The 143,563-nt window shown below is 38.3% G+C and overlaps 7 protein-coding genes and 1 long non-coding RNA gene across 8 annotated transcripts; 5 read left to right on the top strand and 3 right to left on the bottom strand.

Moving 5' to 3' along the window:
• The first annotated feature begins 21,134 nt into the window (after window positions 1-21,134).
• Window positions 21,135-31,844, top strand: rnf121 (ring finger protein 121). The gene is made up of 9 exons (XM_056730769.1): window positions 21,135-21,240; window positions 21,780-21,817; window positions 22,418-22,559; window positions 23,263-23,417; window positions 24,171-24,278; window positions 25,897-26,017; window positions 26,310-26,443; window positions 28,609-28,710; window positions 31,215-31,844. Exons 1-9 carry the CDS (start codon window positions 21,157-21,159, stop codon window positions 31,333-31,335), a joined length of 1,005 nt encoding a protein of 334 aa, XP_056586747.1. The 5' UTR covers window positions 21,135-21,156; the 3' UTR covers window positions 31,336-31,844.
• A 3,502-nt stretch (window positions 31,845-35,346) lies between these two features.
• kif4 (kinesin family member 4) lies at window positions 35,347-50,636 on the top strand. The gene is made up of 31 exons (XM_056730768.1): window positions 35,347-35,585; window positions 35,821-35,944; window positions 36,042-36,156; window positions 36,314-36,504; window positions 36,613-36,702; window positions 37,159-37,325; window positions 38,340-38,434; window positions 38,957-39,076; window positions 39,184-39,359; window positions 39,457-39,518; window positions 39,723-39,855; window positions 40,613-40,671; window positions 40,757-40,862; window positions 41,311-41,415; window positions 41,521-41,706; window positions 42,809-42,912; window positions 43,006-43,150; window positions 43,286-43,396; window positions 43,490-43,573; window positions 43,687-43,800; window positions 43,999-44,154; window positions 46,001-46,098; window positions 46,283-46,412; window positions 46,501-46,671; window positions 48,079-48,183; window positions 48,841-48,918; window positions 49,025-49,117; window positions 49,211-49,372; window positions 49,690-49,812; window positions 49,901-50,020; window positions 50,160-50,636. The coding sequence occupies exons 2-31, from the start codon at window positions 35,822-35,824 to the stop codon at window positions 50,355-50,357; spliced, it is 3,720 nt and encodes a 1,239-aa protein (XP_056586746.1). The 5' UTR covers window positions 35,347-35,585; window position 35,821; the 3' UTR covers window positions 50,358-50,636.
• Window positions 50,637-55,495: 4,859 nt separating this feature from the next.
• ammecr1 (AMMECR nuclear protein 1) lies at window positions 55,496-97,617 on the top strand. The gene is made up of 6 exons (XM_056732062.1): window positions 55,496-56,955; window positions 71,190-71,300; window positions 85,338-85,452; window positions 91,878-91,968; window positions 92,066-92,162; window positions 93,555-97,617. Exons 1-6 carry the CDS (start codon window positions 56,498-56,500, stop codon window positions 93,667-93,669), a joined length of 987 nt encoding a protein of 328 aa, XP_056588040.1. The 5' UTR covers window positions 55,496-56,497; the 3' UTR covers window positions 93,670-97,617.
• A 758-nt stretch (window positions 97,618-98,375) lies between these two features.
• LOC130408508 (transmembrane protein 164) lies at window positions 98,376-120,463 on the bottom strand. Its single transcript, XM_056732061.1, has 6 exons — window positions 119,550-120,463; window positions 108,729-108,778; window positions 105,628-105,694; window positions 101,011-101,089; window positions 100,238-100,338; window positions 98,376-99,664 (listed from the first exon to the last, which is right to left on the bottom strand). Exons 1-6 carry the CDS (start codon window positions 119,967-119,969, stop codon window positions 99,458-99,460), a joined length of 924 nt encoding a protein of 307 aa, XP_056588039.1. The 5' UTR covers window positions 119,970-120,463; the 3' UTR covers window positions 98,376-99,457.
• Window positions 120,464-130,303: 9,840 nt separating this feature from the next.
• On the top strand, window positions 130,304-133,004 carry fundc2 (fun14 domain containing 2). The gene is made up of 5 exons (XM_056731992.1): window positions 130,304-130,403; window positions 132,048-132,195; window positions 132,370-132,445; window positions 132,536-132,664; window positions 132,862-133,004. Exons 1-5 carry the CDS (start codon window positions 130,388-130,390, stop codon window positions 132,937-132,939), a joined length of 447 nt encoding a protein of 148 aa, XP_056587970.1. The 5' UTR covers window positions 130,304-130,387; the 3' UTR covers window positions 132,940-133,004.
• A 368-nt stretch (window positions 133,005-133,372) lies between these two features.
• Window positions 133,373-134,191, bottom strand: cmc4 (C-x(9)-C motif containing 4 homolog (S. cerevisiae)). Its single transcript, XM_056731993.1, has 2 exons — window positions 134,070-134,191; window positions 133,373-133,979 (listed from the first exon to the last, which is right to left on the bottom strand). The coding sequence occupies exons 1-2, from the start codon at window positions 134,125-134,127 to the stop codon at window positions 133,840-133,842; spliced, it is 198 nt and encodes a 65-aa protein (XP_056587971.1). The 5' UTR covers window positions 134,128-134,191; the 3' UTR covers window positions 133,373-133,839.
• Window positions 134,192-134,955: 764 nt separating this feature from the next.
• On the top strand, window positions 134,956-138,249 carry brcc3 (BRCA1/BRCA2-containing complex, subunit 3). Its single transcript, XM_056731994.1, has 8 exons — window positions 134,956-135,170; window positions 135,249-135,368; window positions 135,629-135,716; window positions 135,962-136,050; window positions 136,279-136,334; window positions 137,136-137,267; window positions 137,404-137,447; window positions 137,637-138,249. The coding sequence occupies exons 1-8, from the start codon at window positions 135,066-135,068 to the stop codon at window positions 137,783-137,785; spliced, it is 783 nt and encodes a 260-aa protein (XP_056587972.1). The 5' UTR covers window positions 134,956-135,065; the 3' UTR covers window positions 137,786-138,249.
• Window positions 138,250-140,147: 1,898 nt separating this feature from the next.
• On the bottom strand, window positions 140,148-142,766 carry LOC130408170 (uncharacterized). Its single transcript, XR_008904728.1, has 4 exons — window positions 142,668-142,766; window positions 142,255-142,445; window positions 141,933-142,016; window positions 140,148-141,683 (listed from the first exon to the last, which is right to left on the bottom strand). It is a non-coding gene; the product is annotated as an uncharacterized LOC130408170 (long non-coding RNA).
• Window positions 142,767-143,563: the final 797 nt, after the last annotated feature.

Below are 143,563 nucleotides of genomic sequence, written 5' to 3'. Positions count from 1 at the left end.
TTATGACTTAGTAAGTCGAAATTTCGACTTAGTATCTAATTATTATGACTTACTAAGTCATTATTATGAGATACTAAGTCATTATTATGACTTAGTAAGTCGAAATTTCGACCTAGTATCTCATAATAATGACTTAGTAAGCCATAATAATGAGATGCTAAATCGAAATTTCGACTTACTAAGTCATAATAATGAGATACTAAGTCAAAATTTCGATTTAGTAAGTCATAATAATGACTTAGTATCTCATAATAATGACTTAGTAAGTCATAATAATTAGATACTAAGTCGAAATTTCGACTTACTAAGTCATTATTATGAGACACTAAGTCATTATTATGACTTAGTAAGTCGAAATTTCGACTTAGTATCTAATTATTATGACTTACTAAGTCATTATTATGAGATACTAAGTCATTATTATGACTTAGTAAGTCGAAATTTCGACCTAGTATCTCATAATAATGACTTAGTAAGCCATAATAATGAGATGCTAAGTCGAAATTTTGACTTTTATTATTATGTCGAAATTTCGACTTTCAATATTATGAGTTACTAAGTCATTATTATGACTTACTAATTCTAAAAAAAATTCCCAACCCTGGCGGAAACGGGCTTCCATAGAATTCTGAGCTATAAAGTGGGGTTATTCGGAAATAAAAACTCAGAATTCTGAGATATAAAGATAAAACTACGAGATATGAAGTCAGAATTCTGAGATATAAAGTCGCAATTCTGAGATATGAAGTCACAATTCTGATATATAAAGTCGCAATTCTGAGATATAAAGTCAGAATTCTGCGATATAAACTCATAATTATGAGATATAAAGTCGAAATATCCGTATTTATTTTTTCTTACACTGGCGGAATCAAGCTTCCATAGAATCAAGCTTCCATAAAAACGAGATATACATGGAATACGACAAAAATGTAAAGAATATTATACACATCAGAATGATTTTCATTTCTGTCTTTTCATAAAACAAATAAAATGATTATACATTAAATATAGTGCAGGCAGTTTGGACAAGGCACAGTGCTCATTCAGTAAATGCACAGCTATTGTTGATCATGTTTTAGTACATCTGATCTCTTCTGGAAGCTGATTCCAGCTACGGGCAGCGTAAAAGCAGATTCCCCTTGTTTAGCGTGAATCCTTGGTATATCTAACTGACTTGATCCTAATGATCTAAGTGGTCTGTTAGGGTTATATTTAGTGAGCATATCTGCGATGTATGGTCCTATGCCGTTTAGTGATTTATAAAGGAGTAACAAAACTATCAATCCTAAACAATCAATCCTAAAAGTAACTGGAAGCAAGTGTAGGGATCTAAGGACTGGTGTAATATGCTAAGATTTTCTGGTTCTAGTGAGAATCCAGGTAGCAGCGTTCTGTATGAGCTGCATCTGTCTAATGGTTTTCTAGGGAAGGCCGGTGAGAATACCTTTGCAATAATTCACCCTCCTGGCAATTAAGGCATGAACAAAATATTGAATTCTTGATATGTTTTTTGTGAAATGATAGTATGCTGATTTTGTTACCACTTTAACATGATTATTGAAACTAAGGTCTGACTCCAGAGTCACACCAAGATTCTTGACTTGATTTTTAGTTGTTTGACCCCTAGAGTCAAGGTATGTATTCACCTTGAGAGCTTCATCTTTGTTTCCAAATGCAATGACTTCAGTTTCCCCTTTACTTAAAGTTCAGGCGCACATCTGACTGTTAATTTCATCAATGCATTGGCAGAGTGGGTTAATGGGGCTGTCATCTGCATAGCTGTGATATGCAATATGGTTCTTTTTCATTGTTTGACTCAGTGGGAGCATATACAGGCTAAACAAGTGTGCCAAAGAATTGAGCCTTGTGGGACGCTGCATGTCATTTGATGTCCACTTGGACTTCTGCTCTCTTATACTTACATAACAACCTCTCCCATCTAAGTATGACCTGAACCATTTGAGGACTGTCCCAGAAAGACCAACCCAGTTTTCTAGTCTCTCTAGAAGTATGTAATGATCGACAGTGTCAAATGCAGAACTGAGATCTAGCAGTACCAGCATTGATATTTTGCCCAAATCCAAATTTAGGGGAATATCACTTATTATCTTTATGAGTGTTGTGTCTGTACTGTGATGCGGTCAGAAACCAAATTGAAACTTGTCCAGATAGCCATTAGAGTTTAAGTAGCTTTTCAGCTGGTTAAAAACAATCTTCTCAGTAATCTTGCCTATAAAAGATAGATTTGATATCGGCCTATAGTTGCTCAATATGGTGTTATCAAGATTGCTCTTTTTTAGGAGGGGCTTAATTCAATTCAATTCAAGTTTATTTATATAGCGCTTTTCACAATGTGCATTGTTCCAAAGCAGCTTTACAGGGGCAAACAGGAAAAACAGAAAAGGTAAAACACAGCATAGTGCATGGTGTTTATAGAACAAGCAAGATCATTCTAATAAATAATATCAAATTAATAAATAAATAAATGCAGTCTCTCGGTGAGTAAGCCAACACTGCCTTGCTGTGGCAAGGAACCCAAACTCCAATGATTGATTAATGGAGAAAAAGTTTGTGATGTAAATTTAGCATTAAATACCAAGTGTAACTTCAGCATTAATGTGACAAGAAGTCCGTCTTTGCTCTTGGTTGGGGATGTAGTGGTCTGAGCTGGGATGGTCCGATGGTCGTATTTCTCTTGGGTGGTGGTGGAATTGCCTTAGATGGAGCTGGGATGGTGAGTGAGTCTGCAGCTGTTGCTGGCATAATCTCTAGGTGGGGATGGGCATATGTCGATCACCTGGCGGAATTTCTTCCTACCTTGGGATGGGCATCCCGAGGCGAAGGCAGAAGGAGAATAATCAGCGTAGCTGCTGTTCATTAACTATTCATTAAGTGAAAGCTTGGCTGAAAAGATGTGTCTTTAATATAGATTTAAATTGGGAGAGTGTGTCTGACCCTCGAATAGTATTAGGAAGGCTATTCCAGAGTTTAGGTGCTACGTATGAGAAAGCTCGACCCCCTTTAGTGGATTCAGTTATCCTAGGTGTCATCAAAAGCCCTGTGTTTTGAGATCGTAGAGAGCGTGATGGGTTGTAATGTGATAAAAGCTCAGATAAGTAAGTAGGGGCTAAACCATTTAAAGCTTTGAAAGTAATTAAAATTATTTTAAAATCAATACAATACTTATTGGGTAGCCAGTGAAGCGATGATAAAACTGGGGTTATGTGATCGTATTTTCTTGACCTGGTAAGAACTCTAGCAGCTGAATTCTGAACTAACTGTAGTTTGTTTATCGATGATACAGGACAACCACTAAGTAGAGCACAGTGTTGGGTGTAACTAGTTACTAAGTAATTAGTTACTGTATTTTAATTACTTTTCCCTTGAAAAAGTAAAGTAAGGGATTACTCATATGTTTTCTGTAATTTAATTACAGTTACTTTTGATGTACTTAAACTAAATACTTTGTGAAATATATGCGTGTGCAATAGTGTAATTGACATCAAAATTCAAAGTCTTACTTTAAAATCTGTATAATGTATAATTCTCACATTTGTAATACTTTGGTCAGTTAATAATATTATTTATTTAAATGAATTAAATAAGCCATTTCATGTCTATCCTTGAATCACTGAACTAATCAAGATTGATGTAGCATATAGAAAGTAATAAGTAATGAGTAACTAAATACTTTTTGGACAGAGTAATTTGGACAGTAATCTAATTACACTATTGAATATGTAATGAGTAACTAGTAATTAATTACTTTTTCAGAGTAACTTACCCAACACTGGTAGAGCATTACAATAGTCAAGCCGTGAGGTCACAAACGCATGAATAAGCTTTTTTTTGCGTCAGCAACACATAAAATATTTCGTAATTTGGCAATAATTTCTAAGGTGGAAGAAGGCTGTTTTTGTGATATTTGAGATGTGATTTTTAAATGACAGGTTGCCGTCTAATATAACGCCTAGGTCTTTAACTGTATTTGTTGGAGTAACAGTGCAGCCTTCAATTTGCAGGCTGTAGTCGGAGATATTCTATTTACTTGATTTTGGTGCTATAAGTAATATTTCTGTTTTGCTAGAGTTTAAAAGGAGGAAATTACTAGTCATCCAATGTTTTATGTCCTCGATGCACTCTGCCAGTTTGGATAGTTTGAAGGAATCATCTGGTCTTGATGAGATATATTGCTGAATATCATCTGCATAACAGTGGAAGCTAATTCCATGTTTTCTAATAATGTTGCCAAGGGGCAGCATGTATATGGAGAAAAGCAAGGGTCCTAAAACCGATCCCTGAGGTAATCCAATTTACTTGCGTGAGATTTGACGATTTCCCATTTAAGTGGACATATTGATATCTGTCTGTTAAGTAAGATCTGAACCATTGTAGTGCCTGTCCCTGAATACCGGTAGAATTATGTAAACGATCTAATAGGATTTTATGGTCTACAGTATCGAAAGCAGCACTAAGGTCAAGCAGGACTAAGAGTGAGATGTTACCTTTATCTGACGCAGTAAGAAGGTAATTTGTAATTCTAACGAGCGCAGTTTCAGTGCTATGATGCGGTCTGAAGCCAGACTGAAACTTTTCGTGTATGTCATTATTTTGTAGGAAAGTACACAACTGAGTGGACACTATTTTAGACAAGTATGGGGGATTTGAAATCAGTCTACAGCTTCCAAGTTCGTTGGGGTCTAAGTTTGTTTTTTTGATAAGAGGCTTAATTACAGCCAGTTAAAAGAGTCCTGGGACATGTCCTAGATTAATTGACGAGTTAAATTTTTTACAAATGGGCTCAATTGCAACAAGTAGTAGCTCTTTTAATAAGGTAGTTGGAATGGGGTCTAATAAGCATGTTGTCGGTTTGGATGTTGCAATAAGTTTAATTATATCTTCCTGACTTACAGGAGAAAAAAACTGTAGCTTTTCTTTTTGCGTGATGGTCGATACTAATTCTTCAGACACACTTGGAGGTTTGGTTTTAGCTATGTTTTCTCGTTTTCTAAGATTTTCTCTGCCAAAAAATTCAGGAATTCATTGCTACCAAGGTGCGGCGGAATAGCCAGGTCAGGTGAAGTCTGTTTGTGTGTTAATTTAGCAATTGCAATAAATAAAAACCTTGGATAGTTTTTGTTATTTTCTATGAGGTTGCGGAGGTACTCGGCCTTTGCTGCTTTTAGTGGCTTTTTGTAGCAGTTTGCACTCTCTTTCCAAGCATTTTTAAAGACCTCTATTAGGGTTTGTTTCCATTTGCGCTCCAGTTTACGGGTTTCTCTTTTTAGGGCGTGAGTGGTGCTATTGTACCATGGTGCTATGATCTTTTCATTAATCTTTTTTGACTTCATAGGTGCGACCGCTTCTAATGCATTAGAGAAAATGGTGCCCATGTAGCTGGTCATGTCGTCCAGCGATTCTATATTTGTTGGCAAGGTTATAAGAGGAGTCAGATCTGGCAGGTTCCTTATGAAACTATCTTTAGTAGTTGAGGGGATTGTTCTACCCTGTCGATAACGAGATATACAACTGATTTCTGCAGTGCACAGTGTACATGTTATAAGATGGTGATCGGAAACATCGTCGCTTTGAGGTATAACATTGATATTGGTTAGATCGGCTCTGTGAGATATAATCAAATCTAGTGTATGATTACGTCGATGAGTAGGTCTATTGATGTATTGCGTTACACCAAAAGAGTGTAGTAGCATACATTTTTACATTTTTTTATTTTTTTACATTTTTAGGCATTTGGCAGACGCTTTTATCCAAAGCGACTTACAGTGCACTTATTACAGGGACAATCCCCCTGGAGCAACATGGAGTAAAGTGTCTTGCTCAAGGACACACTGGTGGTGGCTGCTGGGATCGAACCAGCAACCTTTCATTTACCAGTTCAGTGGTTTAACCCACTAGACCACCATCTCCACTAGTAGCTCTTTAAACGCCACTGTTAATGGATCGTTAGCACTATCTAAGTGGATATTAAAATCTCCGACCATCAGTACTTTATCGACGTTAACCAATAGGTCCGATAAGAAGTCTGCGAACTCTATCAGAAAATTAGTGTAAGGCCCAGGGGGTCTATACACAGTAGCCAATGTAAGAGAAAGCAATGGTTTTTTGCTGTGCTGGCTAAGACTAATCGTAAATACAGTAAGATTGTTATTCATGTCGGCACAAATGATGTTAGACTCCGTCAATCGGAGATCACTAAAGATAATATTAAAGAGGTCTGTGAGCTCGCAAAAACGATGTCAGAAACTGTAATATTCTCTGGCCCCCTTACTGCTTACCGTGGTGATGAGATTTATAGCAGATTATCATCACTAAATGGCTGGTTGTCTGAGTGGTGCCTGCAGAATAATATAGATTTTATAAATAACTGGAAGAGTTTTGAGGGCAGACCTGACCTGTTGAAACGAGATGGTCTCCATCCCTCCTGGGATGGGGTTTCCCTCCTCTCTAGAAATTTGGCACACAGTCTTAATAATGCTAAAGTCTGACTACCTAGGGCCCAGGTCAGGAAGGAGACAGAATGGCTTAACTAACTGTCTGCTTGCCGTCCGCGTTACAGAATACACAAAATATACAACATGTAATAATCCCTTTTTACAAACAACATAAAATAGAGACTGTGTCTGTCCCCCGGATTAGCAAACATAAGATATTGCGTAAACCTCTTGAAAGTAATTTAATAAACGTTAAACAAATCAAACATGAACAAAATACAGATAATCAACTGTTACGACTCGGATTGCTTAATATTAGATCTCTCTCAAATAAAACACTTTTTTTTAACGATTTGATAACCGATCATAAAATAGACATGCTTTGTTTGACTGAAACATGGCTAAAGCCAGATGATTATATTACTCTAAATGAATCCGTTCCCCAAGATTATTACTATAAACACGAGCCTAGTCTAAAAGGTAGAGGGGGAGGTGTCGCTGCACTTTACAATAATTATTTTATCACTTCTCAGAAGTCTAATTTTAAATACAATTCTTTTGAAGTCATGGTACTTCACGTATCGACACCTAATACTAAGGACAAAACATTTTAAAATTTATTCTAGCTATTGTATATAGGCCTCCAGGGCACCACACAGATTTTATTAAAGATTTTGGTGGGTTCTTATCAGGACTAGTACTGGCCGCAGATAGAGTCCTTGTCGTTGGTGACTTTAATATCCATGTAGACAATGATACAGATGCCTTGGGACTGGCTTTCAAAGACACTCTTAACTCCATGGGCGTTAGTCAACATGTGTCAGGACCCACTCACCTTCTTAATCATAGTTTAGATTTAATACTTTCTTATGGTATAAATGTGGACGATGTTAAAATAGTTTAGGAGAGTGAAGATATTTCGGATCATTATCTGATATTATGTTTGCTTCAATGGCCTACGGCTCCAAATCAAACTCCTTGTTACAAATATGGTAGAACGATTACTTCAACTACCAAAAATGCGTTTCTCAATAATCTGCCTGAATTGTATAAAATATCTAGCATGAGTAAAAACGTTGACGATTTTGACACTACTATTGAAAATTTTAACACTACTTTCTCGGAAATATTAGACACAGTTGCTCCTCTGCGTTTAAAGAAAATTAAAAATAGCAGCCCAACACCGTGGTATAATGAACACACTCGGACTCTAAAAAAAGCGTCCCGGAAAATGTAGCGCAACTTTAAGAAAACTAATTTAGAGGTATTTCGTACAGCATGGAAGGATAGTACTCGAAATTACAGGAATGCAATAAAAACGTCTAGATCCGCCTACTTTTCAACACTAATAGAGGAAAACCATCACAACCCTAGGTTTTTATTTAACACCGTGGCTAAATTAACAAAAAATAAGTCGTCATCGACATCAGATTCTGATTATCATCATAACAGTGATGAATTTATGAACCACTTCACGAGTAAAATCCAAGATATAAGAGAAAAAATTATAACAATGCAACCTGTAGTGAAATCCGCTGAACAAACTAACTACAGCACCCCTAAGGAGAAATTGCAATTATTTTCTACAGTAGATCACGATGAACTCTCTAAAATCATAAGATTATCTAAATCAACAACATGCATGCTAGACCCTATACCTACAAAACTACTGAAAGAAATGCTCCCAGAAATTATAGATCCTCTTCTCAGTATTATTAACTCATCTCTGACATTAGGACATGTGCCTAAAGCATTTAAGGTGGCTGTCATAAGGCCTCTTTTAAAAAAACCAAACTCGACCCTAAAGAACTAGGGAATTACAGGCCTATATCGAATTTACATTTTATATCTAAAGTGATGGAAAAAGTAGTTTCAACTCAATTATGCTCCTTCCTCCAAAGGAATGACATTAATGATGAATTCCAGTCTGGATTTCGAGCATGTCACAGTACAGAGACTGCTTTGATCAGAGTTACAAATGATCTGCTTTTAGCGTCTGACCGTGGCTGTATTTCGTTATTGGTGCTGCTAGACCTCAGTGCTGCATTTGACACCATTGACCATAGCATACTTCTACATAGACTCGAAAATTACGTCGGCATTAACGGAATAGCATTGAAATGGTTTAAGTCTTATTTATCCGACCGTTTTCAATTTGTAGCAATAAACAATGAGGTGTCCCGCAAATCACAAGTCCAGTACGGTGTACCACAGGGCTCAGTCTTGGGGCCTCAGCTCTTCGATTTATACATGCTACCTCTAGGAGATATAATAAAGCGACACGGAATTAGCTTTCACTGTTATGCTGATGATACTCAACTTTATATTTCCGCGAAGCCTAATGAAACTCAGCAGTTTCATTGAATAAAGGATTGCATAGCTGACTTAAAAATGTGGATGAGTAACAATTTTTTACTACTAAACTCGGACAAAACAGAAGTGCTACTTACTGGACCGAAAACTGCAATGTGTAACAACCAAGAATACTGCTTAACGATGGACGGATGCTCCATAAAATCCTCAACATCAGCTAAGAATCTTGGTGTCGTATTCGATAGTACTCTGTCATTTGAAAGCCATGTCGCCAACACCTGTAAAATTGCATTTTTCCATTTTAAGAATATATCTAAATTACGTCATATGCTGTCACTGTTAGATGCAGAGAAATTAATTCATGCATTCATGACATCAAGACTAGATTACTGTAATGCACTTCTAGGTGGTTGCCCTGCGGGCCTATTACAAAAACTGCAATTGGTTCAAAACGCGGCAGCTCGAGTTCTTACACGTACAAAAAAGTATGAGCATATAACCCCGGTTCTGTCAACCTTGCACTGGTTACCTATAAAGCATCGCATTAACTTTAAGATCATGCTTATTACCTATAAAGCCCTACATGGTCTAGCGCCGCAGTATTTGAATGAACTTCTATTGTATTACAGACCTCCACGTACCTTACGCTCTCAGGCGTCCTGTCAATTGGTAATACCTAGAATTTCAAAATCGAGTGCAGGTCGTAGATCCTTTTCTTATCTACCGCCTAAACTTTGGAATATTCTTCCCTGCACGGTCCGGGAGGCAGACACACTCTGTCAGTTTAAATCTAGACTAAAGACTCATCTTTTTAATCTTGCATACACTATACCTCCATAATATTAATCCTCAGAGGATTTAGGCTGCATTATTTAGATCAACCGGAACCAGGAACACAATCCAACAACAAATGATGTACTTGTTGCATCAATGAGTGCAGAACAGTACTCTACTCTCAGCCAGTCTTGTCTCTTTGTTCCAAGGTTACCGTAGGATGCAGTTCATGCCCAGACCTGATGTCAGAGCTGAGAATGGGAAGCGGTGACCTGAAAAGAGCTAAGAGGATAGAGCTGGATAAAGGACGCGACAACTTTGTTTTTCCTACAACATTTAAAATGCTATTAGATTGTTAATGATAATCTTAAATCCTTAATTTTTATATTTTATTAATGTCACGAAACGTAATGAGAGAGAACCCAAATGCAGGCAGCGGTATGGGGTAACAAAAGATTTTAATAAACAAAACAAAAACCCACAATGGGGTAAAATACAGGGGATCAACAAAGACAGCCAAACAGGAACGTAAAACTCACGGAGGGAAAACCAACTGCAACAAAATCAACAAGGATCACAAAACAGGAACAGGACGCTGGAAATAAACGCTGGGACACAGCGTATGGATAACTCCTTGGAACCAGAGTTCAGACAGGCAAACGGACATCAAAGTTTACACGTATGTACAAGAACAAACGAGCACAGGACAGAGAATACAAGGGCATTAAATAGGGAGACGAACAAAGGATAATTAACAATAGGCAGGTGTGGGTAATGAAACACTCAAGGGAAGCTAACGAGGAGACGAGAGGGGCGGGGCCATAGACGAGACGGAATCATGACATAAGCCCCCCCTCAAATGAACACCTCCAGGTGTTCACCAAGGGGTAACTAACAAGACAAGACAGACTGGGTAACAGACAAAAACCAACAGAACATTGTAAACATGATTAAGGGCAGACAGGCAAATATGACACTAGGGTTAGGATGGCATAATAAAAATAACAGACATGGGAGGGGTGGTGGGGCAAAACAAGAGTTCCCAGGGGGCAGTCCAACAGGGTATGGGTAGGGTGGGACAGTCTTAGGGGGAGTCACGGTCCGGGGTGGCGCTCTGGAGCGTGAAGCCCCAGGGGGATTGACTGGGGAAGTCCAGTGGGGAACAGGGGCAGGCTTGACTTCCGGGTGTAAGGCTGGCTGGGCGGGGGTTGACACCGGCTGGAAGACCGGCAGGAACACTGACTGGATTGCCGGCTGGGCAGCGCTCTCTGGCTGGAGAGGCCCGGACGGGACCGGCTGGAGAGGCCCGGACGGGACCGGCTGGAGAGGCCCGGACGGGACCGGCTGGAGAGGCCCGGACGGGACCGGCTGGAGAGGCCCGGACGGGACCGGCTGGAGAGGCCCGGACGGGACCGGCTGGAGAGGCCCGGACGGGACCGGCTGGAGAGGCCCGGACGGGACCGGCTGGAGAGGCCCGGACGGGACCGGCTGGAGAGGCCCGGACGGGACCGGCTGGAGAGGCCCGGACGGGACCGGCTGGAGAGGCCCGGACGGGACCGGCTGGAGAGGCCCGGACGGGACCGGCTGGAGAGGCCCGGACGGGACCGGCTGGAGAGGCCCGGACGGGACCGGCTGGAGAGGCCCGGACGGGACCGGCTGGAGAGGCCCGGACGGGACCGGCTGGAGAGGCCCGGACGGGACCGGCTGGAGAGGCCCGGACGGGACCGGCTGGAGAGGCCCGGGAGTGCCGGACCGGCTGGAGAGGCCCGGGAGTGCCGGACCGGCTGGAGAGGCCCGGGAGTGCCGGACCGGCTGGAGAGGCCCGGGAGTGCCGGACGGGACCGGCTGGAGAGGCCCGGGAGTGCCGGACGGGACCGGCTGGAGAGGCCCGGGAGTGCCGGACGGGACCGGCTGGAGAGGCCCGGGAGTGCCGGACGGGACCGGCTGGAGAGGCCCGGGAGTGCCGGACGGGACCGGCTGGAGAGGCCCGGGAGTGCCGGACGGGACCGGCTGGAGAGGCCCGGGAGTGCCGGACGGGACCGGCTGGAGAGGCCCGGGAGTGCCGGACGGGACCGGCTGGAGAGGCCCGGGAGTGCCGGACGGGACCGGCTGGAGAGGCCCGGGAGTGCCGGACGGGACCGGCTGGAGAGGCCCGGGAGTGCCGGACGGGACCGGCTGGAGAGGCCCGGGAGTGCCGGACGGGACCGGCTGGAGAGGCCCGGGAGTGCCGGACGGGACCGGCTGGAGAGGCCCGGGAGTGCCGGACGGGACCGGCTGGAGAGGCCCGGGAGTGCCGGACGGGACCGGCTGGAGAGGCCCGGGAGTGCCGGACGGGACCGGCTGGAGAGGCCCGGGAGTGCCGGACGGGACCGGCTGGAGAGGCCCGGGAGTGCCGGACGGGACCGGCTGGAGAGGCCCGGGAGTGCCGGACGGGACCGGCTGGAGAGGCCCGGGAGTGCCGGACGGGACCGGCTGGAGAGGCCCGGGAGTGCCGGACGGGACCGGCTGGAGAGGCCCGGGAGTGCCGGACGGGACCGGCTGGAGAGGCCCGGGAGTGCCGGACGGGACCGGCTGGAGAGGCCCGGGAGTGCCGGACGGGACCGGCTGGAGAGGCCCGGGAGTGCCGGACGGGACCGGCTGGAGAGGCCCGGGAGTGCCGGACGGGACCGGCTGGAATGGCGGCTGGGCAGCGCTCTCCGGTGGCTGGGCAGCGCTTGGTGCCGGCTGCTGGACCGGCTTGAAAGCCAGCCTCGGGAACACCGGATGCTGGGCAGTACTGAAACGATCTCCCCTCTTGGGCTTCCTCTTCCGGGAGCGGCCCACAGGGACTGCGGTCGACAGAAGAGAGGCGGTGGGAGGCACGGCTAGCTCCGTGCAGGAGGAGTCGGACGGGGATGTGTTCGTGGACTCCGCACGAGCCGCGGCGGCTAGCCACACGGCTTCGAAGTCCAACGGCCTCATCGCTCTCATCTCCGATCGGGAGAGTGGGTCTCTGAGACCGGTGTTGAACCGCACCGCCAGCTCATCCTCCCCGAAGACACCTTGCCCGGCGATGTTGAGGAACCTCTCCCCAAACTCATGCACCGTCTCCCTCCCCTGGCGAAGGCTGCAGAGGCGACGGGCAACACCACAACGGCCAGTGTTCATGGCTGCTTGCTGGGTTCAGTATTGGCTCGTTTGTTCTGTCACGAAACGTAATGAGAGAGAACCCAAATGCAGGCAGCGGTATGGGGTAACAAAAGATTTTAATAAACACAAAACAAAAACCCACAATGGGGTAAAATACAGGGGATAAACAAAGACAGCCAAACAGGAACGTAAAACTCACGGAGGGAAAACCAACTGCAACAAAATCAACAAGGATCACAAAACAGGACGCTGGAAATAAACGCTGGGACACAGCGTATGGATAACTCCTTGGAACCAGAGTTCAGACAGGCAAACGGACATCAAAGTTTACACGTATGTACAAGAACAAACGAGCACAGGACAGAGAATACAAGGGCATTAAATAGGGAGACGAACAAAGGATAATTAACAATAGGCAGGTGTGGGTAATGAAACACTCAAGGGAAGCTAACGAGGAGACGAGAGGGGCGGGGCCATAGACGAGACACGAGAAGGCGCATGTCAGCCAAAATCTAAGCCATGCCATGTCCTTCTCACACAAAACCCTAGACTTAGTCATGACTCCGCTCCAAGAATAAGAATAAACATGACATGATAGCGGAATCATGACAATTAAGCCTTGTTGTCCAAGCACTGTTGAGCTTGTGCAGAGGCAGCAGTTTTTGCCAGAGGGGTTTGGAATCCCAGGTTGGGCCTGGGTTCCCCTGAGGGTTTTTTTCGATGGGAGTTTTGGGTTCCTCACCAACATTTGCATATTGTTTTGCACTATCTGCCTGGCCGGGGGGCTGCTTTCGAATTCATACTTGTATTCAATGTGTCTCATGTACAGCTGCTTTGTAACAATGAAAATTGTAAAAAGCGCTATATAAATAAAGTTGAGTTGAGTTTTTTACTTTTGTTTGGAACAGTTATGTTCAACGCAAGCACTTCAAATGATTTACGGTGAGAAAGTCTGTAAAGATTGTTGCGACACCACCACTTTGACCAACAGGACGTGGCTCGTGCATATAACCGTAGTTTGGTGGAATAGACTCATTTAGACCAAAATAATCATTTGGCTCAAGCCAGGTTTCAGCAAGGCATAGTATATCAAAACTGTTGTCTGTGATCATTTAATTTACAATAACTGCCTTTGGATTTAGTGATCTAATATTAAGTAGCCCAAACTTTAGGCGTTGGTTTCATGATAAGGTTTTTTATCTGACTTTTACATAAATTATTATTTGTATTATTAAGGGGACAGACACAGTCTCTACGCATTTGGAAGCAGTAACATTCTTAACAGTAACATTCTTAACAGTTGGGTGAGAGGAACACAGACTATGATTAAAGTTTGTACTTACTAGTCAACAACTGCAGTTCTCATGGACTTCGTTAAAGTGAGACAGTTACCACTTCTAACAGATCTAATTCTAAACAGTTTAGCAGACTTTGGGAAAAAGATGCAGAAAAAGTGTGTCAGGATAGCAGGTTGATGATTTGAGGTGCTGTACTATTATTTCAAAATGTTGCTATCAATTTCTTCAAAAGCAGCTTATTATTTCTGATTGAGGTCTAATCTGTTATCGGACTGCAATTATTAATCACACTACTACCGGCGCAAAGGAACTTTCGAGGCACTTTGCGACAGGTTACACGCACGGCAGTGGACAGCCATTTCTATTTACGGTTAACAACATGGTTTCAAGCAATAAAGCACATTTTTGGTCCGAATGGGAAACAAGAAAGATGCCAACAATTCAAATATATGAAAATAAATGAAACACCAAAAACTGTACGCGGTACCAGAAGACGAACTGTTTGTTGATACATGACATTATGGAGGGAACGTCGAACAGTGTCGCTTAGGGAAGTAATGACATATGCCATTAATCAAACTATGTAGTATTACATGTAAAACGGTAACATGAAAGAGATATTCTTAAAGCAACTCATGTAAACACCTTAATCGTAATATTAGCTTACTCAGAATAAGGCAAACTATTCGATAACTGACGTCAACGTCAGACGCATGTCTGACAGCGCAATAGTAAAAGTCCCAATCGGAAGTAACAGGAAAATAATGCATAAAGCTCCACTCTCGAATCATGCAGTTGATGTGTAAACTGCAAAATGAAAAAATATTGTTGCATTTGAAGGTACTGCGGACGTGAGAAGAGATATAAAAAATACATGTGAACTGTTGAAAACAGGTTTCCTTTATAAGCTGACTGTGATAGATATCCGTTTATTTTGTGCATTTCAACACACATGAGAACTGGTTTTGTCCGGAATGGCTTTAGGCTAACTGCAACCATACTTATAAAGAATACAGCCAGGCTTTCACAGACAGACAGGGCAGCGAGGTGAGTGATGTTAACAGGATTGCGCTGTATATGCGTATATTTTGTCTTATGTCAGGTATAACTAATACATTAGCCACTCTTGTTGTTGATTTTCCTTGCAAGTGTGCTAATCTGCTTTCAAGGGACGCGCATAAACAAACAAAGGTGTTGTTTGACCAAACATACTTGGACCAACCTGCCCTGATGCACACCGAACCATGTAGTCTAAACTGCAGGTGGATAGTTTGGGAGCTCCTTAAAAGTTATTCTTAATATATTGTTTATTCTTGTTATATCTTAAGATTTATGTTTAAAATTGTTATCAGTTCTTGTGTGTGTGTAGTTTGCATGTTCTCCCCGTGCCTCGGGGGTTTCCTCCGGGTACTCCGGTTTCCACCCCTGGTCCAAAGACATGCATGGTAGGTTGATTGGCATCTCTGGAAAAATTGTCCGTAGGGTGTGAGTGCGTGAGTGAATGAGTGAGTGTGTGTGCCCTGCGATGGGTTGGCACTCCATCCAGGGTGTATCCTGCCTTGATGCCCGATGACTCCTGAGATAGGCGCAGGCTCCCCGTGACCCGAGGTAGTTCTTATAAGCGGTAGAAAATGGAATGGAATTGTAATCAGTATCCCATATCAAAATGAAAATCATTGACAATACTTTTTATCCGATACAGTCAGAACTGGAGGCTGTGTATAAGCAGGCATGGCTGCGAAAACATAAAACAGCGCTGGAAACATCCCGGGCTGACGCTTGCAAATCTGATGTAAGTTTTCAACGCAATTGTAATACACCTACCACTTCTACTCTTTGTGTTTCTCTGCACAGAGCCCATGCTTCGAAAACATGACCTACCCAGGTGAACTTCATTCCTGCATTCCGGCAAACCCATGGCAAAAGGGACAAGCCATTGTATTTTGACTCACTCAGTCAATTTTAAAACTAGACTGAAGACTCATCTCTTTAAAATAGCTTTTACCTAACTCACCATGACACTGTTAACTCCCCTTAAGCAGTCTACGCCGCAATATAGTCGGAACCAAACACACACATCTCCATCATAATGTGTAACTTTCTTACACTTTCTGTGAACAGCCTTTACGCTTACGCTAATCAGTTTGACTTGTTTTTCATGTCCCGGCCCCAAGGACACCAGAGGTTGTCAGTCCAAGCCCTGGTAATGGCCTGTTGCTCCTTTCAGTCCAGCCAGATGCTCATGATGATGGTCAATCCATCTGATGACAACTATCAGCCACAACTTTTAAATTTTTTAATAATTTTAAAGTTTTACATGATTAGTATTGCATATAGGAATTTATAGTCTGTTTAATATTTGACCTGTGTTTTTCTCTCCTTTATCTTTAATGTGTGCTTTTAAATGTGCGTGCATGCATGTCCGTGTGTGTGTGTCTATGTGTGTTAGTACGTGCGCATTTGTGTGTGTGGAGCGTTTGTATGTGGGTATTTCTGTCTTCTGTTTTTTCACCTTTTTCTTGTTTTTACAGGTATACAGTGGGGAAAAAAAGTATTTAGTCAGCAACCAATTGTGCAAGTTCTCTCACTTAAAAGGATGAGAAAGGCCTGTAATTTTCATGATAGGTATCCTCAACTATGAGAGACAAAATAAGAAAACAAATCCAGAAAATCACATTGTAGGATTTTTAATGAATTAATTGGTAAATTCCTCAGTAAAATAAGTATTTGGTCACCTACAAACAAGCAAGATTTCTGGCTCTCACAGACCTGTAACTTCTTCTTTAAGAGGCTCCTCTGTCCTCCACTCGTTATCTGTATTAATGGCATCTTTTTGAACTCGTTATCAGTATAAAAGACACCTGTCCACAACCTCTAACAGTCACACTCCAAACTTTAATATAGGAGACCAAAGAGCTGTCAAAGGACACCAAGAACAAAATTGTAGACCTGCACCAGGCTGGGAAGACTGAATCTGAAATAGGTTAGCAGCTTGGTGTGAAGAAATCAAATGTGGGAGCAATTATTAGAAAATAGAAGACATACAAGACCACTGAGAATCTCCCACGATCTGGGGCTCCACGCAAGATCTCACCCCGTGAGGTCAACATGATCAAAAGAACTGTGAGCATAAATCCCAGAACCACACGGGGGGACCTAGTGAATGACCTGCAGAGCTGGGACCAAAGTAACAAAGGCCACCATCAGTAACACACTGCGCCGCCAGGGACTCAAATCCTGAAGTTTGCTAGAGAGCATTTGGATAATCCAGAAGAGGATTGGGAGAATGTCATATGGTCAGATGAAACCAAAATATAACTTTTTGGTAAAAACTCAACTTGTCGTGTTTGGAGGAGAAAGAATGCTGAGTTGCATCCAAAGAACGCCATACCTACTGTGAAGCATGGGGGTGGAAACATCATGCTTTGGGGCTGTTTTTCTGCAAAGGGACCAGGACGACTGATCCGTGTAAAGGAAAGAAGGAATGGGGCCATGTATTGTGAGATTTTGAGTGAAAACCTTCTTCCATCAGCAAGGGCATTGAAGATGAAACGTGGCTGGGTCTTTCAACATGACAATGATCCCAAACACACCGCCCGGGCAACGAAGGAGTGGATTCGTAAGAAGCATTTCAAGGTCCTGGAGTGGCCTAGCCAGTATCCAGATCTCAACCCCACAGAAAATCTGTGGAGGGAGTTAAGAGTTTGTGTTGCCCAGCGACAGCCCCCAAATCATCACTGCTCTAGAGGAGATCTGCATGGAGGAAAGGACCAAAATACCAGCAACAGTGGGTGAAAACCTCGTGAAGACTTTAAGAAAACGTTTGACCTCTGTCATTGCCAACAAAGGGTATTTAACAAAGTATTGAGATGAAATTTTGTTATCGACCAAATACTTATTTTCCACCATAATTTGCAAATAAATTCATAAAAAAATCCTACAATGTGATTTTCTGGATTTTTTTTCTTATTTTGTCTCTCATAGTTTGGGTATACCTATGATGAAAATTCCATGCGTCTCTCATCTTTTTAAGTGGGAGAACTTGCACAAAAAAGACTAAATACTTTTTTGCCCCACTGTATTACCAGGCCCGGTTCCTGCCAGGCTCAAAAGGGTGGGCTAGCGGAAATGCGGGGTGGGCATTTACCACTCGCAGTATATAGCCGCAAAAAAATATAATTGATCATTTTTAAAAGTTTTTTTTTCTGAAAAGAATTTGTTTTGGTAAAATTATATTTTTTGTTTACTTCTGTGAACCTCTGACAGCATTTCTCCCAAATTTCATATAAAAATATTTTTGCAGAAAATGAACTGAAGAAAAAACGGGTCTCACTCTTAAGGTTTGCCTTTGTTTGAATTCAACAAACACTGCAATGTATGACTGAAATACATGCAGGATATAAATGATTTATGTTGTTATAAATATAAAAAACACGCATTCATTACAGAAGACTGCAGATTAAAACTAAAATAATTATTGTTGATTATTGCCTTTTATATAGTAATTGTGTTTGATTGACCTGATTAGGCATTAATAAAGCGCTTATGTGAACTTGAAATAAATAGAAGCCTATAAAGTAGGCTAAGAACAATCCCCATCACTAAACGATCACTGACTTCTGTTTAATTTCGCAAAAAACTCACATTTTAATGAATGAATCTAATTACACTGCACAATGAACTTTACATCATTTTTGCAGTCTGTTTGTTCTGTGAGCGCGTCGAAACTAAACTTTTTTGCACATTGTTTCGCAACCAATTCAATTCAAGTTTATTTATACAGCGCTTTTCACAATGTGCATTGTTCCAAAGCAGCTTTACAGGAGCAAACAGGAAAAACTTAAAAACATAAAGGTTAAACACAGCACAGTGCATGGTGTTTATCGAACAAGCAAGAACCTGCATCATGAATCGGGGTGTTTGAGATGGAGGGAGACAGATTTAATTCTGAAGCAAAAAAAAAAAAAAAAAAGTAAAATAAACATATTCGCATCACAAATAACCTCTACAAAAGCACAATTTAAAGGTATAATTAAGCCTCTCCCAAATTTTTATTTATTTATTAACATTTTCAATGGTACATTTTCCCTGTATACCTGTCTTCTCCATTCGCGCTGCGGTGCATTTCCATTTATAATACATCCGTCTGAGTGGAGCAGGCATCCGTTCCGGCCAAATAGGTTCCCAGTGGCCCACTGGGAAAACTCCCGGCATGCCAGATGACCAGTCCGCCCCTAGACTTAAACAGCGTAAGGAAACGTTTCATCTTTAAGTATCTACAGTAAGTTCGTTTTTTTTATCTTGTTTATTATTATTATTATTCGTTGACTGAATGCTAAGGTGTTAGCGTTTTTGTTCCGTTGGTACTGAAGTCACATTCACCGAGCAAAGACATAAGTATATTTAACATACCTTTGCTTTTAATTTAATTGCATACTAACATCATGTGTTTCAAGTTTATTCCTGTAATCCACCGCAGACCCCGTTCTCACCCAAGACGCAAGGCACGATGTGCTCACTCTCGTGCGCGTCCCATTCAAACCTCCCTTCCACACCTTTGTCTCTCTCTGTTGGTCTCTGGAACTACCAGTCAGCTGTGAACAAGACTGACTTCATCCATGCGTTTGCAAGCCAGCCTGACATTCACATTCTAGGTCTTACTGAGACATGGAATCGTCCTGAAGACTCAGCCACACCCACTGCTCTCTCCACAAACTACTCCTTCTCTCACTCTCCCCACCAAACTGGAAAAGGAGGAGGCACAGGTTTGCTTATCAACAATAATTGGAATATTCCACACTATCTTCCCTATGCAACAACTATTCATTTGAATACCATGCTGTTATTATCACTTTTCCCATTCAGCATAGGCTTATTGTAGTTTACTGCCCCCCAGGTCCTCTTCACAACTTCATTGAAGAGTTAGATGTGGTGCTCTCATCATTCCCGGGGGATGGTGGCCCTCTTGTAGTCTTTGGGGACTTCAACATCCACCTGGAGAAACCCTATGCTTCTGACTTCCACATCCTCACTGCCTCGTTCATCCTCACCAGGCTCGCCTCGCCACAGCCTATACTCACAGATCAGGAAACCAGCTTGATCTCAACACACCCTTAACTGCACCACAGATAACATTCAAGTCATACCTCTTCACATTTCTTACCACTTGAGAGACAAATGAAAAAAATGAAAAACTAACAATCTCTTTCTCTCAATAAGTAGTTGTCTAGCTTTTGTTGAGACCAGTAACTTTGTATTGGCAACTATTGTATTATTGCTGTATGACATATCGCTTATTGCTCCCTAAACTCTTTGTAAGTCATTTTGGATAAAAGCGTCTTCTAAATGTCTACATGTAAATGTAAATATGTACATGATCATCAGCTCATTCACTTTGAAATATGAGGGTAAAAATAAATGCTTTGTCTCATGTATTATGCTATTTCATACTATTCATAATGTACGATTGTATTATGTGTTTTACAAATATCACATAAATGTTTTACTGCTGTAACTGTTTTACTGAATCCATAAGGAGCATCTTTTATCTTTAAAATGGTCTGTTTTCGAGTATATCTGTAAACGAGCTCCATGCAGCTGGGTCCTTGTCTTGCATATTCGTAACATATCACCAAAAATATTCTAAAATGTACTTTGAAGAATAACAGGCACAATGAATAAATAATTCATAATTTCCTGTGACAAAGATGTATTTTTCTAAGTCTAAATATTGAGATTTTAAGTATCTAGAGAGAAGATGTTAAAGTACTACACATCTATTGTAAATCCCTGAGATGTGTTAAGAAATATAAATGTTCTTGTGTTTTTAAATGCCGAATAAACGCAGCTCCCCCATTTATTTGTCTGCATGCTACTCTTGCCACGACCAATATGGCGGCGACGTTGACGTATTGCAGCAGCTGACAAAAGCAGCCAGTGCGCGGTCTAGTTATTTCTATATTATGTCTCTGATTAAATACAGTAAAATTGAATAAAAATATTGGTTTTAGCTAGAATGGACACAGCTACCTCCACTTGCCATGCGCACTTCAATAACGCATAATAAAACGCTGACAAAAAAACAGTTAAGGAAACGGAAGTAGGTAAGAGACACTCGCTTGTGATTGGTGTGAATTGCATGTAACCCGGAAGTGTCGTTGCCAGTCGAGTTGTCAGTGCTCAGGAAGATGGCAGGGGTGTTTGAGGTGGAGGTTGACGGCGTAGAGCACGACCACGGACATGGACATGGACATCGCGACGACGGCGCTCAGGTCGGGGAACAGCACGACACGTTTGTAGATGAAGCTGTGAAAAGCACAATAATCGAACAAACCCGCCGATCTCCAGCTGTCGATTGAACGCAAGCGGCTTACTGCTCAATGCTCAAGATTATCTGAGGCACTTTGATCAGACACGTCTAAAGATCATATCATTCTGCTCATTGTCACCACAAATTGCTCTGCGTTTTGCTCTTGTGGTTGTGTGATAAGAATTTTGGCGTCAAGTTTAAATGAACTCAATGAGGCCATATAAAGGTTTCTGCCAGTTGTGTATTCAATGATTTTTCCGTCTGCATGAACGGTATTTAATGTCCGTGTAAATCGGCAGGTGTATTTTAAGGTCTGTTGTCTGAAAATGGTGCTAAGATGTATACCCTGATGTAAATATGACCGCTTAGCCTATGCTATAGGATCAAAATCAAGCCTTGACGGAAACAAAAGCACAGGTTCATTGTGTTTACATTGTAGTTTGCTTTTGTTTAGCAAATATTGCACGAACTCATCCCTAAATGTGACTCGTATTTCAACAGATTGATTTGTCCCAGCTCTCACCAGAGGAGAAGTGGAGGTTTGTGTCTTGAAACTAAGCACATTATTATGTCTTCTATTATTATAACATTTAAATTATTCATTTTTTTTTTGTGCATTAGTTGATATTGTGAACAACAGGATAATGTTTTTTAAGATGTGAGCTGCTGTTATATAGCATGTGGGCTGTTCATTTTAATGTGATGGAAAACTCCCCTCAATCTATACAGATGTACTGGATTCATCTACAATAAACAAGATACAACTTTGCATTCATTAACGCATTTATTATAAGAACTCAATTTGACACTAAAAAATATTTTCCTTTCGGTTTAATAAGACATCCGAGCTTGTTTGTCTTTTACTGCCACAATCATAGATCAACTTTCTATAAAAAGTGGGTAAATACTGTATAGTAGATTTATTTTTAAACGCAATTGATAAATTCATTGGTTCATTCCTCCCACATTATTGAATGGATGGAGGATGAACAAACAAAAGTATTGCTTATAATTTGCATAATTGTTACTTGCTACACAAACCCCTGGTAGAGAGTGACTGCAATAAGACATGATTTTTGGATTTACATGGCTTGATAATAGATGTACTGTATAAAGATGTTTTGTTTTTCTGTTTGCAGATTGGAACATGCTAAAATGCATGCCAAACACAAAGGGCATGAGGCCATGCATGCAGAGATGGTTCTCATTCTCATCGTCACACTCGTCGTTGCCCAACTTGTCCTGGTTCAATGGAAACAGAGACACCCCAAATCATACAATGTGAGCCTTCTTTCACACACGGACAAAATTATTTTTTTCAGAGTTTTAGTAGACTTGACTCCTTAGTAGACTCCTAAGATTTTCAAGCCTACTTTTAAAGGGATTTCAATTTATTTTTTGATATATTTATTCGCCTTTAATTACAGCTTTGGTAATGCGATTAGTTCACATGGTTTGGTGTAAGGGACAGCAAACTATTCACTTTTATTTATTTACTAAATCCAAGTCGAGTTTCTATTCTCAAACCACTAGGTGGAGAGATTGCACATTCAATTGTGACAGAGACAAAGGTTTATTCTTAGTCTTCATATTTACCCTTTAAACTAACAGTAGAACATGTATAAGGATGGCATACTTGTTCTTTGTCTCGGTAAAAATTATATTTAGCTCAAAGAAATTGATATCTAATTTTTTTTATTTAGGTATCAAAAATAGAGAGATTGCAACTTCTGATTCCTTGATTAAGTCTACTTTAAAAGTTGGAAAAAGGAATTTTAATATTGTTGTCCGTGCCTTGAAAAGAACAAAAAAAAAATAGTTGTGCTCGCAGAGAAAGGTCGTCTTAACCTCAGTTTTCAGATTCAGTTTTCCCTTTCTACTTAATTCCTAACAAACTGCTCATATAATATATGTAGGACTTGAATATAACTCAAATGTTTGTGTAATATTGTGAAAATAAATACATATTTGTATATTTTTTTAGTTGGTAACGCTCTTCCAGATGTGGGTGGTTCCTCTGTATTTCACCACTAAGCTACACTGGTGGAGGTTTCTAGTGACGTGGTTCATCTTCTCTGTTGTCACGGCCTTCATCAGTTTTCGTGCTACCCGTAAACCACTGGACTGCACGACACCAAGGTAACCAGACAAATAGTGAGACTTTGACCCTGTTTTCAGGCTGTGGTGGACTTTCTGTGTCATAGCTGTTTCCGAGTAAGTTATTCGCATCAGTTCTCTGCTTTTGGACATTTTGAACCATGGAGTAAACACCCACACATCACTCAGTCATTGCTTTTTACAGTGTAACCTAAACAGATATCTAAGAAGTTTTCAAAGTGTATCCTTCAGCTTTGTTTCTTTAATGTGTGTGTGATTTCTGTTGGGGTGAATCTCACAAAACATTTAGTATCCAGATCTAAACAAACAAGAATGCATTTAATCAACAAATAAAGTCAGGCAAGCCTTTTTATTTCTTGCATTCAGGCTATTTTCTGGATAAATAAGAAATTACTTTTACATAAAAGTATTTTGATACACTACACAATGCATATAGTATTTAACCATTAGTCAGTCGTAGGCTAACGTCTACAGACTTGGACTTGTAACCCAAATATTGCCGGTTTGAGCCTCAGTACTAGCAGGGATTGTAGGCGGGGGGAGTGAATGACCAGTGCTCTCCTCCACCTTCAATACCACAACTGATGTGAGACCCCCGAGCAAGGCGCAGATCCCCCCAACTGCTCTGGCTGTGTGTTCACAGTGTGTGTGTGTTAATCACAGCCTCACATTAAATAATTTATTATTATTTTTAGTAGCAGACATGATCTTTATGGTGGGGTTTTATGGAGTTCAGCTCGATCATGTAACTTGTTGTCGTTTGTCTCCTTACAGGCTGGTGTATAAGTGGTTTCTCCTTTTATATAAGATCAGCTACACCACAGGAATTGTGGGCTATGCTGTTGTTATGTTCACTCTTTTTGGCATCAATCTCATATTTAGGTAAGCATTGATTTGTAAACGGTTGACTTTTTAAATTCAAAATGAAGATTTTATGTAAAGAAACGCATATGGGAAAGTGTATCTTTGTCTCAGTATATTTCTTAAACATTTTAAAGCCTTTGAAATATATTGAGTTTCATAATAATGAGGAAACAAAAAGTAGATTGCGCTGCATGACAACAATGACACTTTCACAATGTCAGTCAATTGAACAGCACTTTCAGTATGTTTCACCGTGATCTTTAAGTACTGAAATGTGAATATATCATATATTACTTTACTGTCTTGTTTCTAAAACACCAGCAGTACTTTCATGCTGATATGCAATGAATATAACAGTAGTTTTTTGTGTTTGTTTCTGTTTTACATGCTGTTCTATATATTTCCTCAATTTGACCATTTGGGTTTACTATAAAGTACCTTTCTAAAAGTACCTGTCTAGACCACAGCAAAACATGCATATCTATAGCAACTCCAAACACAAGAGAGATACAGTATCATGTAAATGATCAGTCATATGACATAACAACGTGATCCGTGATGTCAAAGGCTTCCCTTTTTGATATATTTCTTTGTCATGTCTGGCAGCATGTAAACATGCAGAGACAATCACAAGGAAGTTATAAATAGTAGCGTGTTTTATATTGTTTGTTTTTAGATGTGATAAGGGCTGGGTGATATCTGTATTAAAGGTTTTCAAGTTATAAATTATTTTAAATCTGTCATGTTGATCTAAAATGAAATGCACCTTAAAGGGACAGTTCACCCAAAAATGAAAATTCGGTCATTTACTCACCTTTAGGTTGTTCCAAACCTGTATACATTTCTTTGTTCTGTTAAACACAAAGGAAGATATTCGAAAGAATGTCAGTAACCTAGCAGATCAGACATGGAATAGCATAGTATTTATTTTCCCTATTCTGGTAGTGAATGGGGGGGGTGAGGAATGATGACAATTTTCATTTATGGGTGAACTATCACTTTAAGATGAATGTGCATAAATATTTGCAATGTTGCGTGACTGCAAAAAGAATTACTGACATAATGGACATCATTTCAAAACTGCAATGCAAAATTTATTTTTTTCTCATCACAAAGCAAGTCTTTGGAATTCGAAGTGTCTTTGGGTAATATTTGGACCAAAACAGCTATGTCACTTTTGTAGAATTATATTTTGTGTATATAATTAAACATTTTGGGCATATTATCTGAGAGAAACCATAATGACAGATGAACATGTTTTCATTTCTATAGAGAATTAAAGTGATAGTTCACCCAAAAATGAAAGCTCTGTCATCATTTTCGAGCCTTTATGACTCTTTCTTCCTCAGAACACAAAAGAAGATATTTTGAAGAATGTTGATAACCGAACAACAGTGGCACCCATCTCTTCTTTTGACTTCTATTGAATGGACAAAGCTAATGCAAGTGAATGGCTGCAATGGCTGTTCGGTCAACAACATTTTTCAAAACATTTTTTGTGTTCTGCGCAAGAAAGTCACACAGGTTTGAAATGACAAGAGGGTGAGTAAATGGTGACAGAATTTTCATTTTTGAGTGAACTACCACTTTAAGACAAATGCATGTATGTTTTTTTATTTTCTATGTGCTCCTGTAGGATAAAGCCAGAAGATGCCATGGATTTTGGTGTATCTCTTCTCTTTTATGGCCTGTACTACGGTGTGTTGGGTCGGGATTTTGCTGAGATGTGTGCAGATTTTATGGCATCCACAGTCGGGGTGAGTGTTCAACTTTAAAATTCTAATTCTATCACATCACATCACATTGCAAGATCTCCAGCCTAAACCTCATTTGCCACATAGTCTGGTCTGACCACTTTCAGGCTGCTCTGAATTTGGTCTTTTTCCACACATTGTATTATTTGGCTACAAAACATGGTGTGATGTTTATTACCACAGCTAGGTCACCACCAAGGACATGCCAGACTTTGTACTTTAATACAGAAAACACGAACAGCAAACTGACACGTAAATGTCTAGTTTTTGAGTTGTTGCTTTTGTTGTGTTTCAGTATTACAGTGCATCTGGAATGCCCACCAAGCATCTGTCAGACAGCATCTGTGCCGTGTGCGGTCAGCAGATCCTGGTGGATGTGAGTGAAGAGGGAATCATCGAGAACACCTACAGACTCTCCTGCAACCATGTGTATCCTTGACCGTTTTTACGCTCAATTTCTGGTAATGGCTGTATATGATGATTTGTCATGCCTGTAAACCTAAAAAGGTAGTTTACGACCCGTCTTGGTTACAGACACATCCCTAAAATGTGTTTCAAGGACTAAATACATAATGTCATGCTATACTAAGCATGAGTGTGTTGTAAACATGTGAAAGCTTTGACCTTTATGTAGAGAAGTGGTTTCGAGTGTACCAAGTATTGTTAGTCAAAGCTTCCTTTTCTATCATGTGAAAAGTAGTATTCTTTCCTGGTAACTGTTTTATAAGCAACTGTTCGGAGTAGGGCTGGGCGATGTGTTTAAAAAAAATGATCGGCTTTAAAATCATCAAGATATCCGATAATATCGGGTGTGTTTGACTTCATGCAACGTTGTGCAGATGATCAATCTGCAGATACGGACCGGGAGGGAATTCGTTCCGGACCCGCCAAGTACCAAACTAACACGCATGCAGGCACGCGTGCACAAATCAGTTGTGTAGTGACTTCTTTCATCGGGTAAAGTGCGTAGATGAACCGTAGCTTTTATGCAGTAGAGAAATTTCAGATTATTTTACCAGGCATGCGCACATCAATGTTACATCATGTTTTTTCTAGTGGTGGGCATAGATTAATTTTTTTAATCTAGATTAATCTAGATTAATTCCAAAATTAATCTAGATTAATCTAGATTAAAATGGCTCATTTGAATTCTGCCGAAGGCATTCAGAATATGTGTGCTACCCAAATAATGACTAAAAGTAAGTCTTTGAGAACGGGTTTCTTAAGCCAGGTGGCGCATTAGACCAGGGGCTCATCTCCTGTTTCCAAAATGCATCACAAACTGCTTGAGAAAGCTGTTCTACTATGATAATTGGTGATGAAAATTAAATTATGTTCAATAAGATGAACTTGTGTTTACTTCCGCATTAGCTAAGGGATGATTTGCGTTTAGGTGGTACTTGAGACTGGAAGAGCTCCTACAGTACATTTACATTTAGTCATTTAGCAGACGCTTTTATCCAAAGCAATTTACAAAGAGTGAGGGAGCAACAAGCGATATGTCATACAGGAGCCATAATACATTAGATCTCAATACAAAGTTACTGGTTTCAACTAAAGCTAGACCACTACCTGTTGAGAGAAAGTGTTTTTTTTAAACCAATTCCGCATTGCACAAGGTGCAAACAACCTTAGTCTTGTCGATGTTTCCATTGGGAAGCTTCTTGAAAATTAATATTCCCTGAAGCAAACCCGGCGGCTTCATAGCTGCATCCATGTTAGCACGTCACGTTTGATGCGGTAATTTCACAGTAACGTTATGTTGTGTTCAGACCAAACGCGAATGGCGTGTCAAGCGCGAGTGAATTATATGTTAATGCAAAGAGCCAATAGACCTACTTGCGGCGCGAATCGCGCGAATGAAGCCCTGGTTATGAGATGATGAGGCGGCTTCTGCTTCCGCGAATGACGCGAATCACGCGAGTTGAAAAATCTCGTTCTCGCCCCGTACAGTGCAGTTAAGCTGGTATACATCCGCGCTAAAATATCAAGGTGAAAGTCATCATAGCTTGCGTAGTATAGACCCAGCTCCCAACCCAACTTTGAGAATAGATTAACGGCGACATTTTTTTTATCGCGCGATAAGAGTCTCACTGCGTTAACGGCGTTAACGCCGTTAACGGCCCACCACTAGTTTTTTCTCTATAAAATCATCTTACCTGTTTATTTTATACTGCTACGGGAATATGATGTATTTTCGTTGTTAAATCATTCTACATATTATCTAATACATAAAGTACACTTTGATAGGGTATTGCGGTAATGTTTATTTTAAGATGGTAGGACTATCTGACAGGGTATTATCCATTTTAAAATGATCCTACCTTTTCTTTTTCGATGTGGTTTCCTGCGGTAGGAAAATCTGACAGGGTAGGACAATTCGAACACCGGTATAGCCCCGTGATATTTCCAAGACATGATACAATAACATCGTCACATCGTGCAGCCCTAGCTTGGAGCAGTGTGATGTCACAAAAGTTCTGCTATGTGTCAGCAAAATGAAAAACAGAAAAAGCATGAACTGCACCTTTATGTGTACCCCTGCTTGCTTTGCATTGATGTCGTGTCGGTTTCCTTAACCTGTTTTTCTTCAGATTTCATGAGTTTTGCATACGAGGCTGGTGCATTGTGGGTAAGAAACAGACGTGTCCGTACTGCAAAGAGAAGGTTGACCTCAAGAGGATGTTCAGCAACCCGTATCCTTTGTTGCCCTCGATCACTTAAAAACAGTTTGTGTCATTGATGAACATAAAAAAATCATTTGACTAGATAAACATGGAGTCAGGTGTTGCAGTAACTGGCAGACTGTAAGGTTTCCAAAAGACATCACATTTAAAAAGAAGAAAAGCAAGCAGAATAGACTTGTTTGACCTAAAAGAGTAAGTGACTGCTTGGAAATGCACTCATAACCGTCCAGAATGCCCATAGTAAAATCATCACAACCGCATCATAAAAAAACTACCTGCCAACTGCAAACTCCTTATTGGCCATCTACACATAAAAGATACAAGCCCAAACTAAACAAACCAGTTCCTTATTACAAATAATATCGAAATATTGCCACCCACACTTGCCCACTTTAATAACTTTCTGAACTTGATAGCTTTATTAGCGAAGCGCAAAAATGGTTTTAAATATTTAGATCTGGCTACACCAGAACAGTCTTACAAATGTAAAACACACAACGCCTCTGCAGACTGTGGTTTTGTTAAAATTGCATATAAAGTCTTGACGCGGTTTTGTTGTTCTGGCAGATGATAAACACACAAGACCATGGCTGTGGTTCCTTCTGTCACTCATCACACTTTTAAAAACAAGTTGTGCTTAAAGTTTACTGAACATTATTACAGTTTCATTTAGAAGCGTTCATGTGTTTTTCTCTTTCTTGTTACATGAAAACTTTCCAGAATTGTTTACTTTTCAACTTTATAGTGAGGATTTCCTCACTGCAGTTCCCTTTATTTCCACTCAGTAGGCTTTGTAAAGTAAGGCAAAAATGTAATGAAAATTGAAACCGTACAGATACATTTGAATTTTCACACTTATTTATTTTACACAGCTTAAATGTTTCTCTATACAAAATATATACTGTATAGGAATGTGTATTTTAGGAAGGGGGTCCTCACAAAAGATTCATCATATTTGGGGTGAATAAATCCTGACACGATTTTTTTAGTTCGGTGGATTGTCTCGTTAAATGTTTGTCACTACTGAATCTGTATTGTGTGTATTTTGCCATTGAGCACTATAGCACTGTGATGGTGAGATTGCACAGCACACACCACTCACTTTGTCTTCTAGTTAGTACTGCTCTTACATGAAAGGCAATATCTGTTGTAGGAAAACATCTCATAGTATTCCCAACACATGAGGAAGGGGGAAAAACTACGTGCAGCCAGTAACAGGAAGGTTTCCTTAGGGTAGAGCAGGAAAACCAATTCTTACTTTTGGTTTTACTTCTCTGTTGATGCCCAGTGGGTAAAGCCCTTTGTCCATTTACCGCTGTAGATATTTGAAAACTACCAGGTGTGCCAAAACAGTGATGTCTTGGGTTTCCCACTGTTTTCATAAGCTGCCTTTGCCGGTAACTATTCAGTGTAGTTTCCCCACTCTGCATGGTTATGAGCCACGCTTCTTCCTAGAAATACATAAGAATTATGTTTCAAATCATTTACTTGCCTAATCTGATAGTGATTTCCTGTTAAAGATAAAGCCTTCATATGTTTATGTAAAAGAATTCAAACACACCGTAGCATGCCATTCAGACCATTAGTCAACACCATTTACTAAATTTCTTGCCATTTAATCTATTTTAGACTATGTGTCATCTTGACAGAAAACGTAACAATGTTTCAAAATATCTCCACATGGGAGATCCTAGTTTCAGGGAGGAACTTCTTCACAAGCCATGACATGCAGTTGTTACTTGCTGTTATTGTTTTACGTGCTGCTGTTATTACGTGCTTTTTCCTCATACTTCAGTTTCCATGATTAAACCTACGTCTTGCTGTCAGATGTTCCTGTATAAGATCGTGATCATGAACTCCTTGTACATTTATTTATGTATTGGGTAGCTTTGGAATTTTAAGTATGGTGTAGACTGTTATGCGTCATCTTGCTGACAAGGTTTATTTAGGCTAGAACTTCATGAAATTACCTTGTACATGTGCCATATTTTCCAACATGGTAATAATGTCGTAAATAATTCAGCAGCAGTATCTGGTTGACTTCAGAGTCGTATTGATAACGTCATATATTGAGAAGTTTAATGGCTCAAGCGTCAGTTTATTTATGAGTTATTATTATTATTATTATTTATTTTTGAGTTATTATTTTCAGTTTATGAGTTATTATACTTGATCAAAACAACGCAACTGCAGATTGATTGATATTTGGAATGCACAATTAAAAAACATGATCACAAATTAAACAAACACAAAATAAACATTCTTAATAAAATAACTAGAAAAATGATACATTCATAAATGAACAGAAAATAAAAATATTACAATTAATTTAACTAATTATTTTTTTGTTTTGTTTGCATTACAATCGTAACATTGCAATTGTGAAGTAGTTGTGAATTCTTTTTGGCCATAAAAATTGTGTTGTGAAATTCTGATTTTGTAACAGACCTGCTAGCAAGTTTTCTCACATTTTGTTTTCATGATGGTTTGTAACCTTTACTTGAGTTTGTCAGATGGGAGAGACCACACGTCATGTACGGGCAGCTGCTGGACTGGCTCCGCTACCTCGTGGCGTGGCAGCCCGTCATCATCGGACTGGTACAGGGCATCAATTACATCCTGGGTTTGGAATAACTACAGCGGCCCGTGCAAAGGGACTAGCATATCTGATTCAAACTACGGCGAAAACTACGGTTTGATTCCAAGGACGCTGGGACTTTTTTAAGGACTGTGTGTCCGAGGAGTTACGTACTGTGTATAGACACAAGGCGTGCTAATATGTCTTCACGTGAAATTTTACTAGCAGTCTGACCTCAGATATTTTCGTTTGATTATCTTCGTTTATGGACTACATGAAGCTTGGACCTTGTTGTTGAATCACCTGGTCTTCATTTTTGTAAAGAAAAATCGATTTAGTGTATTTTTAAATCAAATATTTGTCCATACGTTTTTTGTTTGTTAACCAACATCCATGTAATTGTTTCCCCCACACTGTTGATTCATTTTATTTTCATTTTGCATGTCAGACGCTCTGGTTATTCGAAGGACGGGGAAGCCTTTGAATGTGTGTGAGTGTGTGTGTATGTGAGATGAGATGTCTTCTAATCAGTAAATGAGCAGTGTGAGAGACGGCTTCAGCCTCAGGTGATGTTAGTGTTCATTCATTTCACAGTGTTCTCCTTCTCGTATATTTGTTCACCTTTTCTCTACAATGTTCAATTGCAGTCTGTGCGTTGAGTCCCGAAAAGAGACAAAGTTACTTGAAAAGGCTGTATATTGAATGGATAAATAAGGTGATGTTTAATTATTTTACTAATGTCGACTCTTTATTAGTAACGACTGCAAGGTCAATCGGAGAAGACATGGCAATAGGATAGAATCTTCATGGCAACCATTCACATTACCTTCAAATAATTTAGAACACCTTGTGGTGTACATAGCAACACCAAAATTAAATAAATTCACACAAAAATTTAAATTCGGTCACCCTTTATTAACCATCGTGTCGTTCAAAACATGTACATGACTTTTCTTGCGTGGAAAACAAGATGTTTTGGTTTTGTCTCAGTGGTTATGTTTCCACACAGTAGATTTCAATGGGGTCAAAAATTTAATGTCAAAAAATATGACTATTAACAGTGTGACCTGCTGACTCATTGTTTTTCATTCTGTCTGACATCAATTTGTACTATAACATTTAGTCTATAGTTAACTGTAGGAAACCCCCTAACCCTAACCCACGCACACGACTAGAACTTCCTCTTAAAACCCTATAAAAAGCACAAAAGAAAGAATCCCACCCACATTCTTACAGTTCCTTTGAAACAAGCAGAGAAGCATCAACGGCAGTCATGAAATGGACAACACCACACACAGGTAAAGCCTAAATATTGTGTAACACTCTGCAGTAATGTTATTTTTGTTTATAGTAGTTAACATGAACGGTGAATAATATATTTTGACAGCATTTACTCCTTTTAGTTACAGTTCATTTAAACATTTACTACAACATTTTGAAAAGAAGTTTGACTTGTGTACAATTGTATTTGTAATAACTAAAACTATGCATTAACAAATGAGAACAAATACAACCTTATTGTAAATCCTATATGTTTGTTATTGTATTTGTGGAATTTTGTTAGATGTAGGAACAACATGAAAACACAGTGAGTCTCTAAATGTGATGTGTTCTTTCTGTAGGATCTCTCTTCGCTCTACCTGCTATGATGTTTCTGTATTGTTTACCTGGCATTGCTGATGCAGGTGTGTTTAATACTTCAACTTTTGGCTGAGTTGGAACACATCACAGTTTAGAGTCCACGAAGCCTGTTCTGATGAAGTCTGTTAAAACATATGTTATTCTTTTTAAGGTTTGGCACGGGTGGCAGCTCCAAAGATTACACGCATATTAGGTGAGATATAGGATTATACTTCTATATAAATTGTATTTGATATGTACATGTTTTTAAATACAGTTTTTATTTCAATCATTTAACCCTTTTTATATGATTAAAATATTATTTTATATGAGTTAAACATTTAAATATCACAGAAAAACATGCAATCCGAATGATTATTGAAATGTAATGACTCAGAATCCAGTCCTGTTGTTTAACCTCAGATGACTTATAAGCCATATTTGAACCCCAAAATAAGAGAACTATTAAACTAATTTCCAGAAAGTGACTTAAAATTGTCCTGCCAAGTGAATCCTGGATTTCTGAAAGATGAAACTCTCGTGTACTGGTTGGTCAACAACTCCTTTGTCGAAACAGCATTTCCTAATGGAACAGTGCAAATGTCCATGTAAGAACACCCACCCACCTATACAACATATGCTGATTGATATAATTATTTCGGTAGTCAGCTATATATATATACTTTCTTCTTTGGTATGCAGAATTGAAGGTGAGAAATCTATCCAGAGTGATCTGATATTTCAATCAGCTAAAGACATCAGGGAAAACTGCTTTACTTGTGTAGCCATGAATCCTGCTGGGACGGTAACAAAAAATGCACAGGTAAGATTCTCTCAAATGATGATGTTTAAGTATTCGCTAAAGTTTTTGTATGAAAGATCTTCACACTTTTCTTATTTAGTCAGGGCAAAGGACGTGTAAAAAAAGGAGACTGAAAGGAATTCACTGAAGAATCAACTAAGCAGAGTTGACACTTGGTCAATTTAACAGAATTTAAAACATTGTTTGCAGAAATGATGGCTGTTTGGTGGATTTTTTTTTTGTGTAGCTGTATGTATTAAATGATATTTATTACAAAGGTTGTCATTTAGACCAGATGTTTTAACTGTGTTGTTATTTTTGTAACCTTTTACCTGAATGTGTACTGTGGTAAATAAACAAAACATGTCATATAAATATGGCAATGTTAGTGTGGTTTGTTTAATTACAATATTAAACTTCAACTGATCAAGCTTTTTAATATAAAAAAAGTATGAAATTGTAATATAAAGGAATACGCTTGGTGTTTGATGTAATATAAATGAATATCCTGGGTGTTTGAAAAGTGGATGAAAGCCCAATCAAGTCAAGCATTTTATATTCGGTGTGACAGTGTTTGGACCTTTTTTCAGCATAATAAATACAGTTCAACAGTTTATAATAATAATTATTCGTCAAGTACTATCTTCTTGTTAAGCCTGACGTCACCCATCTCCATAACGTTCTATGGAAGAGCATTTAAATGTTGGTGTCGGAGATGCCGTGAGACCGTTGTGTAGGTATATGAGTGTCCACATCCATATAAAAAATAACAACATCAATACAAATTTTGTTTATTCTAATCTCACTAGGTGCCGTTTCATATTTTAAAAAGGTTTCGCGTAAGTATGTCATATGAATAAAAAGTGCTCAAAACGGCTGTTTAAAGAAACACCAAAGATTTAGGGAGAGCCGTTTAAACAGTCTCCGCACTTAAAAATGAGTGGAGGCGTAGACCCGGAAACAGTGTTACTTCCTGTGAGATGTTTGTGGTTGCCAAGCAACATGGAAACAAGGCTGCAATGTATATTTGTGAAGAACCAATAGACCTCAGATACTTGCCACAGAATGACGGTGGTCACAGCCAGACCAAGACCCCTTGTGTCAGGAATGTATAACTGACCAGAACTAAATAATATTTATTGCATTTCAAGTCTACACTGTGTATTTTTAGTTAAGTGGCTTTCTTGACGTCACTATTTAGCGGTATCCATAACAATCCACAAAATATATTTCAATATAGCCTAGTTTTTTATAAACCCTTTATTTCTTTAGATGCCTTCTCGAGTGACCTCCTCACGTTGTGCTTGTTACTTTTCTGTTCAAGACGGACTAAAGGTTACTTCTGAGTAAACGTTTTCCTGGCCTTTTAAAATAACCTTCACATGATGTTCAGACAAGTGCATAAAACAGTGGTTCTCTAACCTTTTCATTGCAAGGGCCCCCTTTTGTAGGGTAAAAATATTCAATTAAATTGTTTTTTCAACCCCCTTGTCCTGACAGTGTCGATCAAAACAACGATAAGGTCAACTTTGTAAATCGAATGTGGAGTGAGTCGGCTTTTAGTCTCCGCGCGCCACCTCGAGGCGAAATCCCCGCTCGTCCCGGCATAGAGAAAACGGCAATGACGTGATGACGCAATGACGCTGGAGGAGGGACTGATTATTTGAAAGTGGCGGGACGCATCTTTCTTTAGGGAAACAACTATACACGGATGTTTCTATCATCAACAGATAATAACGTCTTTACGTAAAGTAACGGTATTGTGCGTGCGCGGTTTAGATTATGTTTTGTCCTGTTTGAGATTGCTTTGGATCTTGCGCGAAAAAGGAAAGTTTGTTGACATTTGTTCCTCGATCGGGATTATAGCGGACCGCAGTGTGGAAGGTAACTGCATAGCTGACGTTTTAAACATCCGGTTTTCGATGTATTACGATGAGTGGCATGTTCATATGAGCGTTTGTCGCAAGCGTACGTTAATGTACATGCGTTAAAAGGCGTTATTAGATGACATTAGGATTTGATTTCAGTGCACTTCAGGCCTTAGGCCTAAGCATGTCTTGTTGTGCCAACCGTCTTTAAGTGAAATTCGTTTGTGAATTAATCTCACCTGCTCCTCTAGAATGACCAAGGACGACGTAAAGGCCATTCCCGTGAGGGTTGGTCTGAGATGCCGGCCTCTGGTTCCTAAGGAGATCAATGAAGGATGCCAATGCTGTCTTACTTTTGTGCCTGGTGAACCTCAAGTGTGTGTCGTTGGACAAATTCCATTTTATGAAAGTATATAAATACATTTCCTTTTTTTTTTTCAAATAGTCACTCAAATGTTTTTGTTCTCTTCAGGTGATTGTTGGCAATGACAAGTCGTTCACTTACGATTACGTGTTTGACCCATCAACCGAACAGGAGGAAGTGTTCAACACTGCTGTGTCTCCATTGTTATCTGGGCTTTTTAAAGGTTTGTAGAAAGGAGTTTTGAGTTGTGACTGTTAGCAAGTGTGGTTCACTTTGCATCATGTAGATTGTGACTATGATGATGTCACACAACATGCAAGCTTGTTTCAAACAGTCATGTAATTTGAGTATAAATGAATGTTCCCTTTTTGAAATGGCAGGATATCATGCTACCGTTCTGGCTTATGGGCAGACGGGCTCCGGCAAGACCTTCTCCATGGGCGGCACTTACACGTCAGAACAGGAGAACGAGCCCACGGTTGGGGTCATCCCACGAGTTATCAGAAGAATCTTTCAGGAAAAAGCGAAATGTGCCGACTGTGAATTTGTGCTTGCCGTGTCGTATCTCGAGGTATAGACTCTCATATATCGTATATCGTGCTATGTTGTTTTTCCCTCATGAATTGAAGTCCATTCTTTGTGTTAGGCTCAATGGTGTTGCCACTGTGTTTGATCTTAGATTTACAATGAAGAGATTCTAGACCTGCTGTGCACATCGAAGGATAAACCTGTCATCAGTATCAGAGAGGATCCTAAAGAAGGCATCAAAGTGAGCTCCTTAACCCCGCAGATCCAAAATATGTATTTAAATCAACATGAAGTGCTAGAAATTGAAGGCCTGTTCACACCAAGGCCTGTTAAAGGCCTGTTCACACGAAGGCCTGTTCACACACTGCCTATATTTTATATGAGTGTCCACATCCATATAAAAAATAACAACATCAATACAGATGTTGTTTATTCTAATCTCACTAGGTGCCGTTTCATATTTTAAATGGATTTTGATTGGCTTATTGTTAAAACTAAGACTCTACTTTTCTATGTACAGTAATTGTTCTTAGTAGGCCTGTACAATGTATTAAAATGATCTTAATAATGCAAATGTGCATAAAGTGACATTGTGGTTTGTAATTAATGAATTCATTTAATACTTCAAAAAGCTTAGTTTGTCAACATGACCAGATGTTCTGACTGTCGTTTGGTTCTGGTTCTGTCAATGATGTAGATTGTGGGCCTGATAGAAAAGGAGGTGTCCACTGCACATGAGATGGTGGGCTGTCTGGAATTGGGGAACTCTGCGCGAACTGTGGGTTCGACAGCCATGAACGCAGCCTCTTCCCGCTCGCATGCCATCTTTACCATATCACTGGAGCAACGGCGTAATGGAGACAAGTACGTGAACTAACAGCACATTTAGTAAGACCGCATTCACACTGTAGCCAAATACAGTTTTCATTCCTCTTATGAGGGCTTAAAGGGACACTTCAGGCAAGAAACACAAAAATGTCCCCATGTTTTCTCCCCTTCAAGCCATCCTGACTGAAAATGACTTTCTTCTTGAAGAATAATGCAGTTGGAGTTATAATGCCGCGTATCATTTTTCTTCTAAGCTGTAGAATGGGAGTGATCGATTGTACATTTTTGAAGCTCCAAAATGTGCATCCACCCATCAAAGAACTGCTCGACATGGCTCCGTGGTTTTCTGACTTCTGGATCGAATCGATGCGTTTGTTTAAGAGAAATATCCATACTGACAGCGCTATTAACGTTTATGTTTAGCTTCCGTTATCTCTCGACTGCACGTGAATCTGAGGCTTGTTTTTCTGGCAAATTACGCAGGCCGTAAGTGTCGTAAGATCGGGTGCAAATGCAGCACTTTTTGTTCTGTTCCAGTAGGATACCGTCTCCTCTGTGCTGGATATTTTATACTCATTTTATGTCTGATAACAGAACAGAAAATCTGTGAAAATAGCATTCAGTTGTGTTCAAAAATACAATATAATGTGAGATCAGAGAGTAGAAGCAAAACAGATCGCAAGTGCCATAACTAGACCAAACGCACGTGATGATGTCACAAATATGCTAATTATTTTGCTCATGTCATCTGGTTCCACAGTATATTAAAATCGTGAGGGAAACACTTCCGTTTGTCCGTTTAAGGTTACTATTGAAACAACATGGTGAATTCCATGTAAGGGGACCAACGGTGTGTGTTGATAGAAATAGCTCATTCTAAGTTAATAATAACATAACGCTTCATTTTGTAAGGTCTTTATACGACTCTGAAGACACAGTTATGTAATATAGGATATTGCATTTATGTCAATAGATCGTCCAAAAAATCTTGTGAGTATGGTTATTAATGAAAGGAACTTTAACCATCTCATCACCTTTGTGTTTGTAAAGGAGTGATGTCATGGTCTCCAAACTCCACCTGGTGGATCTTGCTGGATCTGAGAGACAGAAGAAAACAAAGGCAGAGGGTGATCGACTCAAGGAGGGTAAGTTAGTGTTAAGTTATAAGGAAAGTTATCTAAAAGTATGAAAAAACGTGACCCTGGATCACAAAACCAGTCTTTAATTGCAAGGGAAAGTTTTTAGTAATAGTCCAAAATACATTGAATAGGTCAAAATTAAAGATTTTTCTTTTATGCCAAAATGATCAGGGTATTGAGCAAATCTAATGTTCCATGAAGATATTTAGTAAATTTCGTACCCTTAATATATCAAAACGTTATTTTTGTGAGTGGATGGTCTGCTATAGTACCTCTGATTAACAACTTCAAAGGCGATCTTATCAATATTTAAATTATTTTGCACCCTCAGATTCCATAGTTTTAAACGGCGTTATCTCCACCATATATTGTTCTATTCTAACAAAACACACATCAATAGAAAGCTGTTTATTGAGCTTTAAGATGATTTAAAAAAAATCGTTTTGTTGTCCAGGGTCACATAGTCCACAATACATTTGCAAAGATGAAGTATTTGTTAATAGAAGTTTGCTATGTTTGTGGCACAAGGAATCAGCATTAATCGTGGGCTGCTGTCACTTGGGAACGTGATCAGTGCACTTGGGGATGAAAGCAAGAAAGGAACCTTTGTACCATACAGAGACTCCAAGCTGACACGTCTCCTGCAGGGTAAGACTGATGCAGTTCATAATGTCAGATGAGTTAAAGATGAGATTCATGGAAAAATTGTTTGTGAAAAAAAGTGTTCAGCCAATGCCTCTTAAAACCTTTCCCAGACTCTCTTGGAGGAAACAGCCACACCTTAATGATCGCTTGCATCAGCCCGGCAGACTCCAACATCGAGGAAACCATCAACACAATGCGTTATGCTGATCGTGCACGTAAAATCAAAAACAAGCCCATTCTCAATGTCGACCCTCGCACAGCGGAAATGAAGCGACTCAAACAGCAGGTACTTTGTCTTGCGGCTGTGTGGAAATGACAGTGGATATATGAGCAGTTATAAGTCTTTGATGACCATCCTCTGTTGAAATATTTTTATACTTCAGGTTCAAGAGCTTCAGGTGATGCTCCTGCATGCTCGTGGAGGAGTTGCTCCTGTACTGACCGGGTATGTCCCAAAATGTGTTTTATTATAAAACTGTTTAGGCTCTTAAATATGCTTGTAAAAGTTGAATTCTAAGCATTCTGTCCATTCCATCTTATGAAACATCTGTTTTTGTTTCACATTACTTTTTGCATATCCTCCTGTCGCTTCAGTTGAATAGCTGCATGTTCTTTGGTCGGGGATGTTAAGACGTGTATGTTTTTGTAGGTCTGAGCCAGCAGAGAACATCTCAAAGATCCTGGAACAGAACCGTAGTCTGCAAAATGAAAACCACAAGCTGAGCCGAGAGCTGAGCGAGACAGTGGGGCAGACGGCTCTCATGTTCGAGAGGATTATCATGGTAAGCTCTCCATGGTAACGTGGCTTTTTGAAGCTTATCACCGGGGTTTTATTTCTTTTGTGTCTTGAAAATTTACCAGAACGTTGTTCTGAGAACTCTACGAATATAACAATTAAAGGTGTGATCAGGTTCCAAAACTAACACTAGCCAAGTGCCAAACGCAAGTAAAAATTGTTTGAGAAATGAGGTTTACGCTGCAATTTTTTTTTCTTTTTTCAAAAAAGTATTTTTTTTTTAATCAATTGGCAGATTTTTTTGCTTGTTTTAAGAATCAGAATAGCTTTATTGCCAAGTGTGCTTGCACACACATGGAATTTTCTTTGGTGTTGGAAGCTTCTAGTACAGACATTCAGCACAATGACAATGAAAAACAACCAAAACAGTACTAGAGAGCGCCAAACCGAGGCATCCATCCATGTGTTCCGTGGCGCCATCTTGTTGTCCATTTTTTTGACTTTTGCACCGGAAAAACAAGACAAAAAAGTGAGAGTCATATTTTGCAGTGTATATTTTTTTCTAAGAGGCTTATTTGTCTAGAGCCACTCATTTTATCTGGTATGGCAAAAAGTATTTTGCTGGCAAAAAGTATACAATCCTTGAAAATATGAGGAATAAAATGGTTAATTTTGATTGTCCAATGCAAAAGTTAGTTCTTCACTGCGAAAAAGGTCCAAAAAATTACTGGTTAACGTTATTCACTATTATTGCAAGAGTAATTGCAGACCTTCTGTTTGTGCTTATTGTTTTGTTTCTCTAGACAGAGCAGGCAAATGATAAATTGCAGTGTAAACTCGAGGAGTTGATGCAACATGCAGCGTAAGTGTCCGTTGTTTACATATCACTTGACCAATCACATTCAGGTGTTGTTTGATAAATCTACATGAATTATCCTTGGACACAGGTGTAAGGTGGACCTGCAGAAGGTTGTGGAGACTCTGGAAGACCAGGAACTGAAGGAAAACGTTGAGGTGATCAGGAACCTTCAACATCTCATTCTTGAACTGCAGGTGAAGAACACGCACATACACATTTAGAAGACCACACCAATCATTTTGGACAGTTCACCCAAAAATGAAGATTCTGTCATCATTTACTCACCTTCAGATTGTTTCAGACCTATATACATATCTATATTCTGCTGAACACAAGGGAAGATATTTGGAAGAATGTCCGATCTCACCCCTATTTACTGCATTAGTAGAGAAAATAAATTCTATGGGAGTCAATGGGGGGTGGGATCTGTTTGGATAGTGACATTCTTCCAAATACCTTCCTTTGTGTTTTGCCTGTATAAGGCATGTATATAAGTTTCGAACAATCTGAGCCTGAGTAAACGATGGCTAAATGTTCATTTTAAGGGCAAACTATCCCTTTATGTGTCAATGTGTTGTTATTGCTAGCCAAATGCAATGTTTCTTCAAAAGTGCAATAAAGTCAAATATCTTGCTTCAATAGAGTGAAAGTGCTGGGATTGCGGCCACCATCGATGGTATAACCTCAGGCAGTGCCTCCACCCTCGAGCCACAGACTGAGATGACCACCTCTGGAGGTTCGCCAGTGGTATGTGTTAAACGGACATTTATTTCATAACTATTTACTTTTTATCCTGCTGATATGTTTTCAGGGGATTGTTGACGTAAAGTGTTTTTAAATCCACACATTTAGGGCTGCAGCACTGATGCTCAAGTCAAAGGTTCTCCTGAAGCATACACAACCCAGCATGCACTGCGACAGGCTCAAATGTCTAAAGAACTGATTGAGCTGAATAAAGTTCTGGCGCTAAAAGAGGCTTTTGTCAAGAAGATGTGTCAAAACGACAGTCATCTGGAACCCATGCAAACAGAACATCAGGTAAGACTTAAAGGAATAGTTCACCCAAAAATGAAGTCACTAATGGCGCATTTCCACCATGGGAATGTTCCCCCGGAGGAACCGGGATCAAAACAAAGTCCTGGGTAAAACCCCCCTAGAAAGTCCTTGCTTGTGAAGTAGTACTTTTTCAGAGTTCTGGAAGGTGGGGTTGGGCCTTGGTCATGGAATATTCTCATTCGTGGACTCTAAATGCTGCATCGTGTTCCGGTAAAAACAAAACGCCATTTGTGTGTAAAAATATTGAGTCTGTTATACACGCTGGGCATTGTCGCACAAAAAATTACAAGTGTCGTCGCTTTGTTTGTGACGTCATCGTTGTTCGATCTTAACCCACCTCCTGGACTGGGAGGAGCCGTCACATGCAGTCCTACGTCACGGGACTGATTTGCCTAATCTTCACAGGTAGTGTTGTCAGTCGGCTCTGCATTTCCTGCTATCATTTTCAGCGCTGTTGAACAGATTATGAAAGACCTCTGATTGGCCATTGTGTTTCCAAGCTCATCAGATATCGAACGAGCGATTGTGCAACCAAACCCGGAAGCGAGGGAAATGATCATTGCATCCCACTCTCTACCAAGCGCTTACACCAGGGGTGTCCAATGTCGGTCCTGGAGGGCCACAGTCCTGCAGAGTTTAGCTCCAACTTGGCTCAACACACCTGTTTGGAAGTTTTGAGTCTGCTTTGTGAAACCTTGATTACCTGTTCAACCTTGATTACCTGTGTTTGATTTGGGTTGAAGCTAAACTTCTCAGGACACAGGCCCTCCAGGACTGACTTTGAATCAAGTATCCTCACTTTTAGTACCGACTGGTATGGAAGTTTGGTAGTGTGACCATACTACTTTACAGTACTTTACCGCTATGGAAAAGCAGACAGAAACAGATCTGGGGAGAAAAATGTTCGTTGGACAAATTGTTTCAAGTAATTTCGGGGGACATGCGCCATTAATGTCAATAAACTTTGGATCGCTTTCTTTGTTCTTCAGAACAAAATAGATTTTGCCAGAGCTTACCATTTGAACAAGTGTGATGGTTTTTGAACGGGCAGCTAAATAATGCAGATCCCTTTTAATTTCGTCAGGAGAACATTACGAGTCTACATAAGGCGGTTGGCTCCTTACAGAAAGAAAAGGAAGATCTCCTCCATGCCCTGCAGTCTGCTAAAAAGGACACCAATCAGGCCAAGTAACTACTTTAAAAATGCAACAAAACACCAGCTCGTCCATAAGAAGTCTTCCACTTCTGTTCCACGCTCACTTTTTTTGTGTTTAATTCTAGACTCAGTGAACAGCGCAGGAAGAGACTTCAGGAGCTGGAAGGACAGATCACAGATCTGAAGAAGAAACTGCAGGACCAGTCCAAACTGCTCAAGCTCAAAGAGTCGTCCGTGCACAACGTAGCCAAACTTAACCATGAGATCCAGGTTTGTGTGCTTCATGAAGAGAATCCTCTGAAAGTCTTTCATGCTCATTTCGAAGTCCATTTGCTGAAGATCATTCTGTTGTTTGAACGGAGACTAAAGGGTGTAGGAATGTGATGAATTCGTGGATGTGTGCAGGCGATGAAATCTCAGCGTGTGCAGCTCATGCGGCAGATGAAGGAAGACTCGGAGAAGTTCCGCCTGTGGAAACTGAAAAAAGATAAAGAAGTTCTGCAGCTCAAGGAGAAGGTTGGAAATCGTAGTTTTAACTGTTGTAGACATTTTGTGCGCATATTTTCACGTTTTTTTTTGTCTTCAACTTCAATGCTTTGTTGGGTGCAGGATCGCAAGCGTCAATATGAGATGCTGAAGCTGGAGAGAGACTTCCAGAAACAGGCCAGCGTGCTCCGTCGCAAAACAGAGGAGGTGAGACATTTACAATACTGAACGACAGTTCTGAACTAAATGTTTAAAAACACGTCTAAGAGCCGTGGTGGTGGGAATACATTTACTAATACAAAGTCTGTGTGCATCTGGAGGCGGCTGCTGCTAACAAGCGACTCAAAGACGCTCTGCAGAAGAGAAGTGAAGTGGCAGAGAAACGCAAAGACTTTCAGAGTCGCGGAACAGAAGGTGTCGCTAGCAGAGTTAAGGTATATCAAATTTAAAAAATTGTTAGAATTTTTTGTTATATTTAGAAAAGATCTAGGCATGCAAACTTTACAGTAGTTTTTATTATACGATTGAATAGTTTAAACGGCAGCTTTTATTGGATTTATACCTTCATTGCCTTAGAAAGTTAGAAAAACTGTGTTTTGAATATGTTATTATTTGCGATTAAATTGGTTTAGGCCTGGCTGCTGAACGAGGTGGAAGTGCTGGTCAGCACAGAAGAGGCCCGCCGACATCTACAGGACCTGCTGGAGGACAGGAAGATGCTAGCGGAGGAGATTTCACAGCTCCGTCAGCAGATGGAGGCGGGAGAGAGACCTGTAGCCAAAGTCAGGGTGAGAATAGCAAGTGTTTTTAAAAGGATTAGCATTATTCAGAGTTGTTGTCAGTCAGGCCATGTAACCACTAAAGCATTTTAGGCAGCTCAAAATCCCAAAACTTTGAACAAGGTGAACATTTTTCCACTCAATGACCAGAAAGTGAAAGATGTATGTTTGTTGTTTAGTTTTAGGTTTTATGTAGTATCGTATTTGCATGCGCTTCCATTGTAAATCTATAGACCACGTCCACAAAAATTGCCTCAGGCTCTTGTCTAAACTAGTATTCGTTTTCAAAACGCTCTTGGTTCACACTAGTGTATTCAAGCGTTTCCCAATGCTGCCTATCCACACTAAAACGTCCGAAAACGCTTACATTCATGTTCAGAGCTCGAGTTAAACCTAAGACAGACGTCAGCATGTGTCATTTCTGTCAGGCATTTATTTACTTTCTGCATTGTCGCGCATGGCTTAAAGTTTTCCGGCACCATGCCGGATCTCAGGCTTGCAATTTTGACTGCAAAAAACAATATTTTCATTAAAAATGATGACATCTAAAAAGCTTATTGATATCAGTTTGGTTTCATAAGTCTGCCTACCAACAGTATGAGAGGAACACGGCTATCACACTCATCCAAACAGAAATAAAATGGGGCTTGTCTTGGAGTGGAGACGTCACTTTGAAGAGTAAGTTAGCAAGCGAACAGTAGGCAGGATCGAGAGTAAGTTTATAAAGCCTAAACAGGGGGCAGCTTTTAATAAACATGGTCTTTTTTTTTGTCTGAACTGGGCATAAAAAGTTGAGAAAGAAAACTGATGTCAATACATTAGCCTAATATTCCTGTTATTCTATGTGGTTGATTTGCCTCAAACAAATGAAAAGAGAAGCGCTAACTGCTGACTGTAGATTTAATGGGAATTTATATTGTTTTCGTTTCACAGTTTGTAGTGCAAAATTTGCCAGTAGGAGTCTAAAAATGGAAAATAAATCTGCCTCCACTAATCATTATAAAAAAAAGACGATCACATGTCTGATTTGTTTTCTTTTGAAAAAGTAGGATTTTTATCATGAATAATTTGGTTGAATTTATAACTATGCCCCCACTTCTTTGAGTCATTCTGTGATCCATAACCCCTGGTTGCGACAATGTGGAGCAATGACACAGTTTTTTTTTTATCGAAGGACAATGAGGTAACTTGGTTATGTTGCACAAGACTAGAAAGCTGTGACTATAAAGCTACAAAAGTGAAACTCACGCTCCGCTCAATACAATCTGTATGAAATGACATTAATGCTATCAAACAAGAAAGCAGCCGAAACATGACGAAAAACGTGCCTTTGTTTTTAAACCCCTCTGTCTTTCTCATCCACACTACAACAAGAAAATGGCGCTTTCAAATGTATCCACTATCGGCTCCGTTTTCGTTGACAAAACGCTGTCTCTGAGTGAACGAAAGGCCATAACGGAGAGAAAAATATGTGTTTTCAAACAAAAACGCATTCGTGTGTACAGGGTCTCAGTTTCCATTGTAGGTGCATTTTGTACGTGTTATTTTATGTGTATGGGTCGAAACACAACATGGGTCCAAAACCACATGCATGCTTTTCTGTTATTTTCAAATGGAAATGCCAAATGAAATCTTAGGCCTTATTATATCAGGAGAGAAGCCAAGGAGATGATATCAGCCATCAGTGTCCGTTTAGAAAAAGTGGCAAGCTTAGTCATCATTTTGCTACCAGAAATGTTGAAGGTCTTTGAAACTTACCCTGAAGCTCTAAAATGAGTTGTGATGGGGACTTCAAATGACAGAAGAACAAAACATTCAGTGTTAACATGAATTAATTTGGTGTTTGTCTTCTCAGCGTCGCACCTTGACCATCTCAGAGTTGGAGGGCCATGGTGACCTGGAGGCTTCTATCAGCAAACAGGTGGAGAGTCTGGAGACCGAGATGGGACTCAGGTCAGAGACAGTACTTTATCGTAACTTGTACGGCTTCATGATACACCAGAAATAAAACGGACACCCCCAGCAGACACTCCAAAAGATGTTGTTTTAACCACTGTTTATGGATCAGATCAGTGCTGCTGATTTTGTATGGTTTCTTCATTTTAAATGAAATCTCTTTCTCTGTTTAACCTTACAGGAGCGCTCAGATCGCTGACCTGCAGCAGAAAGTACTGGATGCAGATAATGAAGGGCGAATGAAGCAGCGCTGGGATTCCATCACCACCATCATAGAGGCCAAGAGTGCACTCAAAATCCTCATGGCTGAGGTGAGCAGTAAAGCAGAAAGCTGGAGTTTGTTAAAGGATGTTTTTTACTGTAATGTTGTGTTGACGGACTTCCGTGCACCTGGTTCAGGTTGTAGCTTCCAAGATTGCTAATGCCAAGCTGGAGAGTGAGCTGAAGCAGGAGAAAGCCAATCTTTTGGACATGCAAAAGATCTTGTGTGATGAGAGGAAACTCATGTCTACTATGGACATGGAGCACCAGAGTCATCTGGTGGAACTGGAGCAGAGACACCAGGAGAAGGTCTGTTTTCATTCATGTTCCTGTTACATCTTATATACTCTATACTAGCACTTTAAGAATACAGGGCTGAACATATATGTCGCACATGCTACGAAAAAATCTGTCTGTGTTAAGAATTCAATTTTATAGTGTAGCACGCGTGTGATACAGTTTTGAAGGCGCATTAGACAGAACCGCTTCATTGTGTGAACTGCGTTGTCCTTGTGCTTTTTCATGTGTGAGGTTAACTAATAGCGCACCACTATTTATTTTCATTTGTATTTAGTTTTTGCAATTAAAACTTGTTTTCTGGCTGCATCGAGTCAATTCACCTTGAGCCCTGTGATCTTCGTGGAAGGAGACACGAAAGCGGATTTCTACTATTTAAATATGTACTCTGCTTGTTCTGCGTGTCTATGAGTGAATGACCTGCACAGTTTAACATGTTACAAGCGTGACACTCGTGAATTTCTGTATCCTACTTTACGAGGACGTGAGCACTTGAGCTTCATCCACAGAGTTGTACTAAGTTTATATTAAAAGCATTTCACTGTTTGAGCGAAGCTATTGTCAAACAAACTGAAACTCAAACGTCTTTGCTATGACCCGCCAAAATAAAAGTCTGCTTAATTTCAACCAGATGAAAAAATAATTCACTTGTAGTAAACTGTAGTTAACACTATTTATTTACTACTGCATTGAAAATACAGAACTCAGAAAAAGGAAAACAGTTAAATAGGAAATAACTAATTTGGGGGAAACTAAAAATTATATGGCCCTAATTTATCCTTTTGTATAACATTAATGTCCTTTTTCAGTTACCTGTCAATTTAGTTTTTTTTTATAAGATAAGATAACAAAATGTATACTTCTGCTACAACTGTTTGGCCTGTGCTACAAAACTTTAAACCTTTGTAGCACCGGTGCTATGTGCAATAAAAGTTAATATACAGCCCTGACTATATTAAAATTGGCTCAAAATATTGCAATACTAATGAAATTGAATTTCAAATAGACCATTTTTAAACGCATTAACAATTTAAAAATATTTGTTGTCCATAAATTGCTATAGAATTTACCAAATTTAGTTTAGGCAAACTAAAACTGAATAGGTATATCACAAAAAATAAATCTTATTTTAAAATGGTTAAAATCAAGGAAAGATTTATAATGTTAACCCTAAAGGAGAACTTCGTAAAACAGTAAACGCAGAAAATTAAGAACATGACATAAAAATAAAAGATGTTTGGGTCAAGTAAGTTCATCACAGATAGTCTTGGTGTTTTTGGGTTACTTACAGTTTTTCAGTCAGAAGCTGAAATATTGGAGGTGATTCTTCGCAGCTTGACCATATACAAGATTTTTTACAGCATATATATATATTGTCGGATATTCAGGAATGTCATGAATATGTCATTTCTGCTGCAGGTGCTGTATCTTCTTGGTCAGCTCCAGAATAAACCTGTTAAGGAGGACGAGAATGAGGAGGTTTCTAAACGGGAGAAGGAACTGCTGCAGCGTCTAAAATTCCAGGTGTGAATCTTTGGTTTCTGGGTGAACACATGTCAGAGTTTGGTTGGTTCAGATCATGGACATGAACATGGTTTAGCAGGGGATTATTCCAAAACCAAACGGGTTGACCACAATGAAACTAATATCACAGGCTAAACCCATTCGCACCGACAGAGATCGCACTTCATTCATTTTAATAGTAACCCTTTGGCAACATCGATCGTTGGTGACAGGAAGTGGCCGTGTCTTTTGACGTGAAAAGGTGTTCAACTTCATGCAAATGAAGAACAACCTTGGGAACAACTACCAATAGGGGTAAAGCAGCCGAGCTCATATCATCCTTCTCATCTCAGTTACCGCAGCGTTTGTGTACAACTGTTACTAGGAACAGCTAGGAACAGCAACCACAACTAGGAACAACCTTCTATTGACCTCATAAGAGATGTGTGTCACACAGTGACAGTAAACTGGGCCCGAGTTTTAGCATCTTCATTGTTACCTAGCAACAGGTACCATATTACCGTTCAGGGAAGGGAAAGGGTTTTGGCAATCGTTTTTTCCAGTAAGTAATTAAATGAAGTATGGAAGTTATTAATAGCTTATTACCACAAACTTGAAATGTTCATTCTCACACAACATATATAAATATTTCTAAATGTTAAATGTTCTCCATCACAGGAAGAGGAAATTGAAAAGGTGCGAGAACTCTGCGAGCAGAACCAAAAACTCAAGGAGGAAAATGAACAATACAAGCAGGTAAAACCCTTACTAAAGACACAGTTTACACTGAAATCCATCTGAAGCGTCAAAACAATGAAATCATTAAACATTCTCCCTGTTTTTCTGGGTTTGATTTCAACAGAAGTTACAACTGGCCCAGCTGACAAGTACAAAGAAAGTCCTGTCTACTTTGAACGAGTCACCCGATACATCTTTTGAATACGTACCCCCTAAGGTGATGCTCAATGCTGCACATTTCCTTTATTTTTTTTCTTTGATTTGGAAACAGTTTTCTGATTTGCTTTCTTGTCATGTTTTTCATCTAAAGCCTAAGCCCAAAAGCTACTCCACGGCACGGGCACGTCTGCAGGAGCCTATAGATCTAGATGAACTGATATCTCCATCTGAGTCTGAGAAGGAGGAAGACGAGTGGCGTCCAGAGAAAAACGAAAAAGCAAGAAGATGCTCCAAGAAATCCAAAATGACCGGGGTGAGATTTCAATTCAAAAATATGAATAGCATATCTTTTCCAAAGACTTTACAGACAGCTTTTTGTGTACAGACTGGTGCCTCATAAGCAGTTTAAAACAGGCATGCATGTTATGAACACAAGATATTTACCCTGTTTATGACATGGTAATGTAATTGTAAAATTTCTTATACAGCCAGAGCTTGGACTGTTTTGTTTTGATGCTCTGGGGTCCTGAGTTTGAGTTCACTCAGATAAACAACTCTCATTTTTGTGCTTTTTACGTTTTTTTTTCTTCCAGCGGTTCGTTTATATATATTTAATTCTGTCTCTTCTAGTGTGCGTGTCGGGGTCGCTGTGTTAACAAGCTTTGTCGTTGCCGAAAGGGAAAAATGACCTGCGGAGAAAACTGTCTCTGTAATCATGAGAAATGTCGCAACATGGAGAACCGCGCCAGTCTGGTTAGTAAAATATTTATAGACTTATTGGCTGTTTGTTTACCATATGCAGTGTGTTTTCTTTTATTTATTTGATGTTTTTCCGTCTCAGGACCTGGCTGAAGTGAGTGATGCGTCTAAAGATTCTGTCACTGTTCCTGAGGACCCCACAGCTATTAGTCCCCGGGACGCCACATTTTTCAGACCCCCTAGTGTCCCACCTACTAAGAAGGTAAGAACAAATGTTATTTATAACTTTGTCACCATTTTTCAATATAAGAAAGTTTTTCTTCCCCCCATATCCTGCCCTTCGATCAAGTTCCTGTCCTTGAGTGAAACACCTCTGTACTTGTTTTCTATGTCATGATCAGGAGATTGTAGACATGGGCCACCTGCCCGCAGACCTGAAGTTGGAGAAGAAACCCGTCCCTGCTGACAGCGACAGTGACAGTGATGAAGCTGAATCACTAAACAGCACCGCCAGCTTCCTCCGGAGGAACAAGCGAGGCCTTAATAACTTTAAGAACAGCTTCTTTTCTGGCTGCACACCGATCCGTGAAGAACATTAGCATTAGAGTAGCTGGATGTGGTAAATATAACTGCTAGCATGTCTTGTCTTTGTTTCGTCTTCTTTTCTTGTGATTTTATTGTATGAATTTAATTAAATTTGTAGTTGTAAAATAGTTTAGGAATAGCCGCTCATTTTCAACAATGGCTAATGCACTAGCAGGGTGAACTTTCACCTGTCATGGGTAATTTAATGGACTTTTAAAACCGTTGGACAGTGTAACATTGGAAAACGTATTTTTAGATATTATTTCTATTAAACTATCAGTGGCATCAATAAATTGAATTTGTTTTATTTTTTGTGTAAACAAGCATGCGGACGACATAAAAACAAATAACAGAAGTAGATGTTGTTGCTATACGTGTCGTGGTGGGAGCAAAAGTGATGAATATGATACCATTTTGAAATGTATGTTTTGTATAGACCACTTCGGAAAACGTAAACACTCTTTCCTCAAAGACAGAACTCCCTCAAACATATGAACAGAATACAACATACAGAACATTTATAACCGAATCAAAATGTTAATCGAATATATTCACGTTTATGAATATATTTAAATTCTTTACCTCTACCTTATTCACCCAATTGCCGTTTGTCTATTTTTGCGAAGTTTGTTAGTTAAACTGTGCCATTAACCTTCTCTGAGCCTCTTATATTTGAGTCTCCACATATTTCACTCGAGTATTTAAAGGGGTCATATGGCGCGAATACGTTTTTCTGTGTCTTTGGTGTCTCATAAGTTGCCCATGCATGTATTAGACACATAAAATGGGAAAAATTTAAGTGTCTGCACAAAAGATGCACGCTATCTAAAAGCAAATGCTCACCCAGATCTGCCTGAAATGCCTCGTGTAACCACACCACCACAAATCTACGTCAGTTTGTGGTATGATTTGACTAGGACCTCCCAAATGTATACGCAAGTGAGGTGGGCATGGTTGTTGTGATCAAAGTAACTCAAAAGGGACACACTACCTTCACTTCAAACACTGAACTCTCCTCTTTCGCCCCACTGACTGACACTGAAGTCACTAGACTTCTCTTCAGCCACCCCACCATCTGTCCCCTTGACCCAATACCCTCCCATCTCCTTCAGGCCCTTTCCAGCACACCTGCACTCATTCACATCATCCACACCTCCCTGCTCACCTGCACTTTTCAGTCCATATTGAAACCGGCCCAGCTCACACCCCTACTGAAGAAAACCACATTGGACCCCTCTACTACCGACAGTTACAGACCTGTCTCTCTCCTCCCATTTATTGCAAAAACACTTGAAAGGGCAGTTTTCAACCAGGTGTCTTTCTACCTATACCAGAATAAACTACTGGATGACAAGCAGTCTGGGTTCAAAACAAAAAGAAACACTCCGCTGATACTGCACTACTTACAGAAGCACTGCGGCTAGCCAAGGAGGACTCTAAATCCTCTGTCCTGATCCTGCAGCCTGTCTCCAGGGTTTGACACTGTCAATCACCAGATACTGCTAGCAACCCTGTCATCGCTAAGAATCTCAGGCACTCCCCTCCGCTGGTTCATATCCTACCTCTCTGGCAGATCCTTCAGGGTGTCATGAAGGGGCTTGCTGTCCACTGCTCACCACATGATCACTGCGGTCTCTCAGGGATAGGTCCTTGGATTGCTGCTTTTTTCCATCTACACAACATTCTTGGGACCCATCATACGGGCACATGGCTTCTTGTATCACTGTTATGCTGACAAAACCCAGATCTACATCTTGTTTCACCCGAACGATAACTGTAGCAGCTCGCATTACAGCCTGCCTAGAAGACATCTCAGCTTGGATGAAAGAGCATCACCTCCAGATGAACCCTGCCAAGACAGAACTACTCGTGTTTCCGGCACACCCCACGGTGCAACACGATCTCACCATCCAACTTGGCAATACCTCAATCACTCCTTCCAAAACAGCCAGGAACCTCGGAGTCATATTTGATGAACAGTTGTCCTTCAATCATCACATTGCAAATACAACGCGGTCATGCCGAAATGCCTTATCCAACATAAGGTTAAACCCTATATCACTGAGCATGCGGCACAACTCCTTGTCCAGGCCCTGGTAATCTCAAGGTTGGGCTTCTGCAAAGTTCTCGTAGCTGGTCATCCTGCAAAGGCTATCAAACTGCTCCAGCTGGTTCAGAACGCAGCAGCGCCCATCATCTTCCAACAGCCTTAAAGGGCTCATGTGACACCCATTTTCGTCTCTCTCCACTGGCTACCGGTTGAAGCCTGTATCAGATTCATGTCACTAATGCTGGTCTACAGGACTATCACTGGATCTGCACTGGCATACTTTCACACCGTCCTACACTCCTACACCCCATCAACAACCCTGCGTTCAGCAAACCAGCGGCGTCTTGTATTGCCTTCTCATAAGGGCAGTAAATCGCGTTCCTGCTCATTCTCCTTCACAACTCCCTTCAGGCTAACATTCTTCCTAACTCGGTCCGGTCAACCACATCTCTCACAACATTAAAAAAAAAAAAACTACTTAAAACCCATGTCTTCTGTGAATACTTGACAGACAAAAAAAACTCGCTCAACAGGTAGTGGTCTAGCTTTTGTTGAAACTAATAACTTTGTATTAGCACCTATTTTATTATGCATATCACTTATTTCTCCCTGAACTTTCTATATGTCGCCTTGGATAAAAGCGCATGGTAAATGACAAAATGTAAAAGTAACACATTTTTTACACTAAAAAAACTAGTTCACTAAGAAGTAGTGTAACGCATTCAATTTGACGTATTACTTTTAAATGACAGTAACTAGTAATATATCATTTATTACATTTCGGAGGCAACTTGCCCAACACTGTTTGGGACTGAATTATTCAGACACTTTGACCGATTTGTTTAAGTGTTTTTTCCATCGATTGCTAATGCGACCTTGTTCATTCTTCTGTGTAAAAGAGATTCACTTGGTTGACTGGTTGCCCTAAATAAGTATTATCTAATTTTATATTTAAATTAAACCGCTGACAGCTATTCAACCTACTCCAGTTCATTCCTTTCTATCAAAGTTATTTTGACATTATCAATACAATTTCTTTCTGACACTGTTTAACTGTGAGTTCTTGTCATATTTTATTACCATTTTCTGAACTATTGCGAATAAAATGTGATAATGTGAGAAATGTTTATGGTGTGTGAAAAATGTTTGGTTTGACCGAATACATTTTGGTTTGACAAATTCATATTTATCCAACTCATAAACAGTTAACAGTTAAATGTTCTACTGTGTAATAATAACATGTGCAATACACAACTATATACTCATTTTGTTATATTTAATTGAATAGAATAGAATGAGCTTTATTGGCCGGGGCATTTGTTTTATTGACAGAAGCTCCACAGTGCAACAAAAAGACAGCAACAGGACAGAACACGGATGATAAAAGAATAATATAAAATAATATACAGATATGCAATGTACAAAACCGCAAAAACACAAGATGCAATGTAGACAATTATGTAAGTACAGGTCTGATATGTGCAAATTTGGTGAATAAATAATGTAAAATAGAGTTGTGTTTTCCGCGTTAATGTCAAGTGTTCATGAGATTGATTGCCTAAGGGAAGAAACTGTTCCTGTGTCTGGTCGTTCTGGTGATCAAAGCTCTGAAGCGTCGACCAGACGGTAACAGTTCAAAAAGGAAGTGTGCTGGGTGTGAGGGGTCCAGAGTGATTTTACCAGCCCTTTTGCTCATTCTGGATGAGTGCAGTTCTTGGAGAGTGGGGATAGTTGTACCAATGATATGCTCATCAGTCCAGACTACCCTGCGTAGACTTCTGAGATCAGATTTGGTAGCTGAGCTGAACCAGACAGTTATAGAAGTGCAGAGGATTGTTGATATAATACTCGTCTATCCACATTCCCCTGCATAACTTGTATAAAACATACAACATAACTTTTATATAGCAAATCTGTACACACAATAAACTGTCTAATGTACTCTTTGTCAAATGTGTATTATCTCTCACATATTTATTTTTAACGTTTGTTACCTGTGACTTGTCACTTTTTTAACCTGTATGTGCACTGAAAGCTTCTGTCACTGACAAATTCTTTGTGTGTCCAAGCACACATGGCAATAAAGCTCTTTTTGATTCTGATATCATAATATAATTGTAATCATCATGTCTTCCATAAAAATGGCCACGCTAATGTAAACTAGTGCTGGTCAACACAAGCATGGGCCAGCTTGTGAGTTATGTGCTGAAATTCAATACTTGGGGTCAGCATGTGCTCATTGCAAATACTAATGCTGGCCTTATGGAAACTCCATTAAAGACACAGTTAATGAAATACTTCAAACTTATCCAAATTTTAACTGTTTCTCTACATTAACCCATGCTCCAAAAAAACACTTATTGATCAAGTTTAGATCGAGCTAGAAATTAGACGGAATAGCTAACAGAAAATATAACTGAAATACATTAATACACCTTGTCACCTTGGAATTATAAGGTTCTGTCAGAAATGTTGGTCACAATTGAGGTTTATCACATTGTGACAACTTACTAACATCGTGATGTTTTTTTTCATGTTGTGTACATTTTGGGTCTTTTTTTTCTCAAACAAATGGTTATTTTATGTTTATATTTTATGTAAGTAAACCGTTGAGTTGCTTGGAAATTATACTATGCATAATACTTTAGTGTTCCATTGTATTTAAAACACAGTAACATTTATATATAGGGCCCACTAGGCTACTATAGTGTTTTTGAGCCTTACTTAGGTACAATTAAAGTATACAACAACATTTGTCACTTTACTATAGTTAATACTATATATAACGGTATATTATGATAATTACTAACATTAGAATGAACTACAATATAGTACAGTTAGATATATTATCACATAGGCCTATGTTGCGTATGTTTTCATGTATATATCCGGGCATTATGTAGGGTAGCAAAAGTAAGCAGGTTTGGTAGTTTTCGTGCGCCTATTGCTATAATCAACTGCTGTATTTATACGTTTTAATTCATCAAGAGGAAAGGGGAGACTGCCTCCCTCGGTAAGGTAGATGCACCGTAACCACGTACTCAAAGTTTTAGCGCAGCTGAGATTGTGAATACGGGACCATGCGTATGATACGCAGGAATCTGTCGTAAAACGTCCTGGGCTCTGTGCTCCGGCGTGAAAGTACAGAATTCCAGCGTGAGTGCTTCAGCTGATCGCATTGGATATTTTCAACACCGCAACCGAGCTAATGTTAGCTGCCCCGATCGGAACACTGGGAGTGAGCGGGGGAATCTAGCGGACTTCCGACGGAGGCTATGCTATTATGCAGCTCAAAAATGTACCCGAATAATCGGATGACAGCGCTACGACCTATCAAAGGAAAACTTTCGAGTTCGGCGTACACGGCGGGCTTGCAATAAGGGGGTCGTGCGGCTAACGGGGTCCCGAAGGCCGGTGTGAACCGATGAACTGCGGCTGGCATGACTCGCATCCCGCTGTCGCACACGCAGCCGAATTGCATCGATTGAAAGCCATTAAGACTGCGTCGATTGCGAACTCTGGCTGTCTGTCTGCAAGCTCGGGTCAACCGATGAATATGGTCCGAGGCGCAGCGACTCGTTCGTGAGGCGTGTATGGGTCCTGCGTACTCGAATTCCACACTTCCTCACAGCGAGACCTGAATCTGTGCTGGTCTAGGGTGCAGTGCGGTGGTCCATATATTTGCCTAGTTTGACTGTCACGCTCTCTTTATGTATGGATGGACGTGTGCATGCTTTGACAGAGAACTGCGTGCATCGTTGCAGTTGGCACAGCGCATCCCAAGGAGGGTCTGTTATTCTAGGAACTACACACTGGATCTATCGAAGCGTTTAATTCGCAGAGGCTCCGGTTGTCTCCCTAAGAACATTGCGTAAGGCTGCAGCGTACGCTACGTCTTTTTGAAGGCATTCTGGTGACATTGCAGTCTCTCCCCTCCCTCTCTCTCTCGCTCTCTCTTTTGAGAGATATAAAACGTAAGCTCCTCTCAGTTATTACGTCTGTCAAAAGAAAGGGAAGGTGGAGCATTGTCCGTCTTACGTGCTGACGCAGTGGGATTTCTACGTGTGGTCGGCGTTTCGCCCCGCCCTTCCCGCGGTGACGGTGATGGGTCGGAAGCGGTGTGTCGGTGCAGATTGTTCGAAGATGGCGGCCGGGTGCTGCGGGGTGAAGAAGCAGAAGTTGTCGGGATCCCCTGGGGCGGGGGGTCCCGGCGGGGCGGGGAGCGGGTTAGCCGGGACCGGACATTGTGGATCGGATTTAGGGATCGGGTCGTCGTCGACTGTTGTGACTGGGAACCTGAATCGGGTGAACGGCCTGGGGGGTCCGGGGGGTAGTAGTAGTAGCAGCGGCGGCAGCAGCAACACCAATGCTCTGTCCCCAACTCCAGGAGGCTATAACTCAACTGGCCTCTCCCCAAACCTCAGTCCCGGGCTTGGCTCGGGAAGCGGAGCCAGGAAAATGGTCGTTTCGGCGGAGATGTGTTGCTTCTGCTTCGACGTGCTTTATTGCCATCTATATGGATACCAGCCTCCTCGAACACCCAGGTTTACAAACGACCCCTAGTAAGTAACAAGATGGCTATTTCCACAACAAACAGATGGTGTGTGTTTGTTAATGACATGCACCCAAAAGTTTCGAAGTTTTGCTACCACAAACTCGGCTACTTCACCCCGGTTAAATGTCTTTCTCTTAATATGAATTAAGTAACTTGGGTTAATGTCTTAACCAAGTGCTGTAACTAATGTTTTACCTCGGTATGTTTAATCCAAGATTTCCGAAATAAAAACTGTCCATATTTATTAACAATCGTCGTTTTCCAAACTTGAGATGTTTGAGTTTTATTAGCGAAATTAATATGTTAAATAAACCGCTCGCAAGATGATTTACATTAATTTTATATCTTACGTGTGTTAAATCATTTTATACTTTCTTAAAGGGACGTTATTTTTTTTAACTTTATAAATATAAAAAAAATACTCTATCATTAGTCCAAACTTAATTCAGTTGTGTTCATGATATGTTTTCCTGAACGAGATTAAATGAGTGTCTAGCCTACTTTGCTTCATCTAAGCTCTACTGCAAGCTAACGTGCTAACCGACGCTAGCCAGGTCAAACGTTTCCTATTTTGACAGTTGTTTCTTTCTTTCTTTAAAAGCACAAAAATGACTAATTATTTTACTTGTTTCAATTTCCATTGTTAATCCGTATTTTTGCAAACAAGCAAAAGTAATGCTTTATCCTCAACTCAAAGCTGCTGTCACTGATTAACGTTAGCTGAAGTGAGATAAAAAGCTAACAAAGCCCAAGAGTTGTTTATGTTTCTCGCACAGATGGCCATTTAAAGCCCCAAACAGTCGCTATTGCTCGTTGAATCAACATTATTAGCGAACCGATAATTTGACTGTAAAACAAAAATTGAGTTATATATATATATTTTTTCACACGCCATCAGTTAACTGGGGTATGCTTTTATCAATCGGGGACAATGAATCTCGATTATTTCGGAGCCGGTCAGGTCTTTGTGATTTTTAAACGTTTACATGTGTAAGCCAAATAACATGATTGAATGTTTTCTAAAGCCACAGGACTTTGTTCTGTAAATAATCGTCATCTTTAGCCAGGGGTCGTCGAACTAGTCAATAAGTGAATGCCTTCATTGTATTCCCTCCCTGTTTTGCTTGCTGATAGTCACGCTGCTGATAGTAAACGCTGGCCGTTAGGACAACAAACACTCTCAGTATATATACTATAAAGACCATTTGCTTGCCTTGTCTCATCGCTTACAGACATGATCTAATATCATACGATGATGGTCTTGGTGTTTGATTTTTGGTGACTAGATTTCTTTAAGTGTCATGAGTCAATTGTTTGATGATGTTTATATTAGCATATTTATCCATGTACACATTGTATTACCACCATAACTAGATAACACTGCATTAAAACGGCATTATACTATGCAGTTTATTTATTTTTATGAAGCTTCTCCACAAAGACGTCCCAACATTTTAAAATTCAATTCTACATTTTCACGTTTGTAGAGATAAAGGGATAATGTAGGGTGCTAAGAAACACTCAAGATTAAGGGAGCAGTCAGTTTTCCCCAAATAATCCCCCCAAAAGTGCAATCTGTTATCTCTGATAAAGAACTAGATATACATATGGCGCTTTTCCACTGCATGTTACTGTCAGGTTTAGTAAGACTCGGCTCAGTATAGCTAACTTCACTTCTCAATTTGCTTTTCCACTGCAGTTTAGTATCGCTTCAAAGTGGGTGGGATGTTACATTTATTGTCCTAGTTGTGCCGGCTCTACTGCCAAAGCATCACCGTAAACGCGATACGCGACACAAACAAACGCACAATACGGGAGTAATGGTGCATATCGATGGCGGATGGCAGCAAACAAAATACTGCTAAAAATACCCGAGAGTTTGGGAAATTTTACACCAAAGAGCAGACAACGATCATTTGGTTTGCTCGACAGCGTACGAGGGAAAGCTAATCTTGCATTTAGTATTGTGTCTCAATCTTTATTTAACTGTCACAAAGAATATAACGAAATAACAATATTACTTAATAAAATGCAAATCCAATGTGGCTGGTAAGATTCTCTCTACCCAATCAGTGATCTTGTGTAAACGTGTCATTTTGGTATCGGTACGGTATGCTTGGAACCTCAAACGAAGTGGTACTAAAAAGGAGTATCAGGGGCTAGGTACTGTACACAGTGGAAAACCCCCCATAATTGAGCTGTACCGTGTAGTACTGCAGTGGAAAACTGCCAATAGATATCGTTAAGTCTATTTGAACACAAATTGTGTAATTATTTAACTTCAAAGGCCAAAGTCAGAGACATCACATTATCGGTTTGTGAGGTGAAATAGAGACTGACTATCCATTTGTTATACTATTCTCGACCTCAATCTGCAGTGTTTTGTTTTGATGTCTTTTGGGGGACAGACTAGCATTGCTTAATGAAAAAACACCCATAATGTGCTGACGTTAGTTGCCATGTGTTATGTTGTCTTGTGAGAAACATTTAAGTGTTTAACTCAATCTAGCAGCTTTTTAAGCTTCGCACTGAAGTGAAAGCGCTGGACTAAATATGGTTTTAGATGACGCTTTATGAATGAAAGAGCAGCACAGACTGCTCTTGATGGATAGCTGTGGGTTGCAGTCAGAAGGTTCTCAGTGTACTTGATGAGACACTCCTGAAACTCCTCTCCTTGGCTTGTCATTGGGGTATGTTTACTTGAAGTACTTGAAGGTGTTTACACCAGCAGATAAACTCTGGTCCACACCAAAAAGCACAGCATCAATACGCTACAACCCTCTTGAGAAGTTTCGCGTCTGTTGTTGTTTAGTATTGAAACACCAATGCTGAATATATTAATGCTAAAGTTGTATTACCACATGCCCGTAATGAATACACAGAACATGAGAATGTGCCATGAAAATGACTGATTCATAGTTTGCGTATTGATATAAAATTGTCAGCTATTTAAGGCCAATTTATTCAAGACTTCTCAGAACATTCATTGCGAGGTTAAATGTAAACACACAGGAGGTTTATATGGAGGGGAATGTTTGTTCTGAGTAACTTTAGCTGATACTGCTGCTAACTGTGGTGTCAGGATACCAGTGGCCGTAGGATGAAAACACTTATTTCATGCTGATCCTTATGAAATTACAGCATCAAACCTTGTGTCTTTGTTCTCTCAGCAGTTTGCATAACCATGTGCTTATTTAGTACATTTTGTTCAACAAAAACACGCATTACTTGTCTTGATGCTTGATAGCAATTCATTTAGGTAAACATAAACAAATCGTTTCCTTTTTACAGAATGCAGTGTTTCCCCTACCATTATATAAGGGGGGCGCCCCGCCCTCCTAATGCCTCGCCCCGCCACCCTTGGACGTCAAGTAAATTTGATTTGATTTTCTTTATAGGGCCAGATTACAATTTGTTATTTTATTAAACAAACTAAATAACCCTTAAGTAATATGTTATTTATCTTATTTCCAGGATGGCATGTCTTTTCTGTCTGTGTATGCGCGTTTACAATTATCCCAATGAGTGCGCACACGCGCTTACTCACACACAAACAAACATTAGCGGACAGAGAGCGCGCGGCGGGAAATATGTCGCATCAATCAGATGAAAACCAAATGAAAATATTTGCGTTTTTTTTAAGCGCTCACAGGGAACTGAAGATGGCAAAACTCACTCCACTGCGAGTAGCAGCTGGAGTAGCTCTCCTGCTCCAAGTCTAAGTGTTGCGCATCCTGCCCCTGACAAGCATCAAAAGTCCATTTATCACCGGATGGCGGTTAAAATGTATATTAATGAATTACATGCCGCTTACTATTTACATATGTGTGTTTAAAATGTTTTTAGTCAGGACATTGTAAAGCTGCTGATTAAATAAGACGAGATATTTAATACGCTATGCAGATGGCTCCGTGTTGTATGGGAATGTCACGTGATGACGTTCAGAACAGCGTCCGCGTCTAACAGGATTATTCTCCTATAAATGCATCATAGAAATTAAACCGTCTCACAAAAAAAGTTTATCATATAAAGGTATTATCTAACATTAACGAACAATGAATGAGCAATATAGTTGTTAGTATTTGTAAATCTCTTTTTAGTTCTTTACTTTTTTAAGCTCTGGCCCATTAATATTAACAAATACTTCTATACATTTAACAAAGGTTATTTGCCAAAGTCAATTTTAAAAAGATTTAAATACATTTATTTATATTTATATATAACATTTTTTAATTTTACAAAGCATTACCCTCCCAGACAATCAATATTTGTGACTAGATAGATAGATAGATAGCACATAAAGAATGAAAAGGAAATTATTTCTCGTCAATTTTCCCCAACCAACCCCCCCCCCAAAGCTGTAAACCTAGGGGAAACACTGGAATGTCATGTTTCTGGTGTCAATTTAATTTAATGATTCACTTTGTACCTTAGTACACTTGGTAACGTGTAAGATTTCAAACAACAGAACAGTAATATCAAGGCTCTTATGCATGTGCATGTATGCATATATCACTAGGGAAACTTAATGTTATGAGAGGCTTTTGTTTCCAACATTTAGACTTTCTTAGTTCCCTCATACCAACTGCAACGTCTGTCATCCAATCAGAATTGAGACCGCTATCAGTCCAAAGAATAAGAAACATTTATGAGGGGGTGATATTTTTAAGCTGTCGATTTGGATTTCATTCTCTATTGTTCATAATCTAGATTTTGTCCAAGCTTAGTCAAGGGAATGTCAAATAAATGAATGTTTTATCTGTCAGTACTCTCTCCAACATACCGCACAACTCCTTACCAGCAGTCAAACAGAGAAGCTGGAAGCCACTGGCTAGGAGGAGGTCATGTGAGCAGTGTCTCCGTTTACTCGCAGTGATTTCTTTAATTAGCTGTATATTTATAGATTACTAAAGAGAATCTGAGAGCAGTGATAAAAGTAAGGTAGTTTTTTAACATATCCCATCACTTAATTTGTTGCTTATGCTAAATCAAGCACTTGATCCTGTGTTCCAGACATTCAAGAAACTGAATGGCTGGGTAGAGTTATGAATGTGGTGGGATATTTGAGGCCCCTTGGGTTGTTTTATGTGATTTCTAGAGAAGGAGATAAATTGAAATGAGGCATTTGGTTATGCAGGCTTTCCAGACTTGCAGTAGATCTGAAAGGAGAATGCAAACCACCAACCCCTCAAGCTTGTGTTAATTTAAGAGATCCAAGTGGGAGAGAATGTTAGCATAAAAAGCATTTGGAAGACAAACCCTCTGTGGGGTCGAATTTGCCCGCATCCTTTTGCAGGCGATTGGAAAATGCAGTCTAATGCCTGTTAAAAACATGTTTGTAGAGGCAAACCTGGAGCTCTTCTACCTTTTGATGACAATACCTTTTAGAATGAAAACTAGGTTTGTAAACCCAAATCCAAAAATGTACAAAATTATGCATAACGCGGCTTGTTGCATTGCCCGTGATGCCATAAGAAAGCCGGCGCGGGTGTTAGCATAAGCTGTCCTGGAGAATACAGTCAGTTTCCTTTTTAATGTCAGGTGCTGTTACGAGAGAGTAGGGCTGGGCGATATACCGGTTCATACCGAATAACGGTGTGTATTTTTGTTATGATATGAACTTTAAATATATTGCATTACCTGTGTATGTCGCTTAAACAACGTTTGGAATGGGGCGCAGCGCGACACTGTTTCCGTGGGGTCCGGTATAAATCTGTAAAACACCATTATATAAATATTTGGTCACACCACCCAGCCCTACTATAGAGTCCCTGACCTGCTAACTTAAGTTGATTTGTTGACATGTTTATTCCTAGCTACCTTTCTAGCAAATGTTTTGTTACAGCTAATACACAAGAACACGCTTAGCTGTGCACAACAAGCTTGCATTGTGTTGGCCAAGCTTTAGGACTGGGCCATATATATTGAGATTTACACTAATTATTGATGTCTATATCGATTCTGTGTTTTATACACAGCTCTTCTGTGAACTATGGCTCTTTGATCAGATTCAGTAGGAAGTACTGCTCCATCTTAAATCACTATGAGACTACTTCGTTTAAAACGTGCGTATTGAAAAAGCAACACTCCTCAATAAACATCCTTATAAATAAACTCTATTATCATGAAAATACCTGAAAAGGTTTGAAGAACAGCGATAGAATATGACCACTGGCATGGAACTGGATCATTCTTCGTTGTCTCATATTATTTTCTGCACGAGATCACCCTCTGGCTTTCGTGTGCTGCGGCATTTAACTGTAATTCATTGAGGAAACTGAGCATAACAATCACACGATATCGCACAGCCCTACCAAGCATTTATGTTTGTGTTCTTGTATCAAGTATATTTTGACTTCAGTGTTGTTGGTATAATCAGTAGTCTGTCATATGGCTCTCTTGCTTTTTTCCAATATTATCAACACTTGATCTGCTCGGAAATGTGCCCTGAATCAGAGTTAGTGCCTGGGACAGCCAGGAGGATATGCTGCTCAGAGCCGCTTTGATGCAACATAATCTTTATATCCATTTGGTGTGTCCACTGTCCCTGGATTTAAGGGTCAGGAGAAAACGCCTGATACTTGGAAATGTGACTGAAAATCCAAGTGCGGATGGCAGATGGAGGGGGTGTACGATGGCTCGGATTTTTGTTGACAATAATGCAACAGAAGCAGTACATTCACTGACAATTTCAAGGGGTTTCTATATGGGCATAGTATTGCATGACTTGGTGATTGTTTTTAATTCCTCAAATTGTCCCTATTTGTAACAATTCTTGTCATTGTGTCATACCCGGACCTGTTTTATGTATGTCTATAAATGGCTTCTATTGGCAAATAGTTCCTGGGCAGGGGACTCAGTCCCATCATGATGAGGTGATCTTAAACCTGTGCTTTAAGCAGTGTTGTTCATTTCCTGTCATGAAAGCTGTTAAATATTGACTGAAACTGCAGGCCATGTGTTGGTAATCCTTGCTCTCATTAACTCCACTGTAATGCTTGATGTGAGATTGAAAGCTAAGGAATCTTACCAAGTATTTTGTTTACTGTTGTGTGTCCATTTACCTGCTCTTCGTGTCTGCACTACTATTGTTAAAACGTATCGGTTGCTTTTCATGTTGCGTGTCTTTGGCGGGAGAGTAATAGCGCGCGCGCACAGTGGAAAGGGTTCAAATTAAGTGCTAAATAAAGATATTAGAGGATATAGCGTTTGGCGCAAGAGTAACTCTTTCCCCACCATTGACGAGTTTAAAAAAAATCATTAAAAAAAAAAAAACTGTTCCCTGCCAAAGACGAGTTTTTACGGCAATCATTGTTAGTACTGTTTTACAGCAGGTGGCGCTATTACACACCTTTGGAAAAAAGTACAGAATCCCAGAACCTAGAACGTATGTTTCTTAGCGGTTTTTAATGATTGTTCTGTGTGTAATTGGGGTGGAATCTTTGACAAAAATACGTTACTCAGCTGTTTAATCAAAATGATGCATTTTGGAAGAAACCTACCCACATCTATGGAGTGATAAAAATCGAACAAATGAAGATAGAAGAATACAGTTTCTTTTGTTTGAAAGCGGAGACTCCGTTCTGTCATTTGTCATAATGTTCTCCATATATTCTTTACAGAAAATTTACTGTGAGCCAATAAATTTGGGTGAAAATGTTAAAAAACGCTGGCGTAGGCTGGCAACTTTTTTTTTAAAGAGGCTGGCGGCGAATGAGTTAAGATATTAGAGGCGCTAGATAGAGATATTAGAGGATATAGCGGCAAAAGATCAATCCTGTGAGCGTGTGTGGTGTGATGTGATTCTCCATTGTGTAGACTCGGTATTGGCCGAGACATTTAGTGTCACTGCATCTCAAAATTGTGTTACCATTAAATGATTATAATCCGTTTTTTCTTGGTCGATCTCATGATTGTTGAGCTTTTGTGATAATTCTTGGCTTTTTTAAATCATTCCCTTTTGTTTCATTTATAAAAAAAGTTGTTGTTCTCAAAGAACGTTTCTCTGTGATTGTCCCCAGATATGCGAAAAAAGTGATAGACAAGCAACTCAAGATTTATTAAAAGGGACAGTATTATGAGATGTTCTAATCAAATCTATATTAATATTAAGTTAACAATAATTCCAAATGATAAGTTTTATGTTATAACAATATAATTTACATTTGTTTTGTTGGTAAGGAACTTTTTCTAAAAATACCCTGTTTTGTTTGTATGTTTTGATGGATTTTCAATGTGATCCTTTACTTCTACATGCACATTGTGGCGGGCCTCATTCCTGCCAAAGAAAAACAGCCAAACATCTCCTGAGCCAATCTCTGTTATACTGTGATTATCTCAACGTCATAGAACCACTGAGATCACCAAATATTCCTACCCAGCAGCCATTGGGGCTGAAAACAAGCATCACTTCACAAGTTCCTCTGTGCATTAAAGATAGCAGTAACATGGGAAAGCCGATAGCCTTGTTGTCAGGTTTTAAACTCGGTCAGCTAGAGTCCTTGCCATTCCTCTTGTGACACCCCCTTATGTGCTATTTTAGCCACTTGCGTGACTACAGTTTTTGTAAAGGTTAAAAAAAATCCCTTTCAAACATGTGACTGTCACTGTCACAATGCTGCATTTTTAATCACAGTCTCATATTACTCAACAGCGGTACACAGTGTTGAGTCACATTTTACAGAGCAGGACAAAAACTGATCCCAGAATATCAGGATGTGGTGCGAAAACAAATTTAATAAAATACAGCCTTACTCTCTATTTGATGATGTACTGAATGTAATTCACTACAGGCTTGATCCAGAATGCAATTGCAAACATAATAGACAAGCCACCCTCTTTTATTAGTTGGTTGCCATGATAACTAAATGCCTCAGTTTTAGGAGTCATTATTCACTTGGCCGTACTAGGGGTGTGGCGAGATCTCTTGTAACAAAATTTCCTCACGCAATTGGCTTGATGGAGTGCTGGGCTCAAAGTTGTGAACATTTTAGTTACATATGCTCCCTTTATATAACCAGTGCTATTCAGTTCATTACTGTTCAGAACACACTAATAACTGCACATGGTGTAAGCTACAGTGACTATTCATAGACGACATGATTTTACATCCCGTCGTGCTACTTTTTCCACCATTTTTCTATGTAAACATGTGCTAGATTGACGGGTTTCAACGTTTGTGTGCGTCATCTGCAGCGCCTCGCCCATAAGCATTATTTTTACGGCTGTTCACTCGGCTGAATAGCAACTGAGCTGACTGTACCACAAGTACATTATAGCAATAGCAACTTTACATTAGGTTATTTTTAATTCATTCACGGTCAAAGAGAAACAGAAAACACCCACAGCTCTGTATTAAAAGCTGCAATTACTGCCTGACAGTTAAGTTTGTGTCAAAACCTCGTTTGCACATTGTTAATTACTGCATCATATAAATCATTAAAATGGAATAGAATCTATTTCATCATTAAGGAATTCTTTAAAAAAGTCTTGTCTTGTTCTCGTGAACCCACTCTGGTGTCTCAAGAGATAAGTGCAGGGTTTTTCCCGAATCAAGAGTAATCGGGGACGGCCGCCTCAGTCAAACGACGTGCCGCCTCAGTGTATTTTCCACCAACAACGCGAATGAATCGTTAAGCGTGAGTGATTAACATGTTAAGTCAATACAAAGACACGATAGGACATCCTGCGGGGCTATTCACCAGAATGATGCGATTCTAACGCTCGACTTGCGTAGCGCTCGACTCGCGTAGTCGAAAAAAAACATGACGTACATTATTGTAATGTCTTTAACTGTGCAGTTGGATCGTTGAATCAAAATATACTGTACACAGCAAGTTGTCTCCTGGGTTTTATAGTTAAAATGTTTTTATGTTATACTGTATTTTACAACTGAATGCCAGCAGCAGTCATTTAACTGCTTCTAAAATCCTGATTTATAAACGTAACATCATCGGACAAAATCACAATACAGTAAATTTACATTAAAGGCCCCATTTCTATTCATGTTTTCAAAGCTTTGATTGTGTTCTTTGGGATGTTCATGTTTCTAGTTTCAAAAATCCCTTTATATTTAACACATTTCAAGTCTATAGTCCACTGATGTCTCTATCTCACGAAACGACTGGATTTACGGTGAGGGGCCACGCGCCACTCACACTACACAAGTCAGGAACGAGGGAAGACGCGGAAGGTCTGTTTATCCACTAGCTAACCGATCTCAGCCATTAAAATACCTGGGTGGACCGCCCAAGAAATTATATGGGACTATGGTATTATATGGGACATGCTGATTGTCTCTTTGGATGTTGTTACGATCTAATCATTGCACTCTTTTACTGACCTGGGAGGTTTTGTGGATATGGCCTTGCCTGCAAGTGCAAAACTGGCCTTTTTGTTATGCACATTTACAAGGATGCTGCTTTGCGGCTAAACTATCCCTTTAATCGCCTCATGCAAGAACCTATAAGTCAATATTTCATGTCCTTCAGTTGATATCAGTGAGATTTTAATATTTGATAAAACTTATGAGCAATAATAGTAGTAATCCTTCTCTTGTCACCTCTAGCAAAGGCTATTCTGTGTTGATAGCTTAGAAATAGGTTTTTCAATTTCACGCATGAAAGCACCTGAATTTATCTTGTTGGTACATTGTTAACACAGCTGATTCTTCAGTTTCCAAAATAAAAATAACAGTTTGGATCGCATATGTATGCTTCAGCTGAAAAAATGAACCCATCAACCTCTTCGCAGGCAACTCCTTTTCCATGAAGCTCGGCTCTGCAGGGTTGGAGCTATCATGCTGGCAATCGCACTCCAGTTGAAATTTCAGCAGGTCTGTTTGAAGGGTCACTGGGTTCTCCGCATTGGAGACCAGGGTGTGTATATCTGCGTATACGTTTACAGTCCACGCCCATTTGTTTTCAGAAATATTTATTGCAGGGCTTATAATGGCCCGTGAAGCTGTTGTTTGTCCCAGTTGTAGATGCGCTCTGTGCTAGATTAAAAGCTATTCATCTTACTGAGGCCGATGCGGGGCCCCCTGTGAAAAGGTTGGGATAGGTATCTCTGTGGTATGTTAGTTATGGCCTGGCGGTCTGCAAGGGTGCTGTGAATGCTGATGACACACAATCCTGAAGAATGACCTCTAACCCTTGTGCCATATTTGGCACAGCATCTGTCACTGGTGTTAACATTTTTTGTCTTGTTTTTTGAAATGCACTTTATTTTTTTCTTGACCGATAACAATTCTTGTTAATCGAGAATTAAATGTCATGTGTATTTTTTTTGAGGATCTTAGAATATAGAATATAAATTATTGGAGAATTTATTATGACTAAGTTATTGAATCTGCTATCCCTGTGATTTATAGACATTTGATCTTATGTTTGATGTCTTATTTTACAGATATATCTATGGAAAACATGTGTACCTCGCTGTAGCTTTAAGAGAACGGTTTTGTGTTGCAACCATTTCACATAGAGTATTTTGACAAAACAAAGCAAAAAGTGCTTAAAAAACTTTGAGAGACTTCACATGGGTATTTAAACAACCTAATTTTGACATCTGACATATTGGTTTGGTGAAAACCTTTGGTAAAAAATAGTTTTATTTTCATAGGTTGAAAACATGTGTCTATATAATAAAATGATTTTTTTTTACATGTGCAAATAGCAGCAAAAACAACCACATAACATGAGGATTCTCACATCTTGTCGCGCCTGTAGTGTGAATAACATCAGAATAAAATGAATATGCTTACACAAAATATATTTTATGAAACGAAAGCTTAACATTGAATTGTGCTCTGTGCTAAACCCTAGACCAGTGAGCAAATGCTTATTTTAATAACAGGTGTTTGGCCACAGAAGCAGCACATGTTTATTCTAACAGTTTTTCTCAATTGCGTTTTTTTAGCTGTTTAGCCAAAAGTATTAATCTATGGAATTCTTGTTGTTATTGGTTGAGCAGTTGCTTTTATTCATCCCTATTCACCTAATCATTTCTTTGAGACATTTGCTAGGATCAAGCATCATTATTTACTACTTCTCATATCTACGCTTAGAGAAGTAAACAAACTCTTAACCTTAGGTTTGAAAATATACTCTGTGGCAGTATGCAAATGCAGATGATACCTCATACAGTTTAAACAGAACTGAACTGTTGAATGAAACATCTGTCACAGACTCAAGATAACTTAAGACTCTTTACAACTTTTGTTATTGTCACAACTAGGGCTGCGCAAAAAACTCCCTAAAAGTTATTCGATTTCGATTCTCGAAAGCCGTGTATCGATTTTTTTGCTTTCATATTTCGGCAAGCCCCGAAGCTTCATAAACGTGAATGTTATTGCTACTACTATACATTAGATGTCACTTTTATTTTGACAACGGGTGTATGTTATAACAGGGAGCGTATCTATCGTTCATTCATTTCTTAATAAACAAGCCTGATGCGGGTGTGTCCTCGAATTTAACCACAATCACATAAAAGGGAGCAGTTCATTTGATTGCAGCCTCTCTTTACAGCTAATTTAAACAAAAAAATATATATCTTAAATGTAAATAACCTGACCCTGTTTTTTTTTGTATTTCACCACTGTATCTGATATTTACTGATCTTTTTTAGAAATATCTATAGGATTTGTATTAAATGTATAATCCTTGATTCGAATCGAGAACTTGTGAATGGGGTTGCAACAACTAATTGATCAAATCGATATTAATTGATAATGAAAATTGTTGTCAACGAATTTCAATATCGATTAGTTGGTCTGCGACATCACTTGCGAGCTGTGCAGTTATAAATCAAGCGCATCTTCCAACCTTTCCGTAAGTCTGTGCAGTATTTCTCCATGCAGCGCGAGGACCGCAGTTTAAAGTCAAACGTGTCTCTTCGTGCAGTGCGAGGTGTGCAGTTTTAAAGTCAAATGTCTCTCTCTGTGCATGCGTTGCTCCGTGCGGCACAAGTTGTGTGGTATTTAAGTCCGATGTGTTTTGCTTGCATCTCTTCAGGCCGCACAGTTTTTAAATTTAAAGGGATGTAAAGTGTTTTAAATAACAAAATTTAAGATTATATTAGTTAAACCCAATTTGTGACGTTTGCTCTTTGAAAGTACATAATAGGCAAAAAATGTATCAGGCAAAAAGAATCGTCCAACTAACGGATTATCAAAATAATCGTTAGTTGCAGCTCTACTTGTGAATCGGAATCAAACTATTTCGGAACATCAGAATAGGTACCCCAGTCACAACACAAGATGGTCAATGTTAAAAAGGATTGAGTGCTTCCTGTTGACTTGGGCCAGTAAGAAACCATATAAAACTCCCTAGCAACATCATAGCAACCCCTTGTAACAAACCCACAACATCTTTGCATCATGGCTATTTTCAAACTGCACTCACATTTACTGTGGAACTTTACTTTATGTCAGTGTAGTCTAGTTTAAAACCATATTAGACAACATCTCTCTCGTATTCTATCCTTTTACACTGAGTCAATCGCATGTGCTTTCCGAAAAAAACCTGCTGGTGTAAATACAGTGTGTGGAGTATTAACTTTCAGAAGTGAACTTTAAGTGCATTCGGCTTGGATAGAGAGAAATTTGTAGAACCCAAAGATAGCAAGTATGAAACTAAATGGCTACTCTCCTTTAGTATATCCATGTGTCCTTTTATAGCAAAATGCTGTGTTAAATATGCATGACCTACAAGACGAGGGCAACAGAAAGAAATCACAGCTGATTATAGATATTCTCTGTGCAATAAATCTTGATATATGATATATTTCAGTCTTTTATTTTAATTTTTAATATTTTCTTCAATATACCATTCTCAGAACCTGTTGAAACACAATAAACGTTTGTTATATAGAAATGACCTACAAATATTCAACTGCATGTTGTTAATGATTTTGTGTAAGAGTTCTCCCTTCATTTCCTTGCTTTCTCCACCTATTAAACAAGAAATGTATTAAATGTCATCTGTTTTAGAAAAGATTTAGCTCGTAGCCCTCGTGTTGTATGTTAAGCCGCGCTTTTATATGATTGTAGTGAGATCTGAATAGACTCTGGCTTTTAGACTAATTATTTTGCCGTTTCAGAGCGATTATCTCAAATAGTGTGCTTTAAATAGGTACACGCTATATTTGTATTAAAATGTTCACACTTCTTATTACACCTGACTGTCATTTACCTAAGCTGTTATCGCACCAATGCTCATCATTTGTTTTCTATTCCAACAGCCCACTGTTTGTCACTTGGAAAATCGGACGGGACAAGCGGTTGAGGGGTTGTATAGGTACATTTTCTGCCATGAACCTGCACTCAGGACTCAGGGAGTACACCCTTACCAGGTACGCCAAGTCCTTACATTTTTTTACCATTATGTCTCCACAACAATGTGATAAACAGTTTGTTCTGAAAATATGATGCATGAAGTCGAGCTCTCCCAATGTAAAGTGCAAACGATTTATGGTCTGTTTGAACAGACAATCTGGTAAGACATGGTCTTCAAACAATATATAGATAGTATTTGGACATCCGGAAAAGCGAATGCCCTCCATGTGTAACGATCATTTCATTTTACAGGCAATTTGATTCAAACCTTCACAATGCACATGGCCAAACATTTGACTATAGTCAATACCACATACAATTTTTCACCCATGTGAAAACTTTGGTTTTGTCTGTGCTGATTTTGTGGGAAAATATTTTTCCGGCAGGGCCGGCTTGTGGTGTTGTAGGGCCATTGGCAAGACCATGAATATGGGCCCACTAGTGTAAGAATTGTCATAGCACCGCAATTTGAGAGGTGAAAATAAAACACACAAAAAAGACAATTTATATATTTATTTGAAGTGGAACCTATTAAACAAAGCTTTTATAGTGCAACAACTGTATATATACAGTTTTTTAATCAAGATAAGTTAAGACTATAATAATAGTCTAATAATAATAATAATAATAATAATATTTCTTCATGTGGTTTACATTTAAGAGGGTGAATCGACATAGTTAGTTTACGCATTAAACAATGTAAAGCAGAACATACCTTTATTTTGAGCTTGCTTTTCTTTCTCTGCTTTTCTCTTTTTAGCTCCTGAAAAAGTACCGTTTTGATGCCATAGTTTGCCTAAGCCTACCACCGCAACCTCACTAAAATAAGTCATTCGTTATTTATCTCTTATCAATTAAGATGAGGAGCATTTCTTGATGTAACGTGGACATGACATTCTTATGAGATACTACATTACCCAAAATCCTGAACACTCCAAACATACGCAATAAGACGTATTTTACATTTTCTAACGCACATCTGCAATCGCTTCATAAACATAATGCAGGTTGCCCACTCTGCTCTTATTTTCTAATATTTATGTCGTTATTTATACTGATGTTATGTATTTATTGTCATTTTACTGTTGATTGTCGTGTGGAGAGTTTATTCTGTTATTAAATCCCTGTGGGTTTTTTCACTTACCGTTTCTCTGATTCTATTTGTTAATCAATACTGTGCACAATGCGCTTATTTCTGCGTGAATGTGTCTGCGCGGTTGTTGTAATGGCTAAATTTTTTTAGGCTTTGAGGCCTAATCGCCTGAATTGCCTGCTTGATGGCCGGCCCTGGGCCCAGATCCCATTGAGCCTGCACATGGGTTCCTTATATTTGTCTAAGCATATCAAGCTGGAAAATGAGAAAGTATTTTTAAGTAGGGCTGGGACAATATATTGTGTAGGGCCCTACGAAATCCGATTGTTTTCCCAAATTCATTTTTTTCCGTATTTTAGTGTAGAAGTTTATATTTGCAAACTCGAAAAAATACTTCGGTTTACTAAAGTGTTTACTTACTAATTATATAAAAAAACCTACAGTGGGATGTGTAATTGGGTATAATGTACTTATCTATGTTAATAAACCATCTTACTAGTACATTTTTATTTTGTTTTCAGGACTGCTTAATTGAAGTTATATTTTTAATAAAGTAATATTTTTTTAAATAAGTGCTATTTTTTTATTTTACTAGAACATTAACTTCCACTTACTAAAGTAAATACTAAACTAAATTGTTGATTTATAAAAAAAAAATTAGGGGGGATGTTGTGGTTAAATGTGGGTGTTTTAACTTATTGAAGTTAACCGGTCTTTTATTTTGACCGGTCACCGCAAAGGTTGTTTAAGAGTAGCTTCAATGTAGTTGAAAACTTCACACAAGTATAACTAACGCCTGCAGTACAGACAATCTAACCACCTTTAATACAGCAGATTATTCAAACCACATCTGAATTATTCTACTGTTATTGATAGCACAATTTGGATTTTGTTAGCTTTTCAGCACTACTTTCTGGATAAGAATAGTACATTTCCCAGTTTCTATGCCATTCCGTGTTGTATAGCAAATTCCGTGTTTAATTCCTGGATTCCGAGGTTCCGTCCGCGTTTTCCACATCGCCAAAATCATGGCCCCTAATTTTGCAATTCTGATACTTTTTCATTGAATTACGGTTAAATGCCGCCACATCCGAAAGGCAGAGGGTGCTTTCGCACAGAAACTCAGAATATGGCACACAGAAGTACGATTTAAACACATGCGCTACCTCCGAAATCCCATACTATGACAGTACGTACTGATTTAAAGTAGTTTAAAGTACCTAAGTACCTACCTATCGACCGTTAGAACAGTATATATGTGTGGGGGTAGTATGAATAGATTTTAGACATACTGCACCCGCCATGTTTATTGTCATATGACAAATATGCTCTTTGCCCTATGATGTATTAACATCAACCTGTGGCGTCCTGAGGTTTTGAACATACTTTTCATGACTCATACTCATTTTCGCCTACTATATAGTATGGAAGTAGGTGATTTCAGACGCACGGAGAGTTCCAGGAAATGCCAGTGGTCATATTCTATCGCTGTTCTTCAAACCCTTTCAGGTATTTTCATGCTAATAATGGATATTTATAATGATGATGTTTGACGAGTGTTGCTTTTTCAAATGCACATTATAAACGACTCAATCTCGTTGTGATTTTAGATAGAGAAGTACTTGCTACTGATCAAAGAGCTGTAGTTCACGTGCATAAAACACAGAATCAAAGCCTTTGCAGAGTACAAATTGTGTGAATCGCAATATATATCGTCCCAGCCCTATTTTTAAGATAACTAATCTTTATAGACAATCTTTGCCATCTCTATCATCTCTCAATGAACTTTGAGAAGTTGTTTCCTTGCTCTCATGCTAGGCAGTGCAGCCACATCTTTCCCTCAGCAGGGATGGAGACACCAGAGCACACGCTTGGGCCTTGGCTCAGCTCAACCCGCTGTCTGCTGCCAAGTTTCCATTCTCTATCCTTTTATTACCTTTGAAGCAGTGAATATATATTCCATAACAATATTATTAACCTTCAGGCTTGAGTTTGTGAATCAGTCTCTTAAATATTATCGGGGGTTGAGTAGGAAGACTGAAAATACCACAGAATAAAGAGTGAAGACCATCATTGACTGGTGGTCCAGTTGGGGTAGCAGTTTGGGAAGGCTGTTGAGTGTAATGTGCTGGGATAAACAGATTGCAGTTAGATCTCTTTTTATTTATCGTCACAGTGTTGTATATGTATAAAAAATGTGTGAGCTCTTTAAAGATCGGGAAACATGCTATTTCATGCATTCTGCTTTCTTTACACTGTTAAACGTGCCGGCTTCTCATGCTTAACATGGTCAACTTGTTAAAAAACTCACTCACTCAGCTGTCGGTTGCCTTTCATTCCTTTTGTTGCACTCTTAAGTAAACTGATACATGTACACACTGCAAATGGTTTACCAGAGTGATCACTGCATTCTACTTTCAAATTAACTCCCGAAGAATGCAGATAGTCGCAACAGCATTTAACAAAACTATATGCAGCCTGTACGGAACCGAACTCAATAAATATGTGTTCATGACGTATCTAAAGGCCCATCAAAGATTTGTTTTCTTCTGTTTGTGAAGTGCTAGAAAACACTAGTGAAAGAAGTTTTTTCACATATTTTACATGGGGCTAACGTTAGCCGTTCTCACGAGCCCTTCACTAGTAAGGTTACAGTGTTGCCAGATCTTCATCAAAAACCTGCAAACAATAATGCCCCAAATAAACCTTAAAAATACAAATAATTTCTATTTCATAAGACCCAAAAATCTCTTGTATCCCCCACTGACCATTTTCACACCTAAAGTGTCGAGCTTTAAAAGCTTAGATTAAAGAGCAAACTTAAAAGTGCTTAACAATATATGAACATGGCAACAATGCAAAAGAGCGCTCTCCAACAAAACACAACACTTCTGTCAGAGGTACTTTAGTTTAATTGGTGGACAAAGCAAGTCTTGGTTGAAAAAAAAACAGATACCAAATGGTCTATATAAGGGATGAACAGATACCATTTTTTAAAGACCGATTACGAGTACCGATATTTTTCTACATTGTTTTCTTTTTTTTTCTTTTATACTTAAATTTAAGTATTATTTTAAAATGAATTTAAATTTTTTTAATGAGTAGCACAATTTTACTAGCACATTCACTTCGCTAAAATAAACAATATACTCTGTTTTGGAATTAAACAAAATTCAAGGGGGGTGGTGTGCCAAAATGTGAGTGTATTATAACTTGTTAAAGTCAACCTGGACTTTTATTCTGACGGGATGCCGTAAAGAATGTTTGTTTAAGTTAACCAGACTTTTACTTTGGTGGATCGTGATGAGGAGAAAATGCTGATCTTGCAGTTTAAAAAATTGCTCAGACAAAGAAGGTCCAGGTGTCAAAGATTTTACTTTATTTATATGATCAAAATTATACACAATAATCGCCGCAAATCGTGTATGTGTTTATGTCCTTGTGCAGTGAAACGCTGGCTCTAAAAGCTTCACAAGCACAATGCGTTCAGGTTAAGTACACTCAACCCCACCTCTCTTTCACACACAGTCACGCAAATCAAGCAGAATCCATATTTAAACAGTATCTGAATATTTTGTTAGCGGCTCAGTGCTAATTTCTTGTTAGGAAATAATACATTTGCCAGATTCAACAGCAAATTCTGTTTTGATGCCTGGATTCCTCAATTCCGTCCACATTTTCCGCATTGCAGAAATCATAGTGCTCTATGTATGTCACGTGAGGTATCGAAATAGGAAAGAAATGGCCCGCCCACGGCAAGGCGAAAGAAATGGCCCGCGATCGTTTGAAACTAGGGGTGCGACGAGACGTTTATCTCGCGAGACGAGACACATGAATAGATTCAGGAGAACGAGATAAGATTTTTTTACTTAAAGAAATCCTCATTGATAGAATATAGGGAAAAATTGTACCTGAACACAAAATTCAAAAAATGTAGGCATTATAAAATCAACTTGTATATAACTTCTAATTGACCTAGACATGTTTAATTAGTGTGAATCGCGATATATACATGGTGAGTCACAAATCGCACACTTATGCACTATTCTATGCCATTTCGTAGTATAAATAGTGTGTGTAGTGTGTTCAAATCGAAAATTCTTTAAGAAGTGCACTTTAAGAAACAATATTGTTCACTTTTTCAACCGAAAGCATGCAGTGTGGAACTTTGAACACTTTACTCAATAGTCGCAGTTTCGCTTACGTAGCAGAAGAGAGGCGGGGCTATCAGATGCTGCGCGAGCAAAACGCTCATGCAGAGGGATGACGCTTCAATCTGATGATGACTAAAGTATTGCTGGGCAAAACAGATAAAAACAACATTAAATGTACAATGTACAAATAGATTTTTTATTTAGACGCATTTTGCTGTTCGATTGACGTCCTATGCGCTCTTCAGGGAAAATAATATACTTTCGGTTAGTATAAAAACTTTTAGTATTCCATACGGGACTACTCTTCTAAAATTCATAGACTAGAAGGTTGATTGCACAGTGCATCGTGAAAAGTATGTCATTTGGGACACGGCTATATAGTCACAGCCCTAGTTTTGCATGAAATCAATGGACAACACTTTACATTTTAGACCCCTGTGTCTGTCAGCAATAAAATGAACGCTAAAGCACGCCCTGCATTAACATGCATTGATACCAGCGGAGGAGAACGTGAGGGACGATGGGATGATTAAAATGTTTTCTAGCTGTCATCTGTTGACGCTTCACCTGAGTTGTCCTGTAATGTGTTCCATTACCTTAACACAAACATGACTGGGCTGTTTTTGTGTGTGTGAATGAGGGGCAAAAGGGAAACAATGCAGAGTTTATCATGCTTTTGTGGCGTTATGTTGCACCATTGTCAAAGTTGTCTAGTGTTTGCTTTTGTTTCATGCATTGTGGCGGCTGAATCAGCGCCTTCGCTGTTGTTTATCACGCAGGCATTTGGCGGGGTCACGTAAGGAAATGGAAACTTGTGTGAAGCCAGGTGGACAGGAAAAAAAAAACTGTTGAGCGGAAGGCTCTTGAAACCGAGACTCTGCTCATACTCAGGCATCTGGAAACAGCTGTTCCCATTGGTTGTGAGTTTCAACAATTGCTGGCTTCTCATTGGAGGATGCTGTTGCTAGGCTGATTTCGCTCGTTTGCCTAAAGGATCGTCTCTGCATCAGAAGAGGTTAAAAGCTGAAGCTTTGGTTTTTCATCACTTGAAGACAATATTGATGATTCTGCTTGATATGTTCATTTGAAGACTAGGCTGAATCAAAGGAATACAATAAAATTATAGGAATTAATTAGCTGCAGAAAATATTTTATTTGGGTTAGCATGACCAGATGTCGTGGGCAAACGACCCTTTTCATCTCGCTTTGCATTATGTATGACAGTTTCTGTTCTTTTAATCTAGTGGACTTTTAATAGATTGGATAGTAACTAGGGATGTGTGCTAGACTAATTTGACAGTCGTGTAAGACTGGCCCAGAAGGCGTCCAATAACTTTGTGTAGGGCATATGTTATACATTTTAAAGATTAAAGAATGTAGGCTATTAATCAAACTCTTCATATACAATATTTAATGTAGCTAAAACAGGCATGCGTGTTTCCTTACGTTATGATCATTAATATTTCTGCATTTGCTGATGCGCCAACCCTGACTGAATCGTTTTAGCAGCTGCAAGAAGTGAAGCAATGAAGTTTGCTTAAGCTGGTCTGTGTCTGGGCTTAAAATATGTAGCCTATCCAAAATCCATTTTATTTTTCCCTTTAAGTTAGTTTTTTGGACTCTTAAAGTTCTACAAAATTTAAGTAATCAATTTTTTATTAAAAGTCTCACTATTACACTGAAATCATGAAACTTGAACATTTAATAACAATTATTTAAAAGCTTAAAAACAAAAGTTTCATTATTTGTTTATTTAAATGATGTTGAATGAAAACACATTACTTTTTTAAATTATGACGCAATTTAAGTTGCCTACAAGTTATAATTAGGGTAGGCCTAAAGCCTTTCAACAAACACGATAGCCTACATTATATCATGTTTTTATTATTTGTAAAGCAAAGTAACATGTTTTTAAACAAAAAGCAATAGTAAAAAAGTACAAAACAAGCTACAGAACTCATTTGATCTCGCGCAGAGGGAATGCAATAGCAGCCAATAAAACATACTGCCCATATTATCTCATTAGTAGAACATAGGGTAAATACTTGAGTACGCATGTGATTACGATGTTAATATTATTTAACATGTTCTTGTTGAGGAAATGCAACCAATATGCTTGGATGAAAGTGCGCTCAATGTTTGTGAATCGTAACCCCGTCTGAGGAATCTGCGCAAACTCTGAAAGGGCAAACATGTAAAAGTGCTAAGCGATCATATTTATTCATGCGCTTTTTTGTTATAAACATCATTATCAATCATTATCACAAATATTTCCAATATCTGTTAATCTAGAAGCTGAGACATTCTCATCTCAGTTTTATTGAGTGCTCAAGATGCATTCACATCATTTGATCGCAGCATGAGCTGTAAATGCGATGACATAATTTCCGTAAAACCTTCCCCGTTTTCCTCCTTCAAAACACCCAAACAACTATTCTTTGGTGGTCATTTCTGAGCGTGCTGCAATTGGCACAAAGGAAACGCAGATCTTACCAAAAATGAAAACAATTTGTTCCTGATACACTTTTAAAGACATAATAATAACATTTTTAAACATATTGTTTTAGTGTGTACTTTAAAAGGTTTTTAAACGAAACATTAAAATTAAAGTAATTCAAAGTATAGTATTTTGTGTAATGTTTTCGTGTAATAGACCGTTTACTGTTTAAACGACTAGTCGATAAGTCTCACACATCCCTAATAGTAACCGACAGAATAGGGCTGAGTGATACAGCTGAAAAATCATCTCAACAAAACATTTCTTCATATCATCTGATATTGATAATTATTGAATGAATTTAATAGCCTTTATTAAGACCAGTAGAAAATGTGGTTTGAATTTTAACAGTTTTATTCACATTTTCCCCCTTTTAACAGTATTACTGTAAAGTGTTTTGGTAATAAATAGATCCTGCGCTGCAGGATGTCGTATCTCGTCTTTGCATTGACTTAACATGTAAATCAATCTTGCTTAACGCTTCATTCGTGTTCGGTGGTAACAAAACATTAAAGGGACCACATTCTTAAATCTGCTGCTATGTCTCCTGTCAGTAATGTTAATCAAAGAACAAAAGAAAAGAGGAATTCAATGTGTGTTGTAGATTTAATAAAAAATTTAGCATTACAGTGCTAGTTCACCAAACAGTGAAAATTCTGACATCATTTACTCACCTTCAGGTTGTTTCAAACCCTCTATGCATTTCTTTGTTCTGATGAACACAGAGAAAGATATTTGAAAGAACAATAGCACTTTTCATTTCGGAGAAATCATTGATAACCAAAGCAGTATTTTTTTTTGTACTGTTAAACACAAAATGAGATACTTTGAAGAATTTAGGGAAAAACAGGTCAGGGACACCTTTGACAACCATTTCATTAAATGTTCCTACTATGGTAGCGGATGATGCAGCAGAACTGAAAATGACTAACATTCTTCCAAAAATCTCTGTGTTCATCATACACGTATGAAATGACATGAGAGTAAATGATAAAAGAATTTTAATTTTATTGGGCGAAATATCACTATAAAGACTGTAAAGTGTTAATGAACTTGATTCAATTTCTGTATATTTCCTACATGTAAGACATGAAAGTTCTCAATTATGCTGTACTTCAATTTTGAACGACTATAATTAAGGTTATAATAATGAATAAATAATCAATTTAATGGAAACAGTTGCAGTACTCCATATCAGAATGTTGCCTTTTATTCATAAAATGATGTTGTTAAAGAATGTAAAAGTATATTTAAAAAAAAGTTACATTATGATATAATTGATTAATTGTGATTAATCACAGACAAAATGTGTGATAATTTTTTTGAATCGATTTACAGCACTATCTTTTATATGATGCATTTCTTTTGCATGAATATGCCTCAAGTTTAACAGACAAAGTCACAACAAGTCTGTGATATTGTGATATAGTGATTGAAGTACATAAACTCACCTTTACTCCAAGCAACATTGTTTCTATGGGCAAATGTTTCCATTTTGGTGAGACAGCCGTTCTATGTGTGTTGGATGGATGCCTGAAATTTGCAGTCCGCAATTTATCAGCCAGCTATCTAGAAGCAAACTGTTATAACAACAGAGTCATTGTCTTTATATTCTCCTCTCGATGGTTAAGAGGGGGTGCTTGTTCAAATATTTGATATGGCTCTTCAAACAGTCTGCTCAGCCTTTGGCTCATAGCGTAATGAAATGGCTCAGCACCATGTTTGATTTAAGAGATTGTAGTTCTACTCTTATTGGGTGTCTGTGTGTTGGTAAGCTGTAGAATATTGTAAGGCTTGGATTTTGAAACATTGAGGTGGGACTGTCCATGCAAATAAAGTCTAATGGATGTTGGCTGTATAGAAAGCACTTGCTTGACTTAGCGCTGTGGTGCATTCCACATTATTCCCAGTGTTTTATTGGCCTGCCGTGTACACCCTGCTGGAGGAATTGTCAAGCTTTAATCAGCTTAATTGCTTCTCAGAGGAGAGGAGATAATAATTAACAACACAAGTGGCAATACACTCAGGGTTTGTTTACAAAGGACGCTTTCTTGTCTTAAAAACAAGATGGAGGAAAATAGTTCAAACTTATTAAAGGAGCTGTTCACACAAAAATGAAAATTCTCAGTTTACTCACCAGGTGGATGCTTCAATAATGAGACGATTTTATTTGATTGTTTACCTGGCACCGTTAGAAAAAGCAGTCAGCACTGGTGACATCATGCACACTTGAGTCTCATTTGAAGACCTCAGGTCTCCTCAGTACTGACAAAATGGTTGCCAAGGGAAACCCACCTCCTCATCCTCTGATAGTCAGCCTTTCTTAAGAGAGATGGACTTTCCCCTCGAAATTTTCTCTTTCTGAGATGTTATATCACCTTCTCTCTCATGTCTTGCAGCTTGTACACGCATGTGGGTGTGTTTATGCTCTACCATATTGAGTCTTCTGAATCATTTGCCGTTACCGCTCGCATCTCTTTTGCATCTGTGGAATGTTAGGATGTGCGAAAGCTTACATCTTTCAAAGCAATTACACCAGAGGTTCTCAACAGGGTTTTTCCTGGGTTGAAAAATGCGGTCGCCAGGGGCGCAACTGCACCTTTTGGGGAAGATGTGAGTTTTAAACAGCACAGGGTAACGTGTCTGACTTTTAATGAATGTGTGATAGTGGAAACATTAACAGCATTAACAACCTTCTCAGACTCACCCGAATGTAGCCTAATTATAAATTCACAAACAAAGATTTATTTTATAACCGAAAAACATATGTGGAGGATTTTAACGTTAATATATGTTATATTATGATATGAACTACCTCTAAATTCACATGTTTTTAATTTTTTTGTTCTTTTCTGCACCTCGACATTTCTTTGCTCAATCCATTTGGTCATTTCACTGTCACAGAATGGTTGACATAACAATAGTTAAAAAAATTGTTATATAATTACTTAATATATATATAAAACTTATAATTGGTGATATTTTTAACGTTTTATTAAAAAAACTTGTGCGGCTCCACTATGCACTGGATTGCCCATTTTTTGCTGTCAAATTTCGTGCTGTCAGTCTCTCGGCAAAATGATGTCGGGTGTCTTCAACAAAAACACTGCGTGTATTCTGCGAGGGGCAACCTTTTTATCTCTGTCGTGAAGCCAACACTAAAGTGACTTTAATTGCAATTTATCAACTTGCCGCTAGAGACTGGCTCCAAAAGAGAGCAGAATCTTATTAAGCTCCATGTTAATGACAAATCTAAGCACATTTTATAATGGTTAAATGATCGCGGATGATCTTTTGGCACCAGTATCGAAAAAAGCCCAAAAGATACCCAACCCTAGGTTTGTTCGTGTTCACCAAATGAAAGTCATTTTTGGGTAAACAAACCCATTTAAAGACCTGTTATGTTGTAAATAGTCATTAAGAGGCATTTTAAAATACTCATCTTTCAGACGTTTTGTTCTTTTTGTTTGATCATTGCAGCAAAAGGTAGATAAATCGGCCATTCTCTAAATGGCCAAAAATGTATAGTGTGTTTCAAGGGATGTTAAATAACCCTTCATGACTTGCATTACAAACGTACTTTATTTTTCATACTGTGCACTTTGTGTCTGAGAACAGAAGCAAATCTTTTTCACATTCCAAAGTTTGGCTCATAAAGGTATTTATTAGTGTAGAGCTGTATTGGTCAGTATGAGACCATCGCAGACGGGTTTTGATTTAAACCAGTATAAATTCCACAAGCAATGGTTTTTGAGACAGACATTAATAATAATAATGTTACCTAGCAATAATAATGTATATAAGTGCATTACTACCGATGACTGCTATTGAGTTTGACATTGACAGGTTCAGTCTTTTTTCCACAATTGGACCGATCCTTTCCAGGTTTTTCATTTCCATTTTGTCATTCCCTTTCCCTTTCACTGATTGTTATAGATCTCTGAAGCAGCTGTGTATGAAATAGACCCTCTGCTTCGTCAAACTCCTTCCAGTAATGAACTGAGCTGTGATGATGATGTGTAGTAGTCACTGATTCACCATTCAGCTGGAGCTTTATATAAGCGCTGTGCTGTCATAGTCGCCATTTATTCATTCATTCCGCCATGTGAATCTCTATACTCGGATGAATGAAATTGCTTCAATAGAACACACCACAAAGTCTCACACTTCCTGTAATGCATGTTGCCCGATTAACAGAGGATCTGCACCCCGTCAAATCTTCTTTAGGTATCAAGCCATCCTAACTGACCTCAGATAGTGAAAGTCAATTATATCAAAGACTCATTGGCTGGGTGATGTAAGGTGCTGCCGGAGAGGGCTGTGCCTCTGATTTTTCTCGTCTTAACAGAACAGACCAGTCATCTTTTCTGATTTTCAGACTTTTCTTCGTAATGGAGAGGAACCTCTGTAGATCAGATGTCTATAGCATCTCTTGAGATGTTCTGTGTAAAGGTTCTGAAGGTTTATTTTCAGTTATTGGGGAAAGCCCTCACTGCATCTCACCCTCTCCTGGCAGCTTTATTATTTGTTAAATAGAGAGTTTGTGGAATGTGTGCATACATGGTTACAAGTAAGACATTTAACTTTTTTTTAATAATCCATTCATTTAGGGAAATGGGCAAGTGTCTTAGCTTTCATCAGAATATTTGGATGATATTGATAGTGTAAAAACATCAAATCTAAAGCACATGTGATTACTCACATGAAGCATTACTCAACATTACTTACACCTTACACCTTACAGTCACCAACACTACATTCAATTAAGGTAAAATAGTTTAAACAAAATTTTTATTTAAATGGAACCGGAATCTGAACTTGGAATTATTAGGCAAAACTGGAACCGGAATCGGAACCAGAAAATTTCTTACGATACCCAACCCTTAAGGTCTTTGCACATACAGTCCGAAATTTTCATATCCGTTTTTTCGTATTTGGCTCTCGTTTGTATGTTGTCTCTGAATTGTTAAAAAAGGCCACTTAAAATGCTTGCTACGTATGCGAAAAAATGCCGAAAATTGAACCCGGTCCAAATTTTTGTATGACAGATGAAAATATCGGAGGCACATTGACACAACGTGAGGTCGTATTTATTTATTAACGTGCAGAAATTTTGTTCAAAAATTTCGGACTCAATATGCAATGGGCTTTATTATAATGTATTTTTAAATAGTTCAGAGATTAATTTTATTAATACCCCAGTTACAGTGGTGTTTACATACTCCTTACAGTATATTTTAAGATAACAAATTACTTTTCATTTCGGCATCTCGCAAGTTGTACGTACGCGTGACTGCCGAAGGCTTTGAATTATCTAAATGAATTGACTTTTTAATTTTGCTGCTATTTGGCCTAATGGCTTTATTACTTCCAACAGTTTCCATATTTGTGGGGAAAAGACATCACCTCTTTTGTATTTTACTTTTGTATACCATCTGTGTCTGCTTTGATGCAATTTGAGGTGTGTCTGTTCAGAATTAAAAACCGACGTGTGTATAAAACTATAATTAAGTGCAAAACTAAGTCTGTGTCTCAATCAGCTCCCTTGTTCAGTAGTCAGGGCACTGACTAAGGCGTCAGCCATTTTAAGGGCAGTCTCATTCGCAAAATCCTTTCTGCACTGAAACGTTCGTGCCCTAAAAATTCCCACAATGCACCGCAAAAACCAGGGAGCATCGATGCTCCCTATCTTCCCTTACCAGAAATCATGTGACAAGTTTTGAAGAAGTTTAATCGAAATTGGGAGCATACTCAGTAAACTTCATGAAACGCGATAAAATAAGTGTTTGTCTTTTCAAAAGTTCTATGTTATGTAGGGCATAAATAAATGTTGCTAGACAGGCAGGCAACACAACAGTTAAATTTAATAATCAACCAAATTTTTGCACTTGTATGTGACACATTAATGCTAATGTTTCTCATAATGTTCAAAATAAAGTCAGGGAAGTATCGGTTTTGCCGTAGTTGATTATTACCAGCTGTGAAGTATCACCACGCGCTTAAGCTGTCACGCACAGGAAAATAAGTGAACGGTGTCCCAATGAGAAGGCAGCCAGGGTGCCCCTACCAGTGCCCGGACCCGTGTAAACGATATACTGATATATGATCTCGGGAGCAAGGGAGCTTATCGAGACACAGGCTATGCTAAAGGAATAGTTCTAGCTGAAGTCGCTTTAGTCAAATAAATACTATCAGATGCTAATGTTGTATATCTGACTTTTGTGTTTTAAAAAGTGTGTTAATGTTAATTATAATGATAATACCGTGATGTGAATTTGTCCTAAAACGTGTTTTCATGTTTCCTTCGCAGTGCCCTTAAAGACAGCCGCTTTCCCCCCATGACGAGGGACGAGCTGCCGCGCCTCTTCTGCTCAGTGTCTCTGCTCACCAACTTCGAGGATGTTGGTGATTATCTAGACTGGGAGGTAAGAGGGCAAACGTTCCTGCTGTCAATTATTAAAACACAGGTGCTCTATGTTTCCATCAATTATTCACATAATTGATGGAACACATAAATAGTCACGGTATATTTGCTTAGGGCTGTCAAATCAGTTAATTGTGATTAATCGATTCCAAAATAAATGTTTGTTTTATATGAAAAGTGTGTGTGGCGTGTTTAGTTGTGTATATATGTTGTAGTGAGCAGCACCAAACAAATCATGCCAGGGCTTAAGTTTTATGGCAAGGCCCACTCTTAAGTGCATGGATAGAGAAAGATTTGCTACATTGGGACTGGATATTGGTGGGCTGGCATAAATATATACTCAAAGTGTCATCAGATAAGGCTGCTAGGACAACTGCCAGACACCCCTTACAGGGCAGGATGGAAGACCTCAGTACCACACTGGGAAGAGGAGGACATTACCATTGTTCCAAAGGATTTTGCCTCATCACCAAACCCCTTCTCCTCTCAACCTAAGATTCAGGCCAGAACCTGAAGCCATAAACCTCCCCGGGACCTCCAGATGTGGCATGTAGTAAACTAGCAATGCGGTAGCATTGGCCAAAACAAAGAACAACTCTTTGCATTCGTTAATACACAACATGGACAATCTATCACATATTGACTCCGTATTTGTTAGAGTCATATGCACTTTCAACTACAGCTATGTGTTGTTTAACTGTTCACACCACCGGTCAGTTATTAACAACTGAATGACAGCATTGGTAGTTAAAAATGTTGATGTCATGTTTGTACTCCATACATTCAGGTCAATGCCAAAGGTATTTCGAAAGTGGTTTGGGAAGTGAATTATGCATTGGTAACAAAATCACATTTCAATGTCATACCTTATCTTATGCAAATTAGTTCCATACAGAGGAGGAATGGTGAGTGAGAGCCCCCTCTTACATCAACAGCAAGTCACAGCGCTGAAATGGTGCACCAAATGCAATCTCCTCCTTATCTGAAAAGGGATAAAAGTACAGTTTCAGTAGAAACTCTTTGTTCGGAGTCTCCCGTAGAATCTGAAACGGATCACCAAAGTTTTGAGTCTTGCCCTGAGACTGTAACAGTAATTTCTGAGTCTCCCCTTGAGACTGTAACGGTTACGCCCAAGTTCTGATTATCCGGCCTTTGAGCCTGGAACGGAAACCGACAAGACAGTCCAGTGGAAGACTTAACCACCACCGGACTTCTCCCAACCACAGGGGAACGTAAATATCACTTCCCAAAACTCTTTCCAGAGACCTTGGCATTAGTGTTTTTTATCAGTTTATATGCATCTTTGTTGCCTTTGATATAGCATACTCTGTTATTAGATGTGTAATAAATATTTCTTTAATTATTTGTTTCTCTCAAGACATAAGGTTTCCACCTTATTACAGAGAACATTCTGCCTTCATCAACCATTTATATGTTCTATTCTTTGCACTTTACTTTCCAACCTTACCGTCTTTACGGATTTTTGTACCGTTTAGTAGTTGTTAGTTTTCTTGTATGTATTTTGTTAATAAACTATATTTTATTACATCTGTGTGTTTCTTGTGTTGATAATACAGCAAAGGCTGGTATGCTTACCTTTTTACGTGTAGGCGAGTAACAGCGTGCACAGTGCGCGTGACATAAATTTCATCATCGGAATAGTACACGCTCAACAAAGTTTTTGTTGATACCTTTAGTGCGTAGTACGCGCAGGTCGCACATGCGCATTCCTTTTTTTGCAGTAATTAGTTTAAACACCAGATGGCAACTGTGTCCTGGAGGCGTAGATTCAACATGTCCTAACACACTGCATTTCTCTTACCAGTGGACTGAATTCTCCATCCCTCATTCTTTGCTGATTTAGCGGTCGCACAGCCAATCTTCTCTTTCTCTTTTTTTTTTAACTACTACTTTCGCGTTCTCCTCGATGCGGCTCCGTCATTTCTGGTAACAGTGTTCACCAAATCTACATGCTGAGATCATGGTAGATTTTTTTCTGTTTTAAGGGCGGTCACTTGAATAAAATAAAAATAAAAACAATAAATCCTGTTTGTGATGTCATTTTGTACTTTTTAAACCTGTTTGTTATGTATACATTAATGTTGGGTTTTATGACGGATCTTAAATTAGCAGAAGTTCACCACCTGTATTTTATTAGCGTACACTCAACTCCAAATTGTCTCTTACAAAAATAGTATTTTAAAATTTTTAAATGACCAGATTTAATGCCAAATAAATACATTAACTGTGCAAAATTCTGTGACATTTATCCTTAAACGTTATAACTACACTTTTAACATAAGCCTATAGTTATTGACATAATTTGCATTTACTTGAATTTACATTGATGGCATTACATTTGTCAATACAAACGACAACATAGTGATCCAAACATTTGATAAAAACATTTTACGTCGGTGTCGGTGCTCGCTCGCATATATAGCACTGCAGTATTTAAAGTCTGTAATTGTTTGATCCAAACAGTGCTCTGCTATGATTCCTTGCTAGTCTCCTTTAGCATTCTGTGATTTTTCGTTTGGTAGTTAAATGTCTGCAACAGAGCTGTGTGTGAGGAGAAAAAGTGAAACGCTATCGTTCACTAGCCATTGCTTTCTCGGATCTATTGCAGATTATGTAGTAATGTTTAGCATATTTCTTCTTATGTCGCTGATAATGTATGTGCGTGAAAATCGTATTTTTAAATGTTTAGGGTTCACAGGGAGCCACGCCTCATTGTTAATAGATGAAATCGTACACCTCACTAGGTTCTGGTTTTAAGTCAGAAGTACATCACAAGGCTACGTAGTCCACTTGCCTACGTAGGCAAGTAGTCCATTTCTTCTTCCAGTAGCAACAAACAAAGCAACATGCCCTATATTGTTCTTGTTGTTCTACTGTTTCATTCGTCACCCTCAAACCAATGTACATGCATCAAAACCCGTGTGTATGTATGTGAGTCGAAAGAAGTATACTTTCCAAGGCTGTGCGTTCAGATGTACGGCTATGCTCGTGCACACGTAAAAAAGGGAAGCATACCACGGCCTTAAGAGGCTCTACAGGTTAGCTGAATCTCACAATATCCTTCAGTTAAACCTGATGATTTACAAAATCCAATTTACTTATTGTATGATCTATGTAGATCATTCTTACTGTTAAGGTGAAATTCCTTAGCGGGTGACCCGATTTAGGCTGAAGGAGTGGTCACTTGACACAGAGGTGACATGTGATCAAACTCACAACGCCTCTTGTGTATGACATCCTAAAAATGTGGTGCTCTGTGTGATGCTCACTACAATGTATGTATAAATAAACAAACAAACGTCTATTTATTTGAGAAATATTAGTTAAATATGAAGAGTTGGGTTCCAAAATGAGATAACGGAGTTTAACAAAAATCTTTTTTTTTATTATTATCAAGCATTTATTTTGTTAATTAGCTGTATTTTTTTAGTTATTATGGCTTAAATTTAAAACAAACCAGATGCAGTTTGATTGATATGAAATGGAATGCACAATAAAAAACATGACTTTAGAATTATTTTTATCGCATTTTGGAAATAAACTCTTCATATATTTAGGTATAATGTAAATATTTAAATATATATATATATATATATGTATATATATATATGTATATTTATGTAAATATTTGTTATACATACACATGTGTATGCATTTACATACATATACATGCCACACACACACAAATATTACAACAATTATTTTGGAATCGATCAATCGCAATTAATCAATTTGACAGCACTAGTTTTGCTTCACAAGTTTTGGTTATGTCACTTTAAGTCCCTTTGAAATCAGTACTGACTATTCATTTTTCATATTGCAGTGTTTATAAGAAATTATTTATTCGTGGGGGTCGGTACATTATAATGAATTCATGTGCCCTTAAAATCCTTCCTCAAATCTGAAAATGTACTTCTGCTCCGGAGCGGCTGACCCTCTCTGACGACGTCCAGAAGGAAACGCCTACTTCTCTGGATCGGTCAATGTACATTCGAAAAAAACAATATGCTGTTTCTCTAGGTCTAGGAAATACGTTACAATACTGAAAAAAAGCTAATCATGACGTCCGGTTATTGGGAATTTTTAGGCATCCCACAAGTAGGATGTGCTGGTTGGTTGACATAGTATTTATCCAACCCCTCCTGCACTATGATTGGATGGCTGTAAAAAGTGACTTGTGGTTTTTTCAGGTTTTCAGTTACAGTTTTTCAAATCATGGCGAGTTGGCAACCGGAAAAATGCCGCTGAGCATTAAATGAAATCACAATATATCAATATATTGCGAATTACCAATAAGTTGATGTGGGCAGACAACCACTCGGAACACTCGTACGGAGTAGACTTGATACCAGTAGCTATATATTTTAGTATCGACTTGCTGCTTTTAACAACCTTAGGAAAAGACAGTCATTCACTCCACCTTCAGGACGTCTCTTTGAGTTTGTATTCTGCCTTTGAACGGTTCCTTTGTGGTTCTTTTTAGAGGTGGTATTCCCCTCAGAGTGCTGTGATTCGCACTGCAGCTCAGTCTGAAAACGTCACCTTTGGAAACTAGATGCTTTTAACATCTCCTGACATACCCGTGAGAATCACCTTGCAATTCCGCTGAACATTCAGACAGCTGCAGTCCCGACGTCAGGCACATTTCACATTGCACAGTCTGAGAAAAAGAGAGAGGGAGCAAAGCAGTGCGGCATCAGCCACTTGCTGCGTCCACGCATTCAAATGAACCACAGGCCCGCTAACTGAGCCTGGCATCATGCCACGGAGTCTCTGATGCAGGGCGTTTACGCATACACACACGCATGCTAACACCTTGTGTCCTCAGTGACCCAGCGCTGCACGGACAGAAAAACGCCCAGGGCAAGGAGCAATGGTATGCATGTGTTTGTCTATACGTGTGTGTGAACCTGTTTGTTCTGTTGTTACAGATACACTGTTGTGTGAATTCAGTGTTAACCTTTAACTCGCTTAAATAGCATGATACTTCGACAGGATACGTCTCCCGTCGCATTAATTTCCTACATTCTTTCCTCATCTGTTCACAAAGATGGCCTTTGTTCAGATCCTGGAAATGAGATCAGAAGTCTTCGTCATGTTGATATATTCTGCATTCTTTCGTCCCTTTGTCAAGAGTGACCCAGTTCTGAGTGAGACTGTGTTTACACATCACAAACCTGGAGGCCAAGAATCCACCAGAAACGGACTGAAGCGCTCCCATTGGAGTTCTTTATTAGTGCTGTTTGCTAAGACAAACGTCACTGCTATCTTCTTCCTCCCATAAGTTAGGTGCGAAACTAGTTTGTGCCATGGCAACTTTTATTATGAACAAATATTAATCTGTTAAAGGGACAGTTAACCCGAAATTGAAAATTCTACATTTATTTACCCTCTGATAGATGGTTTCAGCACCAACAACATAAACAACAATAAGTGGCCCAAACTTCCGCTAGACCTCCGTGAAAAATCAACTGTTAAGTAGTTTTAATTTAATACAATGTACAATAAAATATAAATATATATTCATGTTAATGTTAATGTAAATGAAATACAAGTTGTTATATTCTAACCAACCATACACCCGAAGTTGACTTCGGGCAAGGCAGCTTCTAAACAGATTTCAAATAACATGTATGAAAAAATTATAGAATTTTTATTTTTGGATGGACGATCCCTTTCTGAAGTGTGCTGTCACTTTTGTAAGTAAAACTGGTGAAAACATCCCATAAATGTATTGGTTAAATGGAACCACACGTGTCTAGCGATCATTTAGAGAGCGAGGGCTGTTTGGTTAATGACATTCTTTCAAATGTCTTCCTTTCTGTTCAGCAAAACAAACTCACATTTAGGTATTTTGTGACAGAATTTGCATGTATGTGTTACCTATCCCTTTAAGCAAAGAAAAATCAGTTCTGCTTGTGTTTGTGTCCTATACTTCTGCTAGATACAGTAAGCAACGTCCCTTTAAGGACTAGTTTACCCAAAAATGAAAATTCTGTCATTATTTAATCGCCCTCAGACTGTACCAACGCTATATGAATTTTCTTTTTCGTCTAAACACAAAGGAAGATATTTGGAAAAATGTCAGTAACCAAACCCGATCTCATCGCCCATTTACTGCCATAGTATTTATTTTCCCTACTATAGCCGTGTGTCCACCTAGGCGTTCATGCCTGCGGCCGGTGTGTTTTTTCAATTGTTTTCAACGGTAACGTCGCGCTTTAAGTTTTAAGTTTTTTTTTGTCACTAATGCCTTCCATACGTCATGAATTGTGAAAGCTTCTGTGCAGATAGTTGTCTTTTTCCCTCAACAGGCTATTGCATATGATTATAATGTAAGTGCTAGTATCTGTCAAATGAGAAAGAGGACGGTTTTCTCAAAACATCTCTGCCTTTTATCCGTAGGTGGGTGTTCACGGCATTAGGATAGAATTTTTTAATGAAAAAGGATCAAAGCGCACCGCCACCTACCTGCCAGAGGTTGCGAAGGAGCAAGGTGAGAAATATGACATTTTCGAAAAACGACGTCTGTGATGTCATCTCCACTGTCAACAACGAATCGAATTCTCTCTTTTTGGGACTTTTCTCCATAGGATGGGACCACATTCAAACCATAGATTCCTTACTTCGAAAGGGAGGTTACAAAGCTCCTATCACAAATGACTTCAGGAAGACTATAAAGTTGACCAGGTGAGACTGTCAAACTCTTTTGACGTTTTATCTATTGATCATGTTGAATGTCATTTCTCATTATCTCTCGCCATTTCATCTTCATGACTCATGAAAAGTCTCAGCAATAGTCTGTTTTAATCTCTAGAGGCACTTTAAGAAGGATTTCAGAGAACCATCTGCAGAAGCCTCAGTAGGGTCTCTTGCATGCTAATATCTGTTGTGGGTGTGTCTGTGAGCTCTTTGGCTGGTTGTAACTGGGAACTGAATTCAAGATTACATTGTAGACCGACCGGGCACTTATTCTGAGTGCCTAGCAGGAAGGGATTTAGTGGATAAGGGATCAAGAAGAGGGATCAAGGCTTTGTGGTCCTGTTAGCCTTCGTGGTCCACATGCTGTTACTACACCATTCAGAGGACAGAAAGCATCTCTCTCTAGGATAATGAATGTCTGTAAGCATTCTTGTTTTCTTGTCGCAGGCTAGAGATGTATACATGTGGACTCTAGGAGTGACATGTTTACAGGGTGACGTCAAGATCTCAGAGTAGTCTATAAACAATTTTGGCTTAATTGACACGGAAACGAACATGTAACCCGTTGGGATGATATGATCTGACATGATCCAATTTTCAGAATGTAGTTGGAAGTCTGGCAGCTGAATTGTGCACTAAGTGTAGTTTATGAAGACAGCAGGGCGTCCAGCCAACGGTGCATTACAATAATCACATTTTAGGCCTTTCTTCATCAGAAACACTGAGAGCCTACAATGTTTTATTCTGAGGTTTAGTAACTCTATATTCATGAAGCTTTTGGTTCGAATGCTAGAATTGGATCAGAATTCAGAAAATGACTTGAAGACAGAATTTTGAGGTAAACTGTCTCTATTTACTCACCCTCAAGATGTTCCAAATCTGTATAAATATCTTTGTCGTGATGAACACAGTGATAGATATGTGAAAGAACGCTTGTAACCAAACAGTTTTGTGGAAAATAATATGGCAGTAGATGGGATGAGATCTGTTTGATTACTGACATTCTTTCAAATATCTTCCTTTGCTTTTAGCAGGTTCGCTACAATCTGCGGGGGAGTAGATGATGACTTCGGTCGTCAAAATGTTCAACTTGATGTTTTAGGCCAGGTTTCACAGACAAGGCTTAGTTTAAGCCAGGACAACGCCTTAGTTGGATTAGGATATTTGAGTCACTTTTATAAAAAATGCTTTAGAAAGAAACATTACCGATGTAAATCTTTAGACAAATCAATGGAACCGACATATTTTCCGATATGTCAGGTCAAGTTATTTTCAGTTGAGAGAGCTCAAACATTCAAGCCTTGTCTGTGAAACCTGGCCTTAGTTTGTTTTCCATTAAGCTACCGTTCTGACACTTGCTCCTCTTCTCTATCACTTTAGGTACCGTAGTGAAAAGATGACAATGAGCTACGCAGAATACATCGCCCATCGCCAGCATCATCACTACCAGAACGGCATCGGGCACCCTCTCCCACCGTACAACCATTATTCCTGACAGCGAGCCGCATGACCAGTCACTGGACCTCTCCGCGGACCTCTTCCCAGGAGAGCCCGCCCCCTCGTGGTCTAGCTATCTGTACTACTGTACCATTTTATGATGATAGTTTCCGTTGCCATGTCGACAGTCAGATGGCGGCATGGCAGCGGGGTGGCAAATAAGCATTAAGTGATTTTGAAGCGAAAAAATACAATTCATTTGATTTTCTCATTTTTATTTGTTGTATTAATTTAGTTTTTTGCAGCATATATATAAACATATATAACCCCTTGATTTTTTTTTTAAATAAGCAAATAAACAAGTACTAAGTTGTTTTTTCAACAAATTTTCTAATCAGGTTTTTGAGTCTGTGGATGGAAATAAGTCATAATGAGGATGGGCTAGTCTTGATGATAGGATTTTATTCCAATTTTATGTACTCGACGCTTTAGTAACTTGGTTTATTGCTCTTTTTGCTTTTCTCATTTCGCTTTAGTTTGACGTTGTGTTACATATGCGACCACAGGGTTCGAGGGATTCTCTTTCCTCTCTGTGCGATCTCTCTGACAATTTTCCTTCGTGGGGGTGATTTCCGTATTCTCTTTTGTTTTTATCGTGAAGTGTTACGTTGTGGCTTGTAAGGTGGGTCCAGTGCGACTAAGTTAGCCAATAAGGAGCTAGAAAAGTCAGTCACGTGTTTGCTTCTTTTGTATCGTGTGCACAAACTTGTCAGAAGTTCAAAACCACTAGATGAAATTAGCTATCGGGTGCGCCAAAATATTTTCCCATAATGGATAGCAGAATTTAATTAAACTCAAATTAACAGTAAATAAGAAAAATTGTGTAGTGTTGCCATCTTAAAAAAAACCCAACACCTATAAATCCAGTAGTGTTTATTTTAACGTGTGCTTTATTAGATGTTTCTAGTGTTACATGTACAGGTCTTTGTATCAGAGTTAAACCGGACAGTTGCTAACAAACTCCACAGTCTGTTGGGCTAGCGAGGTTTGTGACCACAAAGGTGGTCTCAGTTGTCCCATGTGAGCTATTTCGTATCTTCTTTTATCACACAGAGAGGAAAACCTTCGTAAGAGATTAAGTCAAATGACAGGGACGAGGTAAAAAAAAAGCCATACTCTCTTTTAATGCATGCAGAATGTGCCCGTGAATGGCTGTTTTTAATTCATTTTGCCCCTGGTCTGTTTACCTGGCACTGCAATCTTCATTCTACTCTCAGCCGGACTCTTTGGAAAGCTTCATTTGTTGATTTTCTTTTGAATGATCTGATCCTGTGGAGGAATCAGACCCGTGCTGTGTGTTCGACATTAGCTCAGCACGTCACCTCATCATGCATGAAAAGAACAATGTTTACATCTCCATAGGAACGCCACAAGCTTTAAGGGATATAAATATAAATTCTGTCACTTAAAACCTGTAAATGACTCATCTGTACAACAAAAGAAGATATTGTGATAAATATTGGCACAGTGGTTTTGTGTCCATTCAATGAGGACCAAATTGTTGACAACAGATTTCAAAATATCTTCTTTTGTGTTCTGCAGCAAAGTCACACAGGTTTAAAATGACATGAGGTTGAATAATAATTACATCATTTTTACTATCCCTGTAAGTGGTTGTTATAATCTAGCTGATGGCTAATGCAAATACACCCGCTATGGTGACTCATCTTTTTAAGATCTTATGGTGAAGCTTCTTTAAAACATCTAGTTCATGCCCCACCAGCTGTTTCATTGGAAGAAAATTTCTCATGGCTCACAATATTTCCATCAAACTGGATTGAGATTTCAAGGGGTTGCTTACCTTAAGTACAGCTGTTACAAGAATGTTTTTCCATGCTGTAGACCGAACTGTAGATACAGTGGACTAGCTTCAAAGGAGAGAAATAAGAAAGTCTCTTGACATCCGAGAACTATTTACGTCTTTGTTTTCATATGCAAACTGTTAAGGGCTTTCGGGGTTCCATCCACAGTCATTGTCTAGGTCCCTATAATCGATAAAAAAAACCTGATTTCAGTTGTGTTGCCTTAATACTACACGGACCAGGAAATGTCGCCCCGAGGGTTAAACCGTTAGCTTTGTTTTTCTGCGAGACCGATTCGTTTTGGCAGTGTGACACTGTTGCGGCTTTAAACAACAACTTCAGCCAATGTGTGTGGAGATGTGGGACACCTGTTTCCAAACCACAGTGATGTTTTTATTTTTCGTTTTACTTCAAGCGAAGCCCTCCACTGCCCTGTTCTGACTGTTTTTGATGTGTTTCTCTAAATCCCATCAACCACTAAGTTATGAAAAGCGCAGTTTGTTGCGTCTAGTTTTGGTAATCACCCTTTAACTTACCGCCACTTTACAGCCCCATGGTTTTCATCATCCTACGGTTGACCAATCAGGGCTCATTTGGTGGTCCACTTAAAAAAACTGAACAGCACAAACTGAGTCATTTTGTTCTGCTGCAAAACCAACTAAAATCCTTGCATTTGTGAGAAAAATAATGTATACACATTTTGCAATACATGTGTTGCATGAATAGCGGGTCTCCTGTTAAAACACGGCATGCTTGTTTCACTGCTATATAGATGTATGAGAAAAGACAATATAAAATGGTGCTATCGGACCTCGTGTCGGGGGTGGTCGCAGTGAAGGCGACTGGTCATGCGGACTCATTGTTCATATCAGACTTTATTATTATCCTCGATATATGCAGATCTGTTTTACAGGTGTTTCTTTTTTTCCTACCAGTGTAACAATCTCCTGCAGGTTTGAAAGGACATGTAGTCAGGAGTCTGACCCCCCCAAACTTCCCTCATGGCCTGGGGGATACGGGCATATGCGTATCATCTCATCTCTTGTAGATCTGTACTATATACCCAGAGTTTTTCTCGGCGTCCGTGTACATTGCCATTTTGACCGCATCTGGTTTAACCAACCGGAAATGTTAATTCACGAGGCGAGGGAAGTTGTTGCCTAAGCACGACCAGTCGTTCGGTTTGTTGGACGGACGGACGGACGAACGAACGCGTGTCGCTTATCTAGAAGTGATGTCAGACTCGTTGGCGCGCTTCTGGTCAAGTCGGAATCTTATCAGATTGTGAAGACTACAGTTTGAGTGTTTGAATAGGAATATTTAATGATTCTCATAGTCCACTTTAAAAACGTACTTTGCAGGTTTTTTTAGATTCTCCATATAATTGAGAACGACGTGTCGGCCCTGGAGTAATCACAGATTTGAACACTGTAGAACCGTATTATTCTCAACACCGGAATTCACCAGCCATGGATAGCAAAATTTCAAGTTGGCTATATTGGAAGCGTGTTTGAGTACTGTTTTTGTTGTTGTTGCTTAAGTGTTCCATGTTTCTATAACTCTCAAACCTCTGACGTTTTTACTCAAAATGATTCAAGCTTCGCATCCTCTATCAAACCCATAGTCATTTGGAATGTGTTAGGCCCATGTCACCTTTGTGTGTTCAACCGAACCAAAGATGCCTCCAGCCATGTCCAAATGCTGCTGTACAGACCTGCCTTCCTGTCCTTCCAAAAACCTTTCCTGCAAGAGACATGTTGTTTTTATTTCTGTGTATGTTTTCCTTGGTTTTGTACAATTTCTAATATTGTTTAAGGTTTTTAGCAACCTACGTTCAATGAATTTTCATTGTAGCTGTCTTTGAGACCTCACACGGTATCAATGACCGTAATGCTAGGTTGCACATTTTTTTATTTTGGTTTTCATCGTTATTATATATTTTTGTAAAGGAAGAAAACCCCATAGCGTGCCTCTTAGATTTATGGGTTTCTTAATGTGTTTTTTCCTAAGACCAGCAGTTATACTTTGTACAAAAGATGCGTTAATCCTTATTTTTAAATGCCATTTAAGGAGAAAAAAAAGCCTCTTTTCTTTACTCTGGACCCAGTAGCTGCACTGGCATACAATCGCACTGATAGATAAAGTATGATGATGATGATAAAAATAATAAATGTAAAATCTACAATAAACTTGTATGAAGACCTTTTTGTAAAAAAAAAAAATGTAAAAAAAAACAAGTAAACACATTGACTGTTTTTGTACATCGAGTTGATTCTTAAAAAAAACATTTTGGACCTAGTTTCTAATATTATTTTAGTGGTTTTCTATGTTCTGGAACTTTGAGCAGAGAGTTTGGACTGTGCCCCACGATGAAGGACGGCAGTCGGTGCAGGCGCTGGGGTTGCCTGGCGTAGCCCCCTACACCCACCACTGTTTTATTGTTTCTATTTTGAGTTTGAATTCTCTTAGCTTTAGAAACTTTACCTTTTTGAATTAACAAATGGGTGAAAAATTACCATAAAAAATAGAAACGAAGAAAATACTTTAAAAAACACACACAAACCCCTGTAGAAGTAGACCCTTACTCCACTGAATTGCTGTTAGTGTGATGAGACTTCAAAATGGGCATTTATTATGAATTATGGTAGTATGGCTCCAAAAAAATTACAAAAATGACAAAATAAACAAAAAAAGTTAAACATATGTTGGGGGGAGGGGTGGCATATTGATGGGATATGTGTGGGTATGTGAGCAATGGCTGTTGCAATGATAATGTAGTTTTAAACATTATTGTTATTACCTTTTAAATCATTTATCCAATAAAAAATATCTGAAAGAACAAGCATTGAATGTTATGTGCTTTAATGGTTGTATATCTGATGCTTACTTAACACACAAGATGGAGAGTTTTTGAAGGTTTTTTAATACAGTACACATTTCACAAAATCATGTACAAAATGACATCAAGACTAACTCTCACAGGATTCCCTTTTAGTCGAGTTACTTTGAAATGAGAGCAATTCCATAATTCAATGGGCCACTGCATTCAGCACGACTCTTGAGAATGCCCTTGTTTCTGGGCCTGATTTCTTGATGTGCAACAGTAGATGGTTGACACCAAGTACATGGCGTGTTCGAGGGGAACTGGACAAATGACATTTACGAAAACTGATACTCTACACAAAATAAAAGAGAAGTCTTAAAAATAAAACGCTTTCCTCTAAAGGCATAAAACTGATCAGTCAGGCTGTTTGTAAAATCAATTGGAACATTTATAAATCAAAGAGAACAGGATCAGTTGAAACCATTACAAGAAATAATGACAGAAAAAATAACTAGCATTAAAATTATTGTACTGGCTATCTACAGTCCATGTACATGACACTTAAAGGCTGTTTTTCTCGGATAACAGCATCAGCCGGGCAGGGCCAGTCGATCAAGCAGCACCTTCAGCCAATAGAAAAGGTGAGGTGGGCATGGCCAAATATAATGGCTTTGACATGTTTATTTACACACCTGTATCAGAAAAAACATACCCTGTGAAATCTCCCAAACATACAGTACCACGACAGATGTTTTCCGCAAAACGTCAACAATATGCACAACTTTTAAAATGGCAGCGATATTCATCGGCAAGCGAGACTTACAGGAAATACAGTGCTGATGACAGAGATACAGCGGATGTAAAAGGAACTGGGTTGGCCCCTTTTCATTGCTAGATAAGAAACTAAAGACAGCGACTTGACAAAGGTTACTTCTGGTTTTGTGTTCACACAATCTTCATTTTGCAAAGATTCCAAACCGAACGGAACAAGTTTGTGTCACTCGAGTCCTACTGTGAACTCCTTGCAAGTGTGACCTACGGTTTGAACATAACCTGGTACTGCCAATGACAAATAAAATGTTATGTAACAGTTCTGTATTCATGGGATTCTACATGAACGTTACTCAGATACCAAGAGGTTTTGTCCGATTTAAAAAACGTTAGTCCACCTTCTTGTTGCGTAGACGCACTATGTCCAGTAGATACCGGCATGTGGGGGCGGTGTGCTGCGTGAGGATGGTCAAAGCCTTGCCGTGGAGTAATGTCAGGGCGGTCTGGTGGCCCACCGCCCACACCCGGTACCACGGCCCGTAGAAGGGGTCCGAGACAGCAGGACACAGCATGTTGTTGAGATTTACTTCTGTCACCTGGTGGGAGATGAATTGTGAAATTGAGTTAGTCAGTGTAAGGTCATAATGAGTAAGATCCCAAACATCACAAGTACATCAACGTAAATGTTTTGTGACCGAAATACTAGATATGAGAATTCAGTATCTTTGTGTAGCTGTATAACTGATGCATCTTTGTGCATGCTTCACCATCTGTTTCTGCGAAATGTGTGAACTATGAGAACACGATGTTAGCTGCTAAATTCGGTGTTGGGGGCTCCTGTGAAAATTAAGAGCCTGAGTCGCACCATCCACCTCAGTAACACCCGCTCAATAGGTCAAGCAAATATTGGACAGTGCCATCAACAAGTGAACTTCAAAACAACACCAAGAAATTTATCGATGCCTGGAAAGCCATTGTGCAGCATTTTCAGGTCCACCAGTATTTCTATAAAAGCGACAAATACCTTAATTCAACTAAGGCATAGTCCTGGTTAAGCTTAAACCAAGTTGTGCCTGTGAAACCGGGCCTAAATGTGAAATGTGTGTGGTGCTGAAGTAAGCTATGATTTTATTCTGAACAAAGGTGTAGTGTTACATTTATTATCCTACCATTCCAAGACCCTGTAGGAATACAAAATGATAAAGGAAGAGGATGCCTGTGGACAACAGCGCCCATGACATGTCAGCCAGCGGCTCCGATTTATACACACCTGTCAGGAGAGAAACATATAGTCAGTTTTTACATGTGCAGCCTATCGGTCCATGAGTAGGTTCTTTATTTAGACCGTTTCATGCTTCAATATTCAATAAGAAAAAAGAAAGCTGTATTCTATGTCCATTTCAGCAGGATGCTTTTAAAGGAGAATAATTATTTTCTGCAGTTATACAGAAATACTACTTACACTGTCTTTAACTCAGATTACAAAAGCTCCTCAATCATGAAAATGTACAATGCGTTTATATTTATTTATTTATTTACTGAGACTTGTTATGGGTTGAAGCTGACTGGAACATCCACCCATAATGAAAACTGATCGAATATCGCTTCTTATCAACAGAATAACGGTTTTGATTACACACAAATCTCTAGACACGCTAATCGGGCCACTGATTTCTGGAGTTTTTGCTGAGGTGGAGCTGTAGTACTCCTCTGTGAACACTAGATGTCGCTACAGACTTGCCATTTCCCTCGTTGTTGTTGTAGTTTGACCAAATGTGTCACACAGCTGCTGTACACATTTTTTTGTGATTTTAAACTGGAACATTTCAACAATTATTTGGCACAATTACTATGATTATAAATATGTCTTCGATAAGGCATTGTGGTGGATGTGGTTCTGTGAGAGAGTGTAACCGCTCCAGGACTTCTGAGAGATACTCACCTCCTTTTCTTAAGAGGTAGACTGGCACAAGATACAGCATGGAGTGTTGAATATAATAAATCTCCTTCTCAAAAGGCAGCTGTAAAAGACAAAAGTTTGCTTAGACAACAAGAACCGGTAACTATTGCACATACACACTAAACAAGTAGGCTATTAAGACTTTGTAAGCAGCTTTTGCACGGGCAAGCTCACAAATCTTTTTTCCCCCAAATCCTGCAAATGTATGAAGGCATTCAAGTTTAACGCTGTTCATCTGAAATATGAACCAGTTTGAAAGATATGCAAAATACATGCGGACAACAGAAAAACAAATGACATATCAGTGTACATCTAAATAAATAACACAGATGACACGCGATGTAAAAGTCCCTGTGAACCGGAAGCTGCGATCGTTTCTACGTCCGTATTTTGACGCGTTTCCAAGTAAAATTGAATTTCTAATGAGAAAAATAATGGGCGTGGCTTTCGTCTTTCTCTTTTTTTATACTGTATCTCCAATCAATTCGTTACATTTTCAAATAGATCTGGCAGCAGACTGACAGTTGAAGGGGAGGAGTTAACGGATGCTCCGCCCATCCGGCTAACTTGTGTCATTTGAAATGTAAAGTCATTACAGGAAGGAAGTGCATTTTCAGATTTTAACTGAAGATTATGAGGCCACACTCATTCAAAAAAGAGAATGACCCACATTGATAAACTATTTACAATAAACGCTGCAGTATTTTTTTTTTTTTCTGGGATTTAAAGAAATCATCAGTAAACTAAGGGTTACACTTACATATTTTTAACCATATTTATTAGATTTTATTTCACAGAGATAATTTCAGTGTAAATGCATTTATGCACCTCGGCTAAGTATTAAAAAGTCAGTTTATTGGCACTTTTTCATGGTTTCTATGCCCATTAATAGCGCAAAGATTGCATTACAGTAGCATTAAAAGCAATGTTCCAGTATTCATCCACGATTTTGGAAAAGAGAAGCTGTATTGTAAATGTGTGTGTGCATTAACACTATACAGATTGTTTTAACCACCTTTTGATGTTGACAAGATAAGAAGGAAATGCGGTAAAGTACCGGAAACATATTGAAAGGTACAGTACACAGAAACAGACATTTTAGCATGTTAAGAAGTGACAGAGCAAAGATGGAATAAAGATGAACAATGAACCTTAAAGTATCCTGTGCATTCAAACAGCAATGAAGAGAGATGAAATATGGTTCTGGTGTGAAACCTTCGAATCAGTTACATTAGGAATTATAGTGTGTAAATAACTCACAAACTCTTCATATATATATATATAAAACATGCAGTCACTTTGCAATAGGGTGTCGGATGGTTGTGCCTTTAAATATGTTATATTTTGCTTGCTAATACACTAAATTATACAGAACCACAAGTCTGTAGAATGACTAAATAGATGCATGGTTAGACACGATCGAATCACAAAACAAGCCTTGAAATTAAATGACCTGCACGTGCCAGCTTAGAGAGTGCTTTGGAATTAAAAGAATCTGGATAAGGAGTTTTAGACAAAAATTGAGCCTGAACTTAAAACTATTATCCTACAAAGAGCCACGGGTTTATGTAATGCATCACTCAAACTGGATCATACAAAATGGTACAGTGGAGTTCAATAGATGTGAGACCGCACACCCAACTATGTAAATGCTTAAGGGCCAAGTTGCATTACACCAGCTTTACACGGTCAAGGTGACAATACAACAATGCCCTTTGTGTGCTCTGCTCTTGAATATCTAGTTTCTGGTGGATTCATTTTCTTTGTAATGAATGTCTATTGTTTTGATATAGTTTCCTGGTCTGTTTTATGCGTCGATGATGTTTGCTGTATGCTTGTAGAGTGATCGGATGCATGTCACCAGATACATTTCATATGTATGTCTGTCAGCCATTTTAACAGAATTGGGATTAAATATTGACAAAATAATGATATATTAAAACCTTTATTTGTATAATCATGATGAGTGTCAAAGTCATTGTATAAAATTTAACTCAAAGTTCCTTGTTCCTTATGTCGGTTCTTCTAACAAATGAATTGTTTTAAAACTGTATTGATGATCAAACATGTTTTGGTTGGTAAAGGTTCCTAGAATTTCAGGATGTTTAAAGTCACCATAAAACAGAAGTTGCGATAGACTTCTTTTCATTATTGTGACGTGTATCCGAGTGAAACGGCTTCTTAAAGAAAAAAAATGTAGGATGGGGCTTTATTTTTCCCTTCTCTTTTTGATCGTTTCGTTGTTAGTTGAGCCTGGGTGGAGGGCTGGAAATGCCTGGCCTTTGGACAGTTAGAATAGTACCACTTCTTCTTTTTTGCTGATGACATGCGTTGTTGTTGGAGCGGAGCTTAAATTTTTTTATTAAAGATTACAACATTTTTTTAAATAATGGTGTCCAAGGATAAATGTAAACAAGTAAAACAAGTCAAATTTTCCCGTTTGATTTCATGGTGACTTCAAACCAAACCAAATTGAAGACCTTTTTGTGATGTTGTAAGGAAAGCAACCATCGTGTTCTCAGTGATCTTCCAGAACTAACTTTAATATGAATGTTTATCACACAGAACTCCACTGTTTCCTAGTAAGTGCTTTCTGTTGTGTGTGGTAACATCCCATAATTTCACACTGACTGTTTACAGCTAAGAGTGTGAAACCTAAAATAGGAACCAACACCATCAGTTATTTATGCTCATTGAGGGCTTCATTGGTAATTTAGTCATTTACACACTGACAAAAGCTAAATTCTGATGCTGTTAGGACATAATACTGATGTTTCTAGTTATTGTTCTTATTGTTTTAACACCCCCACTTGTGTTATTCCATTAAACATATTATGTCTCATTTTATGATTTTGTGTTATATAATAGAGACACCAAAAAAACGTTTTATATGCTTGCTGTTAGTTTTATCTTTTGCACATTTACATCTGATGTTAAACAGTACTAACTGAACAACTGATAAGTGAACGGTACCGCACAGAGCTAACTGCTACACGGCTGCTGTCGTGCATATTGCTAAGGGAGGAGAAGCCTCTCAATAGCTTGATGTTTAGTAACTGCGAAGTAAAACATTTAAGATGTGTTTGTTTTAAAGCAATATGTTTTCAGGAGATAACTAATAGGAGTGTAAATAGTTTTGTCACTATATCGAATTCGATTCTCTTGATACAATATTTGGCGATACCTCAATGTCAAAAAGTGGAAATGCACATATGGCTGTCACATAAAGATGTGGATAGTGTGTCTTAAAAATCGTTTTAATTAATTCAGATTTTATTTTAACAATGTTGCATTTTCAAAGCGACCGCACAAGAAAAACGTGAAATCAGACCCAGTACATGATATAAATATACAGCATACATAAAAAATAAAATACAGGACATTATTACAAATGTTATCATCTTCATAGAAAGCATAAAAACATAAATAAATAGTAGTTTGCAATAGTTATATCCGTAACAATGATATGTCATATATTTACTCCATGTATCGATCCTTATTGATGTATTGTTACACCCCTAATACATGCAACGAAGAGATCAATATAAATATTACTTTATTCCAGCTACATTTTTTTATGCAAGTATTACGTTTTTACGTTTTTTAATTACAATAGGGTGTTTGCTATTGATGTGTAAATGTAAAACTCTCTTAAAGGGATAGTTCACCCAAAAATGTCTTCAATTCTGTCATAATTTAACCTCAGATTGTTCCTAACCTGTCTTTTAAATATAAATGGCTTATTTTTTCAGCCTGGGTTATCTTTTAAACTGTTTTGCACTATTTGCCTAGCCGAGGGGGCTCCTTTAGAATTATAAAGTTTTACTTAATTGATATTGCATATAGGAATTTATAGTCGGTTTAATTTTTGACCTGTGATTCTCTCTCCTTTATCTTAAATGTGTGCTTTCACTGTGCGTGTGTGTACGTGCTCATGTCTGTGTGTGTGGAGCGTTTGTATGTGGGTATGTCTGTCTTCTGTGTTTTCACCTTTTCTCTTGTTTTTACAGGTATAACTTTAATTGTTTTGCTTATAGTCAATATGTCTCATAGATATTTGGAAGAGTGTCAGTAACCAAACCAAAAGATCATAGTATTTATTTCCCCTATATGGCAGTAAATGGGGGTCGAGATCTGTTTGGTTACTGACATTCTTCCAAATATCTTTCTTTATATTCATCAGAACAAAGAAATGTATAAAGGTTTGGGACAACCTGGGGGTAGGGTGACCAGCACCCAGCAAACCAAATGTGAGACAGGTGTTGACAGCGCTTTGTAGCGTGTTTTTGCGTTTTCGTGTGGATGCAGGTTTTTTTTTAAACGAGGAAGGAAAAACTTAAGTGACAGTTAAAAACCAACAGGCTGATGAAAATGCGGGACATTGGTTGAAATTGCTGTGCTCTGCAATGCGAAGCGTGACGGATGGTCACCCAACATGGGGGTAAGTAAACGATGACGGAATTTTTACTTTTGGGTGAACTATCCCTTTAAGAAGGTCCATGAAAGATTTGTCAATCACACTGAGAAAACACTGTCCTAGCATACTTTAAAGGAATTATTTCAGCATATTAAGATGATTTCTTTTAAGCACACACTCACCAGTCTGGTGTTGACAACTGGAAAGAGAAGCGCTAGAAGAGCCCCATTTAGCATGTGAACCTGAAGCCTTCAAAACAGAAGAAAACTGTCAAAATCATGGCAGAAAACTCAACGCAACTTGTTGTTAAAAGAAGTTTTAAAAAAGACATTCCTCTATAAACAACACCCCAGGATCACTGACATAAATCAATTTCACAGAGGAATAGGGATATTTTATTAAATATATAAAATATATTAATACTATCATATATTTTGAGTAAATGTTGCTTATTGGGGTTGATCTTTCATAATGAAAGGACAGCTCATAAGTTTAAAACAAGACACAAAAGCAGCAACCTTTGAAATGATGTAATAGTCGTTGGCCATATGACTCGTACATGTGTCAAATCTTTTCCTTATGAGTCAAACTTTCCAATGAATCTGACCTTGTCACACCTCTAGCATGCTTCTATGTCTTTTTACACACACTGAAAACAAAACAGCAACCAACTGTCTTCTGTATTGTATGGTTTATAATCCCATATTTCTTTTAACCTATTACGTAAATATTTTGGATGTAAACAGTATATTCAACATATATTTATGTAAACTGAATGTCACTTGAAATGGATGCCGTGAATCTGCTGAGGGGCTACATCAGCCACATGAACAAGTGAATCTCTGGAGTTCACTTCAGGCCTGTTCCATCATGCCGGTCATGAACACTTTCACAGACCAGGCTGAAAAACAGACTGAAGGACAAATACCCCTGTATCCCCCAAAAAACAAGACCTTTACTGTGGTTACGGCCCCTCATTAGTACTCACTAGAAACGCTAACTTGCAGACATCTGAAGTCGCCACCGCCCGCATGCTAAGTTGAATGCTGGTTTGTTACCTAGTAGAGTTTCTAAGCCCTTCAGCTACTTTACTTTAAAATATATAAAGAAAACAAACAAAGACGGTTTAATTACATTGATCACTAAGGACACAAATTCATCCAATGGCAAAGTAGGGAACACATGGGCTAGATTCAAGCTCACACAATCCGTTTTGATGGACTGTCATCTGAGGTCTATTCTCATCTGGGAACATCACCAGTAAAATATGTCTCGCAGAACTCAGAAAGTCCTGTGAGGAATTTAGCACTAACATGTGTCTTTTTATGAAAAGTCAAAATGGAAAATTATCATTGTTCTGTTAAAGCAGTCACCTCCATGAGACCAAATTTACTCTGACGCAGGCAAATCTTGACACAAAAGGGATAGTTCAACCAAAAAGGAAAATTATTAATATCATTTATTCAGCCTCATGTGGTTACAAACCTTTGATCTTCTGCAGAACACAAATATATTGGGAAGATGTTGGTAACCAAACAACGTTGGTCCCCATTGACTTCCACTGTATGGACACAAAACCACCGAGACATTTCTCAAAATATACTCTTTTGTGTTTCACAGAAAAAGTCACATACAGGTGCATGAACATGTTTTATTTTTGGGTGAACCGTCAATATAATGAAGAAAAAAACAAATTAGCAACAAGTACCATAGTTCTACCTTTCTAGTACCATGATATCACCATGTTAGCATCATTAACCAGTACGACCACAGAAAGAATAAACAGTCCAGTCCATCTGACCGGTGCTTCAGAAGCCACCATTTTTAGACATTGTGTATTCAATAAAAACACTTTCTGAAAAACAAGATCCTAGTACTATACGTTATTGTGACCGCTGTCAGACGTCCACAGCTGTCGTCAGTGGACACACGACCTTAAACATAGGAATGACCCCTGTACAGAAGTGTTAGTCAACTTGATGAGCCTTTTTATGTTATCCATGGTCATTTACATAACACACACCACAATGTTTGTTGTCCACACAGAGCATCTGGGGTTAAGTGCTTTGCTCAAGGGCGTTATATTAATGAAAGCTCATTACCTCTCAGGGAACAACTATATCAGAACATGCAACCTTTAAAGTAGTGCTTCAGAACCATAACTATCCCAACGATTCATAGATTGAATTTTTAATGTCAGAGCCCATAGCATAGAGCAACTTCAAGGCAAGTGTTTTTGTTTAAAGGCATAACACAACAACTCTTGAAGGAATGAACCTCAATCTTTATGTTGCCTGTCCAGTCTCCTAAACACTGGGCTTTAAAGGGACAGTTCACCAAATAATAACAATTCTGTTTGTGAATAACTCACTCTCTAGTTGTTCCAAACCTGTATACATCTCTTTGTTTGGTTGAACTCAGAGAAAGACATTTGGATGTCAAATGCTTGTAACCAAACAGTTCTTGGACACCATTGAGTACCATAGTAGAGAAATTACAACAATCGTCAAATGTGCCCCAGGACTGTTTGCTGTCCTACATTTTTCAAAATATCTTCTTTATTTTTCAACAAAACAAACCATGAAGTAATATTTCCTTCTATGGTAGTGAATGGTGTCCAAGAACAATTTGGTTAAAAGCATTCTTCGGAGTATCTTTCTCTGTGTTCTTCAGAACCAAGACATTTATACAGAACACAGATTTGGAACAACTCGAAGGTGAGTATTTTACATAATTTTTGGTTGAACTATCCATTTAACACCTTCAATGCTAACCGAAGACCGCATGCAAATTGGATTATGATGAAAGTCACGTCCTCCCTGAATCAAACCTCAGGCTTCCGCCATTAGTTATCAACACATCGGCGATACTCTGCACATTTAGTTACCCAGTAACTGGGTTCACATTTCTGCAAGAAGTCAGTCTACAATCTTTGATTGACAGCAATTTTCAACTTTCCGGGTTTAACACACCTCATCTTACGATCACATTTTAGTCAGACTTAGCAAACGTTTTGTCAGACTAAAGCGTTCACTTGAATTGTAAGAGTGTGTGAATGAAGCGAGCGATTCTCTCACACCGTCAACTAATGACTATCTTAAGCATCCACAGACAAAAGTGCTGACAGGTCGGAAGGCTATTTTTAAAGACATCTGGTGATAAGCACACGTCTAAATTCCTCATATGCTTCGAGAGGCCAAACGCAAGAGTTACAGTCCCTCTGGATTCATATTCCACATGAGCCACGGGTTAAGGTGACAAAGAGGCTATCACAAATACTCACCTAAAGATGATCATAGCCATTTTGCTAGGTGGACATGCGAGCAGGATGATCTGCAAAAGAAGAAAGAAAGCTTAATAACGACTCAAACTGGCAGTTTTCTATACAAAAAATGTATACATTGGTTTAGTTATGAACTTTGCAATACATTTGTTTCTTGCGTGGGGCTTAACGTTGTCTTTGAAATGGAAGCACAATCACATAACTGTCAACTTCTGGGCACTTGACAAGTCCAGAATTTCTTAACAGCGCTTGTTATCACGTTATCAGTGGTTATGTATAAATCAAACAATCAAAAAGCATGCCTTAAAAATATTAAAGATAAAACAAACCATTTTGGACCATTCAGATGTTGTTTCGAAAACTACATTCAACACCTGGATTTCTGAGACATACTTCAGGAATGCCCACATCTTTTATTAAACTGACATTTTTTTTTTTTGTATAGTTTATGAATTTAACAGTAATGTGCTGTTAGGGGTTAGGGGGTCACTGCTTTGGACTACGATATAGGAAGGAAGCTGAATCCTGTCAGCAGATGTCAGGTGAACTACAACAGGATCTGACATGTTATGTAAGAGGATGACTCTGGCTTTCACTCGCTTGCTCTCAGGGGTGAACGGACCCCAGCTGAATAAAACCGTGCAATTGATATAAAACAATGCATCTTTAACAACCTAGATTTGTATATTTACTTGCATGTGCAATCCATGACTCTAAAGTGTTTTTGAACCCTTACCCAAGTCTCTATAATCTGGTATTAGAAAATGGCTCTGAAAATCGATTGCAAGTGTCTGACCTGCTTTACCATGCACTGCACGAAAAAGCATACAGTTCGGATGATAAAAGTAATTGGAAAAGGTAATATCACGTTTCCTCAAGTCTCATGATATGAGAAAAGAGCAATAAAAACAGCGATGATTGCCTTCGCTTCAACATTTACAAGAGATGAATTTACTTCTACTGGAAATTAATTCAAATCCAACAACCAAACCAATGAGCTTCAAGATGACATCAAACATGCATATGACTCTACTTATGAATTGTACATTCTGTACAAACCCTTACCCCCCACAGGTGCTATTTTCTCAATAGCAGTTAAAGAGACAATAAGCGGGTTTCCATCACACATTTTGAAGGTTTGCATTCGAAACGAGTGATGGAAATGCAAAATTTCAAATTAAAGACTAAAGCTAAAAATTAAAGCTTTTATGCTCGCTTGAGGTGGTTTTTCACTTTTGCAGAAAAGGGTGAATGCGAATAATGGGAGATGGAAACGCATTTGCTGAATAAATTCCCCCACAAAGTCACGAAACTGCACTGAGATGGCGTAACCTGACTAACCAGAGTAGTGATCTTGCTACACATGTTGTTATGCTCATTCTTAAGTGCCTGAATAAAGTCGTCAAAGTATTTCTATAATTGCATCTTAGAACTTTCACGACTGCGTTTCCCGAACAGAAGGCAACCACAAAAGCATTATTATAAGTATTATTATATATGAAAATTATTATATTTAGTGGCTTCTCTTACTTTTCTTACTGATATTAGGTGGCAGTTTATTAGGAAGTGATGGTTCACTAGTTGGATGGAAACGGATTCGCAACTTTGAATAGAAACCAGACTATTGTCATTTATGTGGCTGGTATGAGACATGTCCAACAGGGGTTTTCATTTCGGATAATTTCCCTAACCGAGAACCAACATTTGTTATCCGAGCATTAAACTTAACAATTTTCATTGTTACAAAGCAGCTGTACATGAGACATATTGACTATAAGCAAAACACTTAAAGTTATACCTGTTAAAACAAGAAAAAGGTGAAAACACAGAAGACAGACATACCCACATACAAACGCTCCACACACACAATATGCACATGTACTACATTAACAAACAATTACATCTTTACATTTAGGCATTTGGCAGACGCTTTTATCCAAATTGACTTACATTGCATATCCTATACATTTTACATAGGTATTTGCTATGCCCTGGGATCGAACCCAGAACCTTGCGTTGTTAACGCAATGCTCTTACCACTGAGCTACAGGAAAGCTACTTTACACACATAGACATAGACAGACACACTGGCGCGCAGACACACTGGCGCGCAGACACACTGGCGCGCAGACACACTGGCGCGCAGACACACTGGCGCGCAGACACACTGGCGCGCAGACACACTGGCGCGCAGACACACTGGCGCGCAGACACACTGGCGCGCAGACACACTGGCGCGCAGACACACTGGCGCGCAGACACACTGGCGCGCAGACACACTGGCGCGCAGACACACTGGCGCGCAGACACACTGGCGCGCAGACACACTTGCGCGCAGACACACTGGGGCGCAGACACACTGGCGCGCAGACACACTGGCGCGCAGACACACTGGCGCGCAGACACACTGGCGCGCAGACACACTGGCGCGCAGACACACTGGCGCGCAGACACACTGGCGCGCAGACACACTGGCGCGCAGACACACTGGCGCGCAGACACACTGGCGCGCAGACACACTGGGGCGCAGACACACTGGCGCGCAGACACACTGGCGCGCAGACACACTGGCGCGCAGACACACTGGCGCGCAGACACACTGGCGCGCAGACACACTGGCGCGCAGACACACTGGCGCGCAGACACACTGGCGCGCAGACACACTGGCGCGCAGACACACTGGCGCGCAGACACGCTTTACTGTTCATAAACAGTGTCTGGATCAGTTAAAGGAATAAACACACGACTTGTTTTAGTAAGATGAAAAACAATTTTATGCTGGTTGTTTCTGAGGAGCTAATCATTTAATTTTCCATTGTGTTTGATTTTATCTCATGAACAGCTGGATAAACTACACCTGCTGGTTAATGCTGTGCACCATACTGATCTTTTACACACAAGCATAGTGCGATGATATCATCTAACCCTTAATGAGGAACAAAGCGAATTAACATAAAATTATTTGTGCTAGAATAACTATGTGTTTTAACACATGAACTACTATTGTAAAATAAATACTGTAATGGTTCAGACTTATTTTTTCTGAAAATGTAAAAGACATGTTCATGTTCTTTTTAAACGATGTGTTAATGCAACTTTGTAATAAAACGTATGTCACACACACACACACACACACACACACACACACACTGCACTTCACCACATATGATCATCATTTTCCCTTTTCATCTAAAATTGAAATGAACAGTTCACTAACATTGTAATACTGCCCAGCAATGTAAAAATATTGAGTCAACGTAAAAAAAGAGACTGGGATGGAAAAACATTAAGATACTTCAATTCATAACAGGTGTAATAGTGGTACAGAAACAATGTTATTCAATGTGTTTTTTCATTTGTTTCATTGTTTTATTTTGGACATTTTTTACATATACCCACAATGCTGGCTTTAAAGGGGTCAGATGGCCCTTTACATGTTTTTCTGTGTCTTTGGTGTGTTATAAGTTGCCCATCCATGTATTAGACACGTAAAATTGCAAAAATGTAAGTGTCTGAACAAAAGATGTATTCTATCTAAAAGCGAATGCGAACCCAGACCTGCCTGAAACGCCTTGTGTAACAACACGATTTGACTAAGACCGCCCAAATGTATACCTCAGTAAGGTGTGCAGTCTTTAAATCTCATTGTACCGTCGCAGCCTGATGTTCCGAATATGTTAAGAGACGTTAAATTTTCGTGCAGTATTCGAACAATCACTACGCACTAGTGACCTGGCCAATCATAACACACCTCCCTTTTCAGTGCGATGAGCTTTGTAAAATATCAGGGCATTTCAGAGAGGCGGAGCGTTTTTTAACCTTAATTAGTCAATACACATTAGATGACCACTTAACATTTGCCAGTTAACAATAAAACTTGTTCAAAAGCCTCCTGTTTATTGACACATCTGGAACCACAGAGTAACTGCGACAGGTGAGGAAATCTTCATCTGGTTGCTCCAGTGCATCAAGGAATACCTTGCATGGAGCCAAAAAAAATCTCTATTTAATAGCAAATAAACGGTTTACATTTGGGTATGAAGCATGAAGGCCCATCATTAAGGCCACGTTTAAACGGTGAAAAACAGAAGAGTTTCTCCTTTGCGTTTTTGAAAAGTTTCACGTACACATGAAAGTGTATCAAAACTGTCTGCATTTAGACGGATCCAGGAAAACAGATAAAAACGCAGTAGTATGCACGCCAGGCCAGTGGATGGCGATGTTGTTGTGTAAAGAAACGGGACGTACCTTGGCACACACACATGCAAAGTTATAAGGCAAAAGTAGGGCTGGGCGATATACATAGTCGTTCAAACCAATTATAAATGATCGATGTTTTATGCACAGCTCTTCCGTGAACTACGGCTCTTTGATCAGTACGAAGTACTGCTCGGTCTAAAATCACTATGAGATCGAGTCGTTTATAACGTACATTTGAAAATGCAACACTCGTCAAACATCATCACTATAAATATACTTTATTATCATGAAAAGCCCTGAAAAGGTTTGAAGAACAGTGATAGAATATGACCACTGGCATTTCCTGGAACGAATTGTTCTTCTTCTGTTTTCCATATTCTGAGCCTCTGGCTTTCGGATGTGGCTGCATTTAACCGTAAGTCATTGAGAAACTGAGAGCATAAGAATCGCACAGTATTTCGCCCAGCTAGGGTTGTTCCGATTGACGATACTATCATCTGTCGACGATCCTCAGACCTATCAGCGATAGTTGGCTGTTTGTCAAAATATTTAGCAAACCTTTTATTCAAGCAAAAGGGCTTGCAATGCGTGGCTTAGGCTTTACCTCGTGCCAGAGAGAGTTTATAATGTGCAGGCTTTGAGTTTTCAGCGCACGAGAGAGCTAGTGATGCGCCAGAGAGAGTTTTATCTTGGGCTTTGCCTCAAGCCAGAGAGTTTATAATGTTGGATTTTCAGTGCAAGTGAGAGCTTCCGATACGCGCTGCATGGGCTTTTCCTCGCAGGAAGAGCTATGCGTGTTTAAAATCAGCGCATGAGTTGTTTCCGTTTGGCAATCAAGTAATAATGACACATTTGGATGAATGATATTGGCTTATAGCAATACTTTACTCTCTCGTTTAAGAGAACTAATAATAAAAAAATTGCACACACCAGGTGGCAAACTCCTGTGGGATGCAGAGATGATGTTCGGTCACATATCAAACAGTAGAGGACCCGACGTCTTCACGTGTCAAACTCACTCACAGCAATCTTATCGCTTTGCTGGCAAATATTAGCTAAAGTCATCCAGAGTGAATTGTAAACAGCCTTGACTGGAAACTCATTATAAATGTTGAGATAAGCTTCCTGATGTTACGCAGCACAACACAGCAGGGTTATGAGGGAAATACTGAAAAACTGACTGCACTGAACTGAACTGCAACTTCAAGAGTGCACAACAGGCAAACTGCATTCACCTCCAGGAGAATCCAAGCAGGCGTGAGACAACACCCTGTCCTAATGTGTGATATTGGAAAGTTTGTTTTGTTAACTCTGAATGTGTACTGACGTCAGCAGGGGACAACAAAGAGCTGGGAACAGGTTCTCTGTCTTGAAATAAATCAGTTTATTTGTATAACTTTTTATTGCACAACTCTGATTGTGATTGGAGAGTTGACACATTCCAGATAAGAAACGCCTAAAACGGATAAAACAGGGTCATCCAGGTACTGTATTTTATAGGTGTAGGCTATGACATGTCAAGGTGTGATAGAGGTATTCTACACTGTGAAATGGCAGCGTTAAAGTAAACTAAAATATACCATTTTTAAGTATTTTATTTTATGGGTGTAAAAGAGCAAAGTGTTCTCCTTAAAGAGTAAGTAACATTATATCATAAAAGTTATATTTCATATAGTCTGTTATGTTGCGGTGTTTGAAAGTAAGCAGTCTGCCAAGTTGTAAGTCAGAAACTGCACGAATAACAAAGTTATTGGCTTGTAAAAAAGGGAGTCAACTCTGAATCACATAAATGAGACGTGAATCCTAGTCCGAGTCTCTAACCGCAGTGTATCTACGTCACTAGACATAGTCTGCCTACGTTTTGCTGGGACTGCTGTGACCTTCAGGCTCCTCCCCCAAACACTGTCACTCGTTTGTGATGCGTATGCATCGTGTCTAGAACCAGTGTTCTACATTGTGAAACTAAGTCAGTCTTATTTAAACTACCAAAGGAAGAACTTCTGAGGAAAGAATGGTTACAATTAATTTTCCAAGCTACACCAAAAGAGTATAAGCCCAGGGTCATTTCACCTAAGATTGCTTCAATAATCTTGGCATGTTCACTGCAGGATATGTTAAATGACTATCCTTGAAAGAGGGGCAATACCAATTTTATTTGGACCTGTTAGCTCCACTAAATCACAATCTGACTATTTATTTTTGTCTTAACTTCCTGAAATATTTGTGTACCTTATGTCTTTGTTTTTAGCTAATGCATATAACGCTAACGTTAACATGTACCGTTATTTCTGGGGTATAACAGTTTGTATCTCTAGCTATGAACTTGGCTTATTTATGTGTGTAACAACCAAGGAATGGGAAGAAAGAGGCAGGGACAGGCAAACATTTAACCAGCTTTTTAATGAAATAAACAAACCACAAAACGAAAGTAAAATGCCGGTAGCTTCCTCACGATCGTCTGACGGCCGCATATACCATGACATAAAGTGCAGGCCTGGTCCTCTCTCATCGTACACTTAGACGGAACAGATAACAGAACACCTGTTGTTCGTCCTTTTATGCTTCCGATCTCTTCCGTGAGAGATGCGAGACCGGTGCAATGCACAGCTGATCTTCCCTCACTGCTCTCGTCCCACCTTGCTCGTTACAAAGTGTTCAATCTATTATCGTCTATCTATTATCTACTATAGTCTTCGGGTGTTTCTTCGTCAGACTCCGGCTCAAACTGATAAGCTAAAATCCCCGTCATCTCGATCTATACACTTTATATAATATCCAACTTCCTGCAAACCATAATCCAGAAATGATGGTAGGCATTCCATTTGCAACACATAATGAACGCTTTGACCAATCACAGCAGACTCTCGTAATGATGATAGACGTTCAGTTTGCGTCACATGCTGAATGTATTTGAACAATCACAACAGACTAGGCTAACGAATAGGAGGGGATTAGATGGATGAATCGGGGAACAAATAATTTTAGAGTCAGTCATGAAGCAAGGTAAGAATAACTGCCTATATGACATAATAGTCTTTATACGCCTTGTATGTACATAAACTTGTTGTTGGATACTCCATAAACCAAAGTAGGACAATATGTTACTTACTCTTTAAGAATGAGGCCAGTCACAGAAACCTTTTTGCTCCGATCCTAGATCCTGGTTTAAATTTCTCAAATTAAAGAGCAGGTTTCATGAATCCAATAAAATTACCGGCATTGCAGTGTGTAACTTCGCATTCCTTCAATTTTAACGATCTGCAAAATTCTTAATCAAAAGATTCCATGATAAATTAAGATATTGGCTTCCAAAGTAAGTAGTCGAGTCCGAAACCGGCCAAACAAATCGTTGGGCTTTCGAATCTTTTGAGTGTAACATCGATACATCAGAGTGTAATGCATCAGCACAATCCCCGCCTTCCCGCGAAACAGGAACACTCTGACCTGCCCACTAGCACTTCAGGTAGTATTGGGTAAACAACATGTCGAGGAGACGCTGTGTTTTGTGCCTTGAACGCAAATGTACTTTGTTTTCGCTGCCAGAGGATGACGATGTGTAAGGATCAGTGGTTAAATTAAATTTTTTCCACGATAACACTGCAGTCCAATTCCAACCTTGTGTTATGTACTTGTCATTTTACTGACGATTGCTTCTCAAATTTTGCTGAGTTCAATGCGGGTTTTTCCAGCCGCTTGAGCATGAAAGACGAGTCAATAGCAACTTTATTTGGACCAACAAGCGTCTTTAAGTAGTATGATAAATACGTTATGTGTACATGTTGAATTGAGTGCTCATAATATAAAGTAATTGTGCTATGCTAATCCGTGTTGTTTATGTAGTACAACAGTAGGTTTCCAGGTAAACAATGTCTAACAGTGTTTCAGTTTTAATAATCCAACTCTTACCTCATAATGTAACGTCAGACTGTTGTCGTTGTACAAACTGTATACCTTTATTGTTTAGTCACAGTAGCACTTTGCTAACATCTCTCACATTATGATTTTGTCAAATGTGCAAAGTTTAGCTGTGGTCACGATCCCCTTCAAACAAAATTTAGTTTACTTGTTTATATTTTAAAAACGGACTGCAGCACTATATAATTCTATTATGTAAAGGTGCGTGCATTATCTTTGGAAGGTCTCCCTAACTTGCTCACTTACTCCTCTTTGTATAATCAAAGTAATGATCAACTTTTTGATAGCTGTGGGAGAACAACAACGGGTCAATGATGAAAAAGATCAATAGAAACAAAATAGTCTGAATGGTTTATGAGGATAGATGGAGTACTTGTGACATGGTAATACTGATGCCATTTTTATACACTTACGGTGTCTTTGTTTACAAAATCCTTCATGAGATAAGAACTGTGGTAATGGGGGTTTCGTTTCGGACACGCAGTGTATGAAGAAGAAAGACCAATCATAACTAATTGGGCCAGTTGGCCAATCGTAGCACACTGGAATCGCCGTAGGGAGGAGCTTAGAGAAACGGAAAATTTGAACAGCTTCGCAGGAATCGTTTAGGGATCTTTGAGAAATGGATAGATAAAAAATGCATATTTTAAGAAAATAGCAGTTTTTCTTTACCTTTGATGCATTTGAACATGTTGTTGGGGACTAATAGAACATTAGGAAGAATGTATTTGGAAGAATGCAAGTAACCAAACAGATCTCATCCCTCAAATACTGCTATAGGGAAAATAAATACTTTGGGAGTCAATGGGGGAGGAGATCGGTTTGATTACGGACATTCTTTCTATATATCTTCCTTTGTGTTATATTTATACAGCTTTGGAGCAACTTGAAAGTCAGTAAATGATGACAGAATTTTCCTTTCTGGGATAACTATCCCTTTAAATATAATGAAAAGCATCACATTTTACTGAAACGGTCACTCTTTTCTGATAGCATGTTCGATTTCAGGTTAGTCAACCTTTTAATTTAATAAACTTTAATAGTTTCAGAATAAATTTAGCTATTGACAAATGAATTTGCATGGTGTTATAGAACAAGCAAGATCATTCTTAGAAATAATATCTAATATCAGCAGTCTCTGGGTGAGCAAGCAAAAACGGCTCGCTGTTGAGGAACCCAAACTCCAATGATAAATAAATGGAGAAAAAACCTTGGTAGAAACCAGTCTCAGTCGGGAATGTCAGGTCTCCTCTGGCGAGTCACAGTTACTTTTAATCAAAGTCACTGAGTACTGCGGAGTAAATGTTAACGAAAAATAGGGAGAGCTTTTCAGCTGTGATTTAAGAAATGTCATTTGTCGAAGCTGTTTAGGTGTCATTTTGTCTTATTTTGGGATTGATATCAGAAAACAGGGTTATCATGACCTCATAACCGATTTATACCCTTCTCCTTTCATATTATATTTATGCTAAAATAATGTTAAAAAATAATTCAAATGAGTGTTTTATGTAGTTCCACCCAAATACTCTGTTTTGACATGTTTTGTAAATGCAGCCCCAGATGTTTCGTCACTCCCATCATTAAAACACATTAAACTAACAGGAAGCTCTAAGAAGGGCAGCAGTGCGACTTAAATCCATCAGTTGCTATCAAAAGATTTCCTGCCCAAAGTGCCTCACAATGAAATAAACATCACATATTCATGACTTAATATTGGAAAGCTTCTTCCTGATTCATAAATTTAAAAAGCATTCAACTGAACATGTTGATGACTAATAACATAGATATCCTCCCTCTCTATTCAACATGTACAACATTGAATAAAAAAGCCTAGTGACTAATTACACCTATTCTGATTACTTAGCGAGTGTCTCTGTTAAAGTTTTGTAAATTTAAGGAACAGAAACCACAAGTGATCGTTTGCGGTGTTGGCTTGCCGGCAGTGTTGGCTTTATTAGAATGATCTTGCTTGGTTTAAACATAACATGCACAATGCTGTGTTTTCCCTTTCTGTGTTTTTCAGTTTTCCTTATTTGCTCCTGTTAAGCTGCTTTGGAACAATCCACATTGTGAAAAGCGCTATACAAACAAATTTAACTGAATTTGCAATTGTTCCATTTTAAGCAGATGAAACCTGTCACTGCTAAAATTTGAGGCCTAACTTTTTTATTGTGTGTAAATTAACGTTCATTTTTTCTAGAAGCCTGGAAATAGGTGAATCATAGAAACGAAAAACTGTTGAACCATGTATGTAGAATAATTTCTTTAAAAAAAAAACTTTGTCCCTGAAATAATCCATCTAAATGTCAAAAAGACTCATCTTTCACCGGTTGGTACATCAAAAACCTTTCAATAAACAGATATTATGTGCCAGTGTGGATGAAAGCTGAATGTTTTGACAACCACTGACAACGCACACTTAATAGCAACTGAAATAATGTAACAAGTTTGGATTCGCTCTTAGGTATGTGGTAAGTGTGAACAACAACTTCTAATCACCTACTCACATTCACGACACAGCACCATTGACACCACGAACAGTCCATTTACCAACATGCCATGTCCAAACTAAGCAACTTCCAACAGACTAAGGCCAATTTTTTTCCCCAAGAGCCCAACAGTGTCAGTCAGAAGCCACAACATCTTCACCACTGTCTGGAGCACAGAAAAACCTTTGATCAGACAATGAACAATAAACAAACTTACTTGCACCATTGTGACCACATGGCATGGGTTGAGGAGGTAGATCACAGTCTTTGTGGCGAACTTGAACCCGACCTCCACTCCAAAAGTCATGCAAAGGGCCACCAGCAACAGGTTCTTGCCCCAGCTGTCTTCTCTGCCCTTGCGTCCCACATCTTTAGGGACATGGATCTTTTTGATGGCCAGCAACACCTCCAGCACAGAGATGAACACAATGATCAGACTCTCAACAATCCTCTGCTTCGGGGAGATGAAGGCTGCGCAGTCGGGGCCTCCATTGCCCTCAAACTTGGGGTCCACCCCGCCATACATCCAGTCCAGGAGACTGCAGATGTTATATCGTGACATGTTCCTCTTCTCGTATTGGAAAAGGTACGAACAAGACGGAATGAAGGACAGGACGCCGACCTCTTGGCGAAACATTAACTTCAAATCTGTATTCAGAGCAAGGATGAAATGATCCAGGAGGCGCCCACCTCAGCCGGAGAGATGCTGCATCGGATCCACAACGACAATAAGATCCTTGATGAGAAAGAAACAGCGATGGGTCTATATTTCAAACGACACTTATGAGATGCAACGCACACGGATCATGATCACGACTGGGCGTCAGTCGGTGTTTTACGAATTTTGTATTCTTCGTCCGGACTATTCTTCGCCGAAGCGGATCGTTACACAAAAGCCCTCCGTTTGGCGTCAAACACGACATTAAAATAGTAAAAAACTATCGCGACAGACGTGAGACACATAACCAGGTAGGTGTAAAGCGTCGCGTTGATAAACGCGCTGAGAGCAGACACAGAAGGTGAGATGTGTCCGGGTCCATGTGGCCCATTAAAGATCTTCTCACCATAGAAACGCCACCCTGTTCACGCGGGCACCCCCAAGCCTACGGAGCGCAACGCGCATGCGCCGCTGTCAGTTCCTCTTAGATCTGTGTGCACTCGTTTCCTGAAACGCTATTGGTCGAACGCGGTAACCACGCCCGCAGTTCGAATGTACGAGCTTACGTTTTCCACTCGAGAACAAACTTATTTGCATGAGGAGCAAGTAAACAGAAACATCCTAATTAAAAAGAGCATTTTAATGTTGTTCTATTATTAACGTTTTCTACGCTGTTGTTTCTTGTGTCGTTCTTCTCTTGGATCTGAACAGTTAAAATGAATGTGTACTGCGCTTTTACTTGAATTGAACGGAATGAAATGAAATCAAACAAATATATATATATTTGACATATTAATATAATAGATACAATGAAAACACAGCTGAACCTGTGGTCGGTATTATAAGTATTGCAAAAAAAACAATGAGAGATTAGATAGATTACGCGTATTGATATTAAAACATCTTAAGTATTAGAAAAGTTGTTTCACTACATTTTTTCGAATTTATTAATTGTTGCAACTCACACACTGCCACTACACTGCTAATTCTATAAACACGTGTTTTGACGTGTTTTGCTGCTTCATATTTCCCAGATGAACTGATCGCTTGTTAAAATGCGACCCCTTGTGGTGAATTTAGAAGTTACATTTTTTCTTATTTCTCTATTGTATTGAATTTCTATATATGTACGCTATTGTATTTCTCTACTAATGGAAATTCATTGACTTAGACTTAAATACGTTTACAAAGTTTATCGACGCAGCCAAACATAATGCACGTTACTGTCTTCAGGAATTACGGACATATTACTTTCATTATACAGCAGAGAGTCTGTGTAAATAGGCCTTAATAAAATACACAGATTTATTATAATAAATTATAATGATTTGAAATGTTGAGGTGTGTAAGGAAATGTACGATGGTGGAAACACGGTCAGTGTGAGATTCTGAAATAAATAATGTGTTAGTTGAGCTACAAAAACCCCAAATGGAAGCAAACATTTTTGATGGATAGCAATGTCCATTCCATTCCATTTTCTACCGCTTATCCGAACTACCTCGGGTCACGGGGAGCCTGCGCCTTGGATAGCAATGTCATTTAACGAAATAACCTAAGCATACATTTTACTGATACATGTTTATTATTTTTACACTTAATTGAAAATTACAAAATGCAATAATGTTATATGTTATTTTGTGGTACGAAAAAAAAATGTTTTGACAGTTTTGTCTACCCTATATTCCCTATATTCTATGTATAAGGGAAAATAGTTTTGTTTTATAATGCATATGACTCAAGTATTATTGACCATATAAGGCAGACAAGATGCTCCAGAAGTTTACCCAGCTATCTGTTCCTGGCTCTATCTGTCAGTGGATCACCAGCTTTCTGACAGACAAGCAACAGTTAGTGAGAATGGGGAAATTTGCATCCGCATGATCAGCACTGGCGCCCCCCAGGGGTGTGTTCTCTCCCCACTGCTCTTCTCCCTGTACACAAATGACTGCATTGCCCAGTACCCTTATGTCAGACTTCTGAAGTTTGCAGACGACACCACGCTCATTGGCCTCATCAAGGATGGCGATGAGTCTGCATAGAGACTGGAGGTTGAGCAGCTAGCTGTCTGGTGAATTCATAACAACTTGGAGCTAATAACGCTTAACACAGTGTAGATGAATGTGGACTTCAGGAGAAACCCCCCTGCAATCCCCCTTCTCATCATCATGAACAGCACTGTGGCAGCAGTGGAGTCATTCAGGTTCCTGGGCACCGCCATCTCTCAGATCTTGAAGTGGAACAATCACATTGGCTCCATTGCTAAAAAAGCCCAGCAGAGGTTGTTCTTCTTAAATCAGCTGAAGAAGTTCAACCTACCAAAAACTGACTCATAGACTCAGTCCTCTGCACATCCATCCCTGTCTGATTGGGCTTAGCCACAAAGTCAGAGATCAGAAGACTACAGAGAACAGTTCGGACTGCTGAGAAGATCATTGGTGCTCCCCTGCCTAACCCCCAAGAACTGTATAGATCAAGAGTGAGGAAAAGGACTCAGAATTTCACCGTGGACCTCTCACATCCAAGCCAACATCTCTTCACAATGTTGCCATCTGGTCGGCGCTACAGAGAACTGAGCACCAAAACAACCAGACACAAAAACTGCTTCTTCCCTCAGGCCATCTACCTCTTGAACAGTTAAATTTTTTTAAGTACAATATAAATTATATCCTCTAGATAAAATACTATCTATTTTTATACAACTTTTTCCGTAAATTATATTTCATTCCTTCTGCTGTATATAGCACATACCTTGTACAATAGTGTATTTTTATTTTTTACTTGTACATATTTACATACACACATATCTTTAATCTCTATATCTTTATCTTATGTTTATTGTATTGTATTTCTAATTTTTTTATACCCATGGGCCCATTTTTAAATCATCTCTGGACTGTATTATGTTATGGTCTCAGTGTACTGTTGTTGCTGTTTCTGTGTACTGGATGCTCCTGTCACCAAAACAAATTGTGCAAACATTCTTGGTAATAAAGCTCTTTCTGATTCTGATTCCTGTTATCTTTTGTTCTCTCTAATCTTTGATTTTTCGTTAGTACTCCTACAGTAAGGTTTAAAGAAGAAAATGTATACTTAATACACGTGCATGATCGGAAAGCAAACAACATGGTCACTGGTAAATCTCGTGCACTTAAATATTTTTACTGATCATATTTTAGTGTCTGTTAGTGGAAACTTTCACAGGACTGCACATCTGGAAAAAAACACACAGCTGTGTTGTGTTAAGTAGTAAGAATTTAGATCCTAACTTGATTGAGATTGCAACATTGCATTGTGGACAATGTTATTAATTATTTATTATAAGCAGCTGTTATACAGAGTGAATAAACTGATGTGAGACACCAGAGCAAGAGACAATAGTGATGGGAAAGACATAAATAATTGACTGGGAAGCTTGAATATAGAAGTGTAGAATTACTGCATAAATTCCCTTTTCTAAAATCAAATAAACAAGTTAAAACCTTGTTTATAGCATCAAGCAAAAAATATTTATTGATTACGTGATCTTGATTCGATTTTCCATTACTTAAATAAACAGTTTTATTCAAAGGTCTTTATATAGAATATTTCCCATCACATTCAATATTTTACTTGCATTGTCAGCATTCCTGCTCTCTGAATCTGCATAAGTCATAAACATTTCCAGTCTTTGAAGTTTTACTCAATCTGTACGATGATATTGTCTTGACGTCATCCTGTGATGTCTTAAGAGATACATTTCTCTGTTTATTTAAGGGACATGCAGTGATTTCATCAACTTGCATCAGCAAGATCAGAATAAGACAGACACTGCGTATTAAAGGTAAAGCCATGTTGCATGAAAAAGCCTGAGGTGAAAGTTTGCTGAAATTCCCAGTTCATGACAAACCAGTGTTTGTGACTTTATGAAGATGATGTCATAATAGAAAGGAATGTACTGGACATTTTACACTGGTGTAATATCTTTAATATGTGACAATACAGTACAAATAATGAATACACACATAAATACATATAATATTTATTTTGTTTATTTCAAATTTACAACAGACAAGTAACACTCCTATGAACACAACCACCAAGAAATTACTTAATTTGAAAAATGAATTACATTTTTCAATTTAATTACATTTTTTGTTATTTCATAAAAGTGACTTTAGAAAATAAATGTCCTGCCATTTATTAAAACAAATGATCATTGTAAATGTATTAAAAATGTGTGTTTCATAGTTGTGCTTGGAGAGTAAACAGAAGCTAAGCTTGGTTAAGAATATTACACACAACACTTTCAGCTAAACTTATTTTTATCGTAGTCAATAAACAAGAGAAGATCAACAAAATATTGAAAACCAATGAAATTAAGTGTATGGTTCATTGCCTGTGAGATTTTTTTATGCATTTTGTGAATATTAGAAATAAACTCATATTCACTGTTATGCTGTAGTTCCATGTACTGCGAAATACTTTTGTAAACACCATTTTCTTGCTCATCTCTATTGTGAATTTGCTTGCAATGAAAAGCAAGTACATACAGTAACTTCATAGGTTGTGGGAGGCCAATTATTCTTTAAAGATGACCTTCATTGAGTTACTGGCATTGGCTCCACTGGGGTGGGGAGAATACACAGTTGTTTTTCTGTGCTTTTTTAATATAGATTTATTGAAACCACAAATTTGCCTCTACGGAGCTGTGAAAGACTAGGGGCAGAATGCCGCATATGGTGTCCTGGTTTATCCTTCATGATTATAAATCATGCAAAAGTCTTTAATTAAATACATTATTATATGTATAACAATCATACCAATAAGAACAAATAAATAAATACATACAATAAAAGTTCAGGAGTCTTAACATTTGGATTCAACTTATTTCACCATTGTGCTGTTGTATCAAGATATTTTTCCCCAGACATTTTCCTGTTGTCTCTTCTTGAATATGATATATTAACATGGCCCCAGAAAACACAGCTTATCAGATAAAGCAAGATATCAAGATCTTTTGAAGTTATGCATTTATATTGTCACTCATGTCTATACATGAATATAACGTGAGCAGCAGACTTTGTATCTGTGTTTTTGTATGATCCGTCGTCAAGCTTTATTCTCCAAGGCAACATCCTAAACAATAAGCAAGTAAAGAAAAAAAGGCCCCGCCCACAGGTATGACGGTTAGTGATGATCATCGCGCTCACTTCCTGTACGCCACATTCGTAAACTTCCTCCATCTTTTAGATGTCAGTGTTCTTTATGATTCACCAAAATGTTTATGCAAATATAAGCCTTAAAGGGGACAGACAGTAAGAATTGAATTTGAGAAAAAATTGTGACATCAGTACAAAAGCCACATTAGGTCAAATAAGTACAGGGCATGATTATGTAATAGTGTAACACAGAGACATCATTCTGTAGATATAACTGTTTTATATTCTTTTCTTTCTGTTCAGTTGAGAAAGCATGGGAAGTACCTTTCAGTTGCCATGTTTATCATGTTTTTGGGTTCATGAGCTATGAATAAATTTAAATTAGACCACAAACTAATGCTTGTCTCATAATATTTGTCCTCATTATGCATGAATGCAATATTCCCTAAGACATTTTTTCAACATCTGGATTAAATAAAAGTTAAATATAAAGAAGCTTATTTAAGTACTTTTCAGTTGTCATGTTCACTGTGTGTTTGGGTTCATTAGCTATGAATAAATAAAAATTAGACAACAAACTTATGTTTGTCTTATAATGTTTGTCCTTATCATGTAAGAATTCAATGTTTCCCTTTTTTTTATTTGATTAAATTAAAGTAAAGTATTTAGAAGCTCATTGCAATAATGAAATCATGATCTCAATAATAAAAGAAATGAGACTTGTGGAGATGAGAATGAGAGAAAATTATAGTTTTTCATTACAGTAAAACATTCTTTCTTTGATTAAGCCTGTTTTATTAAATAAAAAAACAGATATTCCATTTTTTGTCCATATGAAATCACAAAGCTCATAAACAGTTTATGCCACACTCTGTTCCTTATTGTCTTTTCGTTCATTTTGTTGTTTTAAAAAATACATGTCGGTGTTGTTTTAATATATTCATTTATTTACAGTGACCAATTCTTTTTGTTGTTAAAATAATATATAAAGATGAATTATGATTTGAATCATAGTCACACAATTTCATGATTTCTACTTGTCAATATTATGGTGCTCAAACACATTTTTTGCCTCAAAGATTTCTAGCACTTATTCTAATCAATCATATCATTGTAAAATGATTTCATAATTGATATTTTAAATAGCTTCAAACCAGCTTCATTGAATGTTTAAATCAGATGAAATTTGAACCGAACAAAAACTAAATATTTACAAACAACATTGTCATTTGTTTGTTTGTTTATGTATCTATTTAAACCGTCTTGGGTATACACATTACAGCAGATCATTGCTACACAATGATCCAGACATATATATTGAGTAACAAAGAAAACATATATTATATATCTTAAACTTGCTAGTGAATTAGAGCTTGATGATTATTTGTCATTTTTCCATTTAATTTTAGACTAAATTTGCAAACTTGCAAATAGCTAGAATTGTTGTGCAGCAACCAAAGACTCATACAAAGGCTTTGACAGCATGACATTGCCCAGCACCTCATTAAACATAAAGAAACAAATGACAGATGACTATTATCAACGTTTATTAAACACATTCAACTATAAAATGGTGCAAGAGTCCCTGTCCAAGGTATTGCCTGTGACTGAGGTGAGATGATTGTTGAAGAAATGGGGCTGCCCCTTCTAAGCTGACTAACACACACAATTCCTAGCCAGGTGAAGGGAGAGGCCCAGGGGAAATACATCGAGGGCCACTGATAAACCCTGGCCACCCGCACAGTCCAACATTCTCTCGAAAAGTAATACAGAGGAGCACAAAGGTTTGTCATGTGCAGAGACAGCGCGCTGTGGAGATCTTCTATGACCGAGGAAGTCATTTTTTTCCGTATTCTAAGAACTCAGAGGTAACTACAGCAGGAGGAAGGATGTGGAGCAACAAACTGTTTGCGTGAGGCGTCAAGTGAGGAGTTCAGTGGAAATTGGTATATGTGCTGCAGGTAGACCAGCCTCTTTGTAAGTACATGATCGAGTCAGTTGAGCAGCTCCTAGATGTTGTACAGGAAGATTTGGCAATGCACAGAACAATGGATGCCGCACAAACATGAAGTGAGTACTTTCTAGATGGTCTAAGTGACCTTTTTTAAACAAGATCAAGAAACAACAGGTAATATTCAAGAGCAAGTGATGAAACTATTTGTATATTTTGTGTCATTGAATCTTAATGTTACTTCTAAAACAATTGTGCAACTGAATTTGTGTCTTTGTTAACACGTGCAGAAATGTCAGCTGGAAGACAAATTTACGTTTATGAACCAAACCAAAGACATTTTCTCGATAATGCTATAAACTCTGTGCATGTGAAAAATATTATAACTAACCAAAGAAGAATATTTTGTTTGTAGAGTTTGTATCCAGCCAGCATGGAAAATATACATAGTGAAAATAACCTAGTGATATGCATGCATAATGAGGGCATGGTATTCCCCCAAAAAATACCATTAGTTTCACTTTTGCTAAAGAGAAAGCCAAGCAGAACAGCCACTGAAGAATACACGACACTACATTAAATTCTTTTTTTAACAGTGGACTTTCCAATTATTCCTGTTTAATAACTTATAAGCTTGACTGATATGGTTTTTGTGTTACTTAATCATATTGGACATAAATGCAATCATTCTGGAAGGTTCGGCAATAAATCCTTTCTTCTGAAAGAGACATGGACTGAACGGAAATCATTTGCTCACTCAGTACTCAGTGTAGAATCTGTTTGATATCAAAATGCAGCTACATCTGATTACTGGGTCAGTATGGATTTCACACACTTCAACCTGAAGGATTCATTTATTGACTAATAAATGGGCCAGGACTGTTGTTTTGTGATTGTTTTATGTTTCATCATGTGTGAAAATGTTACACATATCAAAATAAAGACACTTCAATAAAGTTATATAAATGAGTTTTGTACATTGTGATGTTTTGTATAATTTTTTTAACAATTTACCAGCTAAACAGTTTTGGTAAATTTTAAGCATCTCAATGTAAGAAATTGCTTTTTTAAACAGTTTAAGAATATATAATCATAAAATATTGAAGAAGAAAACATAGAACAAATTACATAAAATGAAAAATATGAAACGAAAGAAATAAAACAAAATGAAAGTATTCTACTGCTCTTTAAGCTGAAAAACAATATTATGTAAATAAAATACATTTAAATAATATTGAATATGATATTTGAGCTGAGTAGTAACGGATTACATGTAATCTGGATTACGTAACCAGGTTATAAAAATCAAATGCCCTATAGTGTAAACAACATTTTAAAATATTTGTAATCTGACTGCAGTTACTTTTTAATGGATTAAATGATTACACATTATTGACAGAATGGCAATAAATTGCTTGCAGTTCAGTGATTCTTCAAAAAAATGTATTTCAATTTTTTTAATAAACATAACACTTATATATGAAGAGCACATATTTTTTTTACCTAGACCATACATTTTGTTAATATTCAATTTATCCTGTTAAAATGGTCTGTTGGCTCAGTCTGAACATGCTAAACAATGATTGTTAAATGAAACAACAATATTGTTGATTATAAATTCAAAGATTATTTTTATTTTTTTCAAAACGCTACAAATCCATCCCAAACAAACAAGAGAACATGGAACATATGACATTAGGGACTCATAATATAAATTAATATAAATCAAATAAATGCAAATGCATGAAATAAATAACAGCCAAATAAAATAAATAGTAACAAACTAAATAATAAAACAAAATAAATATTTTCAATTTCATGTTTCAATATTTTCCACCACATACAACAAATTTAAAAATAACACGCCTACAAATGCCACTAACGAGCGAAGTCTGATTGGTCGAGAGGACATATCGCAATTAGGCTAAAAACAGGTTCGTCACTTATAGCGTTTTGGAAAGAAACTGCATCTTGCAGTACATTTTAAACAAGGAAATATAGCGATTTGGCATGAAACATTGATGGAGCAGTGAATAGTTTAGTACACAGCAAAATGGCATTACAAACTCATTTTTTTAAATTTGGCGTTTAATGCGTTTTGGAAAAGAACTCTTCATTTGTTTGTGATTGTTCAAGTTAGCTAAAGGTAACCAAAATGGATTATGGAGAGGTCGGTAAATTCCACCCTTCGTTTTTCATTTAACATTCTCTCCTCACAGCCTGTGTCCGCGCGCTCACTGGATACGACGCGACAATCACAAAATGCTAAATAGGTGCATCTAAAAATGTGGTTTTAACTAATGTACTTCACGTATTTTTCCTCTTTGTATCTGTCAACTCAACATTATCCTGCTTCACATCAAATAAGATTTAAATCAAATCTAAATGTAATCCAAAAGTAATCCGATTACGTTACTGAAATGTGTAATCTAAGGAATTACGTTAATGACTGCAAATGTTGTCATGTAATCTGTAATCAGTAACTGATCACAATTAATAAGTAATCGACCCAGTTCTGGTCATATGTAGAAAATGTGAATTAGGGACACGAGTGAATAATAAGGGTTTCCCCGTGTGCCCCTATGTTCATAGAAATGCAGCTGCTGGATATATGTGACAGAAATGCACATTTTATAATGATTGACTCAATCGATCCAGCGATTTTAAAACACATTCTATTTTTATTAATTCGTTATTAAACACAATAAATCAACCAATAAAAATGTAAACATTTACTCTGAAACAAGCTAATGCAATAATTTATTTTATTTATGGACAGGTTAGACATCATAGGTGCTTTGGTGAAAATGTTTTATTCTATAGGATATCACACACAATCGTGTGAATCTGTGATCTAATCACATTAGCTCAATGCAGTCCACAACAGAGGAAATGCTGAAAAAAGCAAAAGAAAAGCACATTGCCTAAAAGACCTTGCAGTGTATTGTTATTTTGTCATCCCATATATTATTTTGCTTCTTATTTTTTACTGTACAAAATGGATACATATACAACAGGCGATACAGATACTCATGCAGATTATTGTAATATTCACAAAAAAATTGATTCTCATTATAAAAATGTTTATATCAACATGGCCGTGCTAACGTTTCAGCATAAAATCAATCTACAGAATAAAAGAAAGTAGACTGAATGGCTTTACAAATTTCAAGGGGGAATCAAACTAAAAAAATGGAAAGTTAATGTGGTCATGCAGCGGCACGTCTGCGCAGAGCGCATACTGCGGCAGACACGTGACAGAATCGTGCACGCAGCATTATCGTCCGGGTAGAAAACGCGAGGAAAAATGACCGACAAGAAAGGTAAGCGTCGTGCTTTCTCTACTCATCACTCTTTAAACCTTTAAATATGATGCGTATTATTTTATCTACTTGACACTATCGTAATAGTGAAATCCTTCGTGAAAGTAGTCGTAGAGCTGTTAAATTTCGTGTATATAACCATATGTTTCTAAGCAGGACTATATTATTGAAACTGCGTAACGTTATATACCAAGTGTTTGTCTTAAAGTGTCCCCATTTATAATATAATAACATTTTATAGTCACGCTGCCAGGGTATTCAGAGATCATCCGAGTACAGAAAGTCACATGTAAATGCCAATGTTTGTAGTGAACGAGTCATGTTACCAACACGCTCTTCCTTTATGAGGTCATGTAAAAAAGCAGCACCACAATAACTGCATTCTAAAAACCTGCTTTCCTTCAAAGGGAACACACCCTGTCATCTTAACTTTAGCCAGACCCTTCAGAAGGATTTAATCAAGCGCAAAGACACGAGCATCTTCATATAAACATGTTACATCATAGTTAAAAAGAAAAGTTGTCAGTGTTGATGACGTGCCAGCTCATGTTGAATGTCAAATATATGAAGTTTTTGTCAGTAAGCGCCGCGGTGGCCTCATCGCGTTACAGCTCAGATTTAATCTTCTGTTGGACTCTTGACTTCAGATCAGTCTGAAAGCGATACTGTATGGCCCTCGGCTGCAGTATGTGCTATTTCTGTGTCAGGCTTATGTCTGGAGTCCAACAAGGTCACTTCTTTGGACAAGGTTATTGTCAAGGCATGAGGCCCTGAAGGGACACCTTCACTGTCCAGTCAGATCTTTATCTCAACTGTAATTTAGAGCAACCTTGTAAATTTGGAATTGTTCCAACACAAAACAGAAAATGAAAGTAGCGCACAGTGTACATGTTGTTTTACTTTTGCTGCTTTACTTTCTGGGGTAACCAGATCAACGTATCAACATGACTGTAATGTCATCCAAATGTTATCATGCGCGTGTTATCATTTCTTTTTGATTGATATCAAAGTATTAGGGATGTAACAATATCAAGTTGTCATTGTACTTCGGTATAAAGTCCAAGGCACAATATTTATTGCTATATTTAAAATGACTTATGATGACTTATGATGACTGGGAAACGTGCAATAAACATCCTCTTTGCTTTATCCTCTAATCATAACTGTTGCTTCGAGGTACGAGTTATGGTATGAGATGGGACAAATGACCTAAAATTCCCTTTTATAAAATATATTAATTGCACCAGATCGATCTTGGCAAAGTTAACATCTATTATTTTTTCGAACATTCTTTATGTTAGGCTCAGAAGACCTATCGATACCATCAGGTGACCACGATAAAGACAATGTCGCTTTTGCGATAAATGGAATCGATATGAAATATGAAATCGATAATATTCATTACATCCTTACTAATTATGCATTTAGCAGATGCTTTTATCGAAAGCAACGTTAAGTGACATGGGATTTGAACCTTTGACATATGAACTGCTGACACAATGTTATAGTTACAGGAACGAATTGTGTACTCTTTATTTTTTTGTGTTGATGACCAATAGTGGTTTTGTACTTACTGACATCATATTTTGAGTCTTGAGTTAAAATTGGGAATAAAAAAAAATGCACATCTTTATATTTCGACAGACGGCGAAACCTTTGATGTTTTGGAATTGGCAGAGCACGTCAAGAAACAAAGGTGGTGGAGCAAAATGTTTGGCAAAAATAACTCTGGACCTGTGGCTGAGAAGTACTCTGTTGCAACACAGTTGGCCATTGGAGGAGTGACTGGCTGGTAATACATGATATTTACATGGACATATCTGTTTTGATAGGATTGACATGTAACAAGAACACAGTCGCACCCTTGAGTACTGAGCTTAGTTGAAAAAGTCATGTTAGAATACAAATATGTTCCTTAGTATGACAAAAAGGTTGTTTCTTGTATTCAGTGTATTTCTTTTTTTAGGTGTGCAGGGTACTTATTTCAGAGAGTCGGGAAGGTTGCTGCATCAGCTGTTGGTGGTGGATTCTTTTTGCTCCAGGTAACTGTGAAACTGTATTTGAATTAGGTGCATGTACTGTTACTCCTCACTTGACACAGGGAAAGCTACAAAAAAAATCTGTTCTTTCAGATCGCTCACCACACGGGCTACATTACAATAGACTGGAAACGGGTTGAGCACGATGTGAACCAAGCCAAGAAACAACTGAAGCTAAATTCAGAAAAGCCAACCAAAGAAGTGAGATCAAAATTCAATGAGGTAAGTTTTAACATCAAATATTTAATGCAACCATTTAAATATATTATTTTTATTACACGCTGGAAAACACACATGCACCGAGCAAACTAACAAAAAGTCAAATTTCACTCTCCAAACAAACAAGCGTGTAAGTAAATGTTGAATTTGTTGACATGTCTTAATGACTTACAAGGATGTCCTGTTTTGTCTTCCTGTAGGTGCAGGTGTTTGTCAAGAAAAACATTGTTCTCACAGGAGGCTTTGCTGGTGGATTTCTGCTGGGTCTGGCCTCATAGAGCTCTCTCTCATACTACCTTTATGTCTTTTAAATAAAGGATATAAATCGATTACATATACAGCAGATTATAGCTTTGGAAGTGTGTTATTGAAGCTTTTATTGCACTTTGCACTCCTTTTTTGTCTGGGCTCTAGTTAATAGGTTTAGGCATATTATACTGTATTCATCAGGTGTATTTAAGCATGCTAGTATGTACTTTTCATGACTTGTTTGGACAAGCATTGTTTTTATCATTTGTAACTGTTGCCCCGTTACACTTTTGTTATGCTCGTATTTGAACAGTTTGCTGTATATTTTGGTACAAAACATTTTTTAAACTAATTTTGTTTAAACAAGTTAGTCGAGTGAAACGACATCCTTAAATCCATATATAACCTTACACAATGTGTATTTTAGAGGAAAGTGCATTTAAATGTTCAAACTCAAGTGACTTTGCCGTCTTTAAGTACATTGTTGTAATAAATTGAGACATGATTTAAAAAACAAAGGTACATTTTTTTGTGTTAAAAATGATTTATTATGTGTTTTCATTGGCTTCCTTCACAAATCCCTGGTGTATATATAATCTTAACGAGCACTTGTAAACTGTTTTCTCATTGGTGATTAATGTCACTTCATAAAATGAAGTTTGGTCATATGCTGATGAAATAATTAAATTTACAAAGGCAATGAACTATGGCGTACAGTATGTTTCAATGAAGCATTCGCACTAAAATGCATTACCGGGTATAATAAAATGATTACATCTAAAGCAGCTTCTGATTTATTTGATTTTTTTATTGAGTAGAGAATGACATTGATGAATCCACATTCACAACGTATCTTTGATAAATATTAAATATCTGCTTAAATGCACGAGGTAAAGACTCCACAGATCACCCCAATATATCAACGCATGCTATGTTATTGTTGTCTTTGTAGATTTGATGTCTTTGGTAAATCCAGAACAGCACACAGAGTTTTCTCCTGCATGCGCTTCGCAACACTTCTTCATGGCTCGGATCACATCCTCACAACGACTTTCGATGTATTTGTTGGCTGTTAAAACATAACAAACACAGGTGAATTTCTCGGAATCACCAGCCTGTATTCACTTTTCATGCGCGACATGATTACATTTAAGTCTACCTTGTAAACATTTCTGTATCGCACAGGCCTGCTTTTGACAAGGATCTTTTTGGGACATCTTATTGAAAGGTTTTAGTTGCAAATTTGATGAAAAGGAAAAGTTTGTGTTGTTTATGTGTGCATCTCTATTTCTTCCGGTCGGAAACATAATGCGCGAGACATAAAGACCGCGCATTGGCCGCTTATCCGCTGCAACGCGATAAATGGATACTTTACAAAAACATTACAAAAACTCATTGTTCACAATAATGGACTAATAAATAAATAGATAACTCATCCATTCAGTTCTTTAGGAATATCTCGGGTTTCTTTTTGATATGGCCAGTGTACATTTTTTAAAGAACTTATCATTATTATTATTATTATTATTATTATATCAATAACAATATAGCAAATATATGAAAGGTTCGTTTTCAAATTGAGATAACAATTTTTTTTCAGAACATATGTTTTTTTATTATGTTTTGATTGTGTTTGATTGTGTTATTAAGCTGTATTTTTTGTTATTATGGCTCAATCAAATCACCTGCAGTTTATTAATATTAATTGGAATGAACAATACAAAACATGATTTTTAACAAATTTTGAAAACGCAGTAATCTCATTTTGGAACTAAACTCTTCATATATATTTGTGTGGTTGCTGTATCAGCTTGACAATGCAGTTTTTGAGTGCAATCTCCTTTCATTGGTCTTTTCGGGAACCCTGTGACATATCAGTCACAAAAAATGTGTACCAGGATTTCTTCGACACTGATGTTTTTTTAGATAACATACTGCATTTTCATTTTTGAGTTTTTCCTGGACTGTTATTTCAGCGCTGTGGACGTACTGTGATGTTGAACACATACACTTCCTGTAGGTGGCAATGTGTGCAGCACAAACTGGTTTGCCAACCATCGTGAAACTTTGAAGAAGGAGATGCGGAAGTGCTGTCCAGTAATAAACAAGCAAACAAACTCAGCACAACATTATTAATTATATTACATCTTATATCATGGCGGTGAATGCGGTTCATTTAGAGTCCGACGCGTTTCTTGTCTGTATGAATCATGCTCTCAGCACGGAGAAAGAGGAGGTCATGGGATTGTGCATTGGCGAGGTGAATATCTTGAGTTTATTCTGATGTGGTTTACGGCATCAGATGTGTTATGAAACTCTTTACCTCTGTACATTTTAGGTGGACACAAACCGCATCGTTCACATTCATTCCGTCATTATTTTGCGTCGGTCAGACAAGAGGAAAGACAGAGTGGAGATTTCACCCGAGCAGCTGTCAGCAGCATCTACTGAAGCTGAGATATCCTTACATGTCATATATGCATTGGGTCTTTGTTAGATAATTTGCTAGTCATATATAGTGATGATATTTTAAAATGCGACATATGGGATTATGTTCTTGTTTGAAAAATATTATGATACTCTGCTTAACATATTAATATTAGTATATTCAAAGTAATGCCTTTATTCACATGTGTCATACACTGCAGATTTGACCAGACAGTAGTGTACTACCTTGTTTTCCACCTTTATAACATTTGTTCTTAACATGAGGGACACAGGTTAGCTGAGATGACGGGACGTCCTATGAGAGTTGTGGGCTGGTACCACTCTCATCCGCACATCACTGTGTGGCCCTCACATGTCGGTTCGTGTTGTCCTATATATATAAAAAAAACAGTGAAAACCAAAAAAAGAAAAAGCAATTCTCTATGTAATTTTAAGTCCTTTTGTCACAGCTTTTGTGATTTTTGTGAATGTTTGAGGAAATGTTCGCATTTTCGCAATCTCTCTTATTTAGATTTGCTTTTTTATTTAGTTTCGAATGGATATTTTTTTTGCATTATTATTATTATTATTATTTTATATTAAATATTTTTTTGCCCTGTACAGATGTTAGGACTCAAGCAATGTACCAGATGATGGATCAGGGATTTGTTGGTCTCATCTTCTCATGCTTTATAGAAGACAAGAACACAAAGGTATATTAAGTGCATCTCAGTGGAAAAGTGAAGTAATGCTGGTTTTGATCTCCAATTAGTGTCATGTTTATTTATTTACTGATGCATATGCTTTCTTTCATGATAATGTGTCATGCAATGGTTTAATGGGGATGTGACTCAACAAATAGCTTATAATACATATAATAACACGTTATTCTACATCTTCTAGCTATAGAGTGATTTTGTCCGTGATTTGTTTGTTTCTAGACTGGCAGAGTTCTGTATACATGTTTTCAATCAGTCCAGGCCCAGAAAGGTTCTGAGTAAGTAAAGCACTTCTCGTTTTTTATTTAAAGGGATAGTTCATTTACTCACGCCCATGTTATTTCATACCTGTATAAATGACTTTGTTCCGATGAACACAAAGAAAGATATTTGGAAGAATGTTAGTCATTTTCACTTCCGGGACATCATTGACTACCATAGTAGGATGAATTACATGGTAGTCAAAGGTGCCTGTGAACTCTTTGTATTCCTAAATTCTTCAAAGTATCTCAATATTTGTTCAATAGAACAAAAAACCCAATATTTTTTTTCCTACTATGGAAGTGGATCAAGTCACAATATTGAAAATTGCAATCATTCCAAATATTCATCATTGGAGTTTGGGTTCCTCGCCAAAGCTGGGCAGTGTTTGCTTGCTCACCGGGAGACTGCATTTATTCATTCATTTATTTATTTGTATATTATTTATTAGAATGATGTTGCTTGGTCTATAAACACCATATTTTTCCATTAATGAATAGTATTTCTGTTACAAACTTTCTAAAATTAGTTTGACTTCAATATAAATGTAACTTTATTATTTTACACTTATCAACATTGCGTGAGAAGTTTGGAGACAAACGTTTATTCTTTATTATTCTCACATTTGAGAATATTAGAAGTATTAAATAACATGCATGCATTGATATATGGGATTTATGTAGTGACGAAAATAGCAAACTTAATACTACCCAGTCAGAGCTATGAAGACATGCATAGTGTGCTAGAAACACTCTTTTTTGCTCATAAAACGGATTGTTACAGAGTGCCTAAAACACATTTTTCTCCCATATGATAAGGTATGAGCGGATTGAGATCCCAATTCATGTTGTCCCACATGAAGCTATTGGAAAAGTTTGCCTGGAGTCTGCCGTGGAACTGCCCAGAATTCTCTGTCAAGAAGAACAGGACACATATCGAAGAATTCACAGGTAAAGAGGCATTATCAGAATAATCCAAGTTTCTTGGGATCTCATATGATTTTTTTTCTCCACTGGCTAATCTGGAAGTTATGGAAATTGTCTAAAGATGCTTTGTACTGACCGTGTTCCATCGATTTTTTTATAGTTTAACTCATCTGGATCCGATCACAAAGATACACAATGGATCAGGTAATGTATTGATATTATAAAAAATTGAAAATTGAAAAATAATTGTACTATGTAATTGCATTTTCCATTTGTTAATAAGATCTGTGTACAGTTTGGAAATATTGTTTATTAGTGAAACATAAAAATGTATCATTATCTGTGTTTTGTAAACATGTGTACTTATGTAGTTTGTATCCGTGTGTTGTTCAGTGTTCACCAAAAACCTGTGCAGTCAGATGTCCGCTATAAGCGGCCCGCTGCTACAGTGGCTGGAGGACCGTCTGGAACAGAATAAACAAAGTATTATCGAACTCCAGAAAGAGAAAGAGAGACTGACACAAGAACTGGCTTCATTATGAGCTGAATAACTATGAACGGCGTAATGAGCTTCTTTCCTTTATTTTATTTGCTGTGTTGCACTGAAAGCGCTAATGTTTCTGACCTCCAGAAATCACTGAGCGAGTAAAGACAGGATGTCTGTAATTCAGCGGTTGTGTGACCTAGGTACATTTCTCATCACGCGTCTCAGCGCTTCCACTTAGAGATTTGAGTTATGAAACCTATCTCTTTGTCTGCCCTCACAACCACTTGTTTATCTCAACTTTGTTGGTGTTTAGCTTACTATATATTTGACAAAACCCAGTTCTGTGTTGTAGGATGTACACTTACTGGAAAATCTTTAAATGATGACCGTGTCATGTGAAATGCAGGTATATTGTTTGTATCATTGATATGTTTGTGACGTCACATACAGCTGTAAATCTCTGAACGTACAAACTTTTCCAAATAAATTACAATGTTAAATAAATAGATAAATATCCAACTTTTTCTCTTTATGCGTTTTCTCTTACTTAACTAAAGTTTGAAATATGTCGTTAAATCCCAGCACAAAACCTAAATTATAATGCTATGCATAGGCCACATAGACAGTTATATTCATAAATCCCCATTTAAAGGCTGAATTTTCTGAGCTGCTGTCTAGACCTGTGCTGAATGTTTCTGTGAATATCAAGTAGCTCTTTGCTTCCAACAGTCTGGCACTTAAACTAAAAGTAGCAGAGGTGTGATAAAGATCGCTATGAACTTAAAATTAATTGTTAACTTGATTTTTTTCTTTTGTAGCTTGTTAAATGTATTTTAAGACCAACTGGTGACTTTTCTTTGTTAAATGTATCCGTAAAGGTATCTTAATTGAACAGAACCCTTTTTTGTGAAAGTGTCAGGAAACAAACGGATCGTTCTGTCACGGGTGTTAAAGCATAGCTATGCTATAATAATTACACTTTTCATCAGATTTAAAATTACCATCTTAATTAGACGTCAAAGTATTCTTAATTAAAATTAAATTTCTTTAGAAAATACGTTCTCATAATCAATTATTTGACATGTTCTTTTATTTCATGCCACTAGGTGGCCACATAAGCCCTTGGTAAAATGCAGTGAAGTGGTTTTAACAAGAGTTTCATGAAAAATGGAGTCGTTTATCTCTGTCAGATTGTGAAATTGGCCATGCGGCGCTGACTAAATGAATAATTTTATCTAGCAAGCTTTTCGGTTAATATGGCATGCTTGATTTTTACAATATGGAATAGTGCAGAACTAATAAACACAATACAATCAGATATTTTCATCACCAGGCAGCATAAAAGAAATACTATTTTTATGTTTCTGAAGCATAATAAAGTTAACACATTCATATTAAAATACAGTTATGTTGCAAAATTGAGATAAAACAATTACACTAATATTTTTAAGATTTGTTAGTGCAAGATGTTTTCGATCAAGACACCTCTAATGTTTCAGTTAGTCTGGGATTAGTTTTAAACACTGTCCGGGAAACCACCCCCTATTGTATACATTTTGTAAATGCTTCAGTTTACATTTAAAGTGATAGTTCACCCCAAAATAAAAAATCTGTCATCATTCTCAAATTTTTCCAAACCTGTATAAATGTCTTTGTTCTGCTGAACACAAAGGAAGATACTTAAAAATGTTTGGCAACCAAACAGATCTCATCCCCCATTCACTGCCATAGTAGCGAAAATAAATACTATATGAGTAAAAGGGAGAAGAGATCTGTTTGGTTGCCAATATTTTTTAAAAGTATCTTCCTTTGTGTTCAGCAGAACAAAGACATTTATACAGGTTTGGAATAATCTGAGAATGATTCAATTATGACCGAAGTTTTGTTTTTGGGTGAACTTTCCCTTTAAGTGCGTGCAAATTCATGTATTCAGTGCATATCATAGAAAAAAGTTTTAAACTGGTTGATGAATTTGATGTTTAATGATGTGTTTTCTTTCCCGCAGGCTATACAAACCACTCTCGGAAAAGGTACAATTTTGTACCAAAGAAGGTACAAACCCTTGTCACTGGGGCAGTACCTTTTAATGGTACACATTTGTACCTTAATATAGAGAAACAAATTTGTACCATTCCAGTTTGTACCTTTAAGGACATGATTTGTACCATGAGTAGCCAAAATGTACCTTTTGTATTTTGAACCTTGCTGGTACAATATTGTACCTGCAACGAAGGTACAAATATTGGCCTTGAAGGTACCTCCCCAGTGACAAGCACTTTTGTACCTTAACTATGGCAAATGTGTTCCTTTAAGCACCAGTACATGTAATTTATCATTTTAATAACACGCATTAAATAACTAAACTGAGAAGGCATAATTTTAATATAAATAAATTTAGTTACATTCCATCAAATACATAGGTGTTTGAACCAACACTGTTCTTTAGCATACAGTAGAATCTACTTAACAATAAAAAGTAAAAACATAAAATCACATTTTTAAAACATTTCTCTTTTGGATGCAAACCATTTTACTAAAACATGAATATATAGTGTAAAATACAATTTCCCATCAACAATATAATACTTGTCAAAAACTGTTCACAATACATTTTATCAAATTCATATTTTTTTATATGGCTTTTCGTGCAATACCAGTCATTAAGGTTATGGTTGAGACAAAAAAATGAATTGTGTCGTCATTCTCTCACCCTGAAGATGATCCAAACCCGTATACATTTATTTTTTCTGCTGTATACATTAACATTTATGCATTTGGCAGACACGTTTATCCAAAGCAACTTACACTGCGTTTTCCTATACATTTTATATATTAGTATGTGCAATCCCCTGGGATTGAACCCACGACCATGCTCTTACCACTGAGCTACATATAAGCTACATTTCTTTGTTCGGCTGTACTCAAAGTAAGATATTGCGGAAGAATGTTGGTAACCAAACAGGTCTCTCCCATCATGGACTATATAGTAGAAAGAATACCATCATTGTGAATGCTGGGCGAGATCTGTTTGGTTACTGACATTATTTCAAATACCTTCCTTTGAGTACAGCAGAACAAAAGATATGTATACAGGTTTGGATCAACTTGAGGGTGTGTGTATGATGACACAATTGTCAATATTGCCTGAAATATACCATCAACATTACAATCGTAACATTAACATTTTAAAGCTTAAATTATTCCTAATACAAACGAATGTGATGTATAACGCAAAACATCCAAAAAACATTGTGACAATTCTACAAAAACATGTTAAGTGACTACAAATATCTAGCTCCTACATAGAAAACAACATCAACCATATAGGAGGTCAAGTGCCAGGTAGTCCAGTTAATCTCCTTGCATCAAACAAAACCAGTCCTTGTCATATGAAACACTTGAAATGCATGAAAATGAGAATCAAACAAATGTGGAAGCAACAGTTTTCCACACAGTATCAACAATGTTAACCTGAAAGAATATTGGAACATCCTCTGTAGGCACAGCAGACTCGTTTTTGCAAAAGAAACGCAGACACTCATCAAGTCCGCAGCAGATTGAAAAATTAGGCTAATGAGCATGAATCAAGCCTATATGTTTAATTAGTTTTACTGCAGTAAAATGTCGATGTGAAGACTTTGGACAAGCATAGGGCCGTGGCATGCTCTGAGTCTAGGACAAAAGATGAATAATCCTGACAACAGCAGTTGGCAATGACTTGTCACCAAGTGTCGCTACCTTCAACACATGCCTCTGGAGAAAGAGCAGGGTGTTCCTGTTGTGCACAAAATACACACAAAAAGCAGAAAGAACTTCATCCTAGACCCCAACTGCTTGGCAAATTTCAGATCCCTCCATTTTCACAGCGCTGAAGATTCTCTTCTCACTCAAGACCTGTTTCTGTCATACTTTCCCAAAATCTGTCAAGTGGGATATGGTCTAGCTGGTTTATCCTGAACAAAAAGAAGAAAATCAGTTTTAGAAAAGTCTGAAGTAAATTTAAAAAGCCAGAAACTCATAATAATAATAATTAGTGATTGACATTACGGAGTTTACTGTTATTTTAGTAAGGAAGTGTGAATGCTGTCTTACCAGTAAAGAGATTTAACAGCACATTGTTGCAATTACCAAGTCATTCTAGCAATCTTTCATAAACGTACTAACTACATTTTTTTGTAAGTGTATAGGAAACACGGAAATACCTTTCCGATTCCAATTTTGACATAATTGTCCACTTTCTCCAGAAATATCACAGGAAGTAAAACCAGAGCAGCTCTGTAATCCATCTATAAAAAGACATTTAATCAGTATAAAGATAAACCATACTAAAATATACATTTTACACAGCATGAAATGTAATTTTAATGATCTCGTGTTATGTATTTTTTAACTGATTCCGATAGCACGTGAAGACAGCCTACTTTAAACCAGGACTGCACCTCAATAGACATTCATATAAAACTATTCAATCAACAGTATGTGCCGCCGTACTTAAAACGTGATAAGATAAAATATAAAACTCACCTTTGAATTCTCTCTTCTGTTCCTCTGATAATTCAAGCTCAGCCTCAGAAGTTCCTCCGATGATAAAGATGCCAAAGCCATGCATGCCTTAGCTTAGTTGATGCTTGTAGTTGGTTTCCCGCTCTCCGTTCTGAGGGAAAATTCCGTAATGGCGGCAGTGACTTCGGCCAATCTCGTATCGCTTGCAATGCCTAATAGTTAGCGAAGTTCATGGTTAAAGTCAACACCCTACTGTCTATACACCCGCGAGAACCTAATTTTAAAGTTATTTAATGTCCAGGAATGCATAAAAAGTGTAAAACAATTTATCTGACAGCATTGGGTATATACGTAGGCCTAACGTTACGTGAACGCTCGAATTTAACCGGGTGACTAACAATTAACTAAATATAACCATAAAACTTAAAACTCACCTTCAAATTTTGTACAATTATAGTTTGATAATTCAAATCCAAACTGTTCTTTTGAACTAAAAAAGACACAACAAGAAACACTCGCATCCAACGTCCCGCTCTCTGCTCTGACTGAAAACTCTGAATATTCTGCGGTTAACTTCGGCCAATCAGCGTCCTGTTGCTATGCCTAATAATTTACATAGCAACCAATAATTCCCGCGAAACTGATTGTTGTCGGATTTATGCCATTTACATTCTCATATATATTATAAAAGCATTCATTTAAAACAATCATAGGTCATTTTTATATATGAAAATAAATACTGAATAAATAATCTGATCAGTGTTTTGTATAACAACCGATATTATAACTTACTCTTAAGTCAATTGAGTAAAAACAAATGTTGCATCATATTTTTATAGGGGAATAACTCAAAAATATTAAAAAAAATCCATATCGTATGTTATTTGCTTGTGTAAATAAAATTAGTTATTTATCAATAAAGGTTGCTGTACCCTTGGTTTGAGAACAAATATGTACCTTCATTTAAATTGTACCATAAAAGGTACCAAACGGCATCATCAGAGGTCTTTCTTGTACCATTAAGGGTACATTTATTGAAAAGGTACAAAACTGTTCTTCAGGGAACATTTGTTGTACCCTTATGTACCTTTTTTTCCGAGAGTGTAACATACATGTGACACACTGCATTCATGGAGTAAGAAAATATCTTGATTAAAGTCAAAGTTCACAGAAGGGACCACAAATCACTCTAGTGGTGACTGTGCACAAAACCCAAACGTATTTACAACAAAACCGGATGAAAATGCGAAACACAGTGAAAACATCTGTTTATTGTAAATAGCAATTATGAGCATGTCCCAATACTGTCACCAAGGTCTGATCAAAAACA

Source organism: Triplophysa dalaica, chromosome 19, assembly GCF_015846415.1.
Source record: "Triplophysa dalaica isolate WHDGS20190420 chromosome 19, ASM1584641v1, whole genome shotgun sequence".
Classification (NCBI taxonomy): Eukaryota; Metazoa; Chordata; class Actinopteri; order Cypriniformes; family Nemacheilidae; genus Triplophysa; species Triplophysa dalaica.
This window is presented reverse-complemented; position numbering and strand designations above follow the sequence as displayed.

Coding starts and splice junctions, on each gene's coding strand:
- fundc2 (XM_056731992.1), top strand. Junction 132,196..132,369: donor ATTGGAGGAGTGACTGGCTG/GTAATACATGAT, acceptor TTCTTTTTTTAG/GTGTGCAGGGTACTTATTTC. Junction 132,446..132,535: donor GTGGATTCTTTTTGCTCCAG/GTAACTGTGAAA, acceptor CTGTTCTTTCAG/ATCGCTCACCACACGGGCTA.
- cmc4 (XM_056731993.1), bottom strand. CDS start 134,127: ATGTCCCAAAAAGATCCTTGTCAAAAGCAGGCCTGTGCGATACAGAAA. Junction 133,980..134,069: donor GATACAGAAATGTTTACAAG/GTAGACTTAAAT, acceptor ATGTTTTAACAG/CCAACAAATACATCGAAAGT.
- LOC130408508 (XM_056732061.1), bottom strand. CDS start 119,969: ATGTTTCGCCAAGAGGTCGGCGTCCTGTCCTTCATTCCGTCTTGTTCG. Junction 108,779..119,549: donor ATGTGGTCACAATGGTGCAA/GTAAGTTTGTTT, acceptor CTTCTTTTGCAG/ATCATCCTGCTCGCATGTCC. Junction 100,339..101,010: donor CTACCTCTTAAGAAAAGGAG/GTGAGTATCTCT, acceptor CTCTCCTGACAG/GTGTGTATAAATCGGAGCCG.
- rnf121 (XM_056730769.1), top strand. CDS start 21,157: ATGGCAGGGGTGTTTGAGGTGGAGGTTGACGGCGTAGAGCACGACCAC. Junction 23,418..24,170: donor CTGGACTGCACGACACCAAG/GTAACCAGACAA, acceptor GTCTCCTTACAG/GCTGGTGTATAAGTGGTTTC. Junction 26,018..26,309: donor TTATGGCATCCACAGTCGGG/GTGAGTGTTCAA, acceptor GTTGTGTTTCAG/TATTACAGTGCATCTGGAAT.
- brcc3 (XM_056731994.1), top strand. CDS start 135,066: ATGGCGGTGAATGCGGTTCATTTAGAGTCCGACGCGTTTCTTGTCTGT. Junction 137,268..137,403: donor ACATATCGAAGAATTCACAG/GTAAAGAGGCAT, acceptor ATTTTTTTATAG/TTTAACTCATCTGGATCCGA. Junction 137,448..137,636: donor AAAGATACACAATGGATCAG/GTAATGTATTGA, acceptor TGTGTTGTTCAG/TGTTCACCAAAAACCTGTGC.
- kif4 (XM_056730768.1), top strand. CDS start 35,822: ATGACCAAGGACGACGTAAAGGCCATTCCCGTGAGGGTTGGTCTGAGA. Junction 44,155..46,000: donor GACCTGTAGCCAAAGTCAGG/GTGAGAATAGCA, acceptor TTGTCTTCTCAG/CGTCGCACCTTGACCATCTC. Junction 50,021..50,159: donor GTGTCCCACCTACTAAGAAG/GTAAGAACAAAT, acceptor TGTCATGATCAG/GAGATTGTAGACATGGGCCA.
- ammecr1 (XM_056732062.1), top strand. CDS start 56,498: ATGGGTCGGAAGCGGTGTGTCGGTGCAGATTGTTCGAAGATGGCGGCC. Junction 56,956..71,189: donor AGGTTTACAAACGACCCCTA/GTAAGTAACAAG, acceptor CTATTCCAACAG/CCCACTGTTTGTCACTTGGA. Junction 85,453..91,877: donor GTGATTATCTAGACTGGGAG/GTAAGAGGGCAA, acceptor TTTTATCCGTAG/GTGGGTGTTCACGGCATTAG.